Consider the following 121,896-nt stretch of genomic DNA (forward strand, 5'->3'; position numbering starts at 1 on the left):
TCCTTCCTTCCTTCCTTCCTTCCTTCCTTTCTTTTTTTTTACCAAAACTCCATTCACTTCAGGCTTTTACTGATTAAACAGTCTTTTATTGAAGGTTTTAGGAAAGTGGTGAAAAAATTTTTTTTGCATAAATTCAAACAACTTAAAACTGAGCTGAGCACAGTAATTACCACCTCCCTCATCCAAGGTTTCTAGGTCCACGGTTTCAGTTACCCATGGTCAATCGTATTCCAAAAATATTCAATAGACAATTCTGGAAATAAATAATTCTTAAGTTTTAAATCGTATGCCATTCTGAGCAGCATGACAAAATCTTGCACTGTTCTGCTCCATCCTGACCTGGACGTGACTCTTCCCTCTGTCCCGACTGTTCATGCTCTATACGCTTTCCATCTGTTAGTCACTTAGTAGCTACCTCGGTTATCAGACTGACTGTCGCAGTATCACAGTGCTTGTGTTCCAGTGACGCTTATTTCACCTGGTAGTGGCTCCAAAGCGCAAGAGTGGAGATGTTGGCAATTCAGATATGCCAAGGAGAAGCCATAAAGTGCTTCCTTTAAATGAAAAGGTATGTGTGTACAGGACGAAACATAGTATATGTATAGAGTTCAGTACCATCCGTGGTTTCAGGTGTCCACAGGGGGTCTTGGAACATATCCCCTGTGAATAAGGGAAGACAGACAACTGCATTAGACGTCCGTATTCTTAACAGTCCTTTTGGCCTCTGCTGTTTTCCGTGGCCATTTTCTTTTGCTCTCTCCTCCCTTCTCAACTCTCTCCCACCCCCAAATTCACCACCCCCTTTTCAGTTCCCCGCCTTCCCTTGCTTTCCATTATTACATACAAACACACCACTCATAAACATTCCATGGTGATTAAACTTGTAAATGACAAAGGGAGAAAGCTTAAACTCTACCTGAGAGACTCATTATTGGTATTCAAAACATTTTGCCTTAGTAAGGATATTTCAGAGCTCATGCATTTTTTTCCCTCTTTTTTCTATTTATTTATTTAAAAATTATTGGGGTGACTAGAGTTCATGCATTTAAAATTATGTCTGCTATGCTCAACTCCCTAGATAATCCATAGACCAATGTATACTGTCCAACTTGGTCTCTCTGTTGTACAGAAAGTTGGTTTTCTAAAATCTGACCAGGGACTCTAATGGCCTGGATCATTAAGTAGGATCTCTTGGTATGATCAATAAAGAGTTTTAAGTTTAGTTAGCCTTGCTGGCCTCATGTATATCTTATTATGTCCAGATTTCCCTTGGGCAAACAGTCAGAAGGTTTATTATTGATGATAGTTTCTTTTTTCTTTTTTTAATAGTGAAGTAATGGATAGTGATTGTCCTAAATAAACTTAACATATTACTTTGGTACTGGAAATTTACTTCACAATGTTATATGTGCACTAAGAAGTAATTACCTTGTATCGATCACCTATGACAACCAACCACTTTAATCTATATTTTATCTCTAATCCTCACAACAACTATATAGTCAGTCTGCAGATGAGAAAATAGAGCTCTTTTAAATGTAATTTATGCAAATTGCCCAAGGTCATATAGTTAAAATGGTAAAGGTGGGATTTGAACTCTACTCTATATAATTCTAAAGTCTCTACTCTTACCTTCACACCATGTTGCCTTTTAGATACCCTATATGCATTTCTTCCCAGTAAATTAGGGTTTAATTCTAAAAAGGCCAAATCTGATGTTGATATTCTATGTCCGGGTATGAGAAAGAAACCATAAGTAACCTCCCAAACACCTTGCGACTGTACAGCTTAGGTTACTGTACTGTAATTATATATTTTTGGGTCTACCATGAATAGGAGGATAGGGGCAGAGTCTTACCATCTCTGTATCACCAGTGGCCACCACAGCCCTTATTCCAGTGCTTGGCACATAATAGGTACTTAATAAATATCTGATGAATGAATGAGTGAGGTACTTTCCATGGCATTGTGGACACTCTATTTCCCACAGCCTACCCGTTTGAACACCAACTCATCTTTCTTGACTCAGTACTTGCATCGTCTCCTCTGTGAAGTTTTTTTTGTGACTTAGTTCACTCTTTCCACCGATGACTCTCTCCTTGTGCTTCCAACTATACCATGAACAGTCGTCTCTTTAATGGAACTATTGTTTTACAGATATGTCTCTCCCATAGTCTGAATGTCCTTGAGGATGGAGATCATGCTTTTTCTGTTTTTACCTCTGGTGCTTTGAGAAGTGCCTGGTTCATAGGTAGATTCTCAACCTACATTTGATGAATTAATCATATACCCTGATCTGTTGGGTTTACTCATCAAAGGACCCCAAGGAGAGAACATGTCAAGAATCATGGGAATGCTCCCAGTAAAATATGGACCTTGCCAAGGGATTGCATGCATGGTCTCTTCTTAGCATCTTCTTTTTAGGTCAGCAGCCATGTCCTTTTACGTTTTTCTCTCTCTAGTAGCTACTACAGTGCCTAGCACACACAGTATTCATTTAATCAGGCTTCGATGAGTGGAAAGAGAAATAAATGCGCCTCGAAAGAAATATATACAGCCAATGTAGAATTTCAAACCTGATGGATCTGAAGCAGTCTCACAGATCATCTGCTACCAGCCTGAAGCCACATAACTGAAAAATCAGTGCACAATGTAGCATTTACATGCAGGCTGCCTTCGGGGCTGTGGAGGTTGTGGGCTGGGTCCTGAGTAAACACAGGCTGCACTGAAGAGCCATTGTGGGCACTGGTAGTTCTTTCAAGTTCCTCTGGGGTCTGAAGTTGATTTGCAGCTGGAGCCAAGTCTCTGCCAAGCCTCTCTCTCTCTCTCTCTCTCTCTCTTTTTTTTTTTTGGTGGCAATTGAATTATTAACTAAAAGAAAACCATCCAGGGTGTAGCAGTTAGCAGCAGGCTGCCAATGGTAGTGAATTTTTGTTTACTCAGAGTGTTTGCACCTAATTTAATGAAAAGTAGGAATGAACCCTCAGAAAGCAATTTAGAAGCCTTGGCCCTAAAGGAAGACAGGCTTTGGACTTTGCAGGAAAGCAGTTAAGGCAGCCAAGGACGGAAGCTACAGAGCTACCCCTACTCCCCAGTAAGACTTATTTCCAGATGGATGTTATCCACAGGTTGCTTCTGTACTGGTTTTTCAGAGACTCTGGCAGGAGAGCAGTGCTCCCATCTCCCAAAAGCTTCTGCGGTCCCTGGTTTGAATCCTGCAGTTCTTACTAAAGACATTCATCCCTGTTGAGATGCAAATGCCTCTAAGAGGGACAACTCTGAAAAGAGTCAGAAGAATTGAGTTTAAGTCTGACTTTTGCAACTTAGTATCTGTGGAACCAGGAATACATCACTTTACAACTGTGGGCCTCAGTTTCTTTACCTGTAAAATGGAGATGACAGTGCTACCTAACATATTAGGGTTCTTGAGATTGGATTACTTTGTAAATAAAAAACTTTCTACAGATAGAACGGGTATGTGTAATAATTTCTATATGCATGGTACCTTAGCACATTGCATTACTCTGTAAACCACTTGAGGGTAAAGGCTATGTCTTGTTTTGGATCTAGCTTCTAGTTCAGTACATGGCACAGAGTAGATGCTCAATAAAAGTAGGTGAATTGAGCAAGGTTAATTACAGCAGCAAGAAAGATAAGTATACTCCAATCATCTATCATATCTAACGTTGAGATCCTCACTTTACAGATCTCTGAGTAACCACTGAACTACTTCCTCTTGCTCTGGGAAGGCAGGGCAAACTGACCAACTCCACTAAATTCCCCGTGGAGCTCACAATCATTAAACATTGATGACTGCTGTTCTGGGGACCATTCATCCCAGGTCTCCTTCCGATAGTTCACGTATTCATAATACAGTCTTATTGAACTCATTGGTATAACATGTATTTGTCAGACTATGCACCCAAATCCTCATTTTTAGAAGAATGGTCATCATGTGCATGGGACATGGTGAGAAGGCAGGTGAGAAGCCAATCTGAAGATGTGATATGTTAACAGTCTCTGATCTTAGCCCATATGTTGACTTTGCTTTTTATTGAAGTGTAGCAAGGGCATAGAGAGTTTTAAATTTACTTTGAGAAGTGGTGAAATACAAGGGCTTAAGATGCTTGGCCATCAGAATATGAGATTCTGCCATTAGCCTATTGTCAACCGATGTGTTAATCATTCCTTTGTCCTCCATTTCTTGTTTACTAAAGCCCAGTAATGGAGAGATGACTTCTAAAGACACTTCCATTATTCTGCTTGGATCTAATGGCCCATTTTCTCATGCATAGTTCTTTTCTATGTTTAGAATGTCTCCTGTTGGCTGAGCTGGAGTTTCCACCACCCCTCTGCCCCCTAGATTTGTTAAAGCATAGGACCGAATGTGGACCCTGCTGGGAAGAGAGTCGGCATAGGGTTGTCTTGGCTCTGCCATGCAAGCTATATGAAAAGGCAAGGAGACTTTAGCAGGAAGAGTACAGAGTTTTATGTAAGCTGTCCTAGGGCTGAGCAGAGAACTGTAAGGAATCTCAAAACAGAGATGCATCCACAACGGACATGCGGGTCCACACAGGTGGAGAGGAGATGACTAAATGCCAAGTGAAGTTCTGAATTTCAGTTGTTGAGTGTCTCATGCCAATTTCTGAAACAAAACTGTATTTGTAAATGTAAGTGGTAGTGAGACCATTACCATAAAGTGGGGAAAAACCCATGGACCCACTGGAAGTTGGGGGACAGGAATGAATATCTCCAGTAAATAATGTTTGAAGGAACAGTAGCAGGTAAAAATAAATTTGTGCTTTGATCACAATGCATCTACCACCTTTGTTTAACATACCAACTCATATACTTTAAATACTTTTGTATTTATTTGGAGCCTCAGTTTACTGTCTGAAGGTATACATCAAGCTATGTGCAAATATTTTCTCTTTTGAATGTGATGTATTATTGGAAGGTAAAGCCACTTGTGGATTAGTTAGCAAATCAACAACAATTAGGTTAAGTTATCTACAAATAATGGTATATACATTTCCATAAGGATATACATATAATAATTTTCCAGGCACTTAACTAGAATTGACTTGGACTCAGGTAATGGGAAAAGGAGAGAGATATATTTTGTGTTTCTCCTCTCTTTCCTGCAGTGGGTAGCAGAGTGCTGAACAGAGAAGTAGGTGGGCTCTATTACCTGGTAGTACTATGACCATGAGTAAATTGCTTAGCTCTCATTTATTCATTCATTCATTTAACAAACAATTGATGAGGAAACAAGAAGTTGAGAAGCAGTCTCAAGGAATATTCAAGTTGGAGGAGGTTGACTAGTAAAGTCGAGGAATGAAGCTAGGTTGGGATCAAGAGAGAGCAGCCAGAGCACATGAGAGATACTGTATGTAACCACTGATGGCTTTCCTGATGCTCCAATGCCCCGCCACCAGACATTGAATTAATGCCCAATTGAACCTGTGAAAGGGCATCCTTATTCTGGGAAGACTTGCATTCTGCATCTTAGATTGCTAGGCACGCCATCTGCCGTCTCAGTCCCTGTTTACTTTTTATGCCATCCATAAAAAGGTGGCCAAGCTTGCTTTAATTTATTGAAAAGGATATAAATAGCCTCGGGAGAATAATTAGAAGCCCACTGTTTTTCATTATATTTTAAGACAGCATATTTTCCTGTCTACTGACTTTTAAGAGGGCCCTGCCAAATAGTCTGTGTAAGAGTAAATGAGCAAACAAAAGGATTGTTCTGTAGCTATTTGGACTTGGTTTTTAAGAAACTTTATCTTCATTCACATGAAAAAAATAAAATTCTTAACTTCACCTTCTCCAGGTCCCGCAAAAAATGCACAATGTGTGCCTACAGAAGCAGAAGGGGAAAAATATGGAAAGAATGACTCACTATTCAGAGCAAAAGATTCTGTTACCAGTGAACAGAGGGAATTGTATGGATTGATTAAGCAGTGATATTGACCAAATTATTGGGGAAAAAAAATGGAGGAGCAGTAGGATATTTTAAAAGGCTGCAGAAGAAAAAATACTATAAAGACAGCATGCTCAAAAATAACTCCCAATGTCAAAGAAGTTGTTTGGCAAAACGATGCTCTCATACTCAAAGGTTTTTATTCTTACTCCAAAATGCCCTTTTATACCAGTATAATTCTACTCATTTTTCAAGATTTTAATTACACAAGTCAAAATAAGTTCATTAACCTTGTAAACAATCAAAATTTATATAAAAACCAAAGTACCCTTTGACTACCAACTGTATCAAAACAAATCTTTACTCTATCAGGGATATCCATTATTATGAATTTAGTGGGTATTATTCAGAAAACAATGAGAAAGGTCTTTATGTTCTAATATAGAAGTCCAAGACATACTGTTGAGAAAACAAAGACATTTCCTGGATATACGCTATGATACTATTCATGTAAAAAAATAAAATACACTCTAGACAATACTATATAGTACCTATATCTGCTAATTTGTATCATACCTATTTATTTATGCTTATGATATCTATATCTCTAAGGCATGAATAGATAAGGGTTAAGGGAATTTTTACTTTTGGGAATGGTGAAATAAATTAGATATGTCTCTTTCTGAGGATGAGAAATCTGTACAAAATTCGATAACATCTAATTAAAGGCATCAAGCAGTTAATAACATAGTGAATAATTGTTAGACTAAGCTCCTTTGAAGGGAAGGAGTTCAGAGAGGTGATACTAGTGATTAAGATCTCTTTCTCTCTGGAGGATTATTCACTTATTTTAGAAGGGGCTGTTGAGAGGATGAAAAACTGAGTGATTCTTTTGATAGTCTTGTCAGGCTAAGGGAACAAGAAACTGACATGATTCAACCATGATGGGGTGTTCCTTTGCTTTGTGTTGAGATCTCAATGATCCTCATTAGTAATATGGTTATACAAACAAAGGCAGGTTCTTGCAGAAATTGTAGCTCATCTTTGAATAATCTCAGTCACTAAATTTGGTTTAAGGTTAACTCATATTACTTGGCAAAATGTGGTAAGTACCTACCAGAAATAATAACTTCTCTGGAGGAAGAATGCATCATTCTTAGGAACAAATTACCCTAATGATTTTGGAACTACATATCTGGCCTACAATTAAAATAAAACAGGTACACCAGAGACAAAAAACTGAGAATGATATCAGAAACAACAAATGATAAAAAGAAAACCGTAGAGAAACCAGGTATTGGAGTTATCAGATACAGATTTAAAAATAACTCTATTCGTTATATTTAGTGAGATACCAGACAAGCCTGGGAAATATGGCAGAGAACTAGGTTCTGTAAAAAATTTAAAAATGTAGTATACGACCAAAAATTATAACCGAAATGAAAAACTCAGTGTATGTCCTTAATAGCAGATTAAACATTGCTGAAGAGAGATTTAGTGAGCTGGAAAATATGTTGGAAGAAAATATCTAGAATGAAGCATAAAGAGAGAAGAGGAAATTATATAAAATAAAAATAATAGATATAGAGAATGTGTGAAGATCAAGCATATGATAATTTAAGCATATGCTAGAAAATAAAGAACAACAGTAAGAATGGGCAGAAAAATATTTGAAGCGTTTATGGCTGAGAATTTCTCTCAATGGATAAAAGATATCAAACCATAGTGGAAGACACACAAAACTAAAAAAAGAAAAATACAGAGAAAGCCATACGTAGGCACATCAGAGCAAAACTGCTGAAACCTAAAGGCCAACCCATCCCCTGCCAAAAAAATCTTAAAGTACTAAAGGAAAAGGAGTTGTTACCTTCAAAGGAGAAAGCACAAAACTTACAAATGATTTCCCCATAGAAATAATGAAAATCCAAAGGTGAAATAATAATATATTTAAATTACAGAGAGGCAATGACTGTCAACAGAGAATTCTATGCCCAGTGAAAACATCTCTTGTAAAGAAGGTGAAATAGGACCTTTTGTTTTCAGACATATAAAAACTACAGAACTTAACACCAGCATACCCACATTAAAAAAATACCAAAAGCATTCTTCTGACAGAAGGAAAATGATCCATGAAGGAAGACTAGAGATACATGAAAGAATGAAAAGTAATAAATAGGTAAATATAGAGGATTGTTGACTACATAAAACAATAGCAAGATCTAGTGGGGTTTAAAATGTTTAATAAACTAAAATACATGTAAATAGCGTACAACTTGGAAGGGGGAAATGGAGTTAAGACGTTCTAAGATCTTTGTATTGCCTCCTTCTGCCCCCAAATTCATTTATTGAAATCCTAATGCCAATGTGATGGTATTAGCAGATAACTAGGTCACAAAAGTGGGGACCTCCTGAATGGAATTAGTACCCTTATAAAAGGGACCCCCTTACCCCATCTTTACCATGTGAAGACAAAACAAGAAGACAGTAGTCTGCAGCCTGGAAGAGGGCTCCCACTAGATCCCCACCATGTTGGTGCCCTGATCTCAGACTTCCAGCCTCCATGACGAGAAGAAAAAATAAATTCTGATAAATAAATTTCTATTGTTTATAAGCCACTCAGGTTGTGGGACTTTGCTATAATACATCCAAACTGATGAAGACGGGAAAAAGGAATTTTCAATTAAAATTAGATTTTGAGGACTTCTGATGTTGACTAAGATGGAGTATTCCTATTACGGACTATCTGTGTTTTATTGCAACAAAATAGTGTGGGCAGAACAGCAAAAGCAAGTACCAGAGAACTTTGAAAAAGCATCGGGCAAAATTAAATATATGTTCAGTAAAATAAGACAAAACAAAAAAACAAAAAACCTCCCAGCCAATTAGGAATAAAAGGAAAGTTCCTTAATAAAGGGTACCTACAAAAAATCTGCAGCTAACATCATGCTTATTGATGAAATATTGAATGCTTTCCTTCTATAACCCAGAAATCCAAGTCCCGGTTGTTTATCTGAGTTGTAAGTTAATGTTCACATAAAAGTATGTATGTGAATGCTTATAGCAATTTTATTTAAAGCTGTCAAACTGGAAACAACCCAGATGTTCTCCGACAGGTGAATGGATAGACAAACTCTGGTATGTCCATATAATAGATTACTATTCGGAAATAAAAAGGAGAGAATTATTGATTCACATAACAACATGGATGAACTCAAGTGCACTTTGCTAAGTGAAAGATCCAAAAGTCCATACATTGTATGATTCCATTTATACAATATTCTTAAAAAGGCCTAACTAGAGAGATGAAAAGTAGGTCAGTGTTTGATAAAGGATGGGTTTGAGAGAAGAGGTGACTATAAAAGGATAGAATAAGGGAGTATTTGGGATGATAGTACTAACCTGCTTTCCATCCTGATAGATTCTCTCCCCCTCTACAGGGCTTTCTGGTATTGATTGTTGAGGACTGAAGTTGTCCATTTGTTTAGTGACTCTTCCAAACTACTTTTGTAAAGATTGTATTCCTTGTCATGTATGCTCACTGAAGTCTCTGTTCTGTTATCTCAGCAGTCAGCTAATGACTGGAAGATATTTCCTTAAATGCCTGGAGACAAAAAGAAAAACACTTCCTTGGTCTTTGCCATATTGGCTCTGAGCTAGGATAGTCCTTAACTGCTAAGCCAAGTTGATTACAACTCTGCCTTAGTCTGCTCATAACGACATTGTGTACAATGGTCTTAAACAGGAAACAACCCAAATGCCCATCAACAGTGAAATGGAAATATTCTTGTTTATGCATTCCATGGAATACTTTATAGCAATGAAAATGAATAAATATAAAAATTATATCAAAATGGCAAGAAAGTGTTTTCCATAAATATTTATAGTGGTGACTTCAAAAAGGGGGTTAAGATTAAGAAAGGACACATGAGTCTTCTGGGTTTCTGGGAATGTTCTATTTCTTGAACCGGGTGGGTGTTCACTTTTTAAACTATACATTAATATTACTTTTATGTATAGTTCATAATAAGACAGAAAAAAAGCTGTCAATAATTACAGTTTTTCTTCTATTACACTCCCTACTCTGATAGGTCATGTTCTTCAAACTGACCAACCAGTCTTAAGATACATGTTCATTCATTCAATCGTTCATTCATCCAATCAACCGTTGATATTTATTGAACACCCACTGTAAGCCATGAACTGTTTAAAACACTAGGAACCCAGAGGTGGAAGAAGACAGACATCTTGTATTCCAGGGTGAAGAGACAGGCAGTAATTAATATACCAAAAAAATTAAAAGATAATTTCTAAGGGTACTAAGTATTTTGAAAATAAGATAGAATTATAAGAAAGGGTAACTGTGATGAGAAAGAGTAACTGAGTTGAGCTATTTTTAGACAGAGTGGTCAATGAAGTCTTCTGTGAAGATGGTATTTGAGAAGGTAACTGACTTGTAGCAGATGAAGTAATGGGCAGTGTGAAGTTCTGGAGGAAGAATATCCCAAATAAAGAAAGAAGTTGTTGCTGAGGTTCTTAAGTGGGAAAGTGAATTTTTTTTTTTTTTAGGTGAGGCAACCCTTGGTTGACCTCAGAGATTGCAAGGACCTTGTCAGTTTACAATGCCTTATTTTTTATTTTTACAACTACAGCACCTAGGTGGTCTTCCTAGGTGGTCTCCCATCCAGGTACTAACCAAGACAGAACCCCGCTTAGCTTCTGAGATCAGACTGGATGGGGCTTGTTGAGGGTAGCATGGCCATAGACTGGGAAAGTGACATGTTTGAGGAACATCAGAAAATAAAGGCATGGCTAGTGTGGAGTGAATGAGGTGGGTTAGTGTGGTAGTTCATCCATCGTGGAGGACCTCGTAGACCATGAGAAGAGCTTGGTTCTTTTTCCTAAGTGCCGTGAGAAGCCATCGAAAACACTGCTATTGTATAGACTCATGTGGCATGGAGACTTATTTAGGTAAAAGATGATGGTGACTGTGAGGTGGAGTTGGTCAGAAATGGATGGATTCAGGATTTATTTGAAGATAGAGTCAAGAATATTTATTAATGGATTAGATGTAAAGTGCGAGGAAAGGAGAGATTCAAGGATGGTTTGTAGGTTTTTGTTCTGAACAACCAAAGGGATAATGGGAATATTTGCTGGGATGAGGAAGACTAGAGAGTAAGAAACTTTGATTCAAAATTTCGTTAAGGCTTTGTTAAATTTGAGATGCCTATTAGACACTCAAGGGTCGAGATGCCAGATTGGCTGTTGACTGTCTCTTCTTCACAGTATTAATGAGCTGGCCGAGTTTGAGGGTATCTAAAGTTCTCTTTGACCATATTCAAAACACTCAAAAAATTGCTGATTGATTTAATAAATTAGAATGTACACACACAATGCTATTCCATGAATTGACATGCAAAGACAATAATTTTTAATTGAAAAAAGTAGATTGTAAGAGTGTGTATGGTTTGCTTCCATTTGTAAGAATACGGTATATTATAATATATATTTTGTTGGAAGCTCAGGGGAAGATAAACTAGAATATAAGCAGTGGTTACCTCAGGTGCTGGAATTTAGTTTTATTCTTTTTAATTCTTATAATTAGTTTAAAACGCCTTCGGTAATTGTGCCTTACCTGTGCAAGCTGTTTCTGAAAGAATTCGTAAAGGGCTCTTCCAGCTGGCTGGATTATGTGTCAGGTGAGGGATGTCAAGGTGATCAGGGTGATGATGGAGCAGATGCAAGCAGGAACGACTAAGAGGCCCCGCCCAAGAGCCAAGGCGTGGGGGGACGAAGGGGGCGGTCCAAAGGACACCGCCCCTGAGCGTCACGTGCCCACCCTCCACCAATGGCCGCCTCCTGAGCCCACCTTAGGGCCGGGGCGGGGCGCCCAGCTGGCGTCACCAGGACAACGGGCGTTGCCGGCGCCTTGTGACTCCGAGCTGTGGGCGCGCTCGCGGCTCTTCGGCCATGGTGAGTCTGGTACCCGCGTTGACCCGTCCGTGCCGCCCTTCCCAGCCCGGGCTGTGTCGCCGCGCGGGCGCCTGCTGGGTTCGGGCTGGCGGCGCAGGGTCGCGGAGAGGCCGGGACGCGGCCTGTGGGTCGGCGGGGCTGGGCAGGGCTGGGCTGGGCGGGCCCTAGGGAGGGGGAATCCTGGAGGACGCGGAACGCCCGCCTGCCCCGGGGCGACCGCGACGCAGCGTTCTCCGCCGTTGAAGGTCTGGGTCACTGCTGGGACCCCCCACCCAGTGGACCGCCGGTCAGCGTGACGCTATTTGGCTCCAGTGAGCCTGGGAAGCCACCCAGAGAGGGTGTGGTTAAAAAAAAAAAAAGGATATGTATGAATTTCATATATATTCGTATTAACACTATTTTTATTGCAGTCTGTGTGCTTCCTGTCTTGTTTTTATGCAATTTAATATAAGTAGTATAACACATGTGTATTTCTTTCACATTCATCATTCTGACAGGTTTTTCAGCGTGTGGAAATTGAAATTTGTAATTCGGGAGTTTTCTTCTTCCTTTTTTAAAAATAGGGGCATTAAGAACCCACACTCAGGGATTTAATTTATGGTTAGTACATTGTAAACGTCTTAAATCATTACCTTTATTCAATAAACTTGAGAGTGGGCATATTGTCTGGCTCCTATTAAGCTCGTTTTTAAAGTCTGACTTAAGCATTCAATTGGGGTGTTGACTTGAATAGACAAGATTCAGCTAATTGCCAACCAAAGGTGTGATTTCTACAGAGGCCTCCAAAGGGTGTAAAAGGAGAGAGGAGCTGGACTTTCTTTTTGTGGACATGTTTGGTATAGAATATTTGAGAGAGGGTGGGTAATGCCTGTTTTTAAGGAACAGGTTTTGTTTGTTGCTTTTTTAACCATCAATTATTTAATGTAGATTAGTGGACGTGCTAATAAGCTGAGAATGTAGGATTTTCCACAAGTGCCAGTTGGCCTTCTGGAGAGAAAATCTACCATTTGCAACGGTGGCTGGCTCTGTCTTTTATTAACTAAGGAGAGCATGGTAGTAAGGGAAGGTGGGTGTTTCGTAGTTCTCACTGCCAGGTATGTGGCACTTGGTAACAGGAAAAGAACCACCCATAAATAACACCAATGTTTTCTTTATTTTGTATGTTTCTTTTTAATTCTAAATTGCTTTTAAGTTACAAATTAATAGAGCCAGCAAGAATTTCAGAAAATGAATTTTACAAAAATCTTACGTGTTTTAAATATTGCAGTGACTTATTTTTATATGTTATATGTGAGAACAACCCTTATAGTTATAGCAAGGAGAAAGGTAGAATATTCAGGAATTAATTTTCACAGCTTTCTGAAGTCTCATATTCCTCCTATTGTCCATTTTCCTTTATCCTCCCCTTCCATTCTGACCCACAGTCTACCTTGATTCACTATTGTGAAATTTGGAGTTTTATTTACTTTAAAATAAAAACATTTTACTGTAGCTGTGTACTAGGGATTGCTTTGCTAAACTTGGAAAGGCTTTGCTTTTTGTGTATTGTTAAGCATTGAGGATTTATTTCATGGAAGGAATTTTGAGTGTGTAAGATGATGCGTGGGCTCCAAGGGAGGTGGGGCATGGTTGGTACAGGAGGGGCATGAGGAGGCTCCTGTAGGATCCCCAAAACCATATTCGACACCATAATATTACCCTTCATTAAATGCTTGAATCTAAACATATGCTTTAGCAATTGATTTAAATGACTTTGCACATGAATTTTGAAAGTCTGTTTATTTCTCTATGAAAAATTTTTTAGTTAAGCCACTCTGTTTCTACTGTCTCTATAAAATGACAGCTGATACTTACTTTGTACATTCTACAGGTGAGATATTTTTCTAAGCACCTTATGTGTCTTATTTAACCATCACAACAACCCTGTGAGGAAGATACCATTTTCCCATCTTAGAGATGAGGAAATTGAGGCACACAGAAAGGTAAAGTAACTTGCACAGGTGAATTGAGCTAGATTTTAAAACCAGGCAGTTTGCCTCAGGATCTGCCTTGTATAAACACTGGATTATACTGTAATGCGTAGTATATCATTATATGTTTCCCAATATACTTGCCATATATATATTAGGAAATTAGTGCTTTTATTTGGATTTTAATGTTTTTGAGCACTTAGGAATACTTGTATTTTGTTGCTCTTGGCACTAGGCTAGATGCTATAGAATAGAGTAGGAACGCCTAGTCTTTCTTCCTTTTCTCTCTTTCACAAAAATGACGTGAAGAGGACTTGATGCAAGACATTATTGGATTAGGGTTCATGCTAATGGCTATAATAGTGTTGAAATTTTCTCCTGTCGTATCAGTTTGTGTTCAGGAATAGACACTTCCTTTTTTTAATCACAAAGACCAGTGTTTTACATAAAGCCATTTAGACTTGGGGGATGAAACTAAAAAAATTTTTATTTTCTGAAATTTTTCCTAATAGTAATTTTTACATTTATTTTAGTGCTGTGTTTTAAAATCGTTGCAAAAAGACATCAAATAATTGCTTAAATTTTAATTCATATGAATCAAAATATACATTGGGATACTTATTGTTATGTTTTTGTTATTGCTTAATACTTTAGCTCATAAAGCAGTTTAGTTTTTTGGAAATATGAAAACTGTACGATACAGTTTTCCCATTCTCATTAATTTGGTTTTCCCCCTTATTTTGGCACATCCCTTTCTGTATTGGTGTTGAGAAGCATAAGGTGGGGAGAAAACTTTACAATAAAATATATTCAAGGTTTACGGACAGTTTTGGTGTATTTGCCATCACATGGTATAGTTAAGAGAGCTTATGTAATGAGATTTGTGTTAATAGATGATGCAAAGAAGAGGTTTCTCTCTATATTAATTTCTTACTTTTGACACCGTTGATCTCCCTTTTGTCTGCACTGGGGTGGGAGGGTGTAGCATAATTTTTAGTACTTAATTGTAATAATTCTCCTTTCATAGAGCCCTTCCACTGTCCCCATTTTTAGGCTGATCATATCTCATTTAATCCTTCTAACATGAGATTGACATTTTACCCATTTAACAGCCCCAGACCGATTAGGCAGTTTGCCCAAGGTCACACAGTTGGTGAGTGGCAGAGCCAGGACTTGAACTCAACCAGGCTATCTTCAGCGTCTGGCCTCTTAACCATTACACCATGGCTTCTTTCTGAACTAAAGATTGTGCCCAGTGCCTGGCGTGAATGTACTACACCAAGATTAAGAGTCTCAGTGTCATATTAGCTGAGCCAGTAAGCTCTTCTTTATTTTATGACACTCTCCATTTGCGTTGTTTAATGACAGGATTTACTTGGCTTACCGCCCACCCCCCTCCTCCCAGCACAGACAACCAAAGCTCAGATATGGACAGCCATAAACTGGACTCTACTTTTACCTTTGCCTTCTCTGCCTCCTTCGTGTCTCCCCTCCACCCTGTGTAGTGTCTTCCTCAGCCACTGCCACTTCTAGCACTGGGGTGGCTATGAGAGAGATGGGACCGGAGCAGAGGGGTCTAGGGAAGCAGAACAGGGCAGTCACTGGTAAAGTTTTTGTGGAGTCAGAATCAACGTTTGAACCCAGCTTTTCCAATTCTCAGTGCTGCCCCTGTAATTGTGTCTTTCTATTAAACTTTCCTCCCTATGGTTTTCTAAGCAGCAGATATTTATAGGGTACTACTATGTGCCAGCCACTGTTCTAGGCAGTGGGTATCCAACAGTGAACGAAACACAAGACTGCCCTCATGGAACTTACATTCTAGTGGGAGGACGACATAATAAAGATACAGATAAGGTGGTGAAAAGTGCTTTGAAGGAAAAACTGAGTAAGAGAGAAAGGACATTTTAGGACAAAGTGTGAGAATGGATGCGAGGAAGGAGGAGTTGTTTTTTACATAGGGTGTAAGGGAAGGCCTCTCTGATAAGGTAACATTTGAGCAGAAGATATTTCATGGGAATGCCTAGAGAGAGTTCCAGGAAGGGACAGGAGTCCAAAGGTCCTTAGGCAAGAACATGCCTGATGTGTCAGAGGAAGGGCAAGGAAAACAGTGCAACTGGAGTGAAGTAAGACAGGGGAGTATGATAGGAGGTGAGATCGAAGGAGTCAGGGAGGATGTGGTTCCACAGTGCAGCGGTTAGCACATCTGCTTTATATACAGAAAGTCCTGGGTTTGATCCCCAGTGGAACCAGGGGTCGTGCATTCTCTGTTATCCCCAAAGTAGTTAGGGAGGCCATATCACATAGGATTTGTAAGCCACTTAAAGGACATTGTCTTTTTCTTTGAGAGAGGGGCAGGGTTTAAGATGAAGAATGACATAATATGACATATTTCAAAAAAGGACCATGCTGTTTGCTACGTAGAAAATACAAGCGGGGTAGGAGTGAGGGGAGAAAGGACAAAAACAGGAAACCAGATAGAACATTGTTATTGCAGTGATCCATAGGATTAACTGATGGATTGGTCGTGGAACATAAAGGAAAAGTCAAGGATAGTTTCAGGGGTTTGAGCCTGAGCAATAGGAAAAAGTTGTCGTTTACTGAGATGAAGACTATGGGAAGGATAGTTTAGGGTAGGGATGAAGAAAGCAGGAGTTGTTTTTGGACTCAATAAATTTGTGATCCTTATTAGACATCTAAAATCTAAATTCATCTAAAACACAATTATGTTTTAAGAAACAGTGTGATAGTATATATTTTAGTAACACAAGCTTCATTAAATTCTGAAGTATTAGTTTTGGGTTTCTTTATTAATCCCTTCATTTTACAAACTAGAAATCCTGGAGGTTAAATGACTTGCCCAGAGTCAAATCGCTTTTACTATGTGTCATGTAGTACAAAGAACCGTAGACTTGGAGGAAAGAGATAGAAACTTAAATTGTAGTTTTTCTGTTTGTTGTTGTTGTTTTTTAAGTTTTAAACCTTGGCCAAGTCATTTATCTACTCTAAGTCTGTTTTTCTTCTATCATAAAGAATGGTATAGACTCCACTTTCTGTTAGGATGTTGAAAGTTGCAAAAATTAGACAATTGCTTTCACCCTGACTGAGAAATCGTGAAGAAGCTGGACAGTAGAAGTTCTCTAAAACCCACCAGAGAGCTGAAGACACAAATCTAAATGAGTTAGAATCCAGAACATAATGAGCCCATCCCAGAAAGGAGGAGACATAGATACTTACATCCATGGTGGGGTAGCTGGAGGAAGAAGAATCAGCTATGGACAGGCAAAGAGAAATCAGCCAAACTTATCGACTGCATGTGGGCTAGCCAGAATGACAATTTGGAATCCCGAGGAGCTCCAGCCACAGAGCAAGGCTGAACCTAACTGCCACTTCTTTCCCATGGGCCTTCACTGAGTGCATGGATGTAGTGTGTTGGAGGCAGGAGCCATGAGAAGAGAGCTTAGAATGGTCCTGTGGTGGGGAAAGTCTCCTCAATAAGGCTCGAGGCAGGGAAGAAGAGTTAATAGAAATCACTCCCAGGAATTAGGGGCTTTTACCAATGGTAAGGCAGGGTTATCACAGGCTGGAGGCATGGCAGGAGAGTTGAGAAATATCCCTCCGTGGCTATCCAGGTTTTCACGGAGGACAAGGCAACAGCACTTCAGAAGGTGGAGTCAGTAACGGGGCAGAAACGGAGATCTCCTTAAGGTGCACACAGCAGAGGGTGCTATTGGAGAACAAAGACTGCTGACTCCCCAGCTGACAGCCAGAATGTAAACGAGAGATCTCTTACAGTTGTGAAAGCTCGCAGGTAGGTCGTAAAGCTCAAAGAGATCTGTGAAGTTTCACCAGTGCTCAGATCCCATTTTTTCCTGAGCGTGAAGCTCTGCTCTCACCCCAAATAATTTTAAGTCGATCTTGAATTTAATGCCACAACAATTCTCAAACCCAGCTCAGCTATAGATGAAAACAAATGAGCTCCCACTACCTTCGTACTTCTACCCTAAGCAACCTAACTGAAGAAGGAACTGCCCTTTATGGAGATAAATTACCTTTTTTTTTTTTAGTTCAGGTATAATTGGCATTATATTAGTTTCAGGTGTACAACATAAGGACTCAAATTTGAATATATTGTGAAATGATCACCACAATAAGTCTAGTTAACGTCTATCAACGTAGTTGAAAGATGATAATTTATAAGATTTATATACTCTCTTAACAACTTTCAAACATGCTCATACAGTGTTATTAACTCCAGTTACCATGCTGTACATTATATCCACATGATTTATTTACTTTATAACTGGAAGTTTGTACCTTTTGACCCCCTTCACCTATTTTGCTCACCCCTGGACCCCTGCCTCTGGTAACTACAAATCTATTCTCTGTATTTCTGAGCTCTTTGTCTTTTTTTTAGATTCCACATATAAGATCATACTCGTCCTCCTCTCTGTGACTCATTTCATTCAACATAATGCCCTCAGGGTCTATTTCATGTTGTCACAAATTACGATGTTTCCTTATTCATAGCTGAATAGTATTCCATTGTTTGTCTATATATATATATATATATATATATATATGTCACATTTTCTTCATTTGTCCATCAGTGGACCCTTAGGTTGCTTCCATGTCTTGTTTTTATAAATAATGCTGACCATGCAGGTGCAGATATCTTTTCTAGTTAGTGTTTTGTTTTCTTCAGTTAAATACCCAGAAGTGGAATTGCTGGATCATGTGGTATTTCTATTTTTAATTTTTTGATGAACTTCTATACTGTTTTTCATGGTGGCTGTATCAATTTAGATTTTTCACAAATAGTTCATAAGGGTTTCCTTTTATCCACGTCCTCACCTCCACTTATTATTTCTTGTCTTTTTGATAATAGCCATTCTAAGGTGAGATTAGTGATGTCGAGAACCTTTTCATGTTGGCTATACCTGTTGGCCATCTTTATGTCTTCTTTGGAAAAAAGTCTATTCAGACCATCTTCCCATTTTTTAACTGGATATTTTTTCCCCCCGCTCTTGAGTTATATAAGTTTTTAAAATTATATTTTGGATCTTAATGTATCAGATATATGATTTGTAAATATTTTCTCCCATTCCGTAGGTTGTTTTTAATTTGCTGAGTGGTTTCCTTTGCTGTGTAGCAGCTTTTTAGTTTGATATAGTCCTGCTTGTTGATGTTTGCTTTTTGTGGCTTTTGCTTTTGTTGTCAAATCCAAAAAATCATTTCCAAGACTGTTGTCAAGCAACTTACCACCTATGTTTTTTCCTAGGAATTTTATGATTTCACGTCTTACATTAAAGTCTTTAATCTATTTTGAGTTAGTTTTTGTGTATGATGTATGTTAGTGGCCCAGTTTCATTGTTCGCATGTGTCTGTTCATTTTCCCCAGTATCACTTATAAGCGATTGTTCTTTGCCCCTTGTATATTCTTGGATCCTTGTGCCATAAAGTAGTTGACTAAATATGCATGGGTTTATTTCTGGGCTTTCTAATCTGTTACATTGATTTATGTATCCACTTTTATGCTAATACCATACTGTTGTCAGAGAGCATGATGCTTGCCTCTAGTTTTTGCTTCTTTCTCAAGGATGCTTTGGTTATTTTGCATCTTTTATAGTTCTATACAAATTTTAGAATTGTTTGTTCTATTCCTGTGAAATGCCATTGGAATTTTAATAGGGATTGCATTGAATCTATAGATTGCTTTGGTTAGTATGAACATTTTAACAGTATTATTCCTTCTCCATGAACATGGGATATCACCTTTCCATTTATTTGTGTCTTCTTCAATTTTTTTAAATCAATGTTTTATAATTTTCAGCATACAGATCTTTCACCTCCTTGGTTAAATTCCTAGGTATTTAATTTTGGGGGGTGCAATTGTAAATGGGATTATTTTCTTAATTTCTCTTTCAGTAGTTCATTATTAGTGTATAGAAATACAAGTTTTTGTGTATTGATTTTGTGACCTGCAACTTTACTGAATTCATTTATTCTAATAGTTTTTTTGCTGGAATCTTTAGGTTTTCTGCATGCTATATCATGTCATCTTCAAATAGTGACAGTTTTACTTCTTTTCCAGTTTCAATGCCTTTTATTTTCCTTGCCTAATTACTCTGGCTAGGACTCCTAATACTATTTTGAATAAAAGTGGTGAGAGTGGGCATCCTTGACTTACACCTGATCTTAGAGAAAAACTTTCAGCTTTTTACCATTGAGTATGATGTTAGCTTTGGGATTATCATAAATGGCCTTTTTTATATTGAAGTATGTTCTCATTGTACCTACTTTGTTGAGAATTTTTATCATAAATGGATGTTGAATTTTGTCAAATGCTTATTCTGCATCTATTGAGATTATCATATGATTTTTTATCCTTCATTTTGTTAATATGGTGTATCACAGTGATTGATTTGTGAATGTTGAATCTTCCTTGCATCCTTGGAATAAATCCCACTTGATCATGGTGTATGATTCTTTTAATGTATTGTTGAATTTGGTTTGCTGATATTTTGCTGAGGATTTTTGCATCTATGTCCATCAAGGATAGTGGCCTGAAGTTTTCTTGTAGAGGCCTTGTCTGGTTTTGGTAGGATAATTTGGCCTCATAAAATGAGTTTGGATGTATTTCCTTCTCTTCTGCTTTTTTTCAAAGGGTTTGAGAAGAAATGGTACTAATTCTTCTTTAAGTGTTGGATAGAGTTCACCAGTGAAGCCATCTGTTCCTGAACTTTTGTTTTTGGGGAGATTTTGATTACCGAGGACATCTCCGTAGTAGTAATTGGTCTGTTTAGGTTTTCTATTTCTTCATGATTCAGTCTTTGTAGGTTGTATGTTGCTAAGAACTTATTCATTTCTTCCAAATTGCCCAATATGTTGGTGTATAGATGTTCATAGTAGTTGCTTATCCTTTGTTTTTCTGTTGTATCAGTTGTAGTGTCTCGTCTTTCATTTTTGATTTTCAGTCTTTTTTGTGAGTCTAGCTAAAGATTCATCAGTTTTGTTTATCTTTTCATAGAACCAGGTCTTAGTTTCATTGATCTTTGTAAATTAGTATTCTGTACCCACACTATCTGGCATGAAATTACAAAAATGAGGCGCACAAAGAAGTAAAAAAATGTGACCGTTGGTCAGGAGAAGAAATAAGAGAAACAGCAATGGCCCAAATGTTGAGCAACATGGATAAACATATAATAATTTCAGCAGGAAGATGGAAAACCATAAAAAAGAACCAAACAGGTATGTTAGAAATGAAAAATATGATTTCAGAAACGAAGAGTTCATTTCATGAGCTTTAACAGCTGACTGGACACAATTAGCAAACCCCAGCAGGATGAAAACAAGTCTTAAATTTCAGCACATCATGATAAAATTGCCAAAAATCAAAAGTTTTTTTATAAAGGAAATCTTAAAAGGAGGTAGATAAAAGAAAGACATTACATAGAAAGATATTACATTACATAAAAAAGGGGAACAGTAATATGAATGACAGGCGACAGCTCTTCAGAAACAGCGCAGGCCAGAAGGCAGTAGTATAGCTTTTAAAAAGTGATTTAATGAAAAGGGCAAGCCTACTGATCTGGAACTCTATATTCAGGGAAATGTTCTTCAAAAATACAAGAGAAATAAAGACCTTTTCTGACAGACAAAAGCAAAGGCAGTTTGTCTACCGCGAACATATATAACAGAAATGTTAAAAGAAGTGCTTTAGTGCTGAAGGAAAGTGGTAATAAAAGAAGCTCGTATCTGAAGGAAGGAATAAATTTCACCAGAAAGGTAAATATGTAGGTAAATATAAGGGACCGTATAAAAAGAATCTTTTATACGTACATTTATTCAAAAGATTATGGACTGCTTAAAGCAAAAGTAATTGCAATGTATTATTGGGTACATAGTATAAATATAAATAAGATATATGATGATAAGTGCACCATAGGCAGGAGCAAATTAAATGTAGTTTGTTAAGTTAAAGATGCACTCTGTAATCACTAGAGCAAACATTAAAAAATACTAACAGCTCCTGCTGTACGGTCAATAAGGGAATTGAATAAATACTGCTTTCCCAAAAAGAAGTCAAGAAAGCAGGAACTGAGGAGTGAACAGATGAGGAAAATGGACAATAAATATTAAGATGGTAGACTTAAAAGCAATCACGTCAGTAATTACATTAAACGTTAGTAGGCTGTACGCTCAGGAGCTCGCAATTGTCGGATAAAATAGCTTGGCCCAACTATTTCCCATCTATAAGAAACATTTAAGAGGTACAGGCTGAAAGCAAAAGGATGAAAAAGATATAAAGATCAGAAGAAAACTAGTGTTGCTGCATATTAATATTAGAGTAGACTTGGGGACAAAGTCTTCTGGAGAAAAACATAATATTAGGATCAAATCAGTAACCCAACTTTATACTTCAAGGAATTAGAAAAATATTAATTAGATTATTTAGCCATTTTTTTTCTCTAACATTGCTTACTGGAGCTTGGAATATAGTAGGTTTTTAATGAATGTTAGTATCTCACAAATACCACTAGACTATCATTGAAAATACTTAAAAACTGAATATAGGGTACTATTTATGGCACTATTTCCATTTCTGCAGTTTGCTTTTGTGGATTGTGGTATATTTTTAAATTCATTTTTAAAATTGAGCTATTACACATATACCGTAAATTTCACCCATTTAAAATGTACAATCCAGTGTGTTTTTGTATACTCATCAAGTTGTCTTTATCACAACTGTCTAATTCAAGAACATTTTTATAGCTCCAAAAAGTTACCCTATATCTGTCAGTCGCTTCTGTCTTAAGCAACCACTAATCTATTTTCTGTTTCCATAGATTTGCTTTTATAGATATTTAATGTGAGTGGAATCATATAGTAGGCCTTGTGTGTGTGTCTTCTTTTATGTAGCTTAATATTTTCAAGGTTCATTCCTGTTACAATGTACTTCATTTCTTTTGATTGCAGAATAGTTTTCCACTGTATGGATATACCACATTTTACTCATCAGCTGATGGACATTTGGGTTGTTTCCACTTTTTGGCTATTATGAATAATGCTGCTATGAATATTCATGTGCAAGTTTCTGTGTGGACACATTTTTATTTCTTAGGTAGTTACCTATGGTTGGGATTGCTGATTCATATAGTAACTTTTTGTTTAACCTTTGAGGAACTGCCAGACTTATCCAAAGTGGCTATTACCATTTTACGTTCTAACTGGTAGTGTATGAGGGTTCTAATTTTTCCACATTATCACCATTATGTGTTGTTATTTAGTGGATTTTAACCATCCTTGTGGCTGTGAAGTATCTTGTGTTTTGATTTGCACTTCCTTAATGACTAATGATGTTGAACTTTTTTTATGTGCTTATTGGTGATTTGCGTATCTGCTTTGCAGAAATGTTGATTACAATCACATGTCTGCTTTTAATCTGGTTTATTTTTTGCTGAATTGTAAGAGTTCTACATATATTCTGGATACAACCCCTTTATCAGATATGTGATTTACAAATATTTTCTTCTATCTTGTGGGTTTTCTTTTCACTTTATTGATGATGCCCTTTGAAGCACAGAGGTTTTTAATTTTGATGAAGTCCAATTTTTTCTTTGGTTGGTTATACTTTTGTTGTCATATCTAAGAAGCTGTTACATAATCCAAGGTCACCAAGATTTATGCTTATGTTTTCTTTTAAGGGTATAGTTTTAATTTATTTTTATTTAGGTCTTTGATCCATTTTGAGTTAATTTTTTATATGATGTGAGGTAAAGGTCCAGCTTTATTGTTTTACATTTAACCATCCAGTTGACCTGGCACTATTTGTTGAAAAGACTGTTCTTTCCCCCATTGAATTATCTTAGTAACCTTGTCAAAAAGCAGTTGTCCATACATATAAGGTTTTATTTCTAGACCCTCAGTGCTATTTCAAGGGTCTGTATGTCTTATACCAGTACCACAGCTTTGCAGTAAGTTTTAAAGTCAAGAAGTGTGTCTTCCAACTTCGTTTTCCTTTGGAAGATTTCAGTTCTGCATTTCTTAATGATGGGAATACATTTGGAGAACAGTGTCATTAGGGGATTTTTGTCACTGTATGAGCATCACAGAGTGAATTTACACAAAGCTAGATGGTATAGCCTACTGCCCACTTAGGCTATATGTCATATCCCTATTGCTCCTAGGCTACAAACCTGTACAGTATGTTACTTTACTGAATACTGAAACACAGTGGTAAGTATTTGTGTATCTAAACATAGAAAGGATATAGTAAAAATACAGTGTAAAAGATAAAAATGGCATACCTTTATAGGACACTTACATGAATAGAGTTTATGGGATTTAAAGTTGTTCTGGGAGAGTCAGTGAATGTGAAGAAGGCCTAGGACAATACTGTACAGTACTATACACTTTATAAACACTGTGCACTGGCATTATGACAAACACATAACTCATGTGTCCCACTACAATGTTATGATGGCTACAGTGTCACTAGGGCACTAAAGAAATTTTTAGCTCCTTTGTAATCTTAGGGGTCCACCATTGTATATGCGGTCCTTCATTGACTGAAGTGTTGTCATGCAGCGCATGACTGTATTTTGGCTATTTGAGTTCCTTTGCATTTACATATGAATTTCAGGATCAACTTTTCAATTTTTCAAAAAAGGCAGCTGGCATTTTGGTAGAGATTTCATTAAATCTATGGATCAATTTGAAAATGTTGCTAACTTAACACTATTAAATCTTCCAATTTATGAATGTGGGATGCAAGCATATTTGTCTTTTAAATTTTTTTAAAACAATGTTTTGTATAAGTTTTCGGTATTTAAGTCTTGCACTTCCTAGTTAAATTTATTACTGAGTATTTTATCCTTTTTAATGCGGTTGTAAATGTGATTATTTTCTTAATGTCAGTTTCAGGTTGTTCCTTGCTAATGTATGGAAATACAATTTATTTTTATATAAATGTATCATATATTTGTATATTATATCCTGCAACCTTGCTGAATTTCTTGATTAGTTCTAGATTTTTTTGTGACTCTTTAGAATTTTCTATATACAAATTATGACATACAGATTATGTCATCCATGAATAGAGCTGGTTTTCCTTCTTCCTTTCCAATCAAGATGCCATTTTTTTTTTCTTTTCTAATAGTCTTGGCTGGAACTTCCAATACAATGTAATATACAAATGGCTGTGTGTTGCCATTTTTATGAAATGGTGATAGGACATAAACTAGTCTTGTATCTATCAGTATTGAAGTATGGTGGCTTCATGAAATTAGGACAGTGATTGGGACTGCTTTGACCTAAAAGACATAACTTTTTAATAATTGATTGAAGAATATTTTTTACAATTTCCCTTCTTTACCTTTTAGGTTTTCTCAAATAATGATGAAGGCCTTATTAACAAAAAGTTACCTAAAGAACTTCTTTTAAGGTAAGTGTAGATAAACTTCAGGTAAAAAATTGATTTGATTCAGTCATCAAATTCCAAGACAGTCTTCTTTCTCACTGTTGAGTCCTTAGCATAGAAAAACAGACAGAATTAGCCTAACTGACTTTTTGTTTTTGTTTTATAGAATGCTGTTCAGCTTGTTGTTAAATTTTACTTGGTCTAATCCAGAATGTACTAAGTATGTACATAACATTGGTCTGGATTCTTTTTGTAATGTGGTAAGTATTGTAATAATCTTCAGTAGGTGCCATTGTTTCGGTATCAGTAGATAATCTCAGTGTGGTCAGTAACAGAGATTATTAAAGTTATGAGCTCCTGAAGTCAGGCACTTAGTTGTTTTCTGATTTATTGGTTTTAAAATAAGTACAGTTATATGTTCTTACTGAGCATTTAAAATGCTGTCAGGCCAAATATTGGTATTTTTTTATCCATTTTATCAGAATTATGTGCCAAGCGACAGTGAGTACTATAAAACAGGCTTCTTGTCCTTTATTTCTGGCATCACTGAATATACAGCAAATGACATTTCCTTGTAATTTTACCAAGTAAAGCTGTCAACTAATGCATGTTGACTCTGAGGCACTGCATTTCCTTTAATAGATTCTCTGTAATCATCGAAGATGTTTTGGATGTTATATTTTAATTTTTTACAAATAATTAATACATATATACACAGTGATCTTTGAGTGGCATTTCCCAAACTCTTCTCATACCACTGCTGTTTTACCAAACAAAACAAAAAAAGTAAGTTTTGGGAAACACTAGATTAACAAAACCAATTTCTTTGCTGCATGACTTCCCAGAGCCTTAGTAGGCTAATAATATGCATGGCGATGCTCCCCGATGGAGAGCTGTGGCATTTTAAACTTACCCTTTTAATATTTCACGGACAAAATTTTGGGAAATGCTGATACACGGTAAGGGATTGACCTGATTATCCTATCCCCCTGGCTGTGCTAAATCTCATTTTAATATTTGGAGAATGAGTATGAGTTTTGTTTACATATTGGAGTCACTCTGTAAGTGCCACAGATTACTCACCTTTGCTGTCTTCAGTATGTTAGACTTTTTTTCTTGGGTCAGAAATGGGGTGAGGAGTTAGCCTTTTTGTGGTGGTGATCACATTTCAGGGACTTCACAGGGTGTTTCATTAGTCATCAGGTGCTGTTTGACACTCTTGTCATGAGCTCATTCTATGCAGTTAATAAAAAAGAAAATTCATGGTAGGATCATGTGAAAAGTACAGCAATTATATCTTGTTTTAATAAACGAATATTTGTTTGGATAAGACAGAATATTTTTGACATTTTAGACTATTTTAAAGAAGTTGGTAACAAGGAAGGAATGATACATTTGTCATGTAAACCCACAAGGTCTTGGTCAAGAAGCTGTTAGAATCAATATGGCTGGGTTAGGGTGGGCAGGCTGTTATTATACAACTGTAGGGGATGCCATACACAACAGACCACAAAATGCATGGCATCCTCTAGAACTGCGCAGTGTTTCATTCTTGGTTTGACTATTTTCTAGCACAGACATCAAGCTGTAATATGAATATGCCGTTCTTGCTCTGGGGAGTCACAGCCAGCTTCAGGCAGACCTGTATTAGTCATTCAGCAATGAGGTGTATTAAACTCCACAGTGCTGGTGAATGCTGCTGCTATCTGTGGCTCAGGGCTGCTAACTTAATGTTTTTTTTCCCTTCTGGTAAATGTAGCTTTTACACTGTACTAAGCCATGAAAAAAAAGAAAAAAGGAATTACATCACTTTCTGTGCTAGCGTGATTTCTGAACTGCTCTTTTAGACATTTTAGTTCTTTTAAAGATTCATGATGGAGCCAGCTGTTAAGAATCCTGGAGTTAGTTTTGAATCATGCCACAAGGCTCATACATAGATCATGTTTCAAAAAGAATTGCCATTTGAGAGTAAATATGCATAATATATCTATTCATAGGTTTGCATTCCCACTTCTGTTCTTATTTTGGAGTTTGCAAGGGGAATTTAGGTTTTAAAGTACTACTATTACAGGTCTTCCCTGACTTGTGAGTCTCAAAATTAACTCTAGCCAATCATGATATTTTAATCTTTGTTGGCCTTTAAATCATTTCTGCTGTTTTACTCTCAGACTTTCTGTTCTCAGTAATAGAGCTCTCCCCTTTCCTAGCTACCCTTTCTAAGCAAACTTTGAAGAAGGGTTTGAGCCAGATTACAAAGCAGCCATCTTCATCATCAGTTAATTCCACAGCAAAATGAGTGAGTGCAACAGTCTTCGCCTCATGGAGCTCGTGTTTATTATTTTTGTTCAGTTAAATGATGTCTTCATACTTTCAGTCCATTCTAGGCTTACATTTTTACTTCATATTGTCTACTTCTTTGTGACAGTGCAGACTGTTGTTTCTATTCTTGTTGAATTCTTATTCATCTTCAGCCTTTATCAATAAATGTGGTTTTTTGACTTTATGGTCTTATTTCTTGCATTAGAGGTCATTTTCTCTTCTGCCGTCTTTGATTGACTCTGTTAGCACCCTTTTAAATTCTCTAGTAGCTTCCATTATTGATCACACCAAGTGAAGCCCTCAGCTTCCCCTTTGGAACCATTAACGAGCCTAATCTGGGATTATGTGCTTCTTTTCATCTCTTTGTATCACTTTGAATCACTCAGAAAAATCTGAGTTTTTTCATCTGATCATCTTATTGCTAGTTTTAAGACTACCCAATGTTATTAATATACAAATTCCCTCTATCACCTATTTGTAGTGTTACAGTTTTTTCCTACAATTTTGCTTTTCCTACCCAGCTTTTACTCATAAAGTAAAGGTACTCAAGTTCTCCCTCTACCTTTCACTCTTATACAGCTCAGCAAACTGCTTGTAATTTTTTTCTTCTTGGGTAGTCAGTTATATAATGTTTGCAACAATGGGAGTATTTGTTATGATCTGCATATCTGTTAGTGAGTTGGGTTGTCCTTATACATATTTGTTCTCATTGTTACTACTGTCTGAATTACTTTTGGAGCCAGACTTGGTTGAGATTTCAGCTCTTCCCGTTTACTAGGTGTGTGAGTGCAAAGTGACTTAATTCTCTGGGCCATAACTTCCCATATCTGTAAAATGGAAATAGTAATATTTCTTACCTTATGTGGTTATTGCTAGCTCTTGGAGTACCTAGCATTTAATAAATGTTAAATAAATGTTAGCTTATTATTAATTATTATCAATTTCTGATGCTTGAATCTCAGTCAATGCTGTTTGGTAATGCAGTTGGTTTTAATGCAAATAACGGATAAAAGCCAGCTGTCCCAATATGGATTTTAACATATGCTACTGCTAACAGTATGTCAGTAAAGAACCTTATTACTAAGTAAGTTAATGTAGCCCAGTGCTTTATTTCATCAGCCTGGACTAATTCAATCTCAATGAAAAATACATATTACCATCTTATATTAAACTGACAACTACTAGGGCTTAAGCAGATGAATGTTAGTGTTACGACAACCGATAATTATTTTGCATTTTAAAAAGGCAGTCTCTTGGAACCATTCCTCTTTTGAGAAAAAGAGTTTTATGTGAGTTGACTATTGGCCTAAAACTCAGATTATAAATTTTAATATTTATTTAACCTTAAATTTTACTTTACAATGGTTGCTTTCAGATGTTAATGATGCAATGAAAACACATGTCAGCCACTTCACAGGATATAGGGAATGCTGCATGCAGTAAATATTTAAAACATTCTAAGACAAAGCCATTGTTTGTAATAAATAATAAGGAAAGAAATCTCTTATTAGACACATTTCTAAAAACTTAAATCACCACTTATGTAATTTTCTTTCCTTTTAAAATTTATGCGGATACATGACAGAACTAAGTGCTATGTTGGCTTGATGAAGGAAGGTTTGATTGCCTCAAATAACATTGCTGAGCCTAATAATTCTGGGCAAATGAAATCAACTACACAATTACATCTAATTTGGCAGTTTTACTAGTTTGCTAGGGAAAATTATAAAATGACTAGCATTTACATTTTCAGATTTTCCCTTTCTAAAATTTAGAAGCCAATTTCGTGGTGAAAACAATTGTGGGTTTTGTTGCAATTATTAAGTTACAGCCCAGTGCTTATGCGTAGTCATGGGATTTTGGGGAGCAGTGCAGTAAATGGCTCATTCCTGTTTGGGGCGTCATTGAGTAGGTGTTCTTGCCTGCTGGTTGGTTTCAGCACTCCATGGAGCTTTTCAAGGATCGATGCCTCCACTTCCTGCTGTCTGTGATGCCTTACATATGTTCTAAGGCAGCCTAACAAGTAAGATGCTCCTTTAGGGGTACATACTGCAAACTCTTTAACAAAAAAGAAAAATCTGCATAGATCTGTAGACCTGGAGCTTGGAAACACTCAGTGCCGGATGAATGGATGGGACAGGTCCCAAGCCAGTCCTTCTTTGAGAAAGAAAGTACAGAAACCAGTGACAGACGGGTCTGCTGCCAGGGAGCTGAAGGTTCTCTTTGCAACTTACCTTTGTTTACTGTTATGTACTATTTGAAGCTTGACGTTTAAGTTCAAATCATGGCAGAAGAAATTTTCTTCAGTCTGGGTTGGGGTTGTGCTTACATGTGAAAACTGTGATGATGTCTTTGAATTTTTTAAATCTACACTGAGGTGGCATGAAACACCAGCAAAGCTCCACAGATAGTAAGGGTAAGACTGGGACCTCTGCTCCAGAGCTTTGTCCCTGGAAAGTTAACTTAAGAGACCCATTAATTAAAAACCTGTGAGTTCAGTAGTTACTACGGAAAAGATTGCTTAATTTGACTCTGAATAGTAAAATGTGGCAAAACATACCATAACAAAAATAAATAAGATAGTACAGTGGTGGGCGAAATAATTACAATACACATTATAAGCAAGGAGTATATTCTCCAATGAACAAAGACTAAAAACTCTTAAAAATTATTAAGAATAAGGTGGATTAACTCTGTTAGAATCTGAAGAGGGTTTGAGCAAATGAAGAAATACAAATGGCCAGTAACTGTATGAAACGATGCTCAATCAGGCCCATGTTTAAATACAAATCAAAATAATGGGATATTGTTTATCTGACTGGCAAAACCAGAAAGTTTGGTAATATCAGCTTTTGACAAGGAAGTAGGAGACAAACACTTTAAAAATACTTTAGAGGTGGGACTGTGAACTGTTGTAACCATTCTGTTGGGCCACTAATGCTAAATATACATATTCACAAATTCCATTTCTAGGAGTTTGCTAACATGTATTTGCAAAGATGTATTTGCAAAGATGCATATGCAGACGTGTATATACCGAGATATGTCTACGGAGACATATCTACGGAGCATTTTTTTTTCAACTAGTTAAATTGGATTACAGAATTGGATTACTCATAATTCTTGGTTAATGATGTACTTCATCGCCGATCCTTGCATTACCCTTCCCCTCCAGCATCTTGTTAATATTATCAAGAACTTTATATTTACGATTCCTTTCTTTAAAGAAAATTTTATCTTAAATACATTTGATTAAACGATATAATGTTCACTTTTGCTTGTTCTCTGTATCTATGAGCTTGGTTTTTTGTTTTGTTCGCAATTCCACATATGAGATGATACACTACTTGTCTTTCTCTGTGTGACTTGTTTCACTTAACATAGTGCCCTCAGGGTTCATTGGTGTTGTCTCAAATGGCAAGGTTTCCTTATTTTTTATGGCTTAATAATGTCCATCATATATATATTGTTTCCGTATCTTGGTTATTGTAAATAATGTTGCAGTGAAAATGAGGATGCAGATATCTTTTCTAGTTCTATATTTGCTTTCTTCAGATACTGCCCAGAAGTAGTTGCTGGATCATATGACAATTCTATTTTTAATTTTTGAAGATCCTCCATACTGTTTTCCATAGTTGCTGTACCAATTTACATTCTTACCAACAGTCACAAGGGTTTCCTTTATCCATATCCTCACCAACACTTGTTATTTCTTGTCTTTTTTGATAATAGCCATTCTAACAGGTGTGAGGTGATATCTCATTGTGGTTTTGATTTGCATTTCCCTGATGATTAGTGATGTTGAGTACTTTTTCATGCACCTATTAGCCATCTGTATGTCTTCTTTGGAAAAAAGGCTATTTAGATCCTTTGCCCATTTTTTAATCAGATTATTTGTTTTTTTGCTATTTTGTGTGAATTCTTTATATAATGACTCCTTATCACATGTGTGATTTTCAAATGTTTTCTCTCACTTCGTAGGCTGCCTTTTCATTTTGTTTGTAGCTTCCTTTGCTATGCATAAGCTTTTGAGTTTGATACAGTCCCACTTGTTTGTTTTTGCTTTTGTCGACTTTGCTTTTGGTGCCAAATCTAAAAAATCATCTTCAAGACCAATATCAGGGAGCTTACCACCTATGTGTTTTCTAGGAGTTTTATGGTTTCAGGTCTTACATTTAAGTCTTTAATCCATTTGAGTAGTTTTTGTGTATGGTGTTAGTGGTCCAGTTTCATTGTTTTGCATGTGGCTGTTTAATTTTTCCAACACCATCTGTTGAGGAGACTGTCTTTTCTCCATTGTATGGTCTTGGCTCCTTTGTTGAAAATTAATTGATTGTATATGTGTGGGTTTATTTCTGGGCCCTCTGGGTTCTGTTCCATTGATCTACATGTCTGTTTTTATGCCTATATCATACTATTTTCATTACTATGGCTTTAGAATACAGTTTGAAGTCCGGGAGCATGACGCCTCCAGCTTTGTTGTTCTTACTCAAGATTTCTTTGGCTAATGAGGGCGTTTTGTGGTTCCATACAAATTTTAATACTGTTTTTTCAATTTCTGTGAAAAAGAAATGCATTGGAATTTTGATAGGGATTGCATCGACTATATAGATTGCTTGGACAGTATGGACACTTTAACACTATTCCTTCAAATCATGAGCATGGAATATCCATTTGTTCGTGTCTTCAATTTATTTATTTATTTTTGTCAGTGTTATAGTTTTCAGTGTATGGGTCTTTCACCTCTGATTAAATGTATTTTTAGGTATTTTTTTTTGATGCAGTTGTAAATAGGGTTATTTTTTTAATTTCTTTTTCTGATAGTTTGTTATTAGTGTATAGAAATAAAATAGATTTTTGTATATTGATATATCTACAACTTTATAGAATTTATTTTATTTATCAGTTTTTTGGTGGAGTATTTAGAGTAAATTAAATATCCGTAATATCATGTCATCTGCAGATAGTGTCAGTTTTGGTTCTTTTGCTCCAAGTTGGGTGCCTTTATTTCTTCACCTTGCCTCATCGCCCAGGTGAGGATGTTAGTGCTGTGCTGAATAAAAGTGGTGAGAGTGGACATCCTTGTTTTGTTCCTGATCTTAGAGGAAAAATTCTCAGCTTTTCTCTGTTGAGTAAGATGTTAACTATGGGCTTGTCATGTATAGTCTATATTATGTTGAGCTATGTTCCCTCTATATCTACTTTGTTGAGAGTTTTTATTATAAATGGATTTTGAATTTTGTCAAATGCATGGCATGATCCTTTCAATGTATCGTTGAATTGGGTTTGCTAATACTCATATTGATTGATTTGCGAATGTTGAACCATCCTTGGATCCTTGGAATAAACCCCACTTGCTCATGGTTTGTGATCTTTTAAGTGTATTGTTGAATTTTTTTTTTAACACCTATAGCACCTGGTTTTCCCAGGTGATCTCCTATCCAAGTACTAACCTGACTCGACCCTTTTTAGTTTCTGAGATCAGACGAGCTCAGTCACATTTAGGGTGGCATGGCTGTAGACTAAGTGTATTATTGAATTTGGTTTGCTAATATTTTGTTGAGGATTTTTGCATCTATGTGCATGATGGATATTAACCTGTAATTTTTTTTCTTGTGGCAGCCTTGTCTGTGTTTGGTTCAGGGTAATGCTGGCCATGTAAGATAAATCTGAAAGTTTTTCTTTCTCTTCATTTTTTTGGGGAAGAATATGAGAAATATTGGTATTCTTTAAATGTTTGATAGAGTTCACCAGTCTTCACCATCTAGTTCAGGACTGTTGTTTATTGGGAGGATTTTGCTTACTGATTCAATCTCTTTACTAGTAATTGATACGTTTAGATTTTCCATTTCCTTGTGATCCAGTTTTGGCAGGTTGCATCTAGGAATTTATCCATTTCTTTAAGGTTGTCCAGTTTGTTCGCAAAAAAAAATCGTTCTTGGTAGTCTCTTTTAATCCTTAGTATTTCTGTGATATCAGTTGTAACATCTTTTTATTTCTGATTTTATTTGAGTCCTCTCTTTTTGGTGAATCTAGCTAAAGGTTTGTCTATTTTGTTTATCTTTTCAAAGAACCAGCTCTTAGTTTTGTTGATCTTTTCTATTGTCTTTTTAGTCTCTACTTCATTTATTTCTACTCTGACCTTTGTTTCCTTCCTTCTTCTCAGTTTGAGCTTCACTGTGTTTCATTTTCTAGTTCCTTGAGGTGTATAATTAGGTTGCTTATTTGAGGTTGTTCGTTTCTTGAGGTAGGCATTTATTTCTATGAACTTCTCTCAAAACTGCTTCGCTTCATCCCATGAGTTTTGGTATGTTGTATTTCTGTTCTCATTTGTGTCAAAGAATTTTTAAATTTTTCTTTTGATTTCTTCTGTGACACATTTGTTCTTCAGTTGCATGTTATTTAACCTCCACATATTTGTGATTTCCAGTTTTCTTATAACTGATTTCTAGTTTCATACTATTGTGGTCAGAAAAAATGCTTGATGTTATATCAGTCTTCTTAAATATATTAAGACTTATTGTGAGGCCTGACATTTGATTTATCCTGGAGAGTGTTTCATGTGCATTTAAGATAAATGTGTATTCTGTTGCATTTGGATGGAATGTTCTGTATGTCTGTTAAGTCCATGTGATTTAACTAGTCAATTAAGGCCAATGTTTTCTTACTGATTTTCTGTGGATGATCTATCCCTTGGCAAAAGTGGAGTATCAAAGTCCCCCTACTATTACTGTATTTTTCTGTTTTTCCCTTTAAGTCTGTTAATATTTCTTTATATATTTAGGTGCTCCTATGTTGGGTGCATAAATGTGTACAAATCTTATAATTTCTTGTAGGGTTGGCCCAGTTCTCATTATGTAATGACCTTCTTTGTCTCTTACTGCAGTCATTGTCTTAAAATTTTTGTCTTATATAAGTATAGCTACCTAGCCATTTTTGGTTTCCATTTGCATTGAATATCTTTTTCCATCCCTTTGCTACCTGTCTGTGTGTCTTTCATCTTAAGTGAGCCTCTCTTGTATGCAGTATATAGAGGGGTCTTTTTAAAAAAAAAAAAAAAAAATCCATTCAGTCACCATCTTTTGATTGGAGCATTTACCTATTTACCTTTAAAGTAACTTTTGATAGATATATACTTATTGCCATTATATTAAGTGTTTTCTGGCTGTTTTTTAAATTCCTATTTCTTTTTCTTGCTCTCTTTCTTTGTGATTTTATGGTTTTTCTATAGTAGTATGCTTAGATTCCTTCTTTCTATTTTTTGCATATGTACTATAGGTTTTTGCTTTATCGTTTCTGCTTTATAGGCTTTATGAGATTTACATAAAACAACTTATATTTAGAATAGTCTGTTTTAAGTTAAGGACAACTTAAATTTGAACTAATACTAAAGCTCTACATTTCTACTCCCTCCACGATTTGTTTTTGATGTCAAATTTCTATCTTTTATCTTGTGTATAACTTAACATATTATTATAGTTATAGTTGTTTTTTACAACTTTAGTCTTCTAACCTTTACACTAGCTTTATAAGTGATCAACCTATCACCTTTACAACATTAGGTTATTCTGAATTTTACTATATATTTACCTTCACCAGTGAGAATTATACTTTTGTATGTTTTGCTGTTACTAATTTGTGCCCTTTAGTTTCAGATTAAAGAAGTCACTCTAACATTTCTTATACGTCCTTTAGCTTTTGCTCGTCTGGAAAACTCTTATCTCTTCTTCAGTTCTGAACGACTGATATCCTAGGTAGAGTATTCTTGGTTGGAAGTTTTTTCTTTTAGCCCCTTGAATACATCATGCTACTCCCATCTGTCCTTCACAATTTCTGCCGAAAGTTATAGGGGTTCCCTTGTACATAGCAAGTTGTTTTTCCTTCTGCTTTTAAGATTCTCTTCTTGTCTTTAACTTTGACACTTTAATTATAATGTGTCGTGGTATGGTTCTAATTTGGTTTAGTTTTTTTTTTTTTTTTTTTTTTTTGGAACTGTCTGGCTTCCTGGATCTTGATGTTCTATTCCATGCCCAGGTTAGGGAAGTTTTAAGCCACTCTTTCTTCAAATAAGTTTTCTACCCCTTTCTCTCTCTCTCCTTTTTCTGGGACTCCTATAATGCAAATGTTAGTCTACCTGATGTTGTCCCATAAGTCCCTTTAAGTAAAGCTATCTTTTTTAAGTAAAGCCATCTTTTTTACTTAAAAAAAATTTTTTTCTTTTTGCTGCTCTGATTGCACGAGTTCCACTGCCATTTCTTTGATGTCATCCAGCCTTTCTTCTGCCTCATCTGATCTGCTCTTTAACCCCTCTAGTGTATTTTTCAGTTCAGTTATTGTATTATTCCGTTATTGTACTGTATTGTATTCAGCTCTTCATTTCTATTTGGTACTTTCTTATGTGGGCGACATACAGTTCTCTCCATCAGATCTGGATGTGGTTCTTTATGGTTTTGTTATCTTCCCCCAGTTACTGTCCCTCACTCTTAATTCAGAAACAGGGACAGGATTACCAGTCAACAATAAAACTTGAGAAGGGGAGGAATGGATGACATACAGTAGTTACTGTTCTGTAGCAACGATGAGATTCTGCTAGGCAGGCATTATGAAGTCCCCCTTGTCCTAGAGTAGGGGAAGTTCCTATTCTGTTTTTGGGAGGGACTTCCTTACTATTGGTTCTGGTGACATTTAACTCCAACCTCTGGAGGGTTCTTCCTTGCTCCTTATCTTCCATAGTTGTATCTGAAGTAGATGTTTGGGAATATTCCTTTCTAGGGGGCTATTCTTTTTCATAGCCATTTCTTATGCGGTTTTGTTGGAGACCTGAAGATTAGATTATACTCATAGTATAATTTAGGCTCAGTTATGAATTCTTCGACAGAATTTAAGAATTTGATAGTCTCGTAATCTGCTTCACTTTGGTTAGTTCCCTGTGCCAGTAACCACACCTGTAGTTCTTTCTTAAACTATAGCCTCGAGTTTCCTTTGTTTTATTGTTTGCCTTCTTTCCCTTATGCCTCCCTTTCTCAGTGGTATCTATCTTGAGACATCCAAAACAATAGGCTCGAAAAGAAAGGGAGCAATTAATCTGATCTTTGCTACAGGGTTTAGTTATTCTGTTTTAAAGAAGTCTGAATAATCTCTTGTGGACCAAGGTGCGTTTAAGTCTTATTTTTTATTATGTGATATTTAGAAATAGTTGACTTTTCCAGCTGTCTGTGGTCCTCAGTTACTTTACACTCTCCTCTTTTATTCCTGCTTACAAACCAGTTTTACTATCCGTTCTTTCCCGAGTACGTTCTTGTAATGCCTTGCTAATACAGCAAGGGGAAGCCATTAGTCACTAACATTTATGTTTCTCTTGCTGTCAGCCGCTAAGCAGATGTCACATATTTTAGATTTTTGTGCTAGAAGTTCCCCATATCAAGGTATCGCTTTCTTTATTAGTGTAATTAGAAATGCACCGATAAATCTTAGTGTTATAGTGCTGAATGAAAAAAAAACTTGTTGCAAAAGACATGTACAGCATATACCATTTTCATAAGATTCAAAATTAAGCAGAACTGCATGGTATATTGTTTAGAAATATACACATTGTGATAAAACTATTAAGCAAGGGAACAAAAAAAAATCAGGAGTGTGTGTGTTTATTGATCGAGAGGTGGAGAAAGGAAATAAAGGGAGGGACACAAAGTAGCAGTGATACTAGTAGTGTTTTAGTTTTTAAGTTCGCCAATTCATATGGTTTTATTATTAAGGACTACAGAGTATCATATAGTCTTTTGTATGTATCAGGGTCTTCCTAATAAAAAGATCTGTGAAAAGTTTGAAAGGTATGAAGAAGGTCTGCTGCATTTTATTCTTTTCCTGGTTTGTCTTCTTATCACTCTTTTTCGTTCTTGTGCCTAACCATCTTGGTGCTGCATCTCCCGTTGGCTGTCTTTAAGGGTTAAGTATCCCTAATCTTCATGACTGTTTTGTCTCCCATTTTCTCATTTAGAACTGTTCTCATTTAGAACCGTGTTCCAGCCTCTTGAATCACCACCTTACTAAGTTCACTGTTAATTTCTCAAATGACTTTTGTTAAAACCAGTTACTTTCTTCATCTTTTGTTGTAATTGAATTCAATCTTAATAGTACATTCTACCTGGGTTTCCTTTCCATTGTTGACTTTGCAAATCTTACCTCTCCAGGTCCATAGTGCAGTTGTTTAATTGTGGAAGATCTCATCTTTCCCATCCATCAGTTAACTTATGTTTTAAAAATCAAATCTTTTCTGGGTACTCAATTATGTATTCTTTAAGATTACTAGAATTATGGGAGAAGTAAATTCATCATTGTTTCAGCCTCCTGCATTTGCATGAAGTCATTGGTCTTCCTTTTGACCATACTTTTCTAGTTAAAACATCTTTCAAATTAGTCAGAAGGTGATTTTCTTTTTTGGTGTTTAATTGCTAATTAGTGCTCAATATTTATGATGAAAACTATTCATGAATTAGTAATAGAATAATTGGAACCCAGCCATACAATATCTGTTTTTAAAGTTCCCAACATTTTCCTAAAGTCCTATTAAGGCTCTAGTTCCCGTTTGAGAAAAACTGTTGGTATTTCTGTTTATTCACTTTTTTAAAGAAATTGTTCTCAGCGTGCACCATCCCTTCAGTTAAGTTTACTAATGACTATTTTTTGGGGGAAAGGAGTGTTTCTTGAGTACAGTTTAGCAATTTCACAATTAACATTTCATAAAACAATCTTTTGAGGTAGATAAAACACCTTTAATCATCTTGATTTTACAGATGAAAAATCTGAGGCTCAAAGGTTGAATGAATTGATAAAGATTCCACAGTCGTTGAATGTGAGGTTCGGAGTTTAAAAGGTCTATGTGGGTCTGAGACTTCAATCAAGATTGACTTTAAATCTCATGTTTTTACTTCTATACGTTTTTGCTCTTCAGTCAAAAAAATTGTTTGCAGTATATGCAAGTCTTATAAACTACCCCCCCCAACCTTCACAGATATCATATATTCACCCATAGAAATAAAGCACATAATTTTTATTCTGTTCAGAGCACAAACTTAAAGTTTAACAGATTATTCACTGCTATAGGTCATGTGTCTAGTCAAAAATCAACTAGCTCAGTCCATGGCCATGCTACCCTGAACAAGCTGGATCCCATCTAATCTCGGAAGCTAAGCAGGGTCAGACTTGGTTAGTACTTGGATGGGAGACCACCTAGGGAGACCAGATGCTGTAGGCATTAAAAAAGATAAAGGATTGTAAGATGACAAATTTCTTGCAATCTGTAAGGTCAACCAAGGGCTGTCTTGCCTTAAAAAAAAAAAAAGTCAACTAGCTCATATACTTAGTTTTTTTTGCTACAGTAATGGAAGTGAAGGGTCTTTGATATCCTGCCCTGTAGAGCATTCACTATACCATGCTGTTAATTGTCATCAAAGAAAAGGAACACCCGACTTCTGGATCTTGTAACCTTAGAATTGGGCTAGCATGACAACACAAAGAGAAACAATGATTATAATAAAATGAAACAAGTAAATGCATAGTTCAAAAAATAAGTCATCTTAGTATACTCATTACTAGAGTGGTTAGCAAACGAGTAACCAGGCTGTCTATAATAGATAGTGGCTGGGATTTTAATGCCACACAGAGAAGGGAGGTGAGGCCGTGCATGTAGAAGGGGAGGAATTTAATATGTGACTACTATGTATTGCAGAAACCCTGGAAAGGTTCCCTCACCATGTATGATGGAACAAAAACAAAACAAAACCAAACAAACCTCCTTTCTGGTCAGGGGTTTGGGTGAAGAGGAAGAAGTCTTTCTTGAAAAATCTAATCCTATATGTAGATGATTCAGAAATTCCAAGCTTAGAAGTTAATGTAAAATTTAGGTTGGAAAGATGCAACCTTTGGGAGAGCTTGGTAAAATCAAATGTGGAACCGCTTTGTAGGGGCATTTCATAAACCAAAATGTATACGTTTTCTACACATTAATAATCAGACAAAAATGAGGTCATGATAACATATTACAGGTTACCTAAGGAAATGGTCCACCATAAGGAAAGTAAATGCATTAAGCAGCTATTAGATGAAGCTGAAAGGGGAATAGAGAACTGGAAGATAGAGATGGGAAATTTGTGCATAAATGAGCATAGAGATAAATATATTGAAATATAGAAAAGATTAAGAGAACCAGAAGATGGGATTAGATGATTCAGCATATGTGTAAAGGAAATTGTAGATAAGGAATACAGATAAAATGTAGGAGGGGAAATATTTGACGCAAAGTCATTGAAAAATTTTAAGAATGGATTATATATTTGAATCCTCAGATTGAAGTAGCACAGTGAGCTCTGAACAAGACTAATAAAGATAAATTTATACCTAGACATATTATAATAAAACAGAACTTCAAAGACAAAGAAAAGTCTTAAATCTTCAAGATGAGTAAGATTATCTAAAAAGATTAGCAATTAAATTGATAATAGGTCTCTCATCAGCAACAATAGAAGCAAAAAGTGGGAAAAAATTTGTATGTGCCAATGGAAATGTGAACCTAGAATTCTTTAGGGGCATTGGCAGTAACCAGGGACTAAAGGGATTGAGGAATAGAGTGTGGTTGATTAATAGTTACAATATTTTCTTTTGGGATGATGAAAATATTTTGAAACTAGCTATAGAGGTGGTGGTTGTACAACATTGTTAATGGACTAAATGTTACTGAATTGTATGCTTTAAAATGATTGATTTTATGCTAGGTGATTTTCACTTAAATTTTAAAAATCAGAGTAATAAAAACAATTCTTAGAACTCAACTTTCTAAAAAACTGTTAAACACAACTTTCAAAAGTCAACAGAAGAAGTTAAAAATCTGTAGTCATCTGTTAAAGAAATGAAATTCATGAATAAACAATAAATTAGCAGAAAAAATCCAGTAATATATAAAAGGTTAACATATTATGGTCAAGTCCAATATTGATTTAACACCAATTGGTGTAATTTATATTAATAGAAAGAAGGAACAAAACCTTGTGCTATCTCAAAAGATGGACTGTAGGACAGTTATAGAAGATGTCACATACACACGATGGCACCACCAGAAGAAACGCTTGAGGCAATAATGGCTGAGAAGATTCATATTTAATGACAGACATCTAACCGTCGATTCAGGAAGCTCAGAGAACATCAAGTGGGAAAAATACTAAAATAAGACATAAAAACAAAAAACAAAACGCTACACCTAGGAATAGTTTATGCAAACTGCAGAAAACCGAAGATTTCAGGAAAAATATGGAGGAAGCTAGGGGGGTGAAAAAGCACCTATAGAGAAATAAAGGTGCCCTTTTCATTACACACTAGTCGAGCAAGAAGAGAGTGTAGTGAAATATTTTAGATAGCGAAAGAAAAAAATCACTGAGCTAGAATTCTGTATCCATGAATATTATCCTTCAAAAGCGAAGGCGTAATACAAATTTTTCAGACAAAAACTGAGGAAAGTTGTTGCCAGTGTACCCGCCTTGCAAGAAATATTGAAGTTCTTCAGAGGGAGTAAAAAATTATATAGGTCAGAAACTAGAATTACATACAGGAAGGAAAAGTGTCAGAAAAGGAATAAATGAAGGCAAAATAAAATATTTTACTTTTACTCTTAACAGTGTATTGGGTGACTGTAGCATATGGGTAAGTGAAATGAATGACTACTATGTTTTAAGGGTCAAGATGAAGGAATTGGAAATACTCTGTTTTAAGAAACCTGTACTACCCAAGAAGTGGGTACAGTGTTGTTTGAAAGTGGACTTAGATTATTTGTAAATATTTATTATAAACTCTAGGGCAACTACCAAAAAATATTTTTTAAAGACTATAATTGATATGCTAGCCGAGGGGATAAAATAGAATCATATACAATATTCGTTTTAAGCTAGAGAAGGCAGAAAGGAAAGGGAAGATAATAAAAAGTTCATTGAATAGAAAATAGTTACATAAGTACCGAGTGCAAAAAAAAAAAAAACCCACTTATATGTGTTTTCTACAATAAACCATTATATATAAAGATAGATTTAAAAAGAGATGGAGAAGATGTACCATGCTAATGCTAATCAAAAGAAAGCTAGGGTAACTGTCTTAATCTCAGACGAAGATAATTTTAAAACAAGGACAATTATCATAGATAAAGAGGGGCATTACATAATGATAAAGGAGTTTATTCTCTAAGAGGACATAATCTTTAACATGTATGCACCTAACAATTGAGTGTCAAAATATGTGAGGCAAAACCGATAGACCTGCAGAAAAAATTATACAGAACTACTGTTATGGTTGGAAATTTCACTATCCTATCAGTAATGACAGAGTCAGCAGGCAGAAAATCAGCAATAATATAGTTTAACCAAACAGCACTATCAATCAATTGAATCTAATAGACATTTATAGACTGCTTTTACCAACAGCAGCAGAATACACATTCTCAGAATAACATGGAACATTCACCAAGAAAAACCAGAATAGAGAGCCTAGAAATAAAGCCACACAAATAAAGTAAACTGATCTTCAATAAAGAACAAAAGCAATTTAATGAAGGAAGTATATATTTTTCAACAAATGGTATTGAAACAATTGGATGTTTATATGCAAAAATGATATAGACACAGACCTTACACCAGGGGTCCCCAACCCCCAGGCTATGGACCAGTACCAGTCTGTGGCCTGTTAGGAACCAGGCTGCACAGCAGGAGGTGAATGGCGGGAAAGCCAGAAGCTTCATCTGTATTTGCAGCCACTCCCCAGCGCTAGCATCACTGCCTCAGCTCCACCTCAGATCATTAGATAATCATAGGAACACCAGTCCCTGGTGCCAAAACGGTTGAAGACCTCTGTCTTACACTTTTCACAAAAATCAACTTGAAATGGATCATAGACCTAACTGTAAAATTCAAAACTATAAAACTTCTAGAAGAAAGCATAGGAGAAAATGTAGGTAATTTTGGGTTTAGCAGTAAATTTTTAGATATAACACCTAAAGCATAATTCATGAAAGAAAAATGGATAAGTTAGAGTTTTAAGTCTTTTAAGCAAGCCAGGGAGAAAATATTTTCCAAAAACATGACAAAGGACTGTTAGCTAAAATATCTGAAGAACTCTTAAAATGCAACAAGAAAACAATTGAAAAATGGGCAAAAGAGCTGAACAGACACATCACCAAGAAGATATGTAAATGGCAATGAGCAAATGAAGATACTTAATATCGTATGTCAGGGAATCGAAAACTCAAACAATGAGATACCACTGTATACCTGGTAGAATGTCTAAAAATTTAAAATCTAACAGCATTTTTTAGAGCAGTAGGAGCTCTCCTTCATTGTCCGGGAGGAATTAAAATGGTACAGCCACTTTGGAAGACAGTTTGGCAGTTTCTTACAAAGCTAAACACTAATTTATATGATAGCAGTCATACTCCTAGGTATTTATTTAACTGAGTAGAAAGATTATATATGTGCAAAACAGGTATTTTACAAGGTGTAACAGAGTAACTTTAAAAAATTGAAAAGGTAGGGGAAAATCTAAAAATGAATACAGTATCGATGTGGAAAACTACCAAAATTACTGTAATTTAAGAAGTCCTAAATACGTAATGGAATATATCACATTTCTGGATTGGAAGACTTAATGTTGTAAAGATCTCAGTTCTCCCCAAAGTTTCTATAAATTCAGTGTAGTTCTAATAAAAATTTCATCGTTTTCTGGTGGAAATTGATATGCTGATACTAAAACATAAATGGAAATTGAAAGAGCCAAGAATAGCCAAGAATAACCAAGGTAATCTTGATGAATAAGAACAAAATTGAGGACTTATGTTGCCTGACATCAAGACTTATTATAAAGCTTCATAATTAAAATGGGGTCTTATTGGTACAAAGTTAGACAAACAGACCAATGGAACAGAGTACAAAGGCCAGCAGTACCTATGCTTCTATATACCCCTGTGTATATTTCTGTCTTTATAACCAATTTGCCATCACAATGCTTTCCTAATGGGGATGAAATTCTCACATTTGAGGTGGGAAGAGATTTTCAGGGGAAAAAAAATGTTTTGGAAGGGCCAGAACTCAGTATCTCACTGCTCTGCTTCCTCTAGCTACCTCTGTTGCCATTGCCAGTGTCCCAGCTCTGTCATTTAGGGCATTTATTTTAGTCATTGAGACATGATCCAGGAATTTGGCTTAGGCTGCAGTTGGGTAGTTTGGAGTCCTGTCATGTCTATGAACTTGTGCGAATTCAACCAAATATGGGGGGTGGGGAGAGGGAAAATAATGTAAATACTCAAGCCAGTCTGCTTTTCCATTCAGTAACCATAAAACTGAGTAGTAAGCATTAGATGAGAAACGTGAACTTGTGTTCCAGCCGTTGGTTCTCACGTGTGTCTGAATATGTGAGCATCTTGCTTCGGTTAGTGTGAGCCATGTTTTCCACACGGATCTCACTGAACACGAACTACCACATCTGCTGTTCAGATGAAGAAATAGCATCTAGCCAAATCCTGGGGGAAAAACAGCTGAGTTCAACTTTCCGAGACAGTGTATATAGTGGTCATGGGCTCGGCTCTCAGGCCAGCCTATCTGGGTTAAAATCTTAGCTCCTGCTGTCTGTATGGTCTGGGCAAGTTACCTAACCTCTCTGTGCTCAGTGTCCTTATGTATAAAATTGAGATGATAATACCTCATAGCATTGTCGTGACAATTAAATGACAAAGTGTAGCTGGCACACAGTTAAGTACATCATCAATGTTAACTATTTTATTATCATGTTATTATCACTACCAAGAGATGATAGGGCACATTCACAAGGGATTTTCAAGGAAAACTTAGGTAACTCTTTGTTCACCTTCAGCTTGCACTTTAAACCCAACCCCAGCATGAAATATGATTTTACTGTACTGTACTTGTTTCCCTTTCTGGTCCTTGGTTTTTTAGGGAGCCGATGGTAAGTTGTGGCTTATTGTGGAATGTTCATATGTCATAGAGCACAGACATTTGTGGCAGGAGGGCTTGGGGATGGGGCCAGATGTATTCCCCTAGAGGCACTGTAGGTGTGCAGACACCCTGAAATACGTTTACATATATATTTAAGTCCACATTTTCAGCCACCAGCATTTTTCTGTGCACTAAGTTCCCTTGACTCTTCTAAGGCTGGTATAGCCCTTCTGCTGCTGCCTTTGCCTTTCACTAGAAAATGGTTGCAGCCTGTGTTGGGGAATGCTACCTGTGCTCACGCTAGCCTCGTGCTGCTTGTGGGTGCATTGCAGTGTACAGCGCTCTGCTGGTTTTTTGCTGTTCTTCCCAGAGCCCATTGATTTTCAGCTCACCACTGACTGTTCCCTTCGAAGAATTTTGAAGTGTTTATAGGTGGCTATTTGGCCTTTCACCCTTCTCCCCCTTCCACACACACAGGCGCAGACTCTCATATCTACCTTCCAGGACAATGAAACTTGAGATCCTATTATTGCCCCTTACCTCATGCCCATCTACCCTTCTTCTCATGGAAAAGCTCTTTGTTTTTAGCTGTCACTGCACAGCGCTGAGGCACACACAGCTGTTTGCCACTTTGCCATCATCAGCAACTAATCTCTTCCACTGTCGGAATGTCAATGTCGGGACCTGACTCAGACCCCAGCCATGACAGCAACTGCTTCCTTTAGGGGCATTACCAATGATAACTAAGCTTTTGTGTGCTTCTCTCTGTTTTTCTTTACTCCCCATCTTTCCTGTCTTCTGTGGCTTCTTGGCTTTTGCTCACCAAAAACAACAGAAACAAAAACAAAACAAAAAAAACCCCTGCTCATTTATAGACCTTGCCAGCTAGTGAGCTCCATCTTTCTGTACTTTGAACAGATACATCAAAATCAAATGGGTTTTTTCATCGAACTTCTCTTGGCCATGTTAATTGAGGCTCAGGCATCTGAACCTGCATTTACTGCCAAAAGAGGGGTTTGCCCCATGTGTTAGGGGCATGAGAATTAGAAGGATTTCGCACTCACCAGGCTCAGTGTCTGGGAGATTGGAAAGTTGGTCTTTGAACAGAACAAGTTATGATCTGCTGTGCCATGTCCATGCCTTAGAACAAGGGAAATAAAACTTTAATGAGTTCTGTTTTAAGGGAATTTGTGTAGTGTGTTTAAAACAGCTTGGGAATGTGCATTTAATATTTCATAGTAATGATGTAAAATTATGGCACACTTGTGTATTGCAAATTGAAGAATCTTGAAATAACTTGTATCCAGAAGGTGCATTAGATTTTATCTTTCAAGTTACAAATATCTTGAAATGTTAACACCATCTCCTTTTTGTGTTTTTTGCCTTTCTTCCTAGAATATTTTCCTTCTTGGATATAGTAACTTTGTGCCGATGTGCACAGATTTCCAAGGTAGAGTATTAACCAGATTTCTCATGAGTAAATATCAAATTTTATTAGCATGAGGATGAGTCGTATTTCCAGTAGACATTTAAAAATTAAAATGTCATACTTTATACTTAACAGAACACAATGTTATCATAATTCCATATTTGATTACTTAATGTATTTCAAGGATAAAAGTTTGAAAAGATGAAGGTCCAATCAAGATTTTTACAGTCTCTGTCTATGGCCTTGCTACCCTAAACAAGCCCGAGCTCATCTGATCTTGGAAGCTAAGCAGGGTCGAACCTGGTTAGTACTTGGATAGGAGACCACCTTAGAAGACCAGGTGCTGTAGGCATAAAAAATAAAAAATAAAGCATAGTAAACTGACAAGTTCCTTGCAATCTGTGAGGTCAACCAAGGGTTGCATTGCCAAAAAAAAAAAAAAAAAAAGACTTTAACAGTCTTAACAAATGTATCTCTTTCACCCCAATTTCTCCTCCTTTATTTCCTCCTCCCAGGCTTGGAACATCTTAGCCCTGGATGGAAGCAACTGGCAAAGAATAGATCTTTTTAACTTTCAAACGGATGTAGAGGTAAGTTAACCTTGTCTTAGACAAAAGACTTTTTAAAAAGATAAGTGAACTGTTAACTCTTTCCTTTTTATCTTGCCGCATTTAAATTTGAGGTGCCAAGGTAGAATAGAGAGGAAAAAAACCTGGAAGGTATATGTATATATTAAGGCTGAAATTTTGCTTGTATTTTACTTTTTGCTCTGTATCAGTAACAGATTATCTTTTTCCCTAGTTCATGTCCTGCCACTCAGCTTTTTAAAGCCTCATAGCAACATCATTAACACTTGGTTCAATGCCTTGACCTTAGGAGACTGTTGACAAATATTTGTTGATCTGAAAGATCCACTGAGAATCCTAGTTCATCACCAAGAATGGAGAAGCAGCCAGGAGCATGGGCCCAGGAGTGAGGCTGGAGGTGTCACCAAGGGCCTTCCAGTTCAGCCCCTTGAGCTGCATGATCTCCTGGTGCCTCAGTCTTTTTATCTATAAAATAGTCTTTAAAACCTTTTATAATTCCAGGATTCTGGTGGATCTATCTGGAAGTGTGTGTATCTCCATTTGAGAGTGGCAAACCTGACCAAATGAGAAAAGCTTATTTTAGAACAACTGTAATATTAAATACCAATTTCTAACCAAAAAGAGGGAAGTAAAAAAGAGCACTGCATATAGTAATTTCTAGCTGTTTTAAGGATCTGGAGGTTCTGAAGTTTATTACCTACCCAACGTTAGTAAAATCTTATTTCTAGTTTAGCCAGCTCAGTTACAGCAATGGAATTGCATTTTAATTCCATTATATATGCAGCATGTTTATCCCATATTTTTACCAAAGTATATATTTTATGTATTTTTTAATGGATAAGGAAATGGATGTATTTAAAAGTAGGATGGGCCCAAACAATTTCCTGTGGGTTATTTAACTTGGTGTTACCTAGAAGAATTAACGGCCAGTCGTAAAGGCCTTCTACCTCCTTCTCTAGGTTACTTGCTGCCTCTGGTCCCTCCTCAAACCAGTGAGCAGAGCACCTGCAGTAGGTGGGGCTGAGCACAGGTCTCCTACAGTTGGTCGTAGTGCTCTGAGCGTGGAAGGGCATGGGGACTTCAGGGCTTCACACCTATCCTGGAAAGATAAGCTCTAGTTCCTGGCTTGGACTGTGGTCCCTGAATTAGGAGTTCTTCAATGCTCTTTCCAGACTTAATAGCCATGATTGCAACAGTGCCCTGCCCAAACATGCTGACATGTGAGTCCCCTTCACACTGATAATCTCTAGATCTTTGTTCATTAAATTCCAAAAATTGTAGTTATTTTTACTGGCCAAAGGAGAGCCATTGTTTTAAAAACATTTTTTGCAAGAGAATTTTTTTCTTTTTATGTGGTTCCTTTTGTCTCCTCAGTTTTCTTTGATGATTTTTTCAAGCATTCAACTTTTTGGAAGGTACTTTAAAAACTTTTAAATTCAGATGAACAAATACTATTTCAACTAAATATCACTGTCTTGTGCATTATTTGATTTCAGAATTTGAGCTGACTGTTGACTGCAGCTATATAAACACATTGCAGAAATACCTAAGACTACTTCCACTAGACAAGAGGATAGCACATGGTTCACCAGCTACGTAAAGAATTACATGTAATTGTTGGCACCAGGATTTCAATCTACTCTAATACTGCTTAGGTCCCCTTTGGAGCCAGCACCTTGAATCTAGGTTGATTATGAACCAAGTGTTGGGGCCTCCCACAGTCTCTAAACTGGACCCTCCAGGTAGTCACTGGGAACCATTCCATGGATAAACAGATGGCTTCAAATTCACTTCTTTGGGACAAAAGTGGTGATTTTTAGATATGTTGAGGGAAGAGAGATGCCAAGGATCAGGGTTAATATACTAATAAATACTGTGTGCCTGGCGCTACTCCAAGCACTTTATATATATTGTCACTTAATTCTCTCAAAAACGCCATATTGAAGGAACTGTGGCTCAGAAAGTTTGAGTAACTTACCCAAGGTCACTCACTTAGTAAGAGAATATAGATACCTTGAACAGTCAATTACATGACTGTTACATTTCAAAGAAGAAGCAAAATCATCCAGATGACAAGTGTGCATTATGCCTTTCCTTTAGCATTACCCTTTCCTGAGCGTTTCCCTGATGTTTGTGCATTTTCCATGCCTTTAAAAGTTGGACATTTTGTTAGCAGTGTCTTCATGGTTATTAAAGATGCGGCCAGTCCAAAAATGACAAATAACCAAGTAGTATGTTAATCTAAAAATCATAACTCCAAGGGTCTCTCCATTTAGGTCTTATTTTTCTCTAAAGCCCTGCATACCCCAACATACTATCTGATAGATAATATACATAGACTTGAATTTTGCAGTTAGAAAGGATTTCCTCATTTTTTCCTCTTAGTTGGAAACAATGGAGCAGAAAATTCTGACTAATTTTTTTATTCTAATACAAAAACTTTTACTCCAAAGAAAGGAAGAATAAAAAGCTTATATAAGTGCAACTAACTTGAAATGAAGAAAAATATACAGTGTGTTCCATTTGTAGACACTGGTGTGTAGTTGTGTTTTGTTTTTGCTGTTTACTTAAATATTTATCTTGTATTTCCAAGTCATAATCCCCTCCCCCCCCGTAATGACAGCAGTTTATTTTACAATTGTCTGGAATTTTGTTTGAAAAATTCCAGCAGGAATTTTTATTAACTTAGGCAATACTCAAGAAAACATAAATAAAGCCACTAGCAATATCAAAGTTTAGATTTTTAACTTAAGTAAGATGTTAGCCAGGTAATAGTAGGTGTGAGTTCTGATCCTGTGATCCTACGATTTGATATGTCCTATGAATTCTTAGTGCTTACAGTTCAGTGCCCAGATTGCAATTTTATAAAGTAAGAATAGTAGTATTAAAAAACAAACAAGTCTATGGCCATGTTATTCTGCACAAGCCCAATCCTGTCTTATCTCGGGAGTTAAGCAGGGTTGGGCCTGGTTAGTACTTGGATGGGAGACCACCTAGGAAGAGCAGGGCCTGTAGGTGTAAAAAATTAAAAAAATAAGGGATTGTAAACTAACAAGATTCTTGCAATGCGTGAGGTCAATCAAGGGTTGCCTCACCTAAAAAATAAAATAAACAAATAAATAAATAACAAAATGGCACTTTTCAGTGTTTCCTCCTTGTGGAGGGAGTAGCTGTGCAGAGTACACAGGGTCAGGTAAACCTGTTAGAACGCTATCTCTGCTACTCACTAATGTGTAACCTTGGTAATTTAATTATTTAATGTTGTTATTTGCTAAATGAAGGTAATGGATCCAATCTGTATTAGTCAGGATTCTCCAGAGATATAGAATCAATAAGATATGTGTGTATAGATATAGAGAGATTTGTTATAAGGAATTGGGTCATGTGATTATGGAAATTGAGAAGTCCCAAGATCTGGCATCGGCAAGCCAGACGCCCAGGAGAGCCAGTGTGTAGCTCCAGTCCAACTCTGGTGGCCTGTGAACCAGCAGAGCTGGTGGTATAAGTTCCAGTCTGAAAGCTGGCAGATTCGAGACCCAGGAAGAGCTTATGTTTCAGTACAAGTCCAAAGACAGAAAAGACCAATGTCCAGCTCAAGTGGTCAGGTGGAAGGAGTTCCCTCAGCCTTGTTTGAGTCAGGTCTCCAGTTGGTTGGATGAGGCCCACTCACACGAGGGTGGGCCATCGGCTTTACTCTGCTGATTCAAATGTTAATCTCATCCAGGAAAACCCTCACGGACACACCTAGAATAATGTTTGGCCAAATGTCTGGGCACCCTGTATCCCAGTCAGTTCATTCATCACAAGATCATTCCTTATCAGCTTGGCACCCATATGCATCTCCTTAAACCATGCTTAATCTCTAAACAATAACAAAGTTATAATTTCGTTCAACTTAATACAACTATCTGATGCATAATCAAAACCACTTTGCCTCCTTCTTCAGACGGTAAAGTCCTTGAGTGATGCTCACTCTTCTCCTTGATATTCTGTGCCTTAGGTACTATGATATAGAATTTACAAAACTTGAATACTATAATATAAAGTCAGTACATCTTATAGTACATGATAAGGGAACGAAAGGGGAAAGAAAACAAATATATTTGCTTTCTATATATACAAACTCGCATATTTATAACAAAACAGGGAGAAAATACCCATGACAGTTGTAGTTTTCATTTCCATAACTGGTCCCATGGTCATAGTTAGTATTTATAACTACCTTCTTCCGCTACCCATTCTGTATTCCCTTTGTCTTCAGCAAGTACTTCTGGTGGTCCTGGTTCTTCTCCTGGTGCAGGGACCCAGACTCTCATTCCCAAAGTGTATGGGCCATCAGCAGTCCTGCCTGAATTGGCTTGTAGTTTCCATTGAAAATGGGAGTCCCAGGGCATGCTAATACTAGGGGACGTCTAAGGGATCCAGACATGTTCTTCCTTACCTCCATTGTGGAGTCCATGTGGTTGTTGCAAATGTGAAATGAGCCATGATAGCTACAAAAAAGTGTTAAAATTGTGTCTGAAAAAGTGAAAGCGCTTAATCAATGTTCATTTTCTTTTTTCCTCCTCTATCTGCCGGTACCCAGCCAAAGTTCCTCTTTCAACGCAAATGTGTTTAAATAGGTGATTGCTAAGGAGGACAAGGGGGAGCTTTTATGATATATTTTCAAACTTCTAGAATGGTAATGCTTAGCTAAAATAGAATTTCTTTTTTAAAGCAAAGTTGCTTTAGATCTCTGCTCAGCAGTCATTGTTCCCACAGCTGATGTCAGAAGTCTTGTAATTGGTAGAGTAGCTCTGAGCCCTGGGTTAAGGCTTTCAAAAAGTAGCGTACTTTTTTTTTTTTTTAATACTCATTACTTTAACTGAAAACATTGTTCAATGCTTGCAACCCCTTTATGCATCGGGCACAAAAGTGGGGTGCTAGAGGAGTGTTCCAGAGTATCTTCTACTATACTCGGAAAAAACATATTCAGTTCCTAAATTTCAGGTTTCTATGCTGTTAAATAAGCAGCATGAAAGACAAGATTTCTTTCCAACTTTCTTGATTCAAGGGTCGAGTGGTGGAAAATATCTCAAAGCGATGCGGAGGATTCCTGAGGAAGCTCAGCTTGCGAGGCTGCATTGGCGTTGGGGATCCCTCCTTGAAGTAAGTGAAATCAGGGCGACTCACTCTGTCATGGTAGCTGGCAGCTGACATTTTCATCAGCAAATAGACCAAGCATATTACATGCTTTACTTCTGCTAAATTCTTTCTATGGTATTTTGTGTGGAGTGATAATGAGAGGACCATGACTTTGGGGTCGATAGGCCTGGGTTAGAAACTGAGCACTGTTGTTGTTAGGGATGTGACCTTGGGATGAATTATTTTGCCTCGCTGAGCGTCCATTCTCCTGCAGAGTAAAGGCGGTTCCAGCACCTACATGGGAATGTCAGGAGTATCATGTGAAATAACACGTATGAAGTGCCTGGCACGCAGGAATATTATAGCATTAGTTCCCCTCTCTTCTGTTCTTGTCTTCACTTTTCCATCTTCCTAGTTTTCTTCTCATAATCGTGACCACCTTTTAATATTAATTATACTAATTAACAAAATCATTCTTTCAAAACCTTCCTTAGCATAACCTGGAATTTCACTTACTCATAATGGAATGTGATTATCGCATTCATTTTATTATGGTTAGCAATATATTCTATCCAACCAAACCAAATGTTCTCTTCTTACTGAGTAGCTATTACTTATTGGAAATGTCATTAGTCCAATGTTAAGATGTGCTTTGAGCTTTTCTGGAGACAAGACACAATTAAAACCTTTATGTCCTTATCATTGTGGCTTCTAGTATTGTTTGAGTTTGGCTACCTTGTACACATTACCCCCTAGAACCTTCAAAAAGGCTTCGTCTCTTGCAGACTAAGCGTTACTATGGAATATATCTATTGCAAACGTCCAGTAAGAATGTACAACTTAATAGTGATTGAAGACAGTAGAATTTGTAATTGAAATGTCTGGTACACCATTGCTAAGAAAATTGATTCACAGCATCTTTTAAGGATGAAAACACTTCCTTTGAATGTTATAGAACAGTGATTTGTTTTTTACATCAAGAAATTCAGATCATCAGACCAAATTTTCTGCTACTTCAAAAGCTTTATAAACCAGTAGAATAGATTGATTCTATTTTAACAGGAAGCTTAAAAGTACCAAGTAGGTCCTTAGATAATTTAGAATAGTGAACATAAGTCTCATAGTGGTTCCATTAAGGAAATTAAATGCGAAACCAGGTGTTGTAGGCGTAAAAAATAAAAAATAAGGGATTGTAAACTGAGAAGGTCCTTGCAGTCTGTGAGGTCAACCAAGGGTAGCCTCACCTAAAATAAACGAATAAATGTGAAGATGTACATTGTCAATGAGGAATATCATAGAAATATATTTTTATCTTGGCAATTGGAATAAAGCCATAAATACTAGAAAAACTCCTATAAGGCTAAGAATGTCCATTGGTTTACCATAGGTTTTAGAGCAGAAATCTATATTAATATATATACATTTTAATATGTGAGACCAGATTGTTGTGAGAAATAATAAGCATAATCAGAATTATGACTCAAAGAATTTTGTCAGTGCCTCCAGTTTTTCATTATAATCACTTAGAATCAGTCTTGGCAGATTCTAGAACTCTACCCTTGTGTGTTTACTGTTGTTTTGAGGGGAGGGGACTTTTCATTTATAAATGTTTACCGAACCCCTACTGTTCCGGACACTGATTTAGATACAGTAGTAATCAAAATACAGTAGTAATCAAAATAGATTAAAATCTCAGTAGTAATGGATCTTGCATATGTATTCTCTGTAACTCCTACTCTGTCATTAGATATTAAGTCCTATGGATTTTTAACAACTTTATTTTGATATAATTGAGATACAATAAACTGACATGAAGTGTACAATTTGACAAATTTTGATGTATGTATATAGCCATGAAACCAACACTGTAATCAAGGTAATGAACATGGGTCCCACAAAATTTCCTCATGTGCCTTTAATTTCTCCCTTCCACCCACCCCGTCTTTGCTCCATCTCTAGGCATCCATCTATTCATTTGCTTTCTGTCACTATAGGTTAGTTTGCATTTTCTAAAATTTTATATTTAACTATATAGTATGTACTCTTTTTTTTTTGGCCTGGACTCTTTGAATAATCATAATTGTTTTGCGATTCATTCGTGTCGTTGTGTGTATCAATAGTCTGTTCCTTTTTATTGCTGCGTAGTAGTCCATTGACAAATGTATTACAGTTTATTCATTCATCCATTTATGAATGTTTGGATTCTTTCCACTTTTCAGCCGTTACATATAAAGCTGCTATGAACATCTGTGTACAAGACTTTGTATGTCATATGTTTTCATTTCTCTTGGGTGAATACATAAGAGAGGAAAGGCTAGATCATTTGGTAGGTACATGTTTAACTTTCAAGAAACTTCCAGACTGTTTCCCAAAAGGACTGTACATTTTACATTCCCACCAGAAGTGCGTGATACTCCTGGTTCCTCCACATCCTTGCCACCAGCACTTGGTAGGTCGGTCTTTTTAATTTTAGCCATTCTAATAGATGTGTGTAGTGGTATCTCATTGTGGTATTAATTTGGATTTCTCTGATAACTAATGGTGTTGAGCATCCTTTCATGTGATTTTTGCTATCCATATGTTTGCTGAAATGTCTGATCAAATGTTTTGCCATTTTTTTTTTTTTTTTTTTTAGATTTTTGTCTTATAATGAATTTTAAGAGTTCTCTATGTTCTGGCTACAAGTCCTTTATCAGATTTGTGTTTTGCAAATATTTTCCCCCAGCCTGTGGCATCTCTTTTTACTTTCTTAACTGTCTTTTGAAGAGAAGTGTTTAATTTTAATGAAGTTCAGTTTATCATTTTTTTTTCTTTTATGAATGATGCTTTGGTGTTATATGTGAGATCTTTGCTTAACAAAAGGTCATAAAGAGTTTCTCCTGTGTTTCTAGTTTTGTAGTTTAGATCTATGTTGTATTTTGAGTCGATTTTTGTATACGATGCGAGGTATAGGTGGAAATTCTTTTTTTTTGACCCGTGATGTCCTGTTGTTCTAGCAGCAAATGCAGAAATGCCAGTCCTTTCTCCAGTGGACTGCCTTTGTCCTTCGTTGAAAAGCAGTCATCCGAATAATAGGGACTATTAGTGTGCTGTCTATATTTTCCATTGATCTGTCTTTATACCAAACCACACTGTCTTGATAACTGTAGCTTTATAGTAAGTCTTGAAATCAGGCAATATTGATCTTCCAACTTTGTTCTTTTTCAAAGTTGTTTTGACTCTTCTAGATCCATTGCATTGCCATGTAAATTATATAACCACTGTATCAATTTCTACAGAAAAGCTTAGTAGAATCTTGATTAGGATAGTGTTGAATCCATAGATCAATTTGGGGAGAATTGACTTTTAATAGCACTGAGTCTTCCATCCCATGCACATGGTATCTCTCTCCACATATATAGGTGTTTTAAAATTCCTCTAAGCATGTTTTATAGTTTTCAGTGTACAGGTTGTACACATCTTTTGTCATATTTAACCCTAAGTTTAATGAAATGTTATAGTAAATGGTATTTTTTACTTTCAATTTTCAGTTGTTTATTGTTAGTAAATAGAAATACTACTTTTGTACATTGATCTTTTATCCTGCAACTTTAATAGACTAACTTAGTTTTAGTAGCTTTTTTGTAGACAATCATTTTACCTATAAATGAAGATAGTTCTTTGTTTCTAATCAATGCCTTTTCTACTGGCTAGACTCTCTAGTACAGTGTTAAATAAAAGGGGTGAAAATAGACACTCTAGTCAGTTCTCAGTCTTAGAAAGCATTAAGTATGATGTTAGCTATAGATTATTTGATGATCATCAAATTAGGGAAATTTCCTTCTATTTACTAGTTTGCTAGGAGTTTTGTTTTGAGAATAGATGTTAGATTTTTGTCAGATGCTTTTTCTGCATCTTTTAGATGATCATATGGTTCTTCTTACTTTGTTAGTATGGTCGATTACATTGGTTGATTTTTGAATGTTAAACCAACCTTCCATCTCTTGGATAAACTCTGCTTGAGTTGTCATGTATTATATGTTTTACATATTGTTGGATGCTATTTGCCAAAATTTTGTTCATTTTTTTTTTATACTTCTATCTTCATAAGGGGTATTGTTTTATGCTTTTATTTTCTTGTGATATTTTTTGTCTGGTTTAGGTATCAAGGTAATACTACTGGTCTTATAGAATGAATTGGGAGGTGTTTCTTCCTCTTCAGTTTTTTGGTAGAGTTTATGTACTATATATATATATTTTCTTACATAGCTGGTAGAATTCACCATTGAGGCCATCTGGGTCTGTATGTTTCTTTTGTGGAAAGTTTTAAACTAAAAATTTTATTTCTTTAATATATATACAACTGTTCAGGTTTTCTGTTTCTTCTTGAGTTAGGTTCAGTGTAGTTTTTGTCTTTCAAAAGTTTTGTCATTTCATCTTGAATTTTTGAATTTATTGGCAAAGTTGTTTATAATGCCCTCTAACATTTTAATATTTGTAAAATCTGCAGTGATATCTCCTCTTAATTCCTGATATTGGTTTTTTTTTTCATTTTATGGAAGTAATTGTCTAAAAAAGTTACAATGATTGTACAGTGCCTATCGAAATTTATATATTCTTTGAATTTTTAATTGACATTAATAATAGTGCATTTTTAAAAAGAGCAAAAATGAGTAAATTTCTCTGAGATTGTGAATTTTTGCTATTTTTTCCCCCTGATGTCTCTGGCTGTTTCTTAGTTTTGTAGATCTTTTCAAAGAACTAGCTTTGGATTTCATTGATGTTTTACTGTTTTTCTGTTTTTTACTTCATTGATTTCTACTCTGATCATTATTACTTACTTTCTTTTGTTTATTTCGCATTTCATATGGTCTTCTTTTTTTCTAGTTTCTTAAGAGTAAGAGCTGAGGTAATTGATTTGAGACCTTTTTTCTTTGCTAGTGTGGGTCGATGCTATAAAATTTCTCCTGAAGTACTGACAGTAGCACTTCAGAAATTCTACTGCTGTTTGCATTTTCAGTTCAAAATGCATTCTGTTTCCCTTTTGATTTCTTCTTTGACCCATGGGTTATTTAGAAGAGTATTACTTCTTTTCCAAATATATATGCATTTTCCAGATTTTTATGTTATAGGTTACTAATTAATTCCATTATGATCAGAGAATATACTTTTATGACTTGAATCCTTATTGACACTTGTTTCTTTGGTCAAGAATATGGTCTATCTTGGTAATTGTTCCATGTGCAATTGAGAAGAACGTGTATTCTGCTGTTGTTGGATACAGTGTTCTATACTGGTTAGGTCAAATTGGTTCAGAGTGTCGATAAAGTCTTCTATATCTTTACTGATTTTCTGACTTCTTGATCAAATATTGAGAGAGATGTATTGAATTCTTTGTCTATAATTTTGGTTTTGTCTGTGTATTTTTATATTTTTTTATGTTTCTCATCCTTGGAATTTAAGTTTCTTAGATCTCCAGGTTTATAACTTTCTGAAATTTTAGAAAAATTTTGGCCATTATTTTTTCAGATGTTTCCCCTTTCTCCATCTCCTCGTAGTCAGGGACTTTAGTCACATGTATATTAGGCTGCTTGAAGCTGTCTCACATTCGTGCGGTGTTCTTTTGTTTTGTATCATGTTTCATTTTGGATAGTTTCTATTGCTGAGTCTTCAAGTTCACCAATAATTTCTTTCACATTGTCTTATCTGCTGTTAATCTGATCCAGTAAATTTTCATCTCAACCATATTTAAAAGTTTAAGTTGGGGCTTTAAAAAATATATTACATGTCACTATATAACATGTTTTATAACATGTTTAATCTTTAGCTTCATAGAACTGTATTAGAACATAGTTGTAATACCTTTTAATGCCATTGTTTGCTGTTTCTAATATCTGTGTCAGTTCTGGGTCAGCTTTGATAGAGTGAATTTTCTCCTCATTATGGATATATTTTCCTTTGAATGCATGGTAATTTTTTGTTCAATGCCAGGCATTTTAAATTTTACTTCAGGTGCAAATGTTTTTGTATTCCTGTAAATATGCTGAAGTTTTGTTCCAAAACACAGTTGAGTTACTTGGACATGCTTTCCTTCAGATTTTGTTTTTAAAATTGTTAGGTTGAGTCAAATAGTGTTTAGTCTAGGGCTAATTATACTTCACTCCTGAAGCAAGATCTTTCTCAGTACTCTACCCAGTGCCCCATGAATTGTGATGTTTTTCATCGCTGGCTGGTGGGGATGGGCACTATTCTTGGCCCTGGTTGAGCTCTGGCCGTTGTTCCCTCGATAATGCTTTTCGCTGATCTTTTCTCTGGCTTTGGGTAGTTCCCTCCCGTGCATGCTCTGATCAGTATTCTGCTGAATTCTTAAGGAGAACCCTTTGCAGATCTCTGAAGTTCTGTCTTTGTGAAGTTCACTCTTTTCTGATAACTCTAACTGCCTTGGTCAGAATTTTGGCCCCATAGCTTCAACTCAGGGAGGAGGCTCCAGCCTGGTTCTCTTCCCTGCACCATAGCAGGGAAGGAGTAGATGAGAGTGACATCTGGTTTGAGACCAGCTTTTGGTGATATTTGGATACTTCATGGAAGAATCAGGACTGAATCCTATAATTTAGGTTGAAGCTGTATTTTAAGAAAATGCAGACCTTGCTGAATATGTTAAGCAGTTAGTGGTGAGTAAGGGATGTTTAATTTTCTGCTCTGGCCTTGTGCTACTAACCCACAGATCACCGAGGAAGTTGCCCTTCATAACTCGGTGTCTTCACCAATAAGTAGATAATTCTTGATACTGATCAACTACTGACCCTATCAGTGGCCAGAGACAGTTTCTCCAGAAAGGCCCCAGGATAACCAAGTGGCAGCATGGCACAATGCAGGAAAAATTTGGCCCCTTGCTTCCAAATGATTTTTCTGTAGAGGGAAGTTAACAGGCAGCTAGGCTTCCATTCTTAGATGACCACCAAGGTGAGGGAGAGTTACAGCTGATACGTAGTCAGTCAAGAGCTTTGCTTTGCAAAGTGTGGTCCCTGGAGTAGCAGTACTGACAGTACTTGGGAGCTTCGTAGAAGTGCAGACTATCAAGTAATTTGCCTAGATTTACCATCGGGATCTGTGCTGTGACAGGAACCCCAGCTGTTTCATGTGCAGCTTAAAGTTTGAGAAGCACTAGTGCCTATAGTCAACAATAATAGATTGTACGTTTGTGAATTTGGTAAGAGAATAGGTCTCATGTTCTGTGTTCTTTGCACAATAAAATGAATGTTTAAGTCTGAGGAGCACTGTCCTAAATGCATTTGGTCACGCTCGCCCTCTAGTGGCTGCCCCTGCAACTTGCAGGGAGTTTTAAGATGTTTTCGCATTTTAGGACCTTCGCACAGAACTGCCGAAACATTGAACATTTAAACCTCAATGGGTGCACAAAGATCACTGACAGGTAAGTAATGCAAACTAGTTTGGTGACTAACCGGCCATGGGGAGAGCCAGGGGAGGGAAACATGGTTGAAAATATCTTTAGTGCCTCTGCTCTTTTTCAGCACGTGTTACAGCCTTAGCAGATTCTGTTCCAAGCTGAAACATCTGGATCTGACCTCCTGTGTGTCAATTACAAACAGCTCCTTAAAGGGGATCAGGTAAGAGTGAGTACCTGTTGTCTGTGGTCAAGAGAAGCATTCAAAGCTATGAACATTTTGGTGCATCTGAAACCTCTCTAATGGTCTCATCGGAGCCAGAAATAGGTGACTTGGGTCACAGAGGTTCTCTCTCCCCTCAGTTGCTCGTGATTTACTAGACTCAAACTGGATGATAAACTCTCCATAGGCTAGGCCGTACCCGTGTGGTTTTGTTTCTTGTTCTCTCAGCGAGGGCTGCCGCAGCCTGGAGTACCTGAACCTCTCTTGGTGTGACCAGATCACGAAGGACGGCGTCGAGGCACTGGTGCGAGGCTGCCGAGGCCTGAAGGCCCTGCTGCTGAGGGGCTGCACGCAGGTGCCAGGGGTCGATGCACTTGTTTACCTGAGGTTGGGTGTGGGCACCTCCTCCGGGAGCTGGCTGTTGCCCTCACCTGGTTCCATCCCTCTTTCGTTTTGTCTATCTTCTCAGTTAGAAGACGAAGCTCTAAAACACATTCAGAATTACTGCCATGAACTCGTGAGCCTCAACTTACAGTCCTGCTCAGTAAGTAACAGGCCCCCCTGTGTGCACCCCCATCCCACGTTCTCTCCCCCAGGAATCTGCTGCAGGCCCCACTGTGTAGCACCCCAGGCAGGTGGGACGATCGCCACACCCTAATTTCTCATCCTGTGTCCTTGTATGATCTGTCCATTTGCCACAAGGTGAAAGGACAACAATCCTAACAAAAAGGCCAGTACAAGGCCACCGACATTTCCCCTACCAGTAATATAGATTGGGGTCCTGGTTTATTTTAAGATATTAGAAATGCTGTCACTGACCTGAACAATTCAGGGTAAGGGCTCAGTGTCTTTTTGTTGTTGTCGTTTTTTACTTATAAACCGGATGATGCCGTCTCTCATATTGTCTCAGTAAATAAAAAGAAATAACAGATGGGAAAATGCTTTGAAAAATAAAGGGCACATGCAAGAGCGGGGTGTATTTTTTGTTAGAGCATTAGCCTGTGAAAACTATTGTTCCTTCTTCAACTCCCTGAGTTGAAGCTATGGGGCCAAAAGGGAAACAAATTTTGAGGAAAGTAAGAGAAATCCCATGCATTCGGCATTGAGCGAATGAATCATTAATCTTTAGAGTCCTTGATGGTGGGAGATAAAAGAGAAACTATCTTCTGGACACATACTGACCTTATAGGCCTGCACTGTTCAAAAATAGGACCTTAAACTCCATGTAGGATCACAAAGGCAGGTGAATTGAAGTGTAATATAAATGTGCATGTTTATTTCTATATAAATTAGTAGTTGTAAATATATTATTCTGAATGTTCATTTATCAATAATGATTTAATTTTAGTGTATTTAATAATTTGAGGACATAGACATATATAATTTATATGGTCGATATCGAAAGCATTAATCTGTAGAAATTTACCCAAAAAATTAGTAGGTCGCTTTATCAGGCAAGTTTCATGAGCTCTTTCTTTAATCTGACTTTCAATACAACTTTATGAATTTTTCCTGAAAAAAAGTCAAATGAATCTGGAAAGGGAATTTTAAAATATCGCTCTCCGTATTAGTAATGCTAGCATATTTTTAAAGCCGTGCAGAGATAACGTAAATACATGTCTGCCCCGTACTTCACCTTGTTTTATTTAAATTACTAGGGTGAAATGCTGGTAGCTGGCAGTGCAAACTGATCGACACACAGCAGATCCCGTTTTTCTGCTGTTCCCGTCCCAGTCCCGTTGGTGCCTTCTGACGTGCCTTCCCGTTTTGGTTTTCCCCAGCGCATCACGGATGAGGGCGTGGTGCAGATTTGCAGGGGCTGCCACCGGCTGCAGGCCCTCTGCCTTTCCGGCTGCGGCAACCTCACGGACGCCTCTCTCACAGCCCTGGCTTTGAACTGCCCGAGACTTCAGTGAGTGCGCCAGCCTTTTGCTTTGCAGCTCGGAGCGTGGCCGGGCTGAACGGGAGGGCTTCCTGTCGGCGGGGAAAGGGTCGCCAGCTGGCAGAGTAGGTGTTGGCAGAGGAGGCAGTGGCGGCGTTGATAGCTTTTGTCCGATAGATTGGCCAGGGACAACGTGTCACCCTAATCTAGTTCGTTTAGGGATGTACAGGAGAGTACTAAACTGTCCACCACCAGGGATATGAACCTTAATTCTGTTAAGGAACAGAATAAACTCAAGCCTGTGCTCCGTAAAGCACGTGTTTCTGTTGGTAACCAGTCGCTACTCCCCCCACCCCCGTCTCTTTATCCCAGGATTCTGGAGGCTGCCCGATGTTCCCATCTGACTGATGCAGGCTTTACACTTTTGGCTCGGGTAAGGCAGACGTTTTAAAAAATAAAACCAAACTCTAATTCACTTCTCTCATTCAAAGTGACTTGAACTAGTTTTGGAGTGTGCAAAAAAGTACCTTCAGATGACAGACACCAAGAAGAATAGAGTCCTCAGGGTGTGTTGTGCATTTTTTCCAGGTGGCCAGAAAGCTAGGGAGGTCCTGTAGAGGACCACTTGGTCAGGTGAGATCACGAGAGGAGCCTTCGCCCTGGAAGGAGATGCCCTTCCTCGTGTGGAGACCCCAGCCCAGCCCCTCAGCAGCCTCCCCTAATTGGGCTGTGCCCTGCAAACACAGACCACCGTGGGGGACCCCTCTGGCCTGCTGCCAGGACCCCATGTCCTCTTGGGGGATGCTCATATACTTTTCCTCCTACCCCAGCCCTCACCTGCCCATACTGTGGCTCAGGGCCGCACCCCCATGCTCTCCCAGAACCTATTCTATGGCTGAAATTTACATGCTGATATCTGTGAGCCACATGGAAAGTGTAGGCCACCAGCTTTCCAGAATGAGAGAAGGAAGCACAGCCCAGGGAAGCCCTAGTCCTGTTTCCAAAGTGAGTGTGATCCAGAGGGCAGCAGCTCGGAAGTGCTAGCTCACGGGGTCATTTTCAGAACAGGTCCATTTCTTAATAAAAGAGAACACGGATACTGGGCCAGTACTCAGAGGGACAGGGCACGCTGCTGCTGTCGCCTTCACCACTGACTGCGTGGTGAGGCATGTCTTACCGACTCTTTCAGAACTGCCATGATCTGGAGAAGATGGATCTTGAAGAATGCATCCTGGTGAGTGGACCCCCGACAGTCCTGCAGGGCTGTTCCTCAGTCACTGCCAGCCGGCCAGGCATAGCGAGGCTCTGGCTGGCTATTCTTTGGCCCCACTCTGCCCTAGCATAGGTGTCAGGGCTTGGGGATGTGTAAACTTTGGGCTGTTCTCAGTCATCAGACAGCTGCAGCCGAGGTCAGAACACCTCCATCTTTTGCCAAACATTAACAACAACAACAACAAACTCTTTTATGTTCACAGAACTCAAGAGAAAAATAAGTTTGCATGTCCACTGATGAGGTGACTACATAGAATCCTGGGGAACCTACCTTGCCCACTTCCTCTTTGTCTCCTGTTACTAGGCCCCCTTGGGGCTCCAGAGGAGACCAAAGAACAGCTTTGCGTCTCCAGGAATGGGCACAGTTGAGGTTGCTGGTGAAGAGTGGAGCTCCCAGCCCAAGTGTGCTCGAGATGAGATTTTAACTCTCTTTTGCATCTTCTTTTTATTGCATTCAGAAGCCAGAATTAGGTCTTACATTATGGTGTAGAAGCCCCATTGACACAACTCTCTCTCTCCAGATAACTGATGGCACACTCATCCAGCTCTCCATTCACTGTCCTAAGCTGCAAGCCCTGGTGAGTCTGTTTCTGTGACATTATTCGCCCCTTACGATGAAAGGACCCTCCCACCACAGCAAGTGACTGGGTTTCCTTTCTGTTAAGGGTATCAGAAATCTATTACTTGGGCTCACTTGGAGGCAGGGTTATCTAAATGTTACTGTGTTCATTTTAGGACATGAGCCTAATATAGGGACCCATGTTCTTACCACTTCATTCAGTTTCTTGTTCATCATGCCAGGTAATGTGACATAATCTAATTCAAAATATTGAGGCCATCGTTGTGTTAGATTTACATTTCATATCTGTGTGCGTGTTTATGTCTGTGGTATCATTTGTAATGTCTCCACTTCCATTTGATTTTATTTTAGCCACTTTTTCTTGTTTATCTTTCAAACAAACCAACTCTCAGTTTCATTGATCTTTTCTATTGCCTTTTAGTCTCTATTTCTGCTGTGAACTTTATTTCCTTCCCTCAAATAACTTGGGGCTTCATTTGTTCTTTTTCTAGTTCCTTAAGTTGTTTTGAGATTTTTGTCTTGAAATAGGCATTTATCATTATCAACTTCCGTCTTAGAACTGCTTTTACAGTTCCCATACATTTTGGAGTGTTGCATTTCAATTTTCATTTCTCAAGGTATTTTTTTAAATTTCCCTTCTGACTTAACCCAGTGGTAGTTCAGTAGCATGTTGTTTAATCTCCATATTCGTGAATGTTTGGGTTTTCTTCTAATCGATGTCTAGTTTCATACCATTGTGGTCAGAAAAGATGCTTGATATTTTGATACTCAGATTTATTAAGACTTGTTTTGTGGCATAACACATGATCTATGCTGGAGAATGTGCCATGCACACTTGAGAAGAATGTGTATTAGGCTGCTTTTGGATAGAATGTTCTGTATATATGTTAGTCCATCTGATTTAACATGTTTAAGGTGTTTTCTTACTTTTTTTGTCTAATATCCATTGAGGTAAGTGTGGTATTTAAGTCTCCTGCTGTTATTGTATTGTGATCTATTTCTCCATTGAGATGTTAATATTCGCTTTATGTATTTAGGTGCTCCTATGCTGGGTGCATAAATATTTACAGATATATCTTCTTGTTGGATTGACCCCTTTATCATTATGTAATATCCTTGTCTCTCATTACAGTCTTTGTGTTAAAGTCTATTTTGTCTGATATAAATATGGCTACCCCAGCTCCCTGTTGCTTTTTATTTGCGTGGACCATCTTTTTCTGTCCCTTCACTTTCAGCCTCACCACTCTCACTCAGCGTGTGTGTTCTTACATCTGAAGTGAGTTTCTTATAGACAGTATATAGATGGGTCTTGTATAGTCTGTCTTTCGATTAGAGAATTTAGACTTTTTTTTTTTTTACACTTGATAGGAATATACTTTTACACTTGATAGGAATATACTTATTCCATTATGGTAATTGTTCTCTTGCTGTTTTGTGGTTCCCCTTCGTTCCTTTTTTCTTTTGCTCTCTTCCTTTATGATTTGATGACTTTAGTGGTGTGCTTAAATTCCTCTCTATGTCTTTTGTGTATCTACTACATTTCATTGCAGTTACCATGAGGCTTATGTAAGACAACCTTAAATTTCTAACAGCCTATTTTAAATTGACAATTAAGTCTGAATACCTTCTGAAGTTCTAGTTTTACTCTCTCTCTGCCTACATTGTTTTCAATGTTACAATTTTACATCTTTTTATTTTGTATTTCCCTAATTGTAATTTTAGGTGTTTTGTTTTTTGTTTTTTTTTACTCATTTTGACTTTAACCATCATACTAGCTCTATAAGTGATTAATCCACTCACTGGGGGCTTGTCTCTAAAGTGTACGTCTCCAGAACTGGGAGTGCCCAATGCAGGGCGGAAACCCCGCACTCCTCAGGGAGACGCTGTGGGTTTTGAGTTCCCTCTTGCTGTAGGGCGCAGCACTGGGAGAGGGGCCGACGGCGGGATTGCTGTCCTCGCCTCTCCTACTGCTTTGCCGTGGGCCTTCTCTCCCTCGCCCAGCGTGGACTTGCGCAGCCAGTTTTTAGTCCCCCGCCCCAGAGGAATTTGTTCTGTATGCAGCTGTAGGCTGTTCATGGCAAAAGATGAGTTCAGATCCTCTTATGTTGCCATCATGACCCAGACCGTCCCCTGCAATTTTGATTTCCTTTTTTTGTCAGAAAGGCGAGAGAAACCACTGCCCAGCTCTCTAGCAGACCCGTGGCTGAAGGGCCCCGAGGCTTTGTGTTTGACCTTCCTGTTCATAAACGGTTGCTCTGGGATACTGTACAGGCCAGCTCCCCTGCTTCTCCGAGGCCATGAGCCTTGGAATGAGAAGGTCTTGTAAACATGTGTTCTTTTCCTTTCCAGAGTCTGTCCCACTGTGAGCTCATCACAGATGATGGAATCCTGCACCTGAGCAACAGCACCTGTGGCCACGAGAGACTGCGGGTTCTGGAACTGGACAACTGCCTCCTCATCACCGACGTGGCCCTGGAGCACTTGGAGAACTGCCGTGGGCTGGAGCGCCTTGAGCTGTACGACTGTCAGCAGGTTACACGCACCGGCATCAAGCGGATGCGAGTAAGTGTGGGCGGGAGTCGGCACCCCTGGCAGTTTCTAAGCAAGCGGAGACCATATCAAGAATCAGCATCTATTTTCTATGTTCTGTGCTAAACCAATGGTTATGCAAACTTGTCTGGTATACAAGTGTCTCCTTAGGCGTCTTCACAACTTCCTTTTTAGACCCCACCTTAGAAGGTTCAGCTGCCCAAATGGGTTCCACATAGTCTGGTGATCAGCACCCTTACAAGAAGGGGCTTGAGGTCATTACCAGGAGGTGGAACATGGTCCTGGCTAATCACCAGGTGAGAAGGCTTAATAGAAAACAAATAGAACCTGGCTTTCTTTCTCCACACAGTTCACCTACATTGTTTTCTTGACCGCGCTTTTAAGTTTGCACGACTTTGCCTTTATACCCCAGAGCAGCACCAGGATGCTACGGCTGTCAAGAACGCCACTCACTTTGCATACAAGGCTAGTGACTCCCTCGGGCAGTAATAGTGTTTCCCTTTGTCAACAGGAGTAGCTCTAGTGACCCCAGAAATTCTTTTTTGAAGAATCTGCCTGGAGAACTATGGACTTTTCTAGGATTATGCCTCTAATCCTAAAAATACCAGTGTAAAGATTATTCCGTGTTTTTCTATGTCCAGGCTCAGCTCCCTCACGTCAAAGTCCATGCCTACTTCGCGCCTGTCACGCCGCCAACAGCAGTGGGAGGAAGTGGACATCGGCTGTGCAGGTGTTGTGTCATCCTCTGACAGCAGCTGCCCAGGGCCCTAGGCGTGATGAGGTGTCCCTTCCTCCAGAGAAGCGTCTTCCCAGCCTTCTCTTCTGTCACCGAAATCTGTTGATTCGCCACTGGGACAGGCATTTACAGGTAAAAGACTTCTCTAGGGATTGCAGTAACTCTGGTGACAGTTTTCACCTTTATTCTGCTGTGATACAATCAGATCGAAGCCTTGTGTCAGTAAACACCTGGCAAGAGTGGCCTCAGGACAGCCAGGACCGTGCAAGAAACCTGACTTCTTACGAGGTGGGTGCCTTCCCAGGTACGAAAGTTCTGCCTCGACTTTGTCAGCATTCCTGAAAGACCATCAGTGTTAGCACAAAGAATAAGCTATTGATTTTCTACCAGATACTTAAGACAGTGGCTAATTCACAATTCCATTTTGATGAGCAGGACTTTTCCACTTTGAAGATTAAATAGCTACCTTTATCAAAGTGACTACTGCAAATTCATAATACCTGATAGTTTTATATGTAGAGACTTATGTGGAAGGCAAGTTAATAGGTTTCCATGAGACACCAAAGAAACAAGGACTCTAAACTGGGTGGAGCAGGGTCTTCACCTTGGTCAACTTGTCATATACTTTTGGGGACCAAAAACTAAACTAAATCAACTCAGAGTTTGTGTTGCCTGATTGGAAATTATAAGCTCTGGCATTTGCTACAGCACACAATGCAATTTTGTTATAGGAGAAAAATTATGTCATATCTCAAAATTTGGGGTACTTTAAACAGAATGAAGGCTTAAGTTATCTATAATATAATCAATTAAAAATAATGAATGGATGCATGTAGAATGGGTGTGATTTTTTCCAAGTTTATTTTAAAATCTTAGAAATCAAGTTACACCAGAACTGTTCAAAAGTTTTATACACTTAAAACTCAGATCAAGTGTTGGCACCTTTTAGACCCATAAAAATGAATACACCATTGCAATGTTTAAGTCAGGATTTTATTGCTATAATCCATGGCAGATAAATCTGAGCAAAACCATTTTCCAAATTCAGACCTTCCAATGTTAGCTCGTGTCTGATAAACTGATTGAGCTTCTCCCTTGCTGTCCATGTGTGTGACACTTACTAAGATTAGGAACCATCACCACCACTTCATTGTGAACTTCCAGTAATGGTGGCCGACCCTTCCTGGCAACCACTCCCTGAACTGGAGTCCAGCGCTTGAGAAGCTGAAGTGAAACTGCAAAAACAAGATGTTATTTTCCTATGACTAACCATACTTCTATTAGACGGACCGTCAGGAGGCTTTAGGACACAATGCCTTGACTGCATTCCAGGAAAACAGATACATATACAACCCCATAAATCAACAGGATTATCAGAATAAGCATTAAAGTCCTGATGATTTCATTGCCTTATGATATACTCCAGTATTAGCTGGTCTAAAAATTGTGTATACCATAGGAGTTATTAATATACATTTGCACCACTGTGTGGGGAGAAAAATGACTGATACAGTATGCTATTTAAATAAAAGAACATATAACAGACATGCTTCAGCAATTGTGAATTATAGTTTCTATTTTATGTAAATGACCAGAGCCTTCTATACATTTTCGCCTTTGAGCCAAGACACAATGACCCCATGACCTCATTTACAAAACAGATGAACCTCTGATAAGAAAATCAGGCTGGTTTCCTCTTGAGAAAACACCACAGGGACCTCACCTTACATAACATTCGGATTGCTGCCTACTCAACATCCACAGGGAACCTCCCAATTCTATGACTTGTGACACTGGCAGGAACTGGGATTTTAAATGAGACACACATTTGCAAAAACAATCGGAAAACATTTATTATACTGAAATGTATACATCCTACTATTAAAAAAACAAAGTAGCAAATTTGCTGGTGCCATAATTTAACCTGTTTCGCTGGGACAGACTAATGCTCAATACCACTTGGGATGCGTTCAAGTTTGATGAGCTTTTAGTTATTTCTACCCCACTTCTAAAACCCGATGAGGAATTCAAAATAGCACACAGCATTAAATGACATTTATTGTTCCATATATCTTGAGTTTCAAAAAGGAATGCTAAATAGACAAGCAAAACTCAAACAATTAGGAGAGAAGCTTGCTTCTTTCCCAAGTGATTGGTAAAGAAAATATGTGGTCATACAAAAGCAAAGGACAAAGGGAAGCTCTCCTGCTTTAGGGTCTGTAAGAGTTATAGATATATTTTCAAACCAAAGATGGAAATATTTAGAGACAGTGCTTGAATAAAACATAAAACGTCAAAGCTTTTACTCACTGAAGTAGTTTATCCTCTGGGAGAGATTTTAAACTCAAAATTACTCATTCCTATTTCTGCCTGAAAAATGATAAGGATCAAATAATACATTCAAAACCAAGACACTTGGGTAAACGGACAGAGATGCTGTAATTAAAATGGAATTGAAGTTAAAAATTGGGTGTGCTACAGATAGGCCTCGAAAACGCTGATGAATTTTGGGAAAGGCTTGGGGGTAAAGGAAAGCAATAAAGATGGTAGGGGAAACTGCAAAAAAAATGGTGGATTCCCTTTAAAAAGTATAATGGCAGACAAGCATTTGGTTTTATGAAAGAGGTTTTTTTTTGTTTTTTGTTTTTTTGAACAGAAAAGGAAACTATTTTGTGGTATACCAAAAGCCTCTAAATAATCATCAGCATGTTTACCCATGATTGTACTAAAGCTTAACATTTGAAAAGTATAAGAAATTTTCATGGTACAATTTAGTGTTTGATTTACGATGTCTAGTGTTCGAAGACGAATTTCAACTTGATAAGGAAGACCCCTTAACGCCAAGTCAGGAACTACACTTTCCCCTGCTGCGTAGGTCACCTATTTCCAATGTCTGGGGAGGGCCTTAAAAATGGGATGGTGCAGGTTGGGCTAGGAAGGGCAAAGACATGGATGGAAGAAAAAGAGAACACATAATTTTAAAAGGTAATGGGGCTTCGAAAATGAAAACCAGAAACAAAATGCTAAAAATGGGAGGAGCAAGAAGTTTTTCAATAAATCTGTGACAAAGCAAAAACACAAAAGTCTTTGTACCTATTAGGATTTACACTGATCCTCTCACCAAGGTACTCTTGATAATGCAGCTTGTTTCCAGCCCGTCTTCCCGGCTCGGCTCCTCCCCGATCTGTCATGATTACATCAGATGTACACCCTTAGACATGATTCTTCCGAGAAGGTGCCGAGCCTCTTACCTGACCACCAGTTACCGTGGGGGCACGTCGCATCTCTCTGCAGACAGATTCCATGCCGGCTCCACCACAGCACTGTCCCCCAGCTCTGCCAGAGGTCAGCAGAAGGTTCAGGCAATAAAAGCCAAACTGGCACAGAAAGGTAAATGCCCACAGTACGTTTTTACATTCATTTCCAAACCGCATACAGTGTAAAAAGACAGCAAAGGCTGCTTCTAGGAACTGTATCTACTGGCTTCTGCCAGGGAAGCAGGCAGGCAGCCCTGCCTGCACCATGGCCCCCAGAGCTGCACGTGTGCTGTCCGACGTGCTGACTCTCGTGAGGATGCGTGGCTACGGCAGTGACAGGAGATTCGCCTCCCATACAGCTCATTAGAAAGGTCATCTTGTGTTTTCAATATGAAACATTTCATACAGTAAAATCCAATCCCAAGACTTCTTGGATTCAGTCTTCACACACTTTTAAGCGTGACTTTATTTGGTACTGAATACAGTTCAGACTACGTAAGACATCACTTCAAAATTATGTGGATACCACCACTATTTTCAACTGCAGAAAAAGGAAAGAGAAGTTAGTTTTTTTTAGCTAGGCTTAGGAAAATCAAGACTTTTTCCAACTGAAAACGCTCAGAAATCTACGACCTCCTTCCCCAGTTCAGAAGTTACCTTTTAACAGTCCTACAGGAAAAAAGCTGATTAACTTGCTCTAGCTCCTCTTCCCCAGGGCAACCGTGTGCATACATCCCCTTTATAGACATTTTGCTTTTCGGTGTGTGGCCTGTGCTGCTAGCAGCACTCTGCGCCCAACACCACTTGCCAGGTTGGGGTGTGGGGTGGGGACAGAGGGGGCATGAAGACAAGAAACAAAAATGCTGTCAGCAAGGGGGCAGGAAGCGGAGGCAGAGCAGGTGGAACACTGTGCCACGGCGGGCCAGCTACACGATGCAAATAAACTGAGTGCTTGTGGCCATCTTTACTTTTGCCTCATGGCCCGGTGTTTCTAAGGAAATTGGGAGAAGCAGTTTAGGCATTCATCAAGGAACGAATGAATTTCTTCATGAGGACATAACTATCTGACAAACAGAACCCTGAGATCGGAAGAGAGATCCTGTGATGTCTGACATCAGAAATGTCCACCACTTTCACAGGACACAACTATAAATTACAGTACGAATTTCCTTTTTTAGAAAATAAGTTTGTAGAGTAAAATATTTAAGAACAAAAACTGAGAAGGGCACCCAGCTAAAGATGTGAAAGTAAAAGATAAAATGAACCAGTTCATAGTTAAAACAGCCTTGTAGGTACCTTGATGGCACATACAAAGGTACCTACAAGGCTGTTTTAACTATGAAATCACAAAGTGAAATCATAATTTCAACACTGTTTTGTGCTTTTCCCTTCAAGGATGACACATGACATCTTCCTCTTCAGGTACAGCTTTTGTGCTAAGATTAGATTTAAATCTTAACCCACCAGGTTTTTAAGTGTCTTCTCATATGATAATTTTGAATTTAAAAATCCCTTCTTTACAGAGGATAGCTATAAAAATAACCTAAAACCAATGATCAAAATGGCAATAAGTACATACTGATCAATAATTACTTTAAATATAAACAGATTAAATGCTCCAATAAAAAGACACTGGGTAGCTGAATGGATTTAAAAACATGACCCATCTACATGCTGCTTACAAGAGACTCACTTTGTATGTGTCAGACAGACTGGAAATTGAAGGGATGGAAAAAGATATTCCAAGCAAACAGCCCCACGCAGCCTCGGGATGCTCCTCACGTGATTGGCTCCTGCTCACTCTTCAGATCTCAGCATTAATGACCCCTCCTCGGAGAAGCCCTGCCTGACAGCTTCACGTCCCCCACCTAGATCCCGGAATCCATAAACATCCCACTTTCCCTTTCCTTCGTGGCACTTAAGATGTGCGTCTGTGTGCTAATTCTGGTTTGCCTCCCCACAGGAAGAGGAGCTCTACGGAGCCCGTGGTGGTCAGGGCCTTTCTAGCACTGAACGCTGGACTCCTCTTCCTTACTGCCACTTATTTTCGTTACAACCACTAGAAATATTATCCCGACTCATTTTTCAAACTCCCTTCTTAAAATTAGTAAAGCCAGCACTTCCAAAAGTGAGCACACAAGACAACTGCTGACTGTAGGCACACACTGTTTGCCATGAGTCCAGCATTTCAAGACACGTGCGCACATTCAAAGTACCTTTTACTGTGGAGAATAAAAAACAACTCTCATCTTGAAAGTTCTGAACCATCTAGAAGAAAGCAGATGTATAATTAAGATCCAACTGTTCTTTCTTAACTGATTAAAAAAGATTAGTAGTTAAAGGAATACATTGCTGCACAAGTACAGGACTTGGTAATTCATAAACACAATGTGAGGTAGTAAAGACTTACACCTGCTTCGCTGGCAGCAGTGCCTTTTCAGAAGTGGTCCCCGAGGGGTGTGGCCAATCACCGGCCTGAGCCCCTGGGGAGCACTCCCTGGGGGGTCCTGTGAATAATGACTCTGACAAGAAGTCACTGCATAAGCGCTCTTCTGTTACTGTCTGTCACTGAACACTGGGGAAAAAACTACTTCCAACCTTACTGTTTTAAAACTTGGCATCAAAATGTGGACAAAAGGAAAACACATCCAAATGTCTTTCTGCATAAAAAGGGGCCAAAGCCCTAAGAACCTCCCAAGTCTCCCTAGTGAATGTCTGAACTAAAAAAGGGGGCCAGGGGGCTGAACCACAGTAGTCCTAGATTTGTATTCCTTTTTATCAGTAGCATACCCAAACTCTTAGTTATAAATTCTTATAAATTTTGACCCCCAACTCTTTGCAAATGATTCTCAAAAGAGGTCACAGAATTGTTCTATAGTCCTGTGTTCATATATATCAGTAAACATCAGTGTGAATGGGAAAAGCAAAGGGGCACGCCAGTTACCTGATCACTAACAAGAATGTGAATACCAGTGGGACCCTGTCTGTAAACCTGGTTTATTTGGTGGAAAGGGATATTAAACACCAGCGCAAGTTTTCGAGCAACTTCTGAGGCAACCATTTCTTCCAAGTAGATTGCATGATAAACTGAAAAGAAAAAATAACAACGGTATTTTAGTAATAATTTTTGATCTGTTTTCTACCTGGGTCTATAAAAAGATTACACTTTTCAAAATACTAATACATACACAGGTGTGTGTGTGTGTGTGTGTGTGTGTGTGTGTGTGTTACTTCTTCCCCCTTTACTACCCATCTGAAATATAATACATTATTTATGCTCGCACATATAATTTAATAAACATTAACAGTAATCTCTGTATGAGGGATTTCAGGTTTTAATTTTCTTAAAAACAAACGGATTGACTGCAGATAGGCACGGGATCTTTCTGGAGCAATGGAACTAAAACTGGATTTAGTCTGTGGTAATGGCTATAAAACTGTAAATATTAAAATATAACTAAATTGTGTACTTACAATGGGAGGATTTTATGGTATAGAAATTATACCTGAAAGCAGCTGTTTTCAAAAATATGTTTCTAACAATATATCTTATTAAAGAAAAAGAAAAAACCCCTAAAAAGGCCATAGTTTTTGATTCAGTAAGCCTATGACTAGGAATTTATCCTGAGGAATGAATGCTGCCTCTTCCTACTTTTGCTCCCCCTAAGAATGAAGAACAGTATAAAAGGTAGCGCACGAAAAGCTAAGGATGTGCACAGTGGAGCCTGCTACTTTGCAGACAGACGGTCCCAGGTGCAGTCCACCCAGCGTCCTGCGTTTCTGGAACACATAACTTAGCAGCAGCCCCTGTGTGCACAGAGCCAGGCGTATCTGCAGTGAGTGTGACTCTTGTAGGTCCAGCTCAATTAATGATTCAAGCCAGACGCTGATCAGGAATATCATGCTAGAACTTTGCTTTCCCAAACAAGGATGTTTTTCTTTTATGTGTGTTTATAAATATAGAAACCTTTGCTAATTACGCATTATGGAAAGCTTAGAACTTGGAACTACAATTAGGGTAAGACTACAGAGATGATATAGAGCAGGGTCTCTAAACTACAGCCTCTGGCAGGCCAAACCCGTTGCCCTCTACTTGCTCTTTTAAAACAAAATGTTATCAGAACATGGCCACACCCATCATCATATACATATTGTCTGTGGTGGTTTTGGCAACTGCAGAGCTGAGTAGGGAAGAGACCTTAGTGTCTGCAGAATCAAGATATTTACAACTAGCCATCAACGGAAAAAGTCTGCCTACCCCGATCAGGTTAAGTTTGCCAAAACTGCCACACATTCCTCCACAAATATTGTAATGTTTGGGAAGGTGTCTGAGAACACATCTTCCAAAACATTACAATCCTGACCACATGAAAATGATATAGAAGATCCAGATACACTGATTGCTCCTTTAGAATTTCTAAGACTAAGACTTTGTATCTTTAGTCTAAAAATTCACAGTTTTTGCAGTCAAAATGACACCAAGTGGAGAAGTACTAATGCTTTCCTTTGGATTCTTCTGTAACTGTTAAACTACAAAGTATTTTCCAGAGCTCTACCCAACATTAGGGCAAATAACTACTTCTCTGAAGTCCGTAACACATTTTCCTGCGAAAAGTTCTGAGTGTGTTGTCCTTATCTTCTTTCAGAATGTGGGAAGAGGGGAGAGATGACCATATACACACTTTGCAAATGAGAAAACATGCTTTTCCCCACTAAGGACCACAGCAGGAAGAAGGGAGAAGAGCCAGGATTTTTCTCTCTGCCCTAATCCAGCACTGTCTATTATACGATTAAGGAAAACCTGCGGGATGATGAAGCCCTTGTCATACGCAGGTGGATAATGAATGACAGAGCACACTTACAATGACACAAGGACATGGCACCACACTCACCACACAGAACTCAGGCCAGATGCTTGTCTAAGACAAGTCCGCACACTTAGCACTGATACGCAGACACATCTTTACACATGTGGTATTTAAAATTTTCTCCACCAGTCAGTAAAATGGATAAAAAGAAAAAACCCCTCCAGCTTTCTTGCCAAGTGGCCAATGTCACATTCATCACTGAATTTGAGTTTTTTTTTTTTTTTTAAGCCAACAAAACCCCAAAGCATTCAAGCTAGTCTTTCGCTTGTTCGGTATTTCTGGCAGAAAGGGCCATATAAAACGAGAGATCCACAGTGCGGCTGAAATAACTGAGAAGGGCTGCCAGGCCCCTCTTCTTCAGAGGATGTGGCCCTAGAGCTCCCTGCTGCCAGGACTCCTGCATCAGCAGGCAGACAGCCCTATGTGACCGGAGTCCTTCAGAGACCCTTCAGGTGCTTCCCATTTCTGCCTCAGCATCAGAAAGGGAGTGACAGGAAGCTGAGATGCCCTCAATACCCACCGTACGGTGTCCCACTGCCATTCTCGCCTCCACTGCCTGCAGCCTGCTGCTGCCCTTGCAACAGTGTGCTGCTCGGCTGCTCCTGGCAGACATAGAGGGTTAAGCGGGGCCTAACCGACCTGCAATCAGAAGATGCCACTCATGAGAGAGAGCTGCCCCACCGCACGTACGGATGACAACTACAGGAATCTAAGTTCTATTTCCTTATGAGAACTTTACAATGTTATTTCATTATACAAAATAATTTATTAATAAAAATATAATAAAAACACACACCTCACACCAACTATCACAGGTGGTCTAATCTGATGATCCAGACTCTAAACCATTGAGATGGTCTGTCAGATGCTGGTAAATTTAAGTTTCAAGATTAAGTCAGCAATTTAAAATCAATAAGATTTAAATTTAACGGAATTCTCACACAAGTCTAGAAACAGCAATGATAGTAAATGGATCTTAAAAGCCAGCACAGTGTACGGTTCTTTCATTTTAATTTACAATTAGAAGTTTACATTTTAAATAACTGTTTAGTAGTCACATGACCTTGAAAACCATAGATTCTGTATAGCTCACCTAAATGAGAAGTTTGTTTTCTTGGCAACAAACCCAGTCGTCTTCAAGAAATCAGTACTGCCCATGTGCATTTCTACCAGTCTTACAGTCTACCTCTGCCCCCATCAGTGCCTGCATCATATCTGGGCCTGCCCTGAAGGTGCACACAAAACAGTCTTCTTGTGAGCACGACGCTGCCCATGCTCGACAGCGCGCACAGGCACACGCCCACCTGGCGTGGAAATACATTCTGCCCAAACTCCCCACACAAAGAAAGGGCATTCTTATTTCAGGCAAAACAGTTCCTTTTAAACACAGTATTTTACCTTGACTTCAGTGAATTATAGAGCCGAATTCCATCGGCTGCACCACAAATTTGTACTAAATCCTCCTTTGTCAGTTTTAATAAGTCGGCACCTGGAGAACAGCAAAAAGATTCTTCTAAGAAATGGGAAAAAAAACTACCAGCAGGACTGGTTGCTTTGTGACCTGTCTTTACGCAGTTAGTTAAGTGTCCTTCGAAACCATCACAGGTCGCCTGTGTATATACACATATACATGAACGACACAAGAATACGTACACACACCCCTGGTCTCTCAGAGCCAAAGAAAATGCCAGCTCTTCCATGTCCTGTGTCAAGAAGGAGCGCAGAAGCCCAGAAGCTGGCAAATCAGATCAACAAGCAGTATCCACAGGACTGCCTGTTCCAAGAGACGATTTCACCGCCTGCAGTATTTTGGCTGCATTGTGGTTGTGGGGATAAGCAGGAGTCTGACTCCAGATAACTTACCTTGAGATCACCTAGAACAATCTTTTATTTCACAGAAAGAGGAAATGGAAGTCCTGGGTTTGGGGGACTTTGCCTAAAGTCACATGATTTGGTAGGAGAACTAGGAATAGGCCTTTTTTCTGAGACATGCAAAGTCAAACATTCTACAACATAACTCTGTCAAAGCAACCAGTTTTAATACAAAAACATGGCAGACAACAACATACTGCACCTGAAGATTTCCCTCATAAATACTTGGTTAGTGGGAATGACACGGTATGTAGGATTCGCTGTACAACACAACAGAGAAGGGGAAGAGAGCAAGTCTGACCAAAGGCTGACTATTTTTGAAGCTGGGGATGGTTACATGGAGTTCATTGTATTCTTCTACTTTTTATGTTTGAATACATTCATAATCTTTTGTTTTACCCTTTATTAACATTCAAGATGTAGTTTTTGGGAGAATTAAAAAACCCTCTGGGATTAAAGCATGACTTCCATATGATAAACAACTGCTTAAGTAACAAGATAATGGGATTATCTTACTATTTTTGAGAACCTGAATGTGAGTGCTTAACAATTTTGTAGTTTTTAAAAGAAATAAAGACCAGAGAAGCACACTGCCCATAAGGCACGAGCACTGATGGACTCAGTTAAAAGACACGCTCTCATCTGCCCAGGGCTGACCACGAGCCCCTGAAAACAGGGCCCACAGCTGTGACCAGAGATGTGTGTACGCACATCCTTAATCCTGCCGCAGACCGGACAGATGCTCATGTGCACAACCCCTTCTGAAAGGTGGACGGCCAAGCAGCTCAGAGCAAGAAGCCGTCTCTCCTCCTCACCATTCTATTGTTGGGAAGCTCACAGGGTAAAGACAAGAGGCCAAGTCACATAATCACTGGTTAGAGTGAGAAGAGCTTAGAACTCTCTAGATGGAAACATGCAACCATCTAAGGTAAGAGGCACAGCCTGAGATCGCCCTTGGTTGCAATGCTCAGAGCTTTTTGTATGTGTTATATTCTTCATCTGGCTTATAAGGTTTCAAAATGCATTCCCTACACACTACAATTTTTAAATTTCCAGTTTTTCATAGATGTTTTACTTACTCATGTAAAAATGTGGCTGGTAGCATGTGACTTTTATGCAGTACTTTAAAGAGGCAGAAAGCTAGGAGGGGACTAATGATCACATAAACATAGCAATAAATGGCTGACAGAATAGGAAATCTTGTTCTCTGTGAAATCAAGCTTTCTCTAGGCCATGTATGTGCACACATGTGTTCTGTCCCCTTGAAAGGCTCACGATACATTTTTATGGCCCCACCGCACTGTGGCAAAGGAAAGCTGACGGGCACTTCACTGTGGCCCAGCGTTTCTTGGGACATATTAGTAAGGTTCTGCAGGAACATCTGGAAAATGCTGCCCCTGCCCCACCTGGTATATCTACTACTGTCCCTCCGAACAGGTTTCCCATCTATAAAAACCATACCTGAGTACATTCGTACCATGCACTACTACGCATCAATAAAGAGGAACCAATTACTAATGCAACTTGGATAGATTCAAAGGCATTAGGCTGAGTGAAAAAAGCCAATCTCAAAAGGTCACATACTGTATGAGTCCATTTATGTAACATTCTTGAAATCAGAGACAAACTCAGAGAGACAGAGAACACATTAATGGCTGCCAGGGATTAGGGAAAGATGGGGGTCGGGCTGCATAAGGGAAGTCCTTGTTGTGATGACGTGATTCTGTATCTTAACTTCGGTGGTGGTTATATAAACCTATACATGTTATAAAATGACCCAGAACTATATACATGCATTGTACCAATGTCAATTTTCCTGGTTTTGATATTGTACTGTAATCATGTGAGTGAAGGGTACCCCCGGAACATCTCTGAACTATCTGTGCTACGAACAAAAATTACTTCAAAATAAAAGTTAATGAAAAAAATTGCATAAAACTATATATACTTATACATAAATGAGGGCACAAAGAACTGGTGAAGTGGGGTGTATCAATGACAGTTTCCTGATTTTAATAGTGTACAATAGGTTTGCAAGGTGTCACCACTGAGGGAAACTGGGTGACAGGTCCTTAGGATTTTCCCGTACGTGTCTTAACAACTTCTTATGAATTGATAATTACTTCAAAATAAAAAAAATTAAGGTTAATAAAAGTACAAGTAAACAAAACATGCATTTGCATGCGTGTACACACACACACATATGCACGCGCACACACATACCTGAAAAATTGGAAAACAGTCTTGTGTATGAAGAAAATCTGTTTTTGAGCAGCCACTGCTGCGTTTCCTGGGTTGTGGCTGAAGGCTGAAGTTGCTATTAATAAAAAAATGAACATAAATAGAACAATTCAAACTTACAAAAAAATAACCCAAGTCACTGGCATATTATAAAGAACACTGAATCCATAGACATCCTCCAAGTCTGAAGTATAAAAAATACCCAAGCAGAACATAGATCTGACTACTCAGCGACCCAAATAATGATGCAAGCCCCTGTCAGAGCTTTAAAAATGCAGGACCCAGAAAGTATCTGATAGTTTTACGGAACAAGATACTTACTTCACTAGAAGCCTGTGAAACTCCATCTCCCTGATGATTTGGGGAAGAAGAATTGCTGGAGAGAAGGAAAGAAAGGATAATTATTATATTATATATACATAGAATATATACATATATGTACATACACACATATATACATATACATACATATATATATAGAGAGAGAGAGAGACATTAAAGGCTATTATACTAGGTTATTTTAAAATGATACGATGTGACAGAGCAATGTAAATTTGCAGTAAGAATGTTGGCACAACTGGTCAGGGAGTGAATATGATCTTAATCTGTGCCTCTTTCTCTTTTTATGAAATAAAAGGCCTCCAGGGTAATAGGAAAAGGAAGGATATTCATTCATTTTAGGGACAAAAAAATGAAAAACCAAGAAACATAAATCATTGAAAATAGCTACAAAAAATTTAAGAAAACGATGAGCTATAAGAAATGGTATGATAATCCTAAAACAAAATAGAAAATGATATCCCTTTAATTATTTATGACTAAAGATGGTGAAATTCAGGAGAAAAAAAGAAACTTACACCACTATCCTTCTGTTTCTACGGTAAAATGAAAATGAGAAAAACTCCAACAGGGAATGTGGCCACCTTCCTGGCCTGGGCCCCAACTCATTTCTACACACTTGTACTTCAGTTACTTAGGTTTATGATGTTGTTTACCATTGTCCTTCACCCGTGAGAACTTAAGCTCCTTCTGACAGGGGTTTGTCTCTCACAGCACCTGACCAGTGCTGGGAAAAAGTGGGCTCTCAGGAAATATCCAGTCAACTAGCGAATACATGAACTCATAACTTGTCTCTAAAATCATAACCATTTTCTAAGGTTGTTCAGATTGGACTGTGAAATTAGAAGAATCCCCCTACATAGTAACATGCTGGCCTCCTGGTCTCTCCTGAGTCCAAGAGTGTTTTTCTACTCTTAAAAACACAATTAACCTCAAAACAAGCTGCCTTATCAGTGTATCCATCACTTCCTCTGGGAAAAGCATGTTGTCTGTCTTCTCATCAGACCCTGTTACGGACTGAATGTTTGTGTTCTCTCAAAATTCGCGTGTTGAAATCCTGTCCCACAGTGTGACACGGTATTAGGAGGTGAAGCCTTTGGGATTCATTAGGATTAGATGCGGTCGTAAGGGTGGAGGCCCCGTGAGTAGGGTCAGTGGCTTTCTAAGAGTCGAGAGAGAGTGTGCCTCCAATGCTCTGCCCTCCACCATGCGAGGACGCACAGAGTGAACAGTGTGAATGTGTGAGCCAGAAGGGGCAAGGAGCACAAAGGCTGGGAGGCGGAGAAAGATGACTTCCCCCTGAAACTGAGGCAGCCAGTCCCCATTATCGCATGCTTCACACAGACCACGAGAGCTTACTGGACTTGACGAAGGGAAGTGGAGGGAAGTGAAGCCTCAGGCACACGCTCGCACAAGCCAGATACCTGTCAGGGACGCTGCAAGTGCTCTGCTGCGGAGAGGTGAACGTGGGCGCTGTGGAAGAGCTGTTATTCACATAGGCTGTGGGGGTGTCGGGCCACGGAGAACACTAAGGACAGAAACAGAAATAAATTGGTGACACGCTTCCAAAGGATGTGGAAGGAATGGTTGTGAATTTCACTCTCTAGTCTGACCAAATACAAGATTCTAAAACACAAGACACCTGACACTCATCAAGCAACCTCGGAGAAACACATCACATTTACTTCTGTGTGGCAAGGAAAATTTTTACTTGCTGTACGCATCCAGACACATTAATCTTAGAGAAGACCTGAAGTGACGATAGCAGCAAAAACTTATGAAGGCATTTTAAATGTATACTTATGTACAATGTGCTTTCGAGACTCTTCACCTGCCTCTTTATCAATTCTCCAATAGGTGCTTATCAAGGTTTAAGAGTACAGAGGCAAGAAGGGATTCATAAATAACATGTGACATCACATGGTGACTGGGACAGTGGCTCTGTCCTACCCAGTGCTCCTTTTGCCCTCACCAGTAACTATTTGCTTCCTTGATTTCTCTAAGATTAATAATCCCCAAGTAAGACGAGACAGTCCCAGCACCCAAAATACATCAACTACATATGGCACCGCCTATATCTATACCTATCTACACGTCTTTACTATTTAAATATTCTGGAAGGGGCATGGTGAACTAAAATGTTTTTCAGCTCAAGCACAATTCTGACCAAAGATACAGCAAAGATACAAAGGCACATTGACTATTACAATTAGAAGAGGTGAAAAAGCTGCAGTCAAAGCATGCTGAGCAGGCCGGGGTGGTGTCAAGTCAAGTCTTCGAACCTGAGTCAAGGAGGGGTCCATTTCACCTGTGGGTAGTCTTTCTAAAACTAATCTGCCCCAGAATGCCCTTGGTTTCAAAGGTCACCTTTCTTAATTACTTTTCCCATTTTACCAAAAAAAAAAAAAAAGAAAAAAAAATGAAAAGGACTTCTAAGACCTGAATGACCCTGGCTCAAGGAAAAATCAACCTATCTAAAACAAGTTTCTCTTACTTAGTAAAAAAAAAAAATCTAGAATTACGGTTTACCCTGTCTCATCATTCAGGATGTATTTCCAGTAACATCTCTACTTGTATATTTATTCATCTAAATTTATACAATTTGTTGTTTTGATAACTTGGTACCAATAATTATAAATTTAAAATCTCTCAAATGATTTAAGAGCTTATGGTTATAGGAAATTAAAAAAATTAAAATTCAATTTATGTAAGTTTGTTGTAAATAAGTAATCAGGGTGATGTTTGAATGCATCAAAGTATGTCGTATTAGGGCACAATTATTTAAGGAGGATGAATGAGAAAACGAGATCAAGAAGGAAGAGCAGAATAAAATTTCAGACTTAAAGAGCTTGATGATGAACTTTTTAAATGAACAATGGAGAGTGTCAAACTGCTATGGTAGATCCACAGAAAACACTTCAAAATGTAATTGTTTTATCTTAAAATTGTAAATGTAACTATTTACTCTGTCAGAAAATTGTCTCCTTTGCAACTATTTAAATTTATAATAAAAACTTTCAGATGTCAACCTAAAAATGTGTAAGGGGTTATAATATTTTCACAATCCTTTTGTGTGTACATGTCACGACCACTAGTGTGAAGGCACTAGGAGACTGTGAAGCACCTGAAGGCAGAAACCGCATCTCCCCAGTGGTGACAGGCACCTGAAGCAGCCGTCTGACGCCCACCAGAAACACAGAAACAAGGAACATGAAACAGAAATCCTGGATCTTAACAATCCTTACAACCATCCGTGATGTATCCCCTCAGAAATGGGGGAATGGCTACAGACTTATTGTTTCAGCTACTATCGACTTTTATAAAAGAAATCTAATCTGGCTGGACAGTATTGCTAAACTTATTGCATGGCCTACCAACTTTACTACAAATGTTACACAACAAGGCCCGCTCTTTTTAAACTAAAGCTGCTGTTTTACTTTCCATCTCACAGAATAGTCCCCCCCAGCTTATACAGCTTGAAGAACCCAGGATCCTGTGAGCCAAGTGGCAGGTGGAATACCTTGTGGGTATCAATGCTCACAGTCAACTCCATGACCTGCAAGGTTTTCCTGCTACATCAGGAGGATTTTCCTCTCCTCAGATACAAAATACTACAATGCAGCTATATGCTCATCTAAATAATGTAAACCTTTAACATCAAGCCTCCCTAAATTTGCTTTGGTAATTACTGCCAGTTGTCTGCTGAGGAAATGAAGCCATCAAAAACACCAAGTTTGTATGGCAGAGTAACACAGCAGAGATACCGAACTGACTGAAGCTTCATAAACATACCTATTTCACTTTTACACATCCAGACTTTCAGCAGTAAGGCTGTTAACAGCTGTCATTTAAAACCTGACCAACAAATATGAGGCTCGATTCACTGAACACTAGAAAACTGGTCCTATTAGGAGGCCTCTACTTTGAGAAAAGAATGGATTCTAAGACCTTAAATGGCCAGGCTGAATGAAACACCAAGACCTGATTGACTGCCTATGTTTTATAAGTTCTCTAGCGGTCTCAACCCAGGAGGTAAAGGCAAAGAAAAACCATGTCATTCTTCCCTGTCTTTAAAAGCAAGCACTGGTACCACAGTGCCTGTGCTGCTGAAGACAATCTGTAATTCATTAAGGCTCCGACGCTACTTGGCCTGGCCTGGACTCTATTATAGTCACAGTTTGATACACTGTGAACAAAGTCCCTCCTCAAGTAAATTAGAAAATGACCCATCTTAGACTCTAGAAACTGGAAGCCCAGATTTGAGCCAATAAAATCTGGCTTAGAGGCCAAGACCGACAGACACACTAAGGGTTTTGTTGTCCAGGATAAGCCTGGATAACCCTTCTCTACTGAAAGCTCATTGTAGCTGAGAATTGTAAGAAATGTTGGCCTTCCTTTGTAGGCACTTGAAGAAGTATATGAAATGCTGTCTCTTTTAAGGTGTTAATCTGTACCTTGTTTTTAAACAGGTTTCCAAGAGCAGCTCTAAAAACCCCTAGAAATATCTTTACCAAACCAAATGCAGCCCAGGGCAGCACACGCACTAGGAAGATGTGAAATCCCAGGCCAATGAACTGCTGACGTTTTGCATACTTTAGACTTAGTTAAGAATCATTCATAATTTACTGATAATTCTACCATATTCAGATTAACTCTGGGCTTGAATGGATTTCCTTAATTTATGAATTATTACAACCCATTCCTTTTAATAAGTTAAACAGTTTTTAACAAGAGGGGAAGTGACTTGAGTTACCAGTGTTTCCCCAAAAAAGTTTACTAAGATCCACTTGTGAGTCTTCAGCTGGGAGAGCAGAAGAGGGTAAAACAAAACTGAAGGGGCGGGCGTTTGGGGAAGGAGTATATGGTTATTCCATACAACCTTTGATTTGCAACAAAAAACCCAGTTAAAAAAAACGCAACATGTGGGCTCCCCATCCACTGAGATGAGTACATTTTCAGTTTTACTGCATTTAAAACATTTTTGCTCAATGCTTTAATGTGGATATGAGGTTCCTGTGATAGTGCTTATGACATTCATAGTCTACAGATAATTACAGACACATGTTTAAGAGTGAAACTTCCATTTTTGGCACCTTGATGGTACAAGTGATGAATAGAGCAGCCATTAATACAGATGATGAAAGTCATATAAAAATCATTTAATGCTCTGTGTTTACATTTAGTGTGGGTATACAGCTGATCTGGACTGTTAGGTGAAGAGTTGTGTCATAAAGTTAACGATTCGCTATAAAGCTGACAAAATTCACGATCAACCAAAAATTCCTGACTGTGTGTTGGGTGAACCAGGTCTGAGTGTAGCAAGGTGCACTATTCTGGCCCGAAGCATAAGGTAACAATGCAGGTGCCAAGAAGAAACGCTAATGCAGTCAAAGAATTTCTTCCGACTAGTGCTGCCAAACAGGCTTTTAAAAGCACAGCCAGCCACACATACTTATGCTACATGCAGGAAAATGTGACACAAAGTATTGTATATGTTAATATCGAGCTTGCTGCCATCATTTCTCTAAACATCCATGAGATTTTCTTATCAGTTATACATGAGGAAACAAAACCTTTTTTAATTACACAAAAGCAACTATTTTACTAAAGTATTTTCAATAAATTCCAGTGCTCTTGAAGGAAGTGTGTGTGCAGAGGGAGAAAGGGAGGGAGAAAGGAAGGGAGACAGGGGGAGGGAACACATTTCTGAGTGTTGTCTTTCCCTCCAAAACCACCCAATATGGTCAACTTAGTTTTAAAGTGTTAGATTTAGGAAATTTTCCTCAGTGAGGAACAAACAGAAAGCAGAAGTCTAAACAAAAGCAAATTAAATCAAGACAAGGACATCAAAAACAAATTTGGCTTTACTTTTCGGTGGAAGGAGGTCCTATATCTAACACTGCACAAGGTTTCTTGCACAATGAAAAGAGAAGCAGAAGTCCCTTACACTGCCTCGCTTTGCCAGAGAATCACCGTAGTCTGCTGGCAAAGTCCGCTTGCTGGACTTTTTCTGCTCATGTTCAACTGCATCTTCAATTATAGGCTCAAGCCTCATCTGGACAAACACCAAAGATTGGGATCAATGTCTTTTCATTATACAAAGAAAGATCTAATACCCTGTTTTATGTTTCTGCAGTCCAATTAAACAATTGCATGACTAGCAAGATTCAAAGTTAAAGAAAATGCAAAACCCCAGCAGTGACAAAAATCAAACATTCTAGGCCCCAACTTAAACTCTTGCCAACTTGAAGGTTTTTAAAGGTCTGTTTCTGAGACCTGATTGGGATTTCAGCATCTTCATTCAAGATCCCACCCAGGAAACTAATCCACTATAAAATGTACATAAAATATTTCCCCCACAAATTTCACAAAGAACATGTCAATCTCCCACCCACTCTTCCCCAACCCCTCTGAAGCGAAACTCATCCTCAGAAACAGTGTAATATGCAAACCTCTGCTTCTCTTCAGACACCAAATGCGGCTCTGCATTACCTCTGTGAGGATTGTGGTATCATAGGATGGCTGATACTTTTCTTTTTCGTGAGCAGTTCTCTTCTCCATCTTCTCTCGGTCAGTTTTTTGTTTCCTGTCTGCACCTTTAGGCTAAAACACGAAGTACATTATTTCATCCATCAGACTACAACTTTACAAGTAAAACTGGGCCTTAATTACTGAAAACCAGGTTTCTATCTCTTACCTTAAAAACTTTGATTTGGCAACTAGCTGAGTGTAGATGATCTGTGTACTCTCCATTTTCATTCTGCTTAAAGGTGTCAACCTGGATCCTAAAAGGCACTCCCTTTTCACCTCCATGCTTCCGTGGAGTAAATTCTGTGCTGATGCAATGTACCTAAAAAACAATTCGAAAAGGATTCAAACCACTGTCTGCTGAATCTTGTTCCCTCCTGGGTGTCCTGTCACCTGTAAAAATTCAAGATCCTCTAAAACGAACTCCCACATACTAGCCAGATAATCTGTCATGAATGTCTGATTCTTGCGTCTTTCTGAACTTTTTGGGAATGAGCTCTTCTTCCCTATTCCAATGCCTCTCCTCTAACGCAGGACTTGGCCCGATTATGGGTCCCAGGGGCAGAACTGCATACTTCCCCTACCTCCACATGAGAGTTCCTGCTCAGTAGTTGTAAGTCTACCCTGGGCTGCTCTCAGACTGAGGGTCCTGAGTTTTGCATGTGGCTCAATCCACAGCAACCCTCATCTCATCATTCGGAGTTTCCACTGTTTACCTTCTATTGTCGTTACGCCACTCTGCCCGATCATCGTACTGCTGTTCCAACCTACAAGACTTGGGACACGTTGTCTGGGGAATTTCCACCGTCCAGAAAGCCCACTACTTGTCCTACCTGTATCCATCTAAACTTCTGTCAACCCTTCAAAGTTCACTGAGGATCCTGAGGGCGGTTCTCATCTTCCACCACTTCTGCCCCCTCTCCTAGTACTACTACCATGAAGACAGCTTTAGGGCACCTTACAGGGTTAGTAACGAGACTTTTGGTAATTTCGGGCTGCTACATATCCTGTCTACTACTAACTCAAAGTTAAAACTGATGTCTGCAATATGACTGTGCACGACCTGAGATTTAAGGCCGGCTCTTAACATCACTTTCATCCAGAACATAACTAGTTACCCTGTTAGACAAACAGTATGAGAAAATATTCAACTAAGATGAACTACGTCCCTAGTGACTATTAATTGGAGATAATACTGGCAGACAACAAAAATTCAAAATACCAAAGATTCTTTTCCGTTCACACAAACCAGAGCCTACTTGGGCTGGTTGGGATTAAGCAGTTGGCTTTTTCTATATGAGAGTTCTGGCTCAGTAGTTTTAAATCTACTACTTACAAATCTGAACATCCTTGGCATTAGAATTACTGTTGATTTTATTTTATATATGTATGTTTTTAAGAAACTCATCACTTGGAGACATAAACTGAACATTTATGGGTGAAATGAAATGCCTGGGGTTGTTTTAAAGTATTCCGTCAAAAACTTAAAAATGAAAAACTACCAATAGTTATTGAAGCCAGGTGATGAGTACATAGAGAATTCAGTATTATTAGTCTCTTTTGTGGACATTTGAAAATTTCAGTGTTAGAATATTTTAAAAAAATGCTACAGAAAATTTTAAACTACGCTTTTTTCAATTATACCCTTTTAAATATCAGCTGTTATTCAAAGTAATGTATCTTCTGAAAATGGAAGTTTAGATTATTGTTACTATCAGTGGTAAAGTAACATTTGAATAATTCTTTACATATCGGACTATCTTTATATGTTAGTCTGTATAGAGTGGGTTTAGTAGATTAACTGCAATTTAACAGTGTATATATTTAAAAAGGCAGTACAGATAGTTTACAAATAAGCTTTTAAAGAAAATGATAGCATGTGTCAAGAATTCAGTCTCATCCATGGCCTTCTAAATGACAAGGCTGGTATATTTCTAGTAACGCAAAACAAATCCAAACCTGAATGAAAGCAGATGTGCGTTTCGCAGGGTCCCACAGAAATTCAACCGCATTTAACTGGCTCGGATTTGTCCTTGTGTCAATTATTCCCACAGACATTGGAATATCTATATTTTAAGAAGAAGTTACACAGAAACTCATCCATTGTTAATTATTTAAAAGCTTACAACTTACTAGGTATGATTATGCTCTAAGGAAAATATTATACCTCCTTGCTGAACTTTTTTCTTCAGTGTTCTCTATGGTCAACCACTTCAACATCAAAACCCACCTAATAAGTATCATACTTTCTCCCACCGTGGGTTTCTATTTCATTTTATTCAGAATACGATGGACAGTGCCAACTAAGAAGTAAATAAATGGTTTTAAACTCAAACAAATCCCCCGCAAAACGACAGTTGGGCCTCAAACATGGTGTGAAGTGCACAGGTTCACTTATGCACACATTTTTTTCAATAAATATTGTAAATGTATTTTCTCTTCCTTATGATTTTAATAACATTTTCTTTTCTTTAGCTTACTTTATTGTAAGAAGACAGTATATAACACATATTACATACAAAATATGTGTTAATGGTTTGTTTCGGTAGGCTATTAGTGGTTACATTTTGGGGGAATCAAATTATATGAAACTTTTTGACTGCGTAAGGGTTGACACCCCTAAACTCAAGCTTGTTCAAGGGTCAACATTTTAAAATATAAAACAAGGCACATAGGATCCGCGGTACCAATTACACACGGTACCAATACAGGTACAGATGGCCTTCATCTCTCTCTGCATGGCATCCTGACAGTCACTTGTACCTAAATCGAGAAGTCTGTCTCCTGGGCGATTCCATTTCCAACCTTCAAGTTGCTGATGCTCTGTATACTGTAGCCGTCTATCATGGAACACAACTCTTATGATGCTCTATGGAATAAATGGGGAAATGAGCACTTTTAAACTGTTCCACCTAAAATGCATAAGTGTGTTCACTTCTTATGCATTTCTATAATGGAAGAGCATACAAAAACAAATTCTACTTTTAAAATTTTATAAGTTAACTGTTTTGCTCTTGTATACCTAGATTATGGGTACATTTATTTGGTTCAAAGAACTATAACTCAAAACTAAAAAGCCCAAATAAAATGTTTAATTAGGTTTAACTTTTATTTAAAAATTTGATATTGCAATTCAAAATTAAGATGCCCATAAAATTCATGAGCAAGAATTACATTTCTATGAAGAAAACATCAGATGCACACAAGAATTACTAAAATGAAAAGGTGGTATAAACAGAGACCGAGAAACTCAGGCATAATGATAAAACTGTTAATGTAAAATAATAGTTAATAATTGAGTTTCTGAAAAAAGACGGGGGCGGGTGAAGATATGCCCCCCATTGCTCCGCCCAGCCCACCCAAAGAGAACTTATATGCAAAATTCCCTCTCAACTAACCTTAAAAGTGAGGTTATCTAAGGTAAGCAAGAAAAAGAAAACCACCAAGTTCCACTTTATCGAAATACTCGAGTTCCTGAGGAAAGGCTTTAACTCCGCTCTGCTAACGCTAGGCCAAGTCTGTTCTCCCCTGACCGTCCTGCCTTCACCTCCCACAGGCCCGGGGAGCCAGCCATTGTTTCATTCCAGGAACAGAATTAACAGGTCATCACAATGCAGTTAGATACCAGATTTGTACTAACTCGTGTTTCTGACACATTTATAAATAACTGTTTCTCAGACTATGATACAATAATATTTCCCGTAGACTCTGCTGGTCTAATTAGGTAAGTAATTTGCTAGCAATACATATAAGTAGTAGTTTAGTGTCCCTGCCTTCCCCAATACCCAAGTAATGGCCAAAACATAGCTGAGAAACGTTTTCAAGGGAACCATTTAAAAGCAACATATTTTAATTTGAGGCAGTTAAAAAAGAAGCAAGTCAGTGTCACGACCAATGTGGGAGAAGTCTAGAAAGGGTCGGTCGCTGCCCATCCCCCCACCTGCACCCACATCTGCAGGGCCTGCCCAGGCGGCCTGCTGGCAGCGAAGCCCTCACACTGACAGTGTGTGGGCTGCTGGTGGCCCCAGGTTCACATTCATCAGCAGGCTGATCTCTCAGAAGCAAGTGTAGCACAGAAAAATGGCATGATTTTGATTCCAGTTAGTAAGAACCAGGTTAAATCGAGATATTCAGATGAAAATCTATGAGAATATTGATATTAGATTTAACAGCTTTATAAATCCTGTTCTAGGAGGTGAAGCTGATATATACAGTGAAGAATATGAAAGGAGGACCATAGTTAAGACACTGTGGGACATAAAACTTAAATGAAAAGAGAGAAAGTCGTTATTTGGAAGTTCTGAACGAAAGGAGACACCTAGAGAAGCAGCAACAGACAAAGGGGCCCCGACAATCAGCCCGAAACAGAACACGCAGAAGGCGGGCGCATCACTGACCCCACTCAGCACACTCGAGTGGTTCCCGGGCGCCTCTGATAACCCAGCGTTTGATCCCCAAGTCCTCCACAAGATCATGGGGCTGAGAAATTAAACACTGGGTGGTTGCAGAATATTTTAGGGATCATCTAGCTGAAAATGAAGGGGATTTTTAAGAAATTCACCCTGTAGTTTTTAGCAGTAGCAGACTGTAGCTCTGGATCCCAGGCGAACTCTCTAAACATGACTGGGTGTTTTCCGGCACACTCACCAAGAATCAGATGTGTGGCAGGTGAAAGTGATGTGAGAGCTTTTCAGAATTAACCCTTTCCAACCTGCCAGCTAACTGGAGACACTGATGCTTTTAAAATGGTGCCTCTGTCTAGGTAAAATATGCTGGTGCGACGCCAGCAAAACACCCACCACTCTGCACTTTCAGCTGGATGGTCCCGCCACTGCCAACAATCCACTGCCTCATGAGGAAATCGTTTCTGCCTTAATTACCTAACCTGCATTAATTCTGTGTATTACAAGTTGTTACATGTTTTAATTTCGAATGAAATCCAAGGAAGTTGAGCTTAAAGCAGTCATCAACTTAATCCTGCCATTCCAACTTAATCTGATAAGTATATTTTACTAGGTTGCCAAAAATATTTTAAATATTAAGTCTCTCCTATCAGACTGGTTATTTCTAAATCTTACCACTTATTCATGCTTTGATGAAAACTTAATTTTGGCATTTGATCTAGATGCCAGTTTGTTACAGTTTCCTCAGAACACTGAATTAACACAAATAAAGAACTCAGTTAAAATTACCATTTAAAAAAATGAGTCAAAATTATGAATTAATAATTTTATAGTCCAGCAAAAAAATAAAAATGAAGAAAGCCCAGGAGGGAATACATGAAACAAGACTGGCAAATTGCTGATAACAATTGCAGCTGGTAGAACTTATTACAAGAACTCATTATACAAGTGCATTTACCATAAGCCACCACATGATAAGTACATGTGGATTCAACAGACTGTTCTCCCTACTTCTGGGTACGTTTTAATTTTACAATGAGCTTTTTTTAAAAAAAGTGTTCTGTTCTATTTTATAGAAGAATCTATGATGAAAACAACTTTTCAACCCTTCTTACATGGATTACAAAAAAAACCCCATCACATCAGAGTTATCAAATGTAATGTTCACAATAACAGAATTCACTCACGTCTTCCCTTAAAAAATATATCTAGGTTGAATTTTAACCAGGTGTGGTACAACTGGCAGATCTGTTCAAAGGTGAGCTGGGTGCCCAATGGCTTATCTGACAACAAGCCGGCTGGGACCACGGCATGCTGAGAGTCTTCACATTTCTAAGTTTCCCAGGTACTGGAAAATGAGAGCTGTTAGTTATTAGCCATAGCTATTTAGCATTAGAGTCCAGCGAATCCAAATAGGGCTTTGGCACTGACAACGATGCTGATGACTTTCCAAAATGGTGAATCCAATCGGTGTTTGCTACGTCAGGTGAGAATGCCAATAGGAGAGAATAAAAAAAATAAGACCATTTAACTCACCCTCTAGGGAAATGACCAAACCCACTAACTGAACACAAACATGACAGTCTCAAAGTGCAGATGGCAAATGGAAGAATGGGAAAATAACCTCTCTCCTTCTGTTCCAAGTATGTTGGGAGTCTCGAGAGTCAGAAGGAGAAATCTGGGAGTCCACTCCAAGTTGGCACGACAATGATCTAGTGGGGACCAGACACCCCCTATCTTTTCGCTCAACCTCCCATAGGATTGAGGGCTTCCTGCCCCTAAAGTGGAAGGAGTCTTTTCAGGCGTGGGCAGTTGGTTTTCCCAGTTTGCCAAATTCTCTAACATTAGTGTTAGTATCCATTCTCCTAAGAAAGCTGCCTTTCACATACTCGCCCTCCAAAAAAGCAGATCCACAGAGGGGAGAGAACTCCCAATGGAATGCCTCTCTACACGGAGGGCCCGGCACCACCCGGAGCCCTGACATGCCTCTCTGGGGAAGAGGGGAGGATCAAGAGAACTCATTCCTGCTTCTCCTTTGCTTATAATACTTAGCCACAAGGAAGTAAGATTTGTCTTTTCCTAATTAAACTTCTTCCATAAACCTTGCCCTGTAATGCTATGGAATTTATTATAAACTGGAGTGTATGATGATGGGTAGAGGCTAGAAGGACCATCCTTGCATGACAATGAGGGGGTGGGATAGTTCTGAAGATATATCCTAAAAGCATCGGGTTGGCCAGCCAACGCCATCACACCTCCTGAACCTGGGATGACTGACTTCTCCATTTAGATACAGCAGTGCAGTGAACAGAGATTTCAAATTTTACTTGAGAAATTTTAAGAGATGAAATAATATGACTTTATAAAGTTCCATTTTGACATTATTTTCCCCCACATTACTACTTCAAAAAGATAAAAGTTTCATAGTTGATGGTAGGGCTATCCCCTCCACAGCTGCAACTAATTTTTCTGTGGTACTTTCCCAAAGAGCTTTCACATTTACTTTACTTAGCAACTGCTGTAATTTCTATTTTACAGATGAGTTAACAAAATGCGGCTTAAAAGGTTAGGAGTTTTAATATAGCCATTACTTTTTAAAGTGAAATTAAACAAATTTTTATAAAAACTCTTCCAGCAAAGCTGCTTTTAAAAATCACTGCATTATCTCTTAGGAATTTAAAGGAAATGAACTTACCTTTACCAATTTTCCAGTGATCTCAGGCATATCTCCCATTTTCCGATTATCCAGCATCCGAATTTCATAAGACTGACCTATTTAAAGAAATTGTGTATCAAAAACAATCCATATGAAGAATATCAATCACTCTGTTTAACATAAAAATTTAACTGTCTCTCAAAAGATACAATTACCCAATGTTAATTTGCTAGAAAAGCAAATTCAGGTTTACCTTTCTTTCCTGCAACTCACACAATCCTTTCCATCTTACACCATTACAGAAGACTGAAGAGTTTCTTTGGCAATTTATATTTTCATTCTCATCTGTTACTCTCTCATATTAAATTCATCTTATGCATACATGCATTGAGACCAATTTTAAACAAGTTTTATTGATATACTCAAAGTTGTGCAACCATCACTGCTACCAATTTTAGAACATTTGCATCACCTCCCAAAAAAACTCATACCCATTAGCAGTCACTACTTATCACTCCCATCCTCCAAGTCCCCCGCGACCAGTAATCAACCTTTCTGTCTCTAGGGATTTGCCTACTTTGGACACTTGATATAAATGGTATCACACATGTGGCTTATAAAAACTAAGCATAATATTTTCAAGGTTCGTGCATGTTGTAGCATGTATTAGTCCTTCATTCCTTTTTTACAGCCAAATATTATGCTATTGCATGAACATACCACATTTCGTTTATCCATTCATCAGTTAATGGACACCTGGGTTGTTTCCTCTTGGCTATTATGAATAATGACACTATGAACATCTGTGTACAGGTTTTTGTGTGAGCCGAGGTCAAATTTTAATTCTGTGTACAATCAAGTCAATTCACATTTTTCTCACTGTTCACTTAGCGTCCATAAGAAAACACAGATAGATATTCACACACTGATCTATCTAATTAGGAAAATAAGCTGCTGCCAAAAGTTAGTAACATACTTTTTTTCCTAAAAACATAAAAGGCGTTTATTTATCTTTCATATAAGTCCAAGATAGGCAGTCTGGGGCAGGTATAGCCAATAACATACTTTCAAGCTCACAAAAATAATTCTGGATCACCTGTTATTAAATAATAAAAAAGACAGTATGGTTTGAGATATAGAAAATTGGTAGGAATTAAACAGTGCTTCTCGCACCATGTAATGTTGAAGCTCTTTATGATACAACTACCAATATGTTATCCATACTCCAGTGAGGCTTATAAAAAACATACAAAGGATACGAGATCATAGGGTCAAAATACAACAAAGGGTCATCAAAATACAACCAAACCACTACAAGGTGAAGGAAAACAACTATATATCTATCGTATGTTACTTAGGATAGTCCTTAAATTCACTCAACAGATTGAGAGAGATTAAAACTGAAAAGCACTTTCATGACAAGAGACATTTTTAAAAAGTTAAATTTGTAGCATACTTAACAATGGATCTGAACTAAGAACAGTAAAAAATAGTTTTTAAAATAAGGCGTATGAATAGGTATCATTGAAAAACATGCCATTATACATTTAAAACAACACTCAACCTCATAAAAATTAAGGAAATTAAAATAAAACATTTGTGCTAATTATCAGATCAAAAAATTTTGAATTAAAAATCAAGTGGGCAAGAATGGAAGAGAAATAAGAACATTAAATGTGGGGGGATAAAAACTAATAAAGTCTTTCTGAAAGGCAATCTGGCTGCACCTGTTAAGTTAAATACTGTATCCTTCAAGTCAAGGATTCCAATTAGTCAAGACAAACAGAAAAAAATGCAAGAAGGGGAATATCTGCAACTCATGTTACACACAAAGGGCTAATCTCCCTAAAACATAGAGAACTCCTACAAAATCCCTAACAAATGTCCAGCAGCCCTAGAAGAAAAAAAAAAAGGGGCAAATGACATGAACCTGTGGTTAACAAAAGAAGGAATGCCAACAGTTCTTAAACATATTAAAAGACAGTCAACCTCCGTTAGGGAAATGCAAATTAAAACCACATTGAAATCAATTTTTGCCGTCAGGTTAGCATGAATCTCTAGCTGGTCAAGGCTGGAGGGAAGCAAGTCATACTCATATCCCGACAACGGGAGAGGAGATGAAAGTGGCAGGTGCTCTCTGGAGAGATGCTGAAAGCAGAGCCTGAGCACTGTACGGTGTATCAGATGTAAAGTGTGAAAGAAGAGTTGAGGATTACTCCGGGTTTTTGGCCAAGGAATTTGTTGTATGGGTGGGGTACATCGCAGGAGTAGACTCGGGGGGAAAAAATCAAGAATGCAACTGAATACATTAAGTATAAGGTACCCTTTAGATATCCCAGTCAGTAATCAAGCTGATTTACAAATATGGCGCTAAGAGGAAGACATTCTTGTTGGAGATATTCATAGGAGACTTTTCAGGAAACAGTTGTTAATTAAAGCTACTTAAAGACAGGATTATCAAAGGAGTGGAGAAAAAGAGAAGGTCAAGGAACTTCTCTGGGGTAAAGAGAATAACCCAAAAAAGGAGCCAGTGAGATGGGAGGTGTACAAAGTGCACAGTGTCCTGCAAGACCTATCATTTGGCTGCCAAGGAGGGAGAGAAAATTTGCCTCGCCAGGATTATCTTGTGATCCTCAAAAACTCAAAATACTCAGAATTGAAAAAGTCAAATTAAGGAAGAAATCTCAATGGTCTTATCTTTTGTATTATTTTTCCTAGTCAACCTAACAAGGATACTTCTATGCTCAATATAAAGTTCAATCTATTTCCACAAACAGATCTCAAGATTTATTATTGCTCCGGTATTACAGCACTGTAGTTTATTCTAAAAGCAAGTTTTTTTGGTTTTGTTTTGTTTTGTTTTTTTAAGGTTCTGTAACACTTAAGGTTCAACTGGTTTCCCTGTTGGAAACTATACATGTCCTCAACTAATTTAGAAATTCCTCTCCACCAACAATTTTCTTCAATGGTAATACCCACTAAGTGAAGTACAAGACTTTTATTGGTTTAATTTCTCCTTCTATCTGATCCCCTTCCATAATTGTTTTAATAACATAGCTTCCTGAAATATCAGTCTAGCTAACTGAAATATAAAAAAGGTTCCACTATTAATGGAAGTACAAAATTCACATAAATAGCAATATTCTGAGTTACCAGTCCTATTTTCAGCTTTATCTTCTGAATTTATCTTTTATGTTTTGATTTTTTAAATCCTTTTTTAGCTTAGAAATGCAAAAGCACTGACCGAGTTGAAAAGTAAAACTGTTGTGAGTTCATGTCGCCACCCACCTTCAAATACAGATTGTAGGTCTAGCTTCCCCAAAAGAACCCCAGATAGCATGAAGCCCAAGATGCGGCAGGCCTGACTTGGCTAAGTTGAAAGCATGTATTTCTAAGGTCCTAATATAGAACTTTAAAACAAGAACCAAAGCTAACCTCCAGGACATCTACGGTGTAAAATGAAATTAACAAGTGACAGACATGTGCCACGTGATGACATTTCATCAATGACAAACTGCATATATAATAGTGGTCCCATAAGATTATAAAGGAGCTGAAAAATTCCTAATCACCCAGTGGCACTGTAGCCATCACAATGTCCTAGCGCAATGCATTAATATCCTAGACCTTCATGTTTACTTACCACTCACTAACCCAGAGCAACTTTTCTAGTCCTGCAAGCCCCATTCGTGGTTAAGTTCCCTATATCCTATACAAGTGTACCATTTTTAGATACACAAATACTTACCATTGTGTTACAGCTGCCTACCGTATTCAGTACAGTAATATGCTGTACTGGCTTATAGCACAGAGCAATAGGCTATGCCATATAGCCTGGGTGTGTAGTAGGCTAGACCGTCCAGGTTTGTGTAAGTGCACTCTGTGGTGTTTGCATGACAATAAAATCACCTAACAATACATTTCTCAGAACGTATCCCCTTCATTAAGTGACACATGACTGTATTTTTTAAAATCCAACAGGCACACTATTTCCTAGGGCCTAAAACTTATTTGCAAAGTAGCTAATATTGGTTATTAGAGGATTCTCCAAGTAGAATATGGCTTCCAAATGAGCAGGTATTTCTGAGCCAACAGCAGCAATGAACCGATCTGGAATAAACCCAGGGGTTGAGATCAGAAAGCTCACTCATTATGAGTGTGAAAGCACCAACACTCAGCTGGCGTTATAAAAGAAGGGCCAGCCTCCAGCTAAATCCCTGCTCAAAGTGAGTCAGCTGTGTTCACACCACCCTCTTGTGGTTCCATGTTGGGACTACAGTTTTTCACTCCACGAATTCAGAGACTTGACTCTTCTTGTTTGTTACCTAAGAGTAAGAGGACAGCTGCTCAGGTGTAACCAGGGAAACAAAAATATGTTTTTTATAAACTCTGTACTTCTGTTGTTCAAAACAGTATTAAAACTGACACTCTAAGGTATCAATACAATTTGGCAAACTTGTTCCAATTTCTACCTGACTGATGAAGTTAAGACTACATAATGTTACACAATGGCAAATATTCTTCAGCAATAGCTGCCCAAGAGGCAGAAGGTGAGCAATTTGGAAATTCCTTTAAGAGGAGGCTATTGGCATTAACCAATCTGTGACCAAAAAATGGTGCCAACCCTCCTCCGAGAAAAACCTGTCTATAAAAGGTCATAGTGAGGGGAAGTGCACATATTTGCCTGAATTGTCAAAGTAATGAAAAATTAGTACAGGTCCCCAGACGAGTAGCATCAGTATCACCTGGAAATTTGTCAGAAATGAAAATTCTCCAGTCCCACTCCAGACCTACTGAATCAGAAACTCTATATGAGGTCCATCAATTATTTTTGATAAGCCCTCTAGGTGGTCAATCTCAATGCATGCTGAAGTTGGAGAACCAATGTTTTATGTGAAGCCACAAATATCTAACCAGTCACTAGCATTTCCAACAAAAAGTATTCAGGACCTTCTCCTGGGAATAATTTTATACTCAAAAAGCTCTCAGTAAAATGGTAAGAAGTAACCATCTTTTCTCAGTAGCTGAACAAATATTGTAGAACATATTATGATAAATGCTCTTCCCAAGAGAAAAATTGCCTGGTTTGGAAAAGCTGATTATACATTTGCAAAAAGCCACTGTACAATATCCAGGTTATAAGATTTCAAAAATTGTTTTTCTAAATTATTTGTCGATGTTAAAATAAAAAACTAAGTAATCAAAAGCTGTTTAACCAAAGTTCATTTGTCATTCACTTGTTTGACAGGACTGTATATCAGGGGTCCCCAACCCCTGGGCTACAGACCAGCACCAGTCTGTGGCCTAGTAGGAACTGGGCTGTAAGGCAGGGAGTGAGCAGCAGGTGAGTGAGTTTCATCTGTATTTGCAGCCGCTCCCCAGCGCTAGCATCACCAGCTCAGCTCCATCTCAGATTATCAGGCATTAGATTCTCACAGGAGCACTGGTCCCTGGTACCAAAAATGCTGAGGACCACTGCTATCAATCTTGCAAACATCTACAACTCTTGTTCCATTACATACACATACTCCACAAATAGCACTTAAATTCACATGTATTCATTACATGTGTGTATAGTTCATATATTGAAATATATATATACACATACATTTTACACATACACACATGCATGCAAGGGCTTGGGGTTCATTAGATGCCCATTTCAAGACCCAGCTTTGACAGGGTCTTCAGAGATAAGCTAGAAACAGTACTGTAGGATGCAGAGTCTGGTTAAAATCTTGAATGATGGCCACATTATGGAGACAGCTGTGATACTCGTAACAGTGGCTCATCTCGCACCACTTTGGAGATCATTCACCTAATACACGTTTGCCTTGGCTGATGTGTTCGTTTCCTATTACTGCTATAACAAACTTAGTGGCTTGAAATTATATAAATTATACAGTTCTAGAGTTCAGAAGTCCAAAATGGGTCTCACTGGGCTAAGAACAAAAAGGCTGTGCTTCTTCTGGAGGCTCTAGGGGAAAATCTATTTCCTTACTTTTTTCTAACTCTTGAGGCAGCCTACATCCTTTGGCTCATGGCCCCTTCCTCCATCTTCAAAGCCAGCTACACACAGCATCTACAAATCTCTGACTCGATTCCTGCCTTCCTTTCACTTTTATAGAACCTTGTGATTTCACTGTATTCACCTAGATAACCCAGGATCATCTCTCCAACATAGCATCCTTAATCCAATAACACCTGTGAAGTTCTTTTTGCTATATAAGGTAAAATATTCACAGGTCCTGGGGATTAGGACATGGACATCTTTGAGAAAACATTATTCTGCCTACCAGTTGCTAAGCAGTGTAAACATGCTATTTCTACAGTTCAAAACTGACAGCTAAAGGTTTATTTAAAAGATTAGAGTCATACTTTCCAACAAACCTGGCAAACTTCCCGAGTCATTACACAGGTATCTAGCCCCTGGGTTGCGTTCTTACCATTTGTAAAAATTGCTCATCTACCTGCAACAGGAAACTAATGCATCAACCAATGTCAAGTACTTGGTCTTCCAGTACAATCGAAAATCATCACTTAGTTATGAACAGTAATAACGGCAGCAAGGGGTCATGTTGTGCTGGGCCAGCTTATAAGTACATTACATATATTACTCAATTTCATTCTCAACTACCTTCTTACGTGGGGGTATTAAATTAAGGAACTTGCCTGGACTAGCAAATGGCAGAATAAGATCCAAACACAGGCAGCTTGGCTCCAGAGACTGCTGATAACCACTGACTGCTGCCCTCTCTACCTCTCAACACCTCTATATGCAGAAAAGACATAATCAAATCACTGGTCAATTAAAAGGAACCAAAAGGTATCTGAATAATGTGCATATCCAATATGCGGCAGAGGTGCACATATCTTTGGGACTTCTGCTTCATTGGCAACTAAGTATGACAGCTTCTCCCAGGCATCACTTGAGAGATGGAAGTTCTCTTTTAAATTTCATCCTTTACTGACAAGACTCTTATATTCACAAGCACACCTGAGCATATAATTCACTCATTACATGAACAAATAAGCTTACTGGGATAAATTCAATAAAAATAGTAATTATGCAATATTTTTGTTCTACAAGACTGTCATAAACCATGATTAGAATCTTCTCAGATGAGCGGACTTGAAAACTGGGAGCTAGGGGAAGATGACTTTTAATTCTATACCCTTTTATACATTTTGAATTTTGAATCATGCATATAAATCATCTGTTTGAATTGCAGAACTTTAAAATGTGACAATTAACTAAAACCTAGAAAACACTGGAAATATTCTAGCATAGAGACTTATTAAGAAAATGAAATTTGGAATCAGAAAAACTTGAGTTTAAGTCTTTATAAAAAGCATGGTCAATAATCTAAGTAATTGGGAAAAAATTAATCTCTCTAAAGCGTTAGTATCATCATAAAATGGGGATAATTGTGCTTTCATTAACTGTCACCATTATTTCCAAATACAGTGGTGTGTTGCTTACTGAGGGAGGTATGTTCTGAGAAATGCATGCTTAGGCAATTCGCTGGACAAACATCAGAATGAACCTACACAAACCTAGACTGTAAAGCCTACGACATACCAAGACTAAATGATACAGCCTACTGCTCCTAGGCTACAAACCTGTGTAGCATACTAATGTACTGAATACTGCAGGCAACTGTAAGACAATGGTAAGTATTTGTATATCTAAACATAGAAGAGGCACAGTAAAATTATGGTATAAAAGATAAAAAAACGGTACCTGTATAGAGCACTTACCATGAAAGCAGCTTGCAGGACTAGAAACTGCTCTGGGTGAGTCAGTGAGTGGGTGGTGAGTGAATGTGAAGGACTTTACTGTACACGGCCGCAGGCTTTAAAAACCACTGTACATGGAGGCTACACATTTATCAAAAATTTCTTTCTTAAATAACCGACCTGAGCTTACTTCGACTTTTTTACTTTAAAAATGTTTTACTTTTTTCAACTTTTCAACTCTTTTGTTAATAGCATTAAAAATAAAGACACAAAGGGAGGATCTGAGATCTTGTTCCCGGCATCAGTCATCAGTTTGGCTCAAATAAATCCATAAAAATTCTCTACAGGTTAGGATGTTCTTACGTGGGCATTTACTTGGTGGAGTTGGCAAGATTCTGAAGAAGCCCACCGAGGACCACCTGCAGACCTGGACCTGCTGCAGGTCTGAGCGAGGGTCCGATGTGCCCCACTGGCTCCCTGCTTCACATCGGATGAACTTGGGTGAGTGTCTTTTCCAGGCTTGTTTTAAGCAGCAGGCCATGACATTATTTAAGCGGTTCTTAGAAAATTTTCGTGGTGGATAAGGGTTGAGACAACCCAGGGAAAAGGAAAAAAATGGGTTGCTGCTTTTAATTTTGGCTTTTTAACAGGACTGATTACTGAGAGTGAACAAAACCTTTCCAGGTTAAATGAGACTGAACTCTCTGTAGCTCTGAAATGTGCCTTCCCAACCCAAATGGTCAATGGGGTGATGGCAGTTGTTCAGATCCCAGAATACGGAGCAGTGGTTGGGTGCTGGGGGTTGTCCAGTATGGTAGCACAGCCGGTTCCAGAGAAACTGGTGGGAACCGCTGGGCAAAGGGCAGGGCACACTGCAATGGGTTCACCCTGAGAGAGGGGACCATGCCCTGGAAAATGTCAAGATTCTGGCGGTGTCCGGTAGGCTCTCGCTGGCCTGTGCTCAGGAAGTTTCAGGTGACTAAGATTCTTTGTGGGGTTGCCACATAAGCAGTTCTATATGGACAGTCACTGCATTGGCTCATCTAAGGCTGGTTTTCCCTATAAGTTTGTAAAGATTCTCAGATCTCAAAATTAACCTGGGAAATTGTGCTTCCCAGGCCAACCATGACAACTATAGTCTCTCATTAACACTCATGCAGGATGGTGGCCAAGATGAGGGTCCTTTGATACTTTTAAAATTCTGCATGCACAATTAGAAAAGGCCATTCATAAAATTAGAAGTGGACATTCTAAAATTCTCAGAAATATAAAAATTAACCTAAGTGTTTTTCAAGTTCATGTGTCTAAGATTATTAATCTTTAGTAAATAAAATCTAGCTTATGTTTGTTGACTTAAAAAAAGGCACACACGAGACCGGGTGAGGATCATCAACATCACTTCTCACCACCCATGTCTCTGTCTGTTCTATCAGTTTAAAAAAAGTGGGGTGAAAGATACTCCGCAGCATCTCGATCAAGTCCAAATCTGCCTGGATCTAGAGAGCTATAGAGCCTCTCCTTATAAAAACATACAGTTATTAAAAAACTGAAAACAATTTTAGGGAATTCATAAAAAATCTTGGATTCAGAACCTAGGAGACAAGTCTGTGTAAGAACTATACACACTGTAATACGTACATTTGACACTCATGTAAGCATTATATTAAAGGTATTATAGTCTCATTTTGAAAGCTATATAAAACTAGAATTCCTTTATGAGTACTCAAATGTATTTTTACTGATTACTAAAATGTATGTTTTTAAAAACGTCTACGTATGCAGTTCACTTACCCATTGTTTTTCTTAAAAGACTGGGAGAAATTAAGATATAAATTAACACAATTCCCCAACCAAGAAAGCACTTATCATTAAAACTGCAGTGAGCAGAGTCAAGTGCCAAGAAAATCACCTGCGTTTATTATATTAGTAACAGTTAAGCTAGAGTATTACCTGAAAGGGGGACACAAAGAAGCCTGCTGGGGTGCCGGAAATATTAGACATAGGTAGTAGTTTCAAGGGAAAAATGTCACTGAGTTGTACACTTAACACTTATGCACACTACTGTATATACTTCAATAATTTTTTTAAATCTAAACTTGACCAAAGTGACACTGAGCAAGTTAATCAACTGCTCTAAGCTTCAATTTTTAAATGTGTAAAATGGATTAATAAAACTTTTCCAGGGATTATTGTGGGAACTAGATAACAGATGTAAGGTATTTAGTACAATGCTTCATACACAATAAACACTCAGTGAATGTCAGTCTAATAAATCATCACTACAGATGGTGGATTGCAACTTTTATCAATATAAACTTTATCTGGCTTAACAATAATAGTGATAAATTATGGATATTTCCCCCAAGCCAATGGACACATCCATCAAGTCCCTTTAAACAGGTGTGTGTGTGTGTACACACTCATTCATCCCATGGTATGCAGACAACAGAACTTAATGATCCATTCCCCAAGGAAAATTCAGGTTACTTCCTTTTTTGTCATTGGAAATAAAGCTACAGTGAATATCTGTGCCCCTACATTGTTTCTTGTCTACAACAGATTACCAAAAAAACTCTTAAGGTTCTTTCAAATATGAAACGTAAGTTTCAAATAACTAAATGACTACCAAAATACTAAATCAACATGAATAACAAAATTAGGGTATTGCCACAAGTATCACAGATAGAATTACCTTAAGTAAAACTTCCTAGATTCTAACCATATATATGAAAAGTTAGAATTAAACTATTCATTCACATTTCTGAATGTTAATCCCAAGTCTAAAATCTGTAGTTCTTTCTAAAAGTTAAAGATTCTAGCTAATGAAAAAGAAATCACAATTGACTCTTAAGTGAATACATGTTAATTCTAATTTTTTTTTTTGATATATAATAAACACACAAAGAAATACACCTAAATGTCAATTAGTTATCTTGGTGAGATGCAACTGCAAAATTTTCAGCTTCATCCCTTAACATATTTCTCAATTTTTCTATAGTGAGTACTATTTTTACAACAGAATGTTCAAGTTTCTTAAAAAAAAAAAAAAGAAAAAGAAAAAGAAAAAAAGAATTCCATATAGTTTCAGCGTAAGTATCCAAAAAATTAATTCCTGCATAACAGTTCTTTTGTTTACACTGGTAAGTCACATTGGCCTGTGCTCAAACTGCTAAGATTCTACCCCTAACATCTCTATTTTCCATTCTGCCCACTCTTACTTTCCTATTACCAAAATATAATATTCTCATGAAGTGTAGACAAGATATGGGTAAACAAAATTTGACATGATTTATTTTAGCCACAGCCTCCATCTTGGTACAGCTTATGTCTATTTTCAGCACAAACCTGCTTCACGCCTGAGACCCAGGTTCCTTGCTAGCTGGACTTCTGATTAATTCTCAAGTTCCATATTGAAACTACTGTTCCTAAAAATAACTGACATCCTTTCCTACTTGCTCCTCCTTTGGATTTGGTCTGAAAAACCCTGTAATAAATCTCTTGTTCCATAGATCCTCTTTTTGTAAATTAGTTTCCACAAACTATTACTTTGCTGGCTCACGGTAAAGTTCCTAAAATTTTTGTTACCGAAATTTATAAAACTTAAAAAAAGAATCTAATTTGAAATGACTGCCAGTAATCTAGACTATAATACAAAAACATGCATTTAGGACTTTTGTGAAGTCTTTCCTTAAAATATGACAGAGCCATACTAACCTTGGTTCAGGTAAGTGAGCGTTTCATCATGCAGTTTTACTGCTGGGGACGTTGCAGCACACATCACATACTGAAAGGGCGGGTGTTTAGTTTCGTCATCCAATGGAAGGCTGGAATCTTCCTGCTTGAAAATGGGTAATGCCAAGACATCACTGAAAAGTGGAAAAAAATCAACATTGACCTTACTTTGGGTTTAAAATATTTAAAAGCATATAAAAACGTTTAGGGGTAGTTTCTTTTAAATTTAATATCGGAAATCATACATAGAATAAAAGAACTGTTAATGCTAATTTGGCTCCCCTAGAAGATAATAATTCATATCTAGTGTGGGTGGGGGAGGACAGAGACAGTTATGATTAGGCAGATAAAATAAGTAATAGCTATTAAAGTCATGCTGCTGATAAAGTAAGCAATCAGACCAACAATATATACACTTAAAAAAAATCTACATCAAAAAATGTTTTAAAAACTTTAAACTTTGCATTGTTTCTATGAAAAAAGAGCAAGTCAAGAGTGTGTGGCTACTTGTTTTGAAAGGCAGGAAACATTGCTGCCAAAGGTAGGACACAGTGGTACCATGAAATTGCAAGCATTTGATTAAAATGGAACTTTACATTTCCTGCTAGCTCTGGCAAGTGCTGAGGGCATAAAGCTTCATGTTTAGTCTAAAACAATGGCTTCTTCTAAAAAGCAAACAGTAGCAGTAGAAACAGCTTTTTTTTTTCCTCCCAAGAATAACCTGAGGCACTGACTGACTGGGAAGGAAACCGAGGGGTCTTCTGGGACACCGTCTATATTTTTCATTAACCTGGGAGGTTAAACACACATGGATATATGTAGACTGCCTTTTTTTAAACAGCTGATATAATTTACATACTATAAAATTCACCCTTTTAGAGTGTATAATTCAATGGTTTTTAGTATATTCATCAAGTTGTGCAGTCATCACCACTACCTAATTTCAGAACATTTTCACAACCTCAGAGAGAAATCTTGTACCCATCAGCAGTCACTCCCTATTCCCATCCCCTTAACCTACACTCCAGCCTCTGGCAACCACCCATCTACTTTGTCTCCAGAGTTTTGCCTATTCTGCACACTGAATGCAAATAGAACCATGTGATCTTTTGTAACTTGCTTCTTAGTATGTTTTCAAGGTCCACCTATGTTGTAGCATGTTATCAGTATTTTATCCTTTTTATGGCTGAATGATATTCCATTGTATGGATATATCACCTCCTGCTTATACATTCATTAGACGATGGACTTTCAGGTTGCTTCCACTTTTTGCTATTATTACCTGCATGTGTTTTTGTGCAGGCACGTTTAATTCCCTTGAGTATATGCCTGGATATGGTAACCATGTTTAACTTTTTCAGCAAGTGCCAAACTGTTTTTCCAAAGTGGCTGTACCATTTTACGATCTCACCATTAATGTGTGACGGGTGGGTATTTGTTTTTAAGATAATTCACTGAGCTGTATATTTATACTTTGATAATTTTTCTATGTTCATTACTCAATAAAAAATAAAATAACAAAATATCCAAATAAGTAATTACTATATCAACACCATTATCAAAGGCTTATTTCTTATTGTTTTCTCCAAGCTGTAGACTAACTCAAGATATCTGGTTAGCCCATTTTAATTAAATTCAATTTAAAAACAAAATGTGGAAATAATGAAATGGGTAGAAAACTTTGCATTTCCTCCTCCTTGCATACATTCCTATTATTGATTATTCAAAGACCAAATTACCACTAATTTTCTTTTTGATTTATACTCAGGAAACTGTCAAAACATTCCTCAGCACACAAGTAAAACTGAACACAGTCCGCGATGGTCCCCAGCCCTCCTCCTCTACAGTTCTTCTCACACTGTAAGTGGGTTTTTGTCCCACTTAAATGGAACAGATATAAAAACCTTAGGGCAGATATTATCTTTTCAGGAGACTTATAAACGGTACTTTAAGACTCGAAGCAGCTATCTTTATGAAAAACAACCATAATAGTCGAAATGGCTCCACAGATGAAAAATATATATATTCTTATATCATATATAAAAAAGCATTTAAAGCACTCTCGGTGAGAAAGAAAGAAAACAAGAATGAGAGAGCTATGACTCAAAAGATCCCAATGCTAACTGAGTTGATCATTAACTACATGTCCTCGACATAAGACATAAGACTGCATAAGAATGGCCATTTATAAACTGTTACATATGGTAAATAAAACTGTATTTGCTTAGGATCCTAGAAGGTAACTTGGGTTATTCACTTGGGTTACCCAGGAAGTACTATGCTCATGATGGGCGCTATATAATTCCTGAATAAGCTTAACATATAAAGATGTAAAGATCATTTGCTATTGAAATCCCAATTAACTTTTTACTTAGTTAGGAAGTTAATGTATTCCAATCAACACACGGCCTGAGTGATTCTCCTCAGTCCAGGCAGACCAGTTCATTCCCCTGGACTATCGGGTCACTTTCAAGCAGGGTCCTCACAGGGCCCTACTCGATCTGCTCCTTCCCTCGTCCGCTCACCCCACTCCCACCATCCCGGCCCCGTTGGCCTCCTCCAGGCTTTTTTTAGGACCTTTGCACTGGCTCCACTCTTCTGCTGATGTCCTAGTGGCTTGTTTCATTCAAATGTCACCTTCTCAATGACAACGTGACAACTGCAGTCCTCCCATCTGTACTCCCAAGTCCCCTTTTCCTGCTCTATTTATCCAGGAAGTTTGCCACTTCCCAACAGTATACATGACTTAAGTTTGTATTCCCTACAGGTATATAGCCACCCACTCTCCAAATTTGTTTCTCTTTCCTGACCTACCCCCAGCATCTAGCACAAAGGAGCTCAAATATCTGCTGAATCAATGAACCAACTGCAGCATTAATAATCAGTCAATTATTACCAACATGGAAAATGAAGTCTCCAGATGATTTAAGACTATCATTTCTACTAGGCTGAACTATGAGAAAGTTTTAATACTTACTCATTTTTGTAATCCCATATCCCAGACAGGTAGGGCTCCCAGGAATCTGACAAGCAGATGAAAAGCCTCAAGGCTTCATATTTTTCCAATTTCAAAATGCCAGTACCAAAAAATAACCAGGCACACAAAGACAAACAAGACTCTAGGAGCAAAAATCAACAGTAAACACAATAGAGGGCATATAACCAGCTCCATATTCTGTCTGCTGGTATTCAGCTCTTTTCTGCCTCTGTTTACAGAGAGAGAGAAGCCTGAGAACTACACATACAGGACTTCTTGCCAGCTGGAGTCTGTTAGGTTGCTACAAAGGGAAGCACTGGCGGGGAATTACAAGGGAGTGAGAAGGGCAGAGGTAGGCAACTACACAGACTGCTTGTAATTTCAGGGCACAACAGCCATGCCTCCGGCAAGTGGCCCAGGACCAACCAGGTAACGGGCCCTCCTCCCAAACCCTTCTAGCACCTTTGTAATAAAATAGTTCACTAAATCCTTCTCTGCTTGAAACATCTAAATGGGTTCTGCTTTCCTGACTGGACTGATACCCTCAAAGACTTAAGATGCTAGAATTATTGGGCTCCACACTATAAAATTATGCTCACTGTTAAAATAAATTAAAAGACTTGTAAAGAACAGAAAATTTTAAGGGGCAGCAAGACTGAAAAGATTTCTAGAACTGGAAAATAAAACTGCGGAACTTAAGAACTCAAGTTTAACAGCAGCTCAGACAGAAATGAAGAGTAAATAAGAAAACTGGAATATAGGTTTTAAAAAAAGTTATCCAGAAGACAGAACAGAGACCAAAATGATGGACAGTGCAAAAAAGATGTCAAGAAAGGACAAAAGGAGATTTTACACTGAACTGAAGTACCAGAAGAGGAAAAAAAATGGGGCAGAGGCAATATTTGAGACAAAGGCTAAACAAATTCCACAACTGATGAAATGCACCAATTCACTGATTCAAGAAACCCAAATAACCAAAGCAGGAAAAATAAAAAGAAACCCACACCTAAATACATGAAAAAAAAAAAACCTTATTAGTTAGTACAGTACATGAATGTTAATTTTCTCAGTAAAGTACCTAGTAAGGGAATCAGCTGAAAGGAAGCATGAGGAAGAGGAACCGTGGGTCTGAGAAGTTACTGTCAAGTCCTCGTGCTCAGGACAGGTGGAGAATAGCTGAGGACATTAGTGAAACTACTCAGCAGCCAAAAGGATGCACTTGAGAGCTGAAGTTGTGAACTTAAAAGTGAGACCAAATCAATGCTTTTCTAGAGCCGCATTCAGCTGTTTAGGTAACTTAAAGATGTAAAGAATCAGACTTAATCAGGGTTACAGTTTTACAAAAATAAACAAGGGAGAGGAACAAAGAGGAAGCAAGGGAAACAAAGGTATATGCAAGGAAATAATTACGAATGACCACAGAAATAAACCATCTGGAGAAGAAAAAGGTATTTGAGGGGAGGGGCAGTGAATTGAGAGTAGGATCAGTGAACACAGATCTTAATGGCTTAAATGATGGCACAAGGAGGGGTAATAAAGGTGAGCTGAAAGGGTGGGAGGTGGTAGCTAGCGATCTTGAACTCTGAATTTGGGATTACAGGTGGCTTGCATGATTGGTAATGTCAAGGCCTAATGTACGACCACAGGACTGAGTGGCTCAAGATAATATTATAAGAAAGATAATCAAGGAGCAGAAATGCACACTATTAGAAGGCTCATTTAAATATCTTCTGAAATCACCAAGAATTAAGACATCAGTAGTTTAGATAATGACAGTAGTCAGGACCTAAAATCTTTAAAATGAGGAATTACCCAGAAATCAGTAGATGACTGCAAATAATTGGATGACTGGTGATATACAGTGACATGAAATTCAAAGTTGGGGGGTCTCATGGGGAAAGAGAAAGGGAGCACAAGCGTGAAGACAGCAGTGAGGAAGAAGCAGCTTCCCTCTTCAACCTTCCCATGCAGTGGTAGGACTCTGGAAATAAGCCGCCACCGTCTGAGAAGGCTGTCGGGGAAAGAATACTCACAGGAGAGCCGGGATTCCAAAATAAGAAGCTGCTGAAGAAATCATTAAGAGACAAAGCTGGCTATCTCAGTTTCCCTGGACTGTCTAACAAAGTACCCCGAACTGGGTGGCTTAAAACGAAATTTAGTCTCACAGTTCAGGAAACCTGAAGTCTGAAAAAAGGTGTTGGCAGCGTAGGTTTCTTCTGAGGGCTATCAAGGAAGATTCCAGGCCTCCCTCCCAGATTCTGGTGTTTGAATGCAATCCCTGGTGTCCCCTGGCTTGTAGATGCATCACTCCAGTCACATGACCAGCTTGTTTCACTGTGTCTTCATATAGTCTTGCTTCTGTGCATGTCTGTCCCTATGTCTAAATATTCCCTTTTTATAAGGATACCAGTCATCCTGGATTTGCCTGACGACCTCATTTTAACTTGATTACCTCTGTAAAGACCTTATTTCTAAATAAGGTCACACTGTGAGGTCCTGGGGTGAGGGCTTCAACATGTCTTTTCTGGGGGGTAGGGACCACAATTCAACACTGACCCATTCACAGCTTTGACCCTTTAGGGGATTTTCTGACGGTAGACTGATAATTCCAAAGGGCAAAATGGAAGGATTTCGGTAGTTGGTAAGAAAGGGGAGAGGGCTACAGGGCAGAGGTGGGCAGAGACTCGTGTCGATAGGAGTTCAGAAAAACAGGAGCATCTCGAAATCTGGAACTTCTTGTAGTCCCAACAGACAAGATACCGTAAAAAAGTAAACGTATGTCTAGGAAAGATTGATCAAAAACTGAGAGCACAAATAAGCATGAATAAAAGAGAAGATGTAACTAATGATATAAACACTAAAAAGACAATATTACTAACGACTTATATCAACGTATTTGAAAATATAAGATGAACAATTGCCTAGAAATAACATCGAAACTTTCCTCAAGACATAAAAAGCTTTAAAAAATAATCCTGGAGAGATTGATGCTGTGGTTAAAAATTTTTCCCCAAAGAAAATTCCTAGTCTAGACTGGTCTCACAGTCAAATTATACTCACTTTTCAAAAGCAGCTCTTACACAAACTCTTCAACGGAACAGAAAGAGAGGAAGTACTTCCTAGATCATTTTATGACACTAATGTAATTCTGAAGTCAAAAGTAAGGACAAATAGAACTACAAAAAAAACCGAAAAGCTTATTTCTGTCATAAATATAGATACGAAATGCTAAATCAAGTACAGGTGACCCTTAACAATGAGGGGACTGGGACACAGACCTGCCCCCTGTCCCCAGCTGAAATCTGCAAACCACAGATGGAAAATACTGTTTTTGATCCATTGTTGGTTGAACTGTGGATGTAAAACCTGGGTATTCGTAGCACCAACTATATATTTATTGAAAATTATCTGCACATAAGTGACCCATGCAGACCAAGTCCATGTAGTTCAAGGGTCAACTACATTAACACACCAAATCCAAGAGTATAACAACAAACCATGATCTACTTGGGTATTCCCCGGGACAAGGACAGAATACAGAATCTGGAAACATCACATTTATGGGTACTTGATTTAGAACAGAATGGCATTAGAAAGAGGTGAGAAATAGTCTTTTCAACAAATGATACTAAGGTAAACTGGATATTCATAGAGGAAAAACTGAAACTGGCCTCCTAATTCATACTATCATAAAAAAGAAAAAATAATAAACTCCAGATAGACTGTAAAGCTAGATATAACATGTGACATAATAAAAAGACTGTAAGAATATCTTTATATTCTCAGAGTAGGGAAAGATTAACTATAAATGAAAAAGACTGATTAATTTGACCACAACAAAATCAAGAACTTCTGTTCAAAAGCTACCACAAAGAGAATGGAAAGACAAGTCATGGAACAGAATAAAGTATTTGTGACACATATACACAATCAAAGGCTAGTGTCTGGAAAATATAAAAAACTGCAATAATAAAGAAAATAAGAAAGATAATAGAACTGAATGTAAACAAAGGTGCTGCCTTCAAAACTCGGGAGAGACTTACAAATAAATATATAGCCTTTCATGCATCAACTAGAAAACAAACACCAAAAACTAAAGGGAATGCATTCAACTCAAGAAGGCTGGGCTATGTATAGTGTCAGGCAGGGACTATGGTAACTGGTAAATGTCTAATCATTGTGCTGTACACCTGAAACTAATATACAATTAAAATTAAAAAAGGAAAAAAATGACGTTGGAAAATAACAACAGCAAGCAAGAAAACAAGGACGAAAACAACAAAGATAAAATAGAAAACCCAATAGAGAAGAAAAACAAAACCAAAATCTGGTTTCTTGCAAAATAGTAAAGATATAGACAAACTTAAAATATGTAATGAAAGAAGGAAAAGATACCAGCGGTACATGGAGTGAAAGTGAATAATCACAAATATTAACACTAATATTTAACATCTGAAAACTGAAATAAAAGCGGTTAATTTTCTTTGAAAAAAAAATTACCACAACTAGCTGAGATAAATTCTGAATATTCTTACATCCATTAAATAAATACATGTGCAGTCAAACTTGCTCCTGCAAAAAAATTAAAATCACCAAATCCCGGTTATATCCAAAGTGAGTTTTATAAAGCCTTGAAGAAACAAAATTAAGTCCCATCGCATACAAAAATTGTTAGCTCGTAAAAAGAGAAAGCTATTCTTCTCCCTCGTTCAAAAAAAAAAAGACCAGAGTATAGGAAAATTGAGTACCCATCTCACCTAGGAATGGAGACGACCTCTTTGTGAAACTGGAAGCACTCTCTAAAATCAGTAAGAATAGAGATTCGATCAAGTTCTAGGTGTTTCTAGACAACACTGCAGTGAAGCCCTACTTAACATGATAAGGCAAGAAAATGAAGGGTAAAGATTACACAGGAAGAAACGAATCTACCGTTATTTAAAAAATATTAACTAGGAAATCTGAAATCCTACAATTATTAGAACTATTAAGTTAAGCAAGGTCCTGAAGGGGAAAAAAGCAACATATAACAGGAAAAAATGTGTGTGTGTGTGTAACATTCTCAAGAGATTGTCTTCCCATCCAGAAAGATCATCGTCTACTACCTTGAGAATATCTCAAGGTAAAATCATCTGCAAAGCTTCAGATCCCAGCTCTAACATTTGTTGAGTGACACTATGGCAGGCTACTTAACTTCTCTGATCTCTAAAAATGGGTTTGCTCTTAATTTAGAAAAAAATATTTTAAGTAAACTCTAGGCACACATTAGATCAGAGGGTCTTAAAGTGTGGTCCGTGGAATCCTGGGAAACCTGACATTCTTTCAGAGGGTTCAGGTAGTTGAACCTATTTTCGGAATAATACTAAAACACTATTTGTCCTTTTCACTTTGTTGACATCTGCGCTCATGGCACAAAACCAATGATGGTTCAAACTGCTAGTGCCTTGGCATGAATTAAAGCAGTGGCACTAAACTGTAATAACAGTCACTACATAAAAATTAATTTTATTATATATTGGTCCTTGGGTAGGTATGTATGTCACACACCTAAGGCAATGGTTGTCTGAAGGAAGAGATTTTATGTAACTGTGATCTGTGAGCTGATCTAGCAGTTTCTCACAGAATATCATTTTTACTTGAAAGAAACGAACAAACTGTAATTATTCAGATCTGAGTATCTGAGAGAAATTTCCTCGAAAATAAAGTTAGCCCAGCACTTACCACTGTAATAGTATTTGCTGTTAATAATTAAAAACTGAACCCTCCCCCACGTGTTTTCTCTTATAAGATGATGGCAATATTAAGGAATACAACTTTTTGATAATGGCGATATTAAGGAATGTAATTTTTTGATATTGCATAATGAAATGTGTCAACATCTAGAAGATCTGCATAACTTAGGAAACCACTGTTTTCCGAAGGAATACACACATATTCCAAAATTATGCAAGGTAAGAAATCCAATCAAAGTACAAGATAGACCAACTGATTCTAATGTAACAGTACAAAGAACACATCAATATAGTTTCAGACATCACCTTGCAACTTTAGGAAACTACCACTTGTCAAGTGCTGGCATAGTATCAAAGAAGAATATCCAAATTTTAAAGGACTATTAAAATAATCTTCCTTTTTCCAACCACATATCTACAAGAAGCTGAATTTTCTTCACATACGTGAACTGAAACAATATATAGTAGAAAAGAGAATTCACTTGGTTTTCTAAGCCAGACATTAAAAAAGATTTGCAAAAAGCATAAGACAATGCACTCTTCTCACTAACTTTTATCCTAGAAAAGTTATAATGGAAAATATTTATGAAAATATATAAAGGCTTGTAATTAAATAAATTAGTTTTAAATTTCCTGATTATGAACATATTACAAAATACACAGATAGATTGAGACCAAGTAATCCATAAATGAATGACACCAACAGAGGTCCTACTATACTCATGTCATTATGCTAAAATGACAGAGACCCTTGAAAGCTAAATGGTAGTCACAGGTATATTCTATTCTATCTTTGCTTCCAAAAAATTTTACATGTCTAAAAACCACAACTGAGACCACTAAATATCAAGATTGTTAAAGTCATAAAAGAGAAGGAAAGACATTGGTGAAAAAACTGAAATGCAAATAAATTTTGTCCTGTATATAACAGTACTGTGCCAAGGCAGCTTTGAAAATTGTACTCTGGTTATGGAAGTAGGAGGAACTGGGTGAAAGGTTGTCAACCTGCCAGACTTCCTCTGTAACTTGTAAACCTAAAATTATTTAAAATAAACAATTCAACTACCAATGCATAAATTAACAAAAACTAGGTTTGTTCATAACAAGACATCAATTTCACAATCTCCAAAAAAACCTGGAAAGTTTAGAAAAAAGACTCTACCACCAAAGTTCAACACAGAACCATTTCATATCCACCTATTAGACACATCCCAAAGCAAGCAAAATAATGATTACAGAGCTTCTTTTAAATTCTATCACAGAACCTAAACCAAAGATGAGGCATCAGATGGTATTTCCACAAATCGCAAATGTTTAAGTGTGTCCTGGCAAATTGACAGGTGTCACTGTGATGAAACATATCAAGTTTATGAGACCATAATCAAAAAACTGTTAAGTTTCAAACAGCCATGACTGAAGGATATAAACTGTATTGAATCTTACTTTTTAGTGGAAGGGGACACTCTAATTTTAAAAATTGAACACAATAAAATCTATGGGCAAACAATAGAATGTAAGTATATTAGTTGCTAGAGGTCTTATTCTATATAAAGTTACTTCTTGAATATAAATCTCAATACTCAGCAAATCTTTTTCCAAAGTAATCAAAGCCTATTATTAGAGTTTGTCCTTTAGAGCCGGGGTAGGCAAATCCAAGGGCCAAATCCAACCAGCCTGTTTTTGTATAGCATAATCTAAGAATAATTTTTACATTTTTTAAAGGGTTGTAAACAAAAAATGCGACAGATCCTTGGGCCTGCAAAGCCTTAAATATTTACTGTCTTTTTTACAGAAAAAGGTTTGCCAATCCCTGCTTTAAGGTAATATATATTTAAAAATCAACGTGAACACTATAATCTGAAATATGATTTTTAATCTGCAAGTTATTAAATTCTTCCCTGTCATTCAGCCAAGATTAAATCCAGAAAGCTTTTAAACTTTCAAATCAGAAGTTTTATAGAAATCACTGCCAATTCTAGAAGTAGTTTCAGGTAACACTATAATAAATTTTACAAATTTTACTCTTCCTAAAATTTTTCTACACTTCTAAGACTTGTCACCTACTCAAGGATATTGTTTTAACATGAGACCAAAAGAAAATCATCTGCTATTAATAGCTACATAGAAAGCCATATCCTTAATAATCTTTTACTAACTTAACATTGATCAAAGTTGAAATTTTGCCATTATTTCACGAGGTCTCTAAACGGACATTTTAACCTATTAGTCCATATAGGAAATTTGTCCTCACCTCAAAGCAGTTTTGATTTAGCAAATTATCTATAAACTATTGGTGATCCTCCCACTTCAGAATATGCAAAGTATAACTTTTGTTTCAAAACAGATTTATACCATAGTGAAGCTTAACAGGGCTCAGACCAATGAATATCCCTTGTTAGGTAATAATACCAAAGTTTTTACGTGGAATCTAAAGAAGTTGCATTACTTTTTAAGAACTCAAGATTATAAATTTCATGTGAACAGTAAGATGGAAAGAAAATTACCAGGTGGCCCAAAAGATCCTCTCAGTTTTAATGAGTTTTACTTTTAAAAGTTATTTAGTCATCTACTCATTACTTCACAAAACACGAATGACCCAGATTTCAAGTTACAAAGGGTTTCAGCCTTCATTCATTGAGTGGAGAACTCAGCCCTCACTTGGAATGGTAGTGCCACTGACAGACCACTTGGGCCAATCACTAACATCTATGAGCTTAAGTTTACCTGCTCATAAGGAAAGGACTGGTCTATTAGTTTTCTAAGGTCTCTTCATCCATCTCTAGAATCCTGATATTGTAACTACGATTTAAAAATATATTTATGCTCCGCCATGTAGAATCTGCAGCAGCTGCTACCTCATACAAATGTGGTACAACAGTACACACCGAAGAAGACACACACACACACACACAATGAGAACCTAAGCAAAAAAAAGAGGGAAAGAAAGGTACTATCAAAACTCAGCCTCCACATACCCCAATACTATCAAATTATATTTAATGCAAACGTATTTTTAAGTCAGATTCTTTGAAACTAGCCACCCAAAGAGGTGAAGAAAGCATTTCCTAATAAAAATCCATTATTTTAAACCATCCAAAAGCAAACTCTAAGCACACGTCACTTTGAAAGAAAAATGCAAAATGGCCTACAAAGTAAATTTTTATCAAGAAGTCACTTTTCAAGTAATTTCAAGTTTAGCACCTCGTTTACTTCTTGAACTTGAGAGAACAAATAAGAGAAAAACAGGCTTCAGTAGACTTACTTCCCGTTAGATACCAGCCCTCCCAGAGCTTCACGTCCAGGTGGGGCAGAGGCAAGCGCAATCAAAGGCCAGCAACAGCCTTCACTCCTCAGACTTTTGCCTTATAAAATCAATTTTCGAATTTCCTGAATTTGAATTCCAAATAAAGGGTGTTGAATTTGCAAGAGGCTGGTACTCTCATGGGTTCCTCTTAGTTTTTCATGAACAAATGTTGAGGAGCAAACTCATACCAAAAATATATTTAAAAAATAACAAAAATGACATTTGCCTTAAAGATACTTGGAAATTTAGATTAAGTGACACGTACTTTATAACCAAAAATAATCAATAAAAAATGTTTCCCCATGGAAAGTGGTGTAAAAGACAAAGAATTATAAATGTCAGACATTAAGAAGAAAGGTTTCATACCAAGATTTTCTTTTCAGAAAATAAACCGTAAACAAAAATAAATTCATTAGCTGACGAAATCACTAAAACAAAACTAGAAAAAAACCCTAAAAGCTCAAAATAACCCTCAACAAGCAAAGTTCTCAGCAGCAAGCTTTCATTTTGACATAATTGTGAAATGAGAAGCAACTCAACTGAAGAGACACCCTGAATTTGTTTCACGTGTCCTTTAATTTAAAGTCCACGGTCTCAAGGAATTGCAATGGCCCTCGAGGCCCACCTTTTCACAAGGAAATCACCGCCCCTAGTATTCCCACCTGGGTTAACCCGTAAGACTTTTGGTAGCTCAATTTCCTCAACAACTGAGACAGTTGTCTCAGAAAATAAGGCACCTCATCCAGAACCCTAAAGCTGCACAATTGCAGAGAAAGAAGTGCCAAGTTCAGGGAGACCAGCACAGCCAGAATCAGGGTCAGAGACTGGTTGGTGGGCGAAGGAGTTCCCTCAAGCACTTCCTCACCCTAAGAAACACCTTCACCTGTGTGGGAGTTCTTTAGCGCCCAGAGCTTCCCCATAAGATTTAAAAGGTGACTACTTCAGGGAGAGCCTTAAACATCCCGACTCAGACGTCTTTCTTTTTCATGACATTTATGCCCCGTCCTCCCCCCAGAGCTGAAAGATCCTGGAAAACTGGACTGCAGTTCAAAGACGTTAGACATTACCTTAAAAACATATTTGGAAAATCTCACTTAATTCACATTAACGAAAAGCTGCCAAACCATTAAATTTTATATTTTAATCAGGTGAACTTACAGTCAATAAAGCTAAAAAAAAGAGCTGCCAAACTGACAGGAGTTAAAAAACAGTACTCTTCAGGTTAAAGGCCAGATCAGTTTCAAAATGAATAATTTTGATAGACATTAGAGACTAAACATTACTGTTTGTGGTGCAAACATTGCAACTTAAAGCTTTCTTCAAAAGAAAACAGTTTGAGGGTAGCCCCCAAGATGAAAAATTTCACTTTGAGAAAATAAAAACCATCACTAAGTTAACGTGCGTCTCGCCCCTGCGGCTGCTTTCAGATATAATTACTATTGTAATATCGAGTGATTAAAAATTGCAACTAGGAAAGACTACACTGTAGAACAGTGGGAACTAATACTACACCTTGGAGAGTATTTTCCCAGTATAAGTCCTACCATTTCGTACACTGTCTTCAGTTCTAAGTGACTCGTAAATCGCTTCCAAGGATAGGAAGCCTCTTCCCCCAACAACCTAGCCATCCTAACTGCCAGACTGTTTTATAGCAAAAGAAAAAAGAAAAAAAAAAACCGAAGCCCTCAGGCTTGGTTCCCGGCCCAAGCTAGCGGGGTAGCCCTCCTACACCAGCCGCCCGGGCGCGCAGAGGCCTGCGAGGTTCCATGGCTCTGATGGCCACGCGGCAGGGGAAGCCGGGACACCCCTGATCGCAGCCGAGCCTGGCAAAGGCCCAGGGTCACGCAGGCCTTTCCCAAGGGGACCGAGGCTTCTGCCCGCCGCCCGCCCGACCCACGGCACCCCGTACCTCATGCTGTAGGCGCCGGCGCCCAGCTCCTGCCCGATGCCCGAGAGGCTGGCGTCGAAGTCGTGCACCAGCCCGGACTCGATCACCTCGTCCATCTTGAGCACCCAGGCCATCTTGCGGCCTCCGCGAGCCGGGCGAAGGGGCCGGAGCTCCGCGGGAGCGTCCTGGGGGAGGGCGCGGGTGAAGCCTCCGGCGGCGCGGCGAGTGGTCACCAGCGGCAGCCCGGCCGGCGACCGGGACGAGAGCGCCCGCGGCCCCGCGGGCAGGGCACGGCCAGCAGCTGTAGCGGGAGCGGCAGGGCCGCCAGCAGCGCCTCCCTCCCGCGGGCGCCGACCCCGCGCCTCATGCCGCCGCCGCCCACCCCCTTGCGCCCCTAGCGCTGCAGCCGCCGCTGCCCGACCCACCCCGGGACCCCCGGCCGCATCCTCCCCAGGGCTGCGCGGAGGCGGGAGCTCAGCCCGCTCCAACGACCGCGCGGGGGTGAGCCCGCCCGTCCCCCGATCCCCGGCCTAGACCTCCGGCCTTCGACCCGCCCGCCCAGGCTCTGGCGCCCCGCCGCCCCAGCCAACCCCGCCGACGCCGCTCCGCCGGCCTGGACTCTGGCTTCGCTACGGCTCCGGCTCGAGCTCACTCGCCGCTTCCGCCTCCTGCAGCCACGCCCCGGCCCCGCCCCCGAGCTCGTCCCTCGCACGGGACCGCCCCGCAGGGCCCGGCGCTTGGGGCACCCCCCGCGCTTCACCGCGGAGGAACTGGCCCAGCCAGGGAGCGACACCCCGCCCACGCGGCAGCCTCCCAGCTCCTGCAGCCTTGCTGCCTGCCTGCACAGCGACCCAGGAAGAGGCGGTGCCAAAAAAGGCTGCCGGTTTCCGCCCATCCAGAAGCGAGCTGATTGACAGGCTATTTGGACAATAATGGCAAGTGTTTAGTCGAGGCTCCCGTGAGTCTCTGTACTAAACAACCAATGAAAATGTTCTTCCTCTTAGGCGAGCCCCAGGACTGAACTTGCTGCCAAAAGAAAGAGTTCATTGGACCCCACTAGAGGAAGCAGTTCTAAACGCAACTTCCTGTGGTGCTTTACTCCCCTATGGTCTTTGTGAATAGTCTGGATTTTGCCCACCCTACAAGATGAGAGGGCGGTTTGGAGTCTCAGCCAATAGGCTCGCACCCTATCTGGTGACTGAACGGTCCATTGGGCATAAAATCTTAATTGACATGAGTGTAAGCCAATCATCGCTCCCGACAAAGGATTCTGGAAAATCCTTCCACAACTGCTGATTGCTGGGAGCAGTACGGTGTCTTTGAGTTAAAGTATGATTTCAGTCGCAGTAATAGCTGACAATCATGTTCTCTCTCATGGTTCTGAGATTCACTATATGATTTTCACTCAGAGTCTCTCCTATAAGTGCAGTCATATGGTTGAGGCTAAAGTCCCCCTAAGGGCTTCTGTACTGAGGAACACAGTGAAGAAATAAAATGGAGTCACTGTAGTCAATCTGCAAAATTACTAAAATTAAGTAGGCTAAAACATGAGGAAATGATTTTACTCTTGTTTTAACTAGCCTGGGAACTTAGACTTTTGAACTTTACAATCCTGCCTCAATGCCTCCATCAGCCCTCCAGCTAAATCTCTTGATTACCTCCTGAAGAGCTAGGGAAAGAATGTTCTGATATCCAGACCACTTGACATCCATTATCTAGACCACCTGACAGCTCAGGGAGTACGATCCTGAACCAATACAGGGGCTTAGAATGCAGGACTGATTCTTCTCAAGAATCTACTTTTTACTATAAGAACTGGAAGCTTTTCTTCCTTCTTTGGAACATTCTGGATATAGCTTAGTTGTTTTTCTGGTTTGTAAACCTTTGAATAAATCTTTATCACTTATATTTAGCCGAAGCCCCCTGATTCATTTACGATTGGTTAATAGTACATATTTACAGCTTGATATTGGGTGTTGATTGGGACCTCAGTTGGGGCTGCTGGAATGTTAACAAATGGCCTTTCCATTTGGTCTTGACTTCCTCACAGGGTGAGCAGCTGGGTTCCTCAAGCTGATGTCCCAAAAGACAGGAAGTAGAAGCAGCTGGTTTTGTATGACAAAGATTCTTTGCTTGACCAAACTTTAGTTAGGATCCTGAACCTCTTCTAGGCCCATCTGTGTGCTTCCTTATAAAATTTAGATTTAGCAGGAATGCTGCTAAGTCAATTTACCAAGAACTCTCTACCTTGACATCTGATCAGGTTCTTTAGCCTCCACCATCCTTCAGGCGATGTCTGATTACCCTTCAACAAGAATCCTATAAGGTAGGTTTATCCAGAAGCCTCTTACCAACTTGAAACTGACATAGAATCTTTATTTTGCACTGTATTATATTAGCCAAGAAGCCACAGAATCAGATTGATGGGAGGAAAGTTAAAAATTTGGGAAGTTGTGTTTTAAAACTTCCAAAATCTACCCTTGGCCACAAGTGTTTTATATTCTTTCCACATTCGATATACACTCACCTCCCCAGCACCCTGCAAAGTTCTCATTTCATTACAGCATTAAAGTCTACAGTCTTGTGAGGTCCTGGAGCAGATGAGGCTCTTCAAATGCAGTATTTTGGGTGTAACTCCTTAAGTGGTTCCTCTCCATATGAAGATCTGTGAATTAAAGAGGCAAGTGATCTGCTTCAACCTCTACCACATAGCACATGCAACAATGGGAGAGGCACAGGAAACTGTGTCGTTATAAACATTTCCTTTCAAAAAGCGGGGAAATGGAAGGCCTGTAGTAGTCACTAGTCCATAGAAATTCTGAAATTCAGTTGGATAAATGTTGCCAGTTTTGATTAGGACTCTGTCATACTTCCTAGGAGCACTCAGTGGCTCTTGTCCCCATCCACTGGGTTCTTGGTTCCACCCTCTGAGTTATCTTTCCAGTTGCATGAAAAGTAGCCCACGTTTACAGCTAAATAGTTTTCTGCGCTGCTTCCCGTCTATAGTTGTGCAGGGATCTGGAGTCCTCTCTTCGTGTTGTACCATCACGGTCCCTTTCAGTCCAAGCTGATACAACTAACTTTTAAACTTTGTGAGTTTCTTGTGAATTAATTTATAATCTACTCCAATAAGTAAAATTACATCAATACATACCCAGAGAAACAGCTTAGTTGTATTGTTCTGGCTCAGGGTTTCTCATGAGGTTACAGTCAAGAATTCAGCTGGAGCTGCAGTCATCGGAAGGCGTAACTGGAGCAGGAGGATCTACTTCCAAGTTCATGTGTATGACTGTTAGAAGCTTCAGTGTCTCAACATTTGGGACAAAAGGGCTGCTTGAGTGTCCTCAAAACATGGCAACTGGCACCTCCCAGAGTAAATAAACCAAGAGAGAGAAAGTAAGCTGCAGTGCTTTTTATGACTTGGTCTCCAAAGTCACACACCATCCCTTCTGTTCCATATAGCAAAGCTACTCACTCCAGCCTTTATTTAAGAAGAGAATTAATTTCCATCTTTTGAAGGAATAAATGTCAAAGAACTTATGGACATATTTTTAACCAGAACAGCCATATTCATTCTTATCACTTAATGGGTTCTTAAAGGATCAGAAAAAAAAATTAGAGATATAAACATGGAAAGGGGGAGGTTAAAATTATCCCTGTTTATAGATTGTATGCTCATATACCTGGAACTCTGATGGGAAACAAGTAAAAATTTAATAACATGGTGGCATACACCATGGATGTTAATAAATTAATAGCTATATATAAACAAACATTTGAAAATATAGTGGAAGAAAAGGATCAATTTGAAAAGGTAAAATATCTAGAAAATAACCTAATTAAAGAAGTGTAAAGAACTATGAGAGCAAAAATAAACACGAAAATACACTGAACATAAAAAATACTGCATCCAATATTATAATGGTAGTCCTCTTTGAACCAACCAATAAATTTAATGTAAATCCAATAGAAACACTCAGAGAACTTTTTGAATTGGACAAACTGACTCTAA

At 38.3% G+C, this 121,896-nt stretch overlaps 2 protein-coding genes and 3 pseudogenes across 12 annotated transcripts; 3 read left to right on the forward strand and 2 right to left on the reverse strand.

Annotated features, from left to right (window-relative positions):
* Positions 1-11,806: 11,806 nt before the first annotated feature.
* Positions 11,807-67,895, forward strand: FBXL2 (F-box and leucine rich repeat protein 2). 5 transcript variants are annotated; one of them, XR_004950314.1, is made up of 16 exons: positions 11,820-11,893; positions 25,245-25,306; positions 25,449-25,542; positions 45,979-46,033; positions 46,528-46,602; positions 51,653-51,747; positions 59,066-59,134; positions 59,235-59,330; positions 59,559-59,685; positions 59,800-59,874; positions 61,112-61,242; positions 61,585-61,645; positions 62,402-62,446; positions 63,006-63,062; positions 65,414-65,626; positions 66,256-67,895. XR_004950314.1 is itself a non-coding variant. In XM_036218556.1 (15 exons), exons 1-15 carry the CDS (start codon positions 11,891-11,893, stop codon positions 66,361-66,363), a joined length of 1,311 nt encoding a protein of 436 aa, XP_036074449.1. In that variant the 5' UTR covers positions 11,807-11,890; the 3' UTR covers positions 66,364-67,895. The 5 variants fall into 5 exon arrangements, 4 of the variants coding, with proteins under 4 accessions (XP_036074449.1, XP_016014280.1, XP_036074451.1 ...); XM_036218556.1 differs by lacking the exon at positions 45,979-46,033 and having other exon boundaries at positions 11,807-11,893; XM_016158794.2 differs by lacking the exon at positions 25,449-25,542 and having other exon boundaries at positions 11,807-11,893; positions 66,256-67,332.
* On the reverse strand, positions 33,006-33,124 carry LOC118602187 (annotated as a pseudogene).
* LOC118602075 lies at positions 38,737-38,855 on the forward strand (annotated as a pseudogene).
* On the forward strand, positions 46,246-46,364 carry LOC118602095 (annotated as a pseudogene).
* A 282-nt stretch (positions 67,896-68,177) lies between the features above and the next one.
* On the reverse strand, positions 68,178-118,563 carry UBP1 (upstream binding protein 1). Of its 7 annotated transcripts, none has more exons than XR_004950313.1 (16): positions 117,906-118,464; positions 103,969-104,120; positions 92,554-92,630; positions 88,219-88,324; positions 87,415-87,521; positions 85,625-85,777; positions 85,420-85,530; positions 84,875-84,982; positions 80,352-80,455; positions 78,910-78,964; positions 78,571-78,664; positions 75,874-75,964; positions 74,996-75,114; positions 72,552-72,694; positions 71,301-71,875; positions 68,178-70,148 (listed from the first exon to the last, which is right to left on the reverse strand). XR_004950313.1 is itself a non-coding variant. In XM_016158791.2 (16 exons), the coding sequence occupies exons 1-16, from the start codon at positions 118,016-118,018 to the stop codon at positions 70,111-70,113; spliced, it is 1,623 nt and encodes a 540-aa protein (XP_016014277.1). In that variant the 5' UTR covers positions 118,019-118,463; the 3' UTR covers positions 68,178-70,110. The 7 variants fall into 7 exon arrangements, 5 of the variants coding, with proteins under 5 accessions (XP_016014277.1, XP_016014279.1, XP_036074447.1 ...); XM_016158791.2 differs by having other exon boundaries at positions 71,824-71,875; positions 117,906-118,463; XM_036218554.1 differs by lacking the exon at positions 68,178-70,148 and adding an exon at positions 118,475-118,563 and having other exon boundaries at positions 70,155-71,875; positions 117,906-118,069.
* Between the last annotated feature and the right edge of the window lie 3,333 nt (positions 118,564-121,896).

The sequence above is a fragment of the Rousettus aegyptiacus genome, unplaced genomic scaffold (genome assembly GCF_014176215.1).
Source record: "Rousettus aegyptiacus isolate mRouAeg1 unplaced genomic scaffold, mRouAeg1.p scaffold_m13_p_4, whole genome shotgun sequence".
Classification (NCBI taxonomy): Eukaryota; Metazoa; Chordata; class Mammalia; order Chiroptera; family Pteropodidae; genus Rousettus; species Rousettus aegyptiacus.

Coding starts and splice junctions, on each gene's coding strand:
- UBP1 (XM_036218554.1), bottom strand. CDS start 118,018: ATGGCCTGGGTGCTCAAGATGGACGAGGTGATCGAGTCCGGGCTGGTG. Junction 87,522..88,218: donor AGACAGACTTCTCGATTTAG/GTACAAGTGACT, acceptor CTTAAAATATAG/ATATTCCAATGTCTGTGGGA. Junction 78,665..78,909: donor TTTCACAGGCTTCTAGTGAA/GTAAGTATCTTG, acceptor TTTTATTAATAG/CAACTTCAGCCTTCAGCCAC.
- FBXL2 (XM_036218556.1), top strand. Junction 59,686..59,799: donor TGCTGAGGGGCTGCACGCAG/GTGCCAGGGGTC, acceptor CTATCTTCTCAG/TTAGAAGACGAAGCTCTAAA. Junction 61,243..61,584: donor TTGAACTGCCCGAGACTTCA/GTGAGTGCGCCA, acceptor TCTTTATCCCAG/GATTCTGGAGGCTGCCCGAT.